Source organism: Amphibalanus amphitrite, unplaced genomic scaffold (assembly GCF_019059575.1).
Source record: "Amphibalanus amphitrite isolate SeventyFive unplaced genomic scaffold, NRLGWU_Aamphi_draft 000605F_arrow, whole genome shotgun sequence".
NCBI lineage: Eukaryota > Metazoa > Arthropoda > Thecostraca > Balanomorpha > Balanidae > Amphibalanus > Amphibalanus amphitrite.
In genome coordinates, this window is record NW_024882099.1 from 15,057 (window position 1) to 159,235 (window position 144,179).

A 144,179-nucleotide genomic window follows, 5' to 3' on the forward strand; every position below is an offset into this window, starting at 1 on the left:
AATAATTCTTATTCCATTCGGAGCTGACAGTCCCCCAATATGCGTGGTTTTTTTCATCTAAGAATGTTTTAACTTCAATGTTGAATGTTAAAATTTTGATCCGTTTTGATCCGGGTTCAACCTTCAATACCCAAATCTGGTCCGCCCATATCCGTTCTTTTTTAACAAATTTAGAATCCAATCCTATCCGGTCCGCGGATTTATCCGTGGATAACGGATTTATCTGGCCCATGAAGTGCTCTAGTAGACTGTGCCGCTTCACTCTCGGGTCATGCGGCACAGCCTACCGGCACAAGGCGGCTGCTGCCAATGCTGAGCCATAGGAACCCGGTGGATAACGAGTAGGGGTAAGGGGACCATCAGCCTGTACACGACTGTACCTACCAACACCCAAAATCCATCATCCCTTTCCTCTGTATTTACCGAGACAGTGCAGTGGTGTTGAGTTGCCAAAACAGACACCCTCCTATGTGTTTCCAGTCACCCCTTCCAGAGCTACCTGTACTTTTGAAGTTTTCACAGCTACAAGATCGCTCCTTTTTTCTCATGCATCTTACTAACTACCTGAACTTCCCCACTGCTGCTGCTCATGACATTGCTCTCCCCTTTGCTCACTTTCTCAGGACCACTTCCTGGTCACGAGCCACTATAACTAGCATCCCCACAAGTTCCTATTTCAACTCCATCTACCCTTTCCCCTCTACAAGACACTTTGACAAAAGCTGTTCCAGCTCAGCAACCCTGGCCTGCAGTACTTGAGTCCTAGTCATATTCACGTCTAGGTCAGTACCTATCACTCAACTAAAGACCTTTTGTAGCCTCAGATGACCTCGGATGACCCTTCTAGAGGCTATCAGCAAAAAAAAGACGCCTCGGTCGTCACATGTGGTCCAAATCATTGTGATTCTGAAATATTTGGACTGTTCTTACGCGTACACACGGATCTAGAGGCATTTTTATTTTTCTCCATTGACTTATAATGGTAAGGTCACGCCACTGGCCTGACCTTAGGTCACGGATATAAAAAATTCGAGATAAACAAATTATAGGCGCCCATAACATCATGCAATCCACCAAGTTTAAAACCTTTCTGACAAACACTGCAGGCTGGACATGATTGCAAACTGATTTTAGGCTTAAACTTGTTTCGCCTGCACATGTCATTTTCCCATCCTAGAGCGCACATGGGGGGGGGGGTGCCACCCCGCGCCATTTCGTTCCTGTTGGAGATAGAGCTTCGCAGTAAAGACCAAAAAGATTCTTTGGGAAAAGACGAATCCAGTGATACCCAGTTTTACCTTCTCAGTTCAGTCATTAACCTTCCAGGTCAGGCCAAACTAAAAAATGTTGCTGTTTTGGGTCACCGTTTGATATCAAGTGCGCTGCTTATCATATACCGATGACGATGCCGTTTTCTGGTGCCAAGCCAGCTAGAACCTCTTTGTCACACTACCCGTCCAGGTTTTTGCTGCTGAGGTCATTTCAGGTCAAGTTAGGTCAAGGTCAATGATATGTGTTTGTATGTCTGTGTGTGTCTGCTGTGTGTATACTGATGTGTGCAGTGTGCACCGATCGTTTTACATGAAATCATGATCTGAGAAGCTTTTACAAAAATACAGTCAAAAAACTTCACAAAAAGTTAATTCAGCAGTTTCAGCTTGCCTAAAACGCAATTATTTTAGATGACCTAGGTTGACCTTGACCCGGACCTTGACATCTGTACATCGTCGAACAACATGTTCCATGATAGGTGGGAGGTAAGACTGGCAAAAAAGGCCGAAATCAGGGTGTCAAAAGCTCACAAGGCCCATAGCCAACGCAAGATGTTGAGAATTGGTCATTTGGGTCATGACATGACCTGAAAAACAAGGTCATATCTCCAAAACCAAAAACCACAGAAACTTGAAATTGTCAGTGGACATCAAGAAAGGATAAAGGAGCAGCTATACGAAAAATCAGGATTCTAGCTCTAAAAATGTTGCCAGTGGAGAGCAGAAAGACTACCTGGGGGGGGGGGGGGCAATCACCCCCGATGTGCGGGCGAGGGTTAAGTGACCTGAATCTGAAATTTTCACAATTCATATAGAAAGGATGTATGATAAGGTGTACCAAAAACGCCGTTTATCAGATATTCGCGAAAAAAAAACCACAAGAGGGGTGTTCAACCCCCTCCCCCAGCAGGGCGCGGGTTAATTTAGTTTCGAGTCGGTATTTTCCCTTATTTCCCTAATTCGGTTCGTTTCGGTATGCTCTCAGTGGTGCTGGTTGGTATCGATTTAGTGTCGGTTTCCAGAATTTCTGAAAATGATATTTCTGAATTTTTGAAAACGTTTGGACACAAACTCGGCAAGCTTTTCAGAAATGTGTGTGCAAAGTTATTTTTCTCTATCTCTTCGCGTTGCGACGATATCATCAAAAAGTAAAGCCCCCTCCCCCGCGCCCGCCGGGTTAGGAACATTTTTAAGAGGATATTCAAGGAATTACTTACTTCGATTTCCAGTCGGCATTTTCCCCTATTTTCCCAAATCAATTTGGTTTCGGTATACTCTCAGTGGTTCTGTTCGGTATCGGTTTTGTATCGGTTTCCAGAATTTCTGAAACTGACATCACTACTCTGGGTATTCTTACTAAAACGACTGTAAGTACGGCTCAGCCAGTGCCGTGATCTGACCTGTAAAGTAGAAAGGTGACCTGGTTCGGAGCGCCGTTATACCACAGCCAGTAGGTGATCTCGATGGCGCCGCCCTCGGAGACCAGCAGCTCCGGGGAGACGAGCCGGGAGGCGGCCGCGGCTCCGGCGCGCCACGGACGTAGCACCAGCACACCGCTCTGTCCGACACAGGCCACGCCCAACCAATCACATCAATTTAACGTACAATTTTGGAGTGATAAATAATTGCACATTTTTGGTGAAAACACCCATATCATAAGCTACCCCAAGATTCGCGTCGCTGTGCGCTGCGGTTTTCTACACCTTTTTACGGCAAGATATAGAAATAGTGCACACAGTTGTGATATACAGGGTGTTCCAAAAAAGTGAGCCCCCTAACTAAGATCGACTGTATCTCCGCAACCGTGTATCCTACAGCTTTGGAAAGCCGCTCATTAGAAAGAGCAATCGAATTCCATCCAGATAGGTCGTAATTCTGTTACATAGCTTGCACAACACGACCAGCATTGTGAAAAGCACAATTCAATACCAAATTCTTAGTGAAATATTTAGGGGTAACGGATATGGTTAAAATTTCTTCACATCTGACTGCATAATGCATATTTCAGTTCACGTGCTTTTATTCATTCTTCGCGCGTGAACTTTTATCATAAAAAATGAAGACTGAATGGATGACCTAGTTCAACCAGTATTTTGACCACTCCAATATCGGTCGTGCGTTGCCGTCAGCAATACACGTTTACCGCCGTCGCCGTGTTTCACCTGATCTCGCAACACATTTTGTTCTGGTCGTTCTCGGTGTAATACGTAATCATTCAGAGCCACACTAGGTAGCCTACTAGAACCGAAATTGACCGTTCTTTCCAACAAGGGGTCTTTCATTATCGTAAGACATACGGTTTTGGAGATAAAAGCAATAATAGTTAGGCGGGGCATACCGCCGTCGCCAAGTATCACTCGATCTCGCAACACATTTTGTTCTGGTCGTTCTCGGTGTAATACGTGATCATTCAGAACCACACTAGGTAGCCTACTAGAACCGAAATTGACCGTTCTTTCCAACAAGGGGTCTCTCATTATCGTAGGACATACGGTTTCGGAGATAAAAGCAATATAAGTTTGGGGGCTCACTTTTTTTTGGAACACCCTGTATGTGTGACATTTTGTTGTGTGACAGTTGTGACATATGTGACGTCATGGCACGGTGCATTCCTCCGGTGATAAAAGGCCTTTATTAAGACTGAATTCACACAGTCAGAAGGTTCAAGTTATACCAGTCTCTTATATGCGTAGTTCTGACTTGGGAGCCCGAAAAGTAAGCCAAGAATCTTAAAGAATTACGAATAACCTCCAGATGTGTGTTGGTAGACATACATGAAGAGCTGAGACGAGGTTTGGCGCAAGTTTTTGGCCACGAAGTGTGACTTATCTGGAGGTTAAAGAAGAGTGTAATGGCCAACAGTATACGAATACTGCATGGGGGAGCGGGCAATAGCAAAAAATATTGCCCGATGTGACGTCACTGTCGCCCGAGGGTGAAGACCGAAACAAGTGCTATTGCCCGAGGCGAAGCCGAGGGCAATAGCACTTGTGGAGGTCTTCACCCGAGGGCGACAGTGACGTTACAGAGGGCAATATTTTTGCTATTGCCCGCTCCCCCATGCAGTATTCGTTTTATTACATGGCCAACTCTCGGAATCTTTACTTAGTACCTACTCATTCATCCCGTAATAAAAAAAATATCCAAACACAAATATCATGGTACAATTGAATGTATTGGATATACAATCATAGCCACGTCACATGTCTACGGCACACACTTAGTTGTTTTCTGTTTTCTGTTTCTGTTTTCTGTTTCACGCCGTACTTGAGAGTGTGGAGACTCTTCGATTTGTAGCGTTCGCCGTCCTTGCGTTTTACAGTAATGAAGAACTCCTTCACAGCGTTGTCCAGGACATCGTTGCTGTGCATGCAGCTTTCAACAGATATGCCTTTTACTTGTAAGAACTCAATGAAGACGTCTTCTGCTGATTTAATCACCTTTTTAGTGCCCTGAGCCCTGCGCGATGAAAATAGCTCATCCAATTCATGCGGCTCCAACAAATTAAATCGGGGCATTTGAACGGACATGTTCAAATGACGGCCCAGTTCTAGATGACTTGACTAGCCAATCACGAAATCAAACTGAACAGTCTGAGAAAACGACGATAAAATTACGACATTTGAATTTTTGTTCAAACACCACTGCGCGAGCAACTTACTATTGACCGTTGACATGGCAACCGCTTCTCACCTTCAGAAAGGTCAGTAACCTGACACTGAAAGGTCAGTAACCTGATGCCGGGCAATAGTAAAAAATATCTCTTATTACATGGCTCCTGTGTTAATTTGGCATGAGATATTTTTTACTATTGCCCGGCATCAGGTTACTGACCTTTCAGTGTCAGGTTACTGACCTTTCTGAAGGTGAGAAGCGGTTGCCATGTCAACGGTCAATAGTAAGTTGCTCGCGCAGTGGTGTTTGAACAAAAATTCAAATGTCGTAATTTTATCGTCGTTTTCTCAGACTGTTCAGTTTGATTTCGTGATTGGCTAGTCAAGTCATCTAGAACTGGGCCGTCATTTGAACATGTCCGTTCAAATGCCCCGATTTAATTTGTTGGAGCCGCATGAATTGGATGAGCTATTTTCATCGCGCAGGGCTCAGGGCACTAAAAAGGTGATTAAATCAGCAGAAGACGTCTTCATTGAGTTCTTACAAGTAAAAGGCATATCTGTTGAAAGCTGCATGCACAGCAACGATGTCCTGGACAACGCTGTGAAGGAGTTCTTCATTACTGTAAAACGCAAGGACTGCGAACGCTACAAATCGAAGAGTCTCCACACTCTCAAGTACGGCGTGAAACAGAAAACAGAAACAGAAAACAGAAAACAACTAAGTGTGTGCCGTAGACATGTGACGTGGCTATGATTGTATATCCAATACATTCAATTCAGTAGGCGGAACTATGGTCATGAGTACCCAAATATAGGAACGTTCCCATTTTTGGGAACGGAGTTCCCAAATATGGGAACGGGCGTTCCCATTTATGAGAACGGAAGACAATTTTTCGGCCGTTCGCCCACTAAAACTCAAAAGTGCATCACGTCTCAAAAAAGTGCACGCTGATTTAAGTATCTACTAAATCTCCATAAAGTTATCTTTAATCTGACCGTGGAACAAGGAAATTGACCGTGGAATGATATTTTTAATGATTTTTTTTAAAAATGACAGAATGGTGGAAATATGGGTTATATGACATTTAACATGCAATTTTAAGGAAAATGAAGCATTTTTTACATTTTGAGGTCAAGTATAATAATTTTCGCCTGGTTATGAAGTTTCATTCTAGCGACACCAGATGCTGACATATGCAAGCGAACACGCGGACAGTCCCGAGGTAATATTGTTGACTTTTGGTGTCGGGGCGATCGACCGCGTGGAACGTCAGTGATTTTACCGAACTACTGTTGTAAACTCAGTTTCAGTGGTTTAAAATCATTCAGCTGTATTTTAGCAGCCCTGAAAGACATATTTTATTTGGATGCTAGCTGTTTAGCGTTGTTTTATAAGGAGCGTCATGAGCGTGGTTTTTGTCTTCGGCGTTTCTAAGCATGATCGTTTGGGGGGAATTTCTCTGATATAGGTCGCTCTGTGTGGCTTATTTATAATTTTTATGCTGATTTCGATCATTCCTCGTGCCCATCCTACCAGGCCTTTTGCCACTTACACTCATTAAGAAAGGAAAAAACTAGATTTTCATTGGGACTAGGTGTTTTGAGGGTGTAACATATTCAGCGTTCCCATTTTTGGATACTTCTTGTGCTCGTCAACTCTCGGTGATTAGCAGACAGGTGCTTGACATGTCTCCACCCTCGGCGCGGACGGTGGATATAGGTATGGAAGACCTTGTTGAACATCGCTGAGCGTTGTGGATTACGTAATCCTGCAGAGGGGGCGTGCCCGCTGCGAGATCGACGGGAATAAAAGCGCAGAAGACCGGGCGAAACATGCAACGGTCTTGCCGGAAAGGTCATCTGATGATTGTTGCGTTAACAATAATTTGCGGCGTTGGACGTGATGCTTGTTAATGAAAAGAGCCCCTGAAAGGCGTCGGTGAAATCGTTCCCAATTTTGGGTACGCCGTTCCCATAATAAGGAACGCTTGCAGCGCCAGTGTACGAGAGCGTTCCCAAATTTGGGCTCGCGGCCCGGGTGATGGACTGCTTTAGAAATAGGGGAACGATTTGAAACTACGATGGGCCTTACAATATCAAACTCTTTCCCAACAATATTGAGACAACTATCAGGCGGTTCACGATCGTTTTATATTTTTTGGACGTCATTTAACGGTTCTTTTTCTTGTTTTAAATAATGCCTACATGGCGTTCCCATATTTGGGTTTATCGTTCCCAAACATGGGAACGAAAATGCGTTCCCGAAAATGGGTACGCTTGACCATAGTTCCGCCTACTGAATTGTACCATGATATTTGTGTTTGGATATTTTTTTTTATTACGGGATGAATGAGTAGGTACTAAGTAAAGATTCCGAGAGTTGGCCATGTAATAAAACGAATACTGCATGGGGGAGCGGGCAATAGCAAACATATTGCCCTCTGTAACGTCACTGTCGCCCTCGGGTGAAGACCTCCACAAGTGCTATTGCCCTCGGCTTCGCCTCGGGCAATAGCACTTGTTTCGGTCTTCACCCTCGGGCGACAGTGACGTCACATCGGGCAATATTTTTTGCTATTGCCCGCTCCCCCATGCAGTATTCGTATAATGCCAAATTAACACAGGAGCCATGTAATAATATGCTCTTTAAAACTTTTTTCCTAGGGGCCGCACGGACATGCACAGTGAGTAACTGGATGATTATTAATCAATGGTCAAAGTTTGTTAGTTTTTATGAAAATTAGGCCAGATTCGACAAACAGGCTTTATTGCAAACGACAAAATCGGCGTAGCACGTGACATGATCTGGGCGGATGCTTCATCTACAGACGGCACTTTAAAGGGACTGTCCCACCTTAACATTAGAATTGAGTTGAGATAGCCATCTTGATGGGCGTTCTTTGAAAATCAGAGCCGTGAAAACCGTTTCTCCAGCAATTACTTCATCGCAAAGAAATTTGTGTTTGATTTTGACATCTGTGCAAATAAGTGCCACAATGTATTGGTATTGGCACTTAAAACCTGTGACGTTTCCGCCTTTTCCGAAGTTTCTGTATCTTTCGACTTGTTTTTATTGAAATCTTGAAAAATAACAACTCCTCTTGGAACAGCGCCCATTCGTTCCGGCGCCACGAGGTGGAGAAATAAATTGATATGCCAAACTAATTCTAATAGTCTTCTAATTCTTGTAGTATTTTTTATTTTTGTATTTAAATAGTTAAGAGGCCGTCTTAAATGTGACTGAAGAATGCAAGAGCCATGAACTTATCAATGGCAGGTGTCAAGTTCAAGCGTGCAACTCAAACTCACTAGAATTAATCATAGTATCAGTATCAAAATGATAAATGATTTGCTCACTGCTGTTTCAACTCCATAATCAAGACATGCTCTGAGGAGTCCACAATCTATTGATGGTGACAACTAAGGAAGAGACAATGAATGGTCACTTTTTTTATTTCTGAGCATCCAAGACAACTAACCTTGAGCCGTTAAACATTGATAATACCCTGTTTGTTGAAGTGTGAGTGGCCTGAGGTCGACCATGCCTAGTAAAGAACTGTTGTTTGTGTAAACCCTATGCAGAGGTGTTTTGAAATAAATTTTAGTGATGTAATGTATCATTCTTTGAACTGAGTTGCTGATGGCGGATGAAAGCGGAAGTGCTGCACGCTGAATCAGAAATGCTCTGTTGCGCTTTTAAGCTTATGTTAGATTTTATAGATGGCTTAGTTTTCCTGCAGATTTCATCTTAAAGCTGTCAATAGTGTTTTACCTTTGTTTCCTGGGAGCAGATCCAGCTACTAACATGAGCATGGGACTGGGCCTTTGTACCACAGTCGCTGCGCTGCTTGTCAAAACCTAGGTAATGTGCTTTGTTAGGCCATGCTGTGCATTTTTTAAACCTTCAGAGTATTTTGTGATCATTGACACACATATTGCACCTGACAAACAGCAGCAAAATCACACCCCATCCTTACCTCTGTGCAGTATCACCCAACAGACAAATAAGATAAACTTGACATCAAAGTGATCCCAGGCCATAAGGTCCCCCAAAACAAAAATTTCTGCCTACGCCACTTTTGCTGCGTTTTTTACATCTGGAGTGGAGAAGCTCCATGTCTGAACATTGCGCAACCTTTGGCTTCCAACAGATTTGGTTTCCAAAACAAACCCGTTCATGGCCATTTGGTTCACGGCATCCAGTTTTCGCACTGGTAGAATATTACCGCAGTAGTACTCTGTGCTAACGGTTGTCTTTGGGCCATCATATCAAGCCCAAGGAGTGCACGGTGGCTCAAAATGTCTCACAATTTGATTTTCGGCGGGTGCCTGGCCGTCTCTCCTGTTGTAGCCATCTGACGTTCACACACGCCTTTTTTGGGCGGTTCAAATGACATAATACCTTCGTTAGACCACAAAGTGTGCTTCAATATACTGTTTTGTTGTATATGTTATGTTTTTGGGATGAATTGTAGTGATTTGCGCTGCTTTTCCCGTAGTTTTTGCATATTTGTCTGGCGAAGGACCCCAAATTCCAAAATTTTGTCGAAGATAGTGGTGCAAAGTAGACTAATGTTTTGTAGATAATCCTGATATATTGTTTAGCTAGTTTTTAGCTAGATTGGTGAGGTTTGTTGTCTATGACAAGCAACCACTTGATTGACAACTGGTGCATGGCCCTTTTAGGCCGAGCCCAAGCTTGTCAATCAGGTTTATCTCTTGCTCTCTCTGGCTTCGTTAGCTGATATAATTGCGCTTTGCTCAATCCTAACTGCTTGCAGATTAGCTGCTGAAGCTCTCCAGCAAAAACCATGCCGAAAGTCCGTTTACAAATTTGAGAACGGGAGTTGATTCACCATGGTTGCCTATTAGTGGCTTAAGCTGAAAACGGAAAAGGACTACTCTTACTGTAGGAATTAATGAATAACTCGAACACGGAAAATGATGGAAAGGAAAAAAGTGATGCCACTGTGAGGCCGGGCTTACCTGGGTAGTTGTCTGTCGGTTTGGCCGAGCTGTGATTATTTGTGTCACTGCAGTATCCTCTCTTGAGTATGACAGGACACCACGAGTAGTGGCATTGAAGTAGGTAGTCGTAGTTCAAGTTTGAAAGTATTTGAGCACACTGCACTGCCGTTTATCACAGCACGCGCTCGACCCATTCGAGACCAGAGCAGACTGGACGTCTGGTTCGGGCGAGGTCAGCGCCCGCTGACCCGGTCGCCTCGGGCGGCAGTCCTCTGAGCCGGCCAATCAGCTGGCAGCCCTGCGTCTGACACGGCCGCCGCTCCACTGGGCCGGCCGCTCCTCCCCTACCCGCCCGGCCCCCCACAAGTGGCGATAAGAAGGGAGGGGAGGTCGGCAATGGCGTTGGGACAATGAATGATTGCATGTATGAGATGATATTTTGGAATTGCAATTTCTCACATTACTTGACTCTGGATAATAATTGATTCGAGTCGTTACCGGCCACCAAAAGCACACATTCGCCAATCTCGATAGTTAAGGGATATCTTATAAAAGTATGATGCTTCAGGTATATTCCCTATTATTCCCTGTATTCCCTACAGGTACCTGAAGGTACACCTGTAGGGAATTGATTGAAGTTTATTGTGACAAAGTTTCAAAAAAATCGGTAGGAAAATTTTTGAGATATCGAGATTTTAGTGACGTCATGATTTCTGAGTTTTCGACCAAAAACGGCATATGTTCAAAAAATCATATAAAATCACAAAATACACATACAGACATGCCGTAAACGCCATTAGACTGGCAATACCATGATCAATCAAATGGCTATCTTCGATTATTGATTATCGTTCCGCATTTTCCGTAATCTTGAACTGAATCTTGGCAATTTTTCGTGACTACTTCACGACCATGATACATGAATTTATTAAATTGAACTTTTTGAGCCAAGCACGTACACATATGATAAAATGAATGTCACCATCGTGTTCTACGCCCCAAATTACCTATAAAACATGTGTCACAGGCTGCGAATATCAGTTTTGATTTTCGGGGATATGTGCCTACCCGGTTGACCTGACCTTGACCCTGACCTATGCTTGACTGACCCCTACATGGAGCTGACACTCTTGTAGGCCTTATAAGATGGATTGTGCACCGTTTTGACAGAGTTCATTGCGAAAGGCGCCCATTGCGAAGTCCTGAAGTCCATGCTACTGAAAGCCCGATTTCAGGTGTTTGACCTGACCTTGACCCGACCTGTGACCTCAAAATTCAACTTTAAAGTACTCATCCGAAGCGTCTCGTCGCGCTCTTTCGTTTGCCGCCTCGTGCGTTTCGCTGCGCCTATTGGTTCTCGAGTTATCGGCTGGGGGCGTTTAACGCCCCCCCCCCCCCCAGCAAACGGTGGGTGGCGAAATACCCCAGCAACTGCCGGGTTAAAAATGGGCCTTGTGCAAGGCCCTATCTTCAACATGGAGCGACCGTTAGTGTGACGTCACCTCGTTTAGTCATTCTGATTTAACCCGCGCCCCGCTGGGCTATTCAGCCATACGCGCCCTGCTGGGGGGGGGGGGGGGCAGATTCTGCCCCCCCTGTCTAACTTCCGAACCGATGGTCGTAGAAAGACGGGGAAAACGGCAATCGAAAGCTCTCAACAAGGCGGATCTTAAGAGCCCAAATTTTTTTGCTTAAGTAGGTCAGAGATCAGGTCAAGGTCAGGTCAAGGGTACAAAATACAAGTTTCTACAGTATCGGCCTTGCACCGTAGTTGCCGAAGAATGGACTGAGACTGATTGCCCAAAACGTGTTCTTAGACTACCAAGACAATATTCGTTGCACACAATGTCATTCAAAGGTCAAGGTCAAGGTCAGGTCAGGTCAGGTCAGGTCACCAAAAACAAAATATAGAAAAGGGCATGTGCGACACATGTTTTATGGGTCATTTTACTCATGGAATTCAATAAGCACACTCAATAAGTGATATGGACCACCTCTGGATGAATTTCAGGTCGAGGTCAGGTCAAGGTCAGGTCAAGTGAGGTCAAATTTTGAAGTTGGTTGTTAAGGCCTAAAAAGGTGTCTATTCGATGCAGTTTTTCACGGCGAATCGAATGGTGCTATTTTTGTTTCCGTACGAGGTCTAGAACTTCCAAAAAAAATCATTTTTCAAAATTTTTGTGTGTCGTGACGTCATAAAATTTTGAATAACTCCCACATTTTTGAACCGATTCTTTTAAAAATTGGTATGTAGGTGCACATAGACCACTTCTTTGACATATATTCCGGTTTTTTCGATAAACTCAAAATTTTGGATTTTATAAATATTTTCCCAAAAAAGTCAGTTTTTTGGAAAATTTTTGGCCAAAATCCAAAATTTTCAAAAAACCGAGATGGCCATTTGATAGACAAAGTAGAATCACGTATAACCTTTTTTGTTACGTCTTGATTCCTTTAAAAATGAAGATGTTAGCGGCGTTTGAAATTTTGCCGTTTTTGAGGCGAAAATGGCGAACATGACGTCACTAAAACGTCAATTTCTCAAAAATTTTCCGACGGATTTCGCTCAAATTTTCAGGGAACGTGTCAAATTGATGTATGATAAGGTACTAAAAGTTTGACGTCGCTAGCGTAACGCGTTTAGAAGTTATTGGCGAAAAACGGGAGGGGGGCAGATTCTGCCCCCCCAGCGGGGTAGAGTTGCAAAGTTTCCCTACCGCATTACCGGCATGCCGGTAATTTTTCACTACCGCAGGTTTTTTTGTGGTATCTGGCATGTCTTGCCGGTAGCATGCCGGTATTTTTGGTTTTGCACAAAAAAATATTAGCATATGATTCAAACTTTGGACACTAAGAGGAAAATGTGGCATCTCTTGTAGGGGTAAACTGGAATCAATAATGCAGGTTTTTTAGTATGCCGGTAATTTGGTGGTGTTTTTGCTTTGGGCGTGGTAGCATGCCGGTATCCCCAAAAAAATTTGTGGGGCGGGGCGGTGCCGGTAGCAGCCTTTGGGGGAAACTTTGCAACTCTACAGCGGGGCGCGGGTTAAATGGGTTTGTTCGTTGAAAAATCGCTTAAAACTTGGTCTGAACCAGACATGTGCTTGGATCCGAGAGCTGGATCTATGATCTCAGTGGATCTCTCGACAAAATAGAGGGGTTGGATCTATGATCCGAGTGGATCTCTCGACAAAATTCAGGGGTTGGATCTATGATCCGAATGGATCTCTCGACAAAATTTAGGGGTCAGATCTATGATCTCTGTGGATCCAGCGGGCAAAAATTTGTGGAGGACCTATGATCTGTATGGATCTCACGACAACATGTAGCCAATTAAACCCTTATCCTACATAATTGTACACCTTACAGTGCAATACAATTGAGAATTATCACTTGTGGACATGGTTATTGGTTAAGACCACTTGTAATCATTAGGTATGAACATTAAATTTGAATTTAAATAAACAACATTTGCACTACATTTAAAATAAACCAAGAACATGCATATTGCTACTTTTTGTGACCAATTGTAACTTTTTCATGACAGCACTGATGACAATCTTATCAACAAGCTACAGCCACTTTAATTCAATGAACAAACAGTACAGACAGATGCAGTGGCAGCAGGGCACTGCAGATTTTCATTTTGGTCCCATTCTTTCCATGCAACGCCAGAACAAACAGTACAGACAGATGCAGTGGCAGCAGGGCACTGCAGATTTTCATTTTGGTCCCATTCTTTCCATGCAACGCCAGTAGGGCTAATGTTAACATGCCAAAATCTATGGGGGGCACCGTACCCTGGTGCCACCCCCCCCCCCCTGTTCTGCCGCCTATGGACAGATGTTAGGAAATCAAACCTGGAAGCCAAATAGGTCAGTTTTGTTAAAAATAATCCAGCAATCCACTTCCGCAAGGTATGAAATCCCAATCCAGAATGTTCGTATGAGCTATTAGTATGTGCAACACAATTTCGATTTAGTAAGAATAGCAACCAACCTCTAATACTTTCCTCATAAAATTACAAGTTCAAAAATGGCATCAACTTCTTCAGATTACCTACTTTTGGCATCGTGCCACGTGTGGTGCCATGCTGTGCTTTTGTTATGAGAGAGCCTCCCAAAAAAAGACAAACGAAATTCACAGCTCACGTTTGGGTAATATGGTTTTATTACGTCATTATCGTTTGACCAATGAAAAATCTTAATTTGACCAAAACCGTAATGATTACAAAAGATTCCCCGTAATTGGCCCTTCAAACTAATGACGTAAGATATTGTTATTCTTTTGAAAAGTGAATAAAATAAAGATGCAAGGCGCACACCGCTCAGGGCCATGTTAAACCGTTTCAGCTTACGTTTGTCGTTTACGTCATTAAATTCAACGCTACAAAGATGATATTCACAAACAATCGTATCGTAAAATTATGCGAGGCAGAAAAAAATGAACATACTTTAAAAAATAACTCCAGACTTTTGAATTTCCAGTTTGATTTTTTATTTATTTTCATTATACTCGAAGGTAGAACGCCTAGCTCATTTGTTATTTGAAATGACGTCACGAGTTCTATTTAGATACTGAATAATCATTTTACGGTAAATATCCAAGGCCATTACAATTGACATTTCGCTTCCCATCGCTTCCGCAGGCTGTTGAATATTTTTATACTTTTGTTTATATCTCAGTTTATTTTATCAAATATTTCTTTCAATAGATTAAAATACCTTTACCTAACGAAGCCACATGTGTCAGTATCATCTTTTATTGTTTATCAATCAATTGTGGTAGCTGGAAACTGGAAAGCCTCATGGTTGTCTAATGCAAGATTGTCTTATCAATATCATTATGTAGATTCTTTACATGAATTGTGATGTGGTAGGTACTTAGTTATGTATTGTTTATTAGTCATTACTTTGACTTACCTCTATGTGAATTGTTAATGCAAACTTTTCTGTTGGTATGTGAACTGTGAACAATCTTCATGTCACTCAATTCTCTCAAGTTGTGACCGTCATGAGCCTCCTTTATTTTGTACTAGAATACAGGTTTACGCGATAACTGTACGTTTGGATAGATATTGTTGATAGGGCCATTAGTTTGGTTGTCAAAACTTGTATGTTTATATAAGTAGGGTTGTGTTTGGTAGTTACTTACCTGCATTGTACCTATAGAAGGTAGGCATAGCTTTTCTAGGAGCACTACTGATCCGAAAGTTTGCTCGCTTCGCTCGCTTGATGATTGTCACATGTATTCGCGAGCACAGCGAGCGGGCAACTGCCGACCGGTCAGCGGTCCCGCTCGAGCGGGGCCGCAGGGGCGCGTCCAGGTACACGTAAGTGGGGATGTGACAATGATAAATTTATTTTATTTACCGGTGAAACCTGTACCAAATACCTGTACCTGCACCTATACCCGATCCTAATCGCAAACATCGCAAACCTGTATTCTTGATATCCACCATATCCACAGAGTTGACTTCCCGAGCTGGCTCTCATCGTTTTCACTCAGTTTTGCAAGCGAAGAAAATGAGCCTACCGCGCGTGCTCTCTGCTCGGCGCCGGCCTCGGCAAGCCTGGGGCAGAGATGCACGCGCTGACGCCGCACCCCTGGTCCGATTGCGCCCACCTTTTGATACGATGGTCCGCCCCACCCAAAGTTTGTGCCCAGTAAATTTCACGTCGATACGCGGCGCCGTTCCGGCGCATTAAGACACATAAGGCTGACGGACGCAGACACGACTTATAATTTATTAAGTAAGATTCTGTATAATGTAACTGGATGCTTTTACTAATATGGCCTTTGTATAAGATTGTTTGTTTTCTAACCATACTTTGGTACTTCTTATAAAAGAAAGTTGTTAACATTTTGAGCACCTATGAGCTATGATCCCAATGGATCTCACGACAAAATTGGGGAGCCAGATCTATGATCCGAGTGGATCTAGCGACAAAATTGAAGGGTCAGATCTATGATCCCAGTAGATCTCTCGACAAAATTGAGGGGTTGGATCTATGATCTGAATGGATCTCGGATCGGGATCCATGGGATCGGATCTCAGATCCATTTTTCCGGATCCAAGCACATGTCTGGTCTGAACTTTGTTGTGGTGCCTACAGAGTAAAAAGAATCAGCTTTATGACAGCAATGTGGCCTGGGGAAGGAGGTAATTTTGGGCTGTGACGTCACATATTTGAAAGTTTGTGTTTGGAATATGGGAAGCCTAAGATGTTTAATGAAAAATAAATGCCAGAACCGTGTTCCTGGTCATCCAATCTATATAATAGTCGGGCACAATTTAAAGGAAATAGTTCACTTTTTAACATGGGTTTTGAACTGGAATAGCAGTTCCGTAGCTTGGGCTGAGACGAGCATAAATCAGGAGCTTTTACAGCCCAACGATCACCCTAGGCAAAGATATTCTATTTCTCGTCCCGAAAAAGGTGTCTTGCGTTGAGGATGTGTGCCTTGCATATATTTCCATCCAGTATGAAAAGAGCATGGGTCCCGAAAATTCTTCAGAAACTAGAGAAATTATCTACGAGAACTCTAGAGAAATTCTCGTACTGATCAATTAGGACATTCAGGGGAACATTATCAGATCGAGCAGATCGCCCAAATGCCGGTGGCTGCGATAATTTCTCTGTTTCTGAAGAATTTTCGGGACCCATGCTCTTTTCATACTGGATCGGGTGTGCCTTACAGAAACTGAAAAGTTCTTCCTATATCAAAATATAGAAAAAAAAATCTTTTGTTATAAAAAGGTTTTATTTTCTTTGCTGATTATTTTGAACATAAAAAATAATAAATCGTTGCAAAAAAAATAATTTCGTGAAAGTGAACTATTTCCTTTAACTGGTTTTAACAACATTTTAGAAGGTGGGATAGTCCCTTTAACCCACGAGCCGCTGGGGGGGGGCATAAAGTTGCCCCCCTTTACGTTTTGTGAAATATCTCCGAAACCTGATGAGCTACGAACGTGAAACTTGGCATAGCTTCAAATGAATACCTAGGCAATGTTTGAGGAAAGTTTGGTGGTTGTAGCACCTGAGATGACGTCACAGTGACGTCATAAAGTTTTGCCGTTTTCCGATATGGACCGTTTCTGACGACGCTGAGCATGAAACTCAACTGTAAATGAACTAGACAGCACCTGCTGTCATCCTAAAACACCTTACTACACTTCCATCTAGCTTCTGACCAATAATCGGTCCTTTATATTCGGTCCCATATATCTGATGTATCGTGAGGAATATGAGAGTCGCAAATCTATAATTTCACATATGACGTCACTGTGACGTCATTTCAAATGGGATCAACACCAAATTTGGACACAACCTCGGCTAGGTATTCAGGAAGATGTGTGCAAAGTTTCGCTTCTCTATCTCTTCGCGTTGCGACGATATCGTCGCAGAAGTAAAGGGGGGCAACTATATGCCCCCCCCCCCCAGCGCACACTGGGCCGATCGCCAGGTCTAGCACGACATGGGTAAAAAATCGAACTTTGTGGATGTGCAATGAAACCTATACCAATTTGTTCAAAAATGATCATACTACATTGCTGTAGTCTTTGTTTTCCAACACAATTGCTATTTCATGGCGAAAACTCAGCTTAAACACGAACTTCGGAATCGTTTGGACCGAACTCGTCCCCCGCACTCTTCGACAACGTATCTTTGATCCACGAAAACAATCACAATTTGAGGAGGAATTCCACATTTATATACATCAAACGATAGCTCCGGGTCTGCAGAACACACATAACCACATGAAAATGGCAAACTTTTACTTGGTTATGATGTATTGGCACCGCAAAGATTTAAAGACGAAAATATAATTTCACATAATTGATGTCACACACAAATAGACTTTAAAAAAAAAGTACCGCAGAGTACCGCTTCTAAAATCTCGCTACATGTCAATGAGTCATTGCACTACAAGATCCAACAGTCATTTTTTGCGACTTTTTGCGACTTTGGATGTGGCAGCCAAACATCAACCCGCGCCGGACCAGTGCTCGGCGTCAAACGCGCCGGGCCGGGAGGTGTTGATTGAACACTCCCCCTTCTAACTCGGCTCTTGGGCCACATAGCGACACGCAGTAGGTAAGTGGCATTCGAAAGAGCGCCCGAAATTCCAGATGGAGTAATTAGTCATTTCTAGGTCAGGTCAAAGGTCACGTCACCAGAGGTCATCAAAGGTAAAATGTTGCATATATCAACATTTCTCGAAAACCGGCCCTTACCTCGGGGACCAATAGAGCTACATCGTCGCGGAAAAGTGCATTCAATTGCTCTTTTAGTGGTCTTTCTGAAATAAGCCCTCAGATTTGGCTTAACCCTCGCCCCTAATGGTGTTTTTCCAGCCGCGAACGTATAGAAGGGGTCCGTTGGACCACCCCCCGCCGTTCCGCCCCTGATCGAGCTAGAGCTTCGCGGAAAAGACAAGCGTGTTGCCCGTGACAAGAGGAAGTTGATAATACCCAATTGTAAGGTCCTAGGTCATCGGTTGACCTTCCACGTCAGGTCAATGACCCAAAAGTCGGGAAAATCGGGACCTGTTAGAACGTCGTAAAGGGTGGCTGCTATGGGTTTTTTGGGTGCTGATTACGAATATAATGTTATTTACGATCATAGATGATGTCTTCATGCATTTAGGCCAGGTCGGGTCAGGTCAGGTCAGGTCAACCAGTAAGGATTTTGCCGGGTATTTGCAGTAGGTGGCAACCGCCTCTGACAGCTTTGTAACATGTTACGAAGACACCAAAGCTACATAGCAAATGTTCAAATGGTTGCTAGATTCGAATTCAGCTCCAAAAACTAGCCTAGAAACATGTAAAACTCGAAAAAGTGAACCAAGGTCATCAAAGGTCAATGACCTTACCTGACCTTCTGGTGACCTTGACACCCACCCTAATGCATGGGAGCAACATAATATCTCATGTTTGAACGCTTTAAACCAAGAAAAGACTGCAAACCCGCGGCTAATGCGAGCCGACATACGCTGATTCGCGATTCCGGCCAAACATGGTCTCGAAAGAAGGTCACAGGTCAAAGATCATTAAGGTCAGGGTCATGAAATTTTCAGGTTAGCTGCAAAAGTAGTTATCGCGAGGGTACTGAAAGTTTCGTTGCGATCGGCCGCTTTTTACGCGAATTACTCGCGAAAAACCAAGGGTTCCGTTCGAAGATTCAGGCCCTGTCGCGCTAGAATGGCATATCGGCCCACTGTGCAGCGGCCGGCGGGTGGCGCGGAGGCCCAGCGGCCGCCGGGTTAAAGGCATCTTTTTTTTTATAAATTTAGTCCGAATGGCTGAATGGGCGGATTTGAGGAATCAGAGCCCGCACTAAGCATAGCTTGTTGTGCTGACCCTGACCCCACCACCCGATCACGCAATTCCAGTTGTATGGCAGAATTTTGTCCGATCGTTTAACGTGCCCTCACGACTGGACACGGTCCCCTCCGCTCACTCACGTTACCTCAGGGGTAGCCAGTAACAGTTGGTAGCATTAGGCCAAATGGGCGCTCAAAAACTACTACCCCATAGGGTTTCCATGTTAAATCGACCTTTTTCAAGCGAGCCCCATACGTAAGCTAATAGATAAAGTGCCAATATTATTGTGGGGAAAGGTAGCCTCAACCTTCCTCTACAACCTTTCTATCTAGCGTTTTTCGATGCGGAGGCCATAACAGGTCCAAAAAGCATTGGGCGCTGCCCGAGGTACCAAAAGCCCCTCCATGAGAGCACAAGTTTCTGCGCATGCGCACAATGCCTCAACCCTGTACTAGCGTAAATTAGTCATACTGCTCACGGACTCGCTCAGCCAATCAGCATCCACGATTACATTCATAGATGTCGCTAGCATCACGTAAATCCTGCTTGCGAACACACTTCAAGAATGAAACAGCTGCGCCATTTCTGCCTTCCATTGATTCCTTCCATCTTAGCACGGTGACTATAAATAATGGCATCTTAGTATCAACTATACGCTTTTCAACTAACTTTAGACTAAGTTTTAAACTATGGTTAGTATGTTATTTCTGGTACATATAATTTAAAAATAACTGCTTTATGAATTTGGCTTTACTCTTCAGAATGGAATACTCTATTTTCATGGGTGTAGAAACGTTTTCAAAGTTGGTGTGGAGTTTACAGCCATTCTCGAAAACTACCCTCCATTTTTTGTCGACCCCAAAATCTCATCGGATCTACATCGATCTCAGGGGGTACCTACTCGGTCGGAAGTTGGGGGAGGCAAACTGCCCCGCTTGTCCCCCCCCCCTCCGTGGCGACGCTTATGGTGTTGAAAGTCTTCACTGGCTAGAAGAGCTATGGAGAAGGTGTGAGCAATCACTAGAACAGACCCTATCATGCTCAAGCTCGGGTGGAAACGCCAATCAGCTCGTTTATCGCCTTGCCAATCACCTCATAGACCGGGAACAGGGGGGAGCGAGGGCGATTGCCCCCAGCTTAAGAGCCGAGGGGGTGACGTCTCCCAACATTCATGCGGCGAGGAAAGATCTTTCCTCTTTTTGATGATGACTACACCGAATAGTAAGCAGAAAACTGAAGTAGTCGAATTTCGACTCGAAGAGAAGGTCCGTCATTGGAACAAAGCGTAAATACCGCTCAGTGTTCGGCCTTAAGAAGACCCTATCATCTTGTCCTATCTACGAACTCATTCATAGTTTCGTCGCAACCGGGAAAACGCCAGAAAAAGTTTAATATGCGCACGGCGTAATGTGCGTACAAGGCATGCATACTTGGCTCCGTGTCCTTCGAGGTCCTGAAAACGACAGCGGAATCTGCGGAAATTCGGTAACGATTAACCAAGAGAGGTGGCCGAGGATCCTCCGACCTCCAGTGATTCTTCCGCTCGCCGCAGCGCAGCTGTGCCGACACCATTAACCATGGCAGTGGTTTCAGCAGGATGGAGACCATCCTTGCACCGTCCTGAAGACCATGCATGTTGTCTCAGAGAGTGGATGTGAGAAGTTTTCCTTGCATATTATATCAAAATTTGGACCGCATTTGGATTGAGAAGGGCTAAAATTAGTCTGGGCCTAGCATAGGCTAACTTTTATTACATGACAAAAGCAGCATATTCGGAAACCGTGAATGGGTATATAGGGCCTTGCGTGAATGCTTGTCTTGTGTCTACCAGCAGCAGATTCGCGAGTATCAATCCACTGCTAGATTGACGAACGTGCACGTTTCTGTAATATTTAGACACCAATCCAATATCTTCTAAATAAAAATTATTCACTTTTAATATAACAAAAAGGTAAGTAAATAAAGTCGAAATGAAGCCACTGCCAGCTTTTACCCAAAAAAATACAAAATACCAAATGCATGAAAATGGTCTTTTCCTGACGAAGGAAAAACTTCGGCGGGAACAACAAATCAGGTATCACTGCGCTATTGCAACGATTATGGCGCAGCCGACGTATACACGTGTGCTTCAGCCTTCAAGTCAACAATACATCATTCTTATTTTTAGAAGAATCTGGTTCATGAGTCCATAGTTGTATATCGTAGAAGCAAAGCACATGGCACATGGTAATTGTGCCCTCCTGACTGTGAGATTTGCTAAAAAAAATTGCTACCTTACTCATTCCCCACAACTCGTCGAATACTACAGTTTGTCAGGCTGGGGTTGACACCAGAGCTGGTAAAAAAAACAGCATCTTGAGGCATAACTCTTTTACAAATAAGAACCAGAGCAGTTGGACAATGATAAAGGCTTGAGCAATAATAATTTTCATCATCCATATTGTGTAACTGTGATATCTAGTGGGTGCATGCTTCCATTAAATGCTTCATACAGCTCTTGCTTACTGCTGATTAAACAATGACATGCTCTTTGGATATTTTTTTTCTGAAACTAAATATTTTTTTTTTCTGTAAACTTGCAGGTTTTGGGGTGTTTCTGCCAGTGAGAGGTGCATTTTTCGGCTCAGTGGGTGCTCGAGCACTCCCATACCCCCACCCCAATTATCCGCCTTTGTGGACTATGGAGAACCCATACTGATTTCTTCTGGCCTTTAATCATATCTTGCTTTTTTACTTTACGAAAAGTGCATGAGAAGTGGTGGTCCACATCACTTAAAGTTGGTGTGGAAAATCCACACCAACTTTCAAGTTGGTGTGGAGCTCTCCACACCAACCACATACGAAGTTACGCCCATGTCTATTTTTTCTATATGCAAAAAATATATCACCTACCCTGTTACTTGTCCAGGTAAAATGGTCGCTTTCCGCGTCGTTGGTGTACCCGTTGTTCTATATACCCTGCGTTACCTGGCTTCTGTGCGGCCCCTGCCACAGACACGCACGCCATTACACGTAGGAGCTAAATGTGGCCGCCCGCACCTGGGCTTGAACCGGGCTCTCACTTCCGGCTAAGCGTCGAATTCCGGCACTTTTATCCACTCGGCCACGGAGAGGACAAAACCGTAATCGGCGTAATCGGCGACTCGATGGTGCGCCGCGCTGACCTGCGCCCGGCTTCTGCTGACTACCGGGTGGAGACGTGGGTCCCTCGTGGCAAAACTGGCACGCCTGCATTCCCGTGCTGGAGGGAAGGGCCCGCGTCTGGGAACAGCAGTGCCTCAACGACGGCATGATCCCTTGGCTAATTGTGATCTGGCTAGGGGGTAGTGATGTGTACCCGAGGGCCTCCCTAGTCCCTACCCCGGCCACTGACATCGGGGGCGCTGGAGACCATTGGCGACACACTCCGAGCCATCGGCACCCGGGCTATGGATGGATTGTTTTGTTAGGCCCTGTCCCGCGCCCGTCGCGCGACGCCAGCGATTGCTGGGAGGACACGGCCGCTTTTCAGCTGGATCGCGCCCTCTGCACGGTGGCCCGTGAAAGATTGGGCGCAGGGGCGGCGACGTTTGTACAGTGTGGGCGCGCCGTATGTAGGCGCGTCTATGAGGCTAGACGGAGGAGGGCCTACAAGACGGACAGAGAGTTGTCCGAAGAGGATCTCGTACACCTAAACGCCGCGGGATACGCCCAGGTGGCCGGCCGTATGCCGGAGGGGCTGGAGGTGGGAGCGGCGCGGGAGTGACAGTGAGGCGCATGGCAGCGATGACATGTGTATCGTGTATATAGTTGGATGATGTGAGTGTATGCTTCGGGGAGGGGAGGGGTGTTGGGAATATATACCGGGTGGCCCAAAAAAAAAACGTTCCGAACTTTGGAGGCCTATATCTCAAATTTGAGTACAAATAACGAGCCAAAATTTTCATCAAGTTTGCGTCACTTCTTTGCGCATTGGTATGCCAAATTATAACACTTTCAAGCCATCATTTTCAAGCCAGCAATCTTATGTTGAATTAAGTAAGACGTTTTTGCTTTTTTTGCCGTTGTTGAACGGTAGTAATGATTGGCTTTAGACCACTGAACTCTAATATATACTGGAAGGAGCATTGGTGACTTGTTTTTGTCTATCGATTTCCGCCATGTTGTGTATACCAGAAATATAAATTGCATGTACGGTAGCAGAGGTGCAGTTTAGTGAGAGGTACACTACTCAAAAGTGCTGCTGCTTCATGCTTGCAGTTTGATTGCAGTGATCAACTTTTCAAGACTTTGGTATACACAACATGGCGGAAATCGTTAGACATTCTGGCCCATATATGGCCAAGGCGAGTGCCTCCCCCTGCTTTAGACGTACCATGTTAGAAAAAAAATTATAAAAATAGAGCACGTGAATGATACCAGCACGTGTGCTGTTATTTTAAATATTTTTGTCCCACTTATATGCCAAATATTCAAATGCTAAGCCAAAATTGCGTTAATGGATGTCATTCGTTTCAACACAAGTCCTGTTTCGAAGAGAAGGAGCGGCACGGTGCATGGGCTACTGCTGATCGCCCTTCCTTCAAGAAGATCAAATAGTAAATCGACCGAATAAGGAAAAAAGCTAGAGGGAATGTGTCACCCTGAGGCCTGAACCATCGATGAGGCTAGAACTGCCAGCAGCAGTCATGGCTGCAGGCCGTGGTGCCGAGATGGAAGTGGCCCGTTCACTCACATTTTTAGTAAACATCTGAGCAAAAAAGTGATTTTTACATGGCATGCTAGAAACACGAACCGTTTAAAAGTAATCGACCGAATAACATAAAAATCATACCATTTCCTGAAAATATATGCCGCATTGACTATTGGAAGTTTCAATGTTGCATCTTTATCACTTTCTGAGAAATATTGATTTAAAATTGGGAACGTTTTTTCTGGGCCACCCGGTATATGTTACAGGCGCCAGTGCCGAAGGCACACGTGATAATGGTGGTGTGTCGATAATTGTCATTAAAGGGACCCTCCCACCTTCAAAAAAAGTTAATGAATTGGCATGAAAGTGATGTCGCTCGGTTGAGAAAGAGCGAAAACGAATATCTACCAAATTTCATTGAAAAATATTCACCGGTTTTCAAGATATTAGACTTTTACTTTTGTTTACTTTTTGGGATCTCCGCTGTTCCTGGCGACTTTATTTGAAAGTGCGGCACTTGTTGCGCGCAAAGCGGCATATACTACCGCGTGCTACCAAACATTTTAGTAAAAATTTAAAATCGTTAGGTCTGCGCTGACGTCACAAATTCTAAGGGGGCATTTCAATGCATTAGCCCCTTAGAATCCGAAAACTGCAAGTTTGAAATTCCATGTCTCCGAATCAAAGCATTTTTCGATGTTGTGAGTGCCCAAACCGGTATTTTCAGGCCATGGCCACCAATTTGACTATCTCAACTCAAAACTAATGTTAAGGTGGGATGGTCACTTTAAGTCGACGAGTAACGTGTTTTGTATCTGTGTGGCAGTCAGGCGGTGCGCTTGACAACGAATGGTAAGCTGGAGTGTATTGGAGCAGAGTACAAGGACGTGTGCACGATTTCTAACACATGGCTCAACGTCATGCTCTGCACGTGCTTGCTTGACGGCAGGTGGCGCATTCCACGATAGATCGTACCAGGCCCGTCACACTCATCTCTCAGATTTTAATGAAAATCGGTCCGAATGGTAATCATAGGCCCCAAAGACGCCTGGCAATATATCAGACTTCTCAGATCAAAACTTTTTGAGTTATATTGCATTACATTTTTTTAACTTCGGTTTGTAACGGTGAGTTTGATGGCCTATAACTCAAGAACGGGTTAAGCAACCAACAAAAAGTAAACAACACTAAGCTTGCGATGAATAAAAAATTAATATTACTATTCAAACATTCCAAAGAAAAAATTTCCTTGTTGAGCAAAAACTTTAATCTTCTTTCATTTGCCTTTAATGACTTTTGGGACCAAAATTTTTCACATTTTTATTTTTTCAAAAAAAAACTTCATGTCATTGCAAATCGACATGGAAAAAATTAGAAAGGTGTTCTTTCTATAAGCTCCTCATTTTCCCGCAAACAAAAAGGGTTTCGGAGGGGTTGATACGACCCCAGCACGCAGTTTCGCTTCTAATAGAGCTAGAGCCTCGCGGAAAAAACGAGCGTGTGTGCCGTTACAAGTCACAGCGATTGGTACCCGATTTTAAGGTCTCAGGTTAACCCGCGCCCTGGTGGGGTCTGTTTATAACGCGACCTGGTGGGGGGGGGGCTATTTTTTGCCCCCCTCGTATCTCCGAAACTACTAGACGGATCCGCAAAATTCAAACGGCGTTCGTAAGGCCTGTCAAATTTGTCGAGGGAAACCAAATTTCATTGACCTCGGGGTCACCGATGACGTCACAGGTCAGGTCAAAGATGAAATGTTTCACCGTTCACGGGTCTTCTAGGGAATGCGCTATAACACCGAGGAAAACGCATTTTGTCGAGAATCAGCGATAGGGCGTCAGTTGCCTAGTAGATATGTTGCTGTTAGAGGTCACTGACAACACCAGGTCACGTCACAGGTCAGGTCACCAAGGGTCACAGGTCAGGTCACATGAGCCCAACTTTACTAAGGTTGTGTGATGCATGTTTTATGGCCAATTTTTCATTTCCAACTCCATGGTGTTGGTTATAAGACTATCAGGTACGGCTTACGTCACTTTCTGGTGAAGTTCAGGTCAAGGTCAAGTCAAGGTCAGGCCAAAAAAGGTCAAATTTTAAAGTTGATAGTTTTGCATAAAATGGGTATTGATTCGATGCAGCTCGTCACGGGGAGTCTAATGGTGGTCTTTGTTTTGCGCTACGGGGTCTAGAATTGCTAAAAATTGAGTTTGAAAATTTGACGTCATCAATTTTGAACAGTTTTTTCGCTTAACTTCGCCAAAAAAAGAGGTATCAATCTCAAATTTGGTATGTGGAAGGAAGGTGGTAAGAACTATCACATATATTCCGGTTTTTGCGAAATTCAAAAAACGTTTTAGATTTTTCGATTATAATATAAAAAAATTATTTTTGGGGTCAAAATCCAAAAATTTCAAAAATCCGAGATAGCAATGTTGTAGCCCTGTCAATGCTACAGCTTTTATGTCCTTATCATTTTTCTGTATTTGCAAAGCTATAGGCCTGACAGCTCTTCCCGTGAAACCCTTTTTTGGGTCGAAAACGGCAGAACATGACGTCACTCTGACGTCATTTCCGGCCAACCTATCATAGCCTTTGGAAAAAATTTTTGGTCACCATATGTAAAATTGATGTCCGGGAGGGTACTGAAAGTTTGGTGACGATTGGCGCAGCGGTTCTGCAGATATATCGAAAAGTCTGGAGGGGGGGGGGGGGGGGGCAAAAAATAGCCCCCCCCACCAGGTCGCGGGTTAACCGGTGGCGTCTGAGGTCAGGTCAAGTGACTGAAATTACGGGTTCGGTTTTTAGTAAATAACTTTGCAAAAAATGGCCGCAGAGCCGCAATTTTGGCATCATTGTGTTCGCCTAGCTCAGGTGCATCGAACGGTATACTTTTTGCTAGGGTGAGGTCAACTTAAGTAGTTGACCTCGGGTCAAGGTCAGGTCAGAGCCCCTCAGGTCACGAAGCTGGGCAAAGGGTAGGGTAGGGTGGGGTAATTTGAACATGTGGGGCAATTTGAACATAGTGTGAATAACACAAAATTACGGAAAATCCATAAGTGGCATGACAATAAGACCAATGAGAGAAATTATCGTAACTAAAAGGGCTATCATATGAACGGGGTTTAAAGTTTCAGGGAATGAAGATGTTGACGCACAGTGTAAAAAATCAATTTCGCAAGGATAAACGCGTAACAACACGTCATTGCAACTTCATTGCAGCGCAAAGTCGTGCATTGCTAGCGCCTAATACGCAACGGCTTTTGTTGTACAATGACCTAATCAGTGCCTTCAATCCAAGAAATTTGCTTTTGAACCCTGTTTTTAAAAATTGCAAAATAACTTTTTGCGTGGGGTAATTTGAACATAGTGTGAGAATTTCAATGAAGACAGGGATAGCTCCGAAAAAACAGCGCTCCCAGTTTTTTTTTGCCAATATTTTTGACCCAAAGCAGTAGCAGATAAGTGATGCCAGTTTTATAAAATTTACGTCTAATATCCGTCTAATGTCTGGCATTTTCGTTGATTTTCCGTCCAAAAATGTTAAAGTCAACTATTTGTCCAAATATGTCCGAAAATTATGCAGCTATCAACACTCAAAACCGTCATTTATATTGCTTATCATGTAATTTTACCAGCCGAAAAGTGTTCATTATATTGAGAGCTTAACAAGCTTTCCATTCGCCAATCAATGTTACGCACGATTACTTGATAAAAATGCTTAAGTGTGGCAGGCCATCGTCCAACGTTGTCCAGACTTCTATACCTTTGTGCAATCAATTCTGAATTAGACATTATAAAGAATCGGAACTCCGAATGTCCAGGTTCCGATTGGCACCACTATAACAGATGAAGTAAGGTTTGGTAGAGTTCTTATCGAACGGAGATGATAGACGTTCTGTTAATTGAAGAGAGGCGAATTCTGTCAACTGACCGGTGTGCAGCGTGCAGATATTGATACTCTGCAACTCTTATTTTTGTTGTTGTGTTGATTTTTCAAATGATGCTATTTTTAGAATTGCTCTGCCTATTTGTTTATGCGTCAAACAACATCGGTGCTGGCGAGACTATCTTTTTTATGGCAGGTAAAGACAGTATGTTCAAATTACCCCACGGTTGGGCAATTTGAACACACCGTGACTTGGTGGAGAAGTGATGCTATGCTATTCAAGGTATGCTCGGCTCGTCCAAAAATGAGGCTTGCATGGTGAAAGCAAGTGACACATGCGCTACTGAAACAGTTTTCCTTCATCCAGGGTTGAGCTGGAATTTGGTACAACGGAGAAGACGTAAAAATATGTTCAAAATACCCCACACTACCCTATCATATGGCATATCATTCGATTCGGAAGGTCTTCCTTAGTCCATTGATGGCTTTCCCGACTCTCTAGCTCCATTGAGTCGGGAGTTATTGACGAAAAACTCGTACGAACCTAATGACGTCATAAATGACGTCACGCAAGGTTAACAATGCAAAAGTGAAGCATTGGACTTCGCAAGGAGTGCATGAAATCATGATACCATGTACGTGAGGTAGTTTTAGATCATTCTCGGCGCCAAAATAACAGTTTTTATATTTCCCCATTGATTTATAATAGTGATGTCACGTGACCGACCTGACCTCATGTAACCTTTAAAAATTCCCAGATATACAAGTTGTGAGACCTCTGGAGGACACCATGTATGCGTCCTGTAACTTTCATCTCAGACAGCTATGGTCATTGGCGTCCAAAACAATGTCAGAACCAAACAGCCTTTTTCACCCTCGCGCTTATAGGAAAGAGGGTTGGATGAACCCTCTTTTCACTTTTTTCAGATGACTCAGACTTCAATTGAAATTTCAGTAACCCGTGATGTCACTAGGCAGCTTTACCACGCCATTTGTAAGCTCCCCTCCCGAAATCACTATTCGAAACCGTTATCGTGACGTAAAATAAATACATTTATAGAAAGAACACCTTCCTAATTTTTTGCATACTTCTTAACAATAAGCCAAATATTTTTTTAAAGAAATAAAAATTCAAAAAAAAATTGGTCCCAGAGTCAAAAAAATACAAAAAAAAGAAAACTCGATATGTCATATATCAAAAATAGCGTATTTTTCGAAATTTCAAAAATACATATTAATCTCTGTTTCATTGCAAGTTCAATGTTATATAACATTTGGCATTTGAATAATCCGTCTTAGAGTTACAGCCCGCCAAACTTAGCGCTGCAGAGCAAGATCCAAAAAATGTTATACACCATACCTCAAAAATTACTCATCTGATAAGCCTGAAATTGTTACAGGTGGATTCAGAGCCCCTGATTACCCCTGAGACCAATTCTAGTCAAATTCCGAGAGATGAGGGTGTCAAATTGGAAAAAAAAAATGGTACGATCTATCGTGCAATGCCCCAGGTACTGCGCTCGTTGAACTTTCGAAAGCAGTGGTTGTCGAAAAAAAAAACATTCCTGTTTTGGACGAACGTTTTCAGCGAAAGAAGCAGAAGACGGTGGATTCACCTGAACCTGTTTTAAATTCCGCATGCTATGTACTTAGCATATTTTGTATTTTCCATGCAAGGCTTTGGAATGCGCAAAGGATCCTTCCAGACAAAATAAAAACATCCACTATGAACTTATTATCATGAAATGGATTTTGAGAGAAACGTCCGGAGTCGGAGCTGGAGTCGGAGTCGGAGCCGATTTTTAAAACCATAGTCGGAGTCGGAATCAGAGTCACCAAAAAAATCATCGACTCCGCAGCACTGCTCGTAACCATGTGTGACAACCAGTAAAACGCCCTAAGGGCGAAGAACGAGCGAGCGAGATAGTGAACTCTGCACGTGCGGAAGGGCGAGAGGGTACTTCCAACGGGCTTGTGCAAAGCACCCTTCTAACCGGTCGCTAGCGGTGTGCCAAATTTGGACGCAATCGGCCCAGCCGCTCCTGAGATCTGGAAGCGGCATTCTGCACGTGCGCACGTGCAAACGGGGTCCAAACTGACTTTTGCACGGCATCCTACTAACCGGTCCCCAACCGTGTACCTACCAAATTTGAGCGCAATCGGCCCAGCCGTTCTCGAGATCTGGAGGCGCCCCCTGCACGTGCGCACGTGCAGTAGCACCCTAACCGCAACACGTGGGAATGCATTGCCTGGTGGGTGCCTACCTGTATACCAAGTTTCAGCGAAATCGCCCCAGTAATTACCGAGTTATTGAAATGGGAACAAATTTGGCACCTCTTCTTTTTTATTTTGCACGTGCAGTGGGGGTCACTCACATAGATCAAGAGTATCCGACCTTTGGTAGAAGGGATGCAGCTACCCTACAAAAATTACCGCTAGACAGTCGCCAAGCGGCTGCTGAGATATGAGCGTCTCAAAATCACTACTTTTTCAAAACAGCTTGAACACCCTTGACTTTTCACGTGCCACGTGCCACGACGGTCACTGAGATGTATCAAAGGTAGTCAATTACGGGGTAGAAGGGATGGGGCTACCCAGTGAAAAAGACCGCAAGCTAATCGGTCCAGCGGTTGCTGAGATATAAGACTCTCAAAAGCGTTACAGGCCGGGCCGGGCCGCGAGTTTCCTAAGTGTGGAACTGCCCATACCTAAGGTCTATAATTGGCGCAAGCTTCGCCGAGATGACGTTACAGGCTGTGACGTCATGGCTCACAGTCGGCTGACCAATCGCTGCACGATTATAGGCTAGCGGCGCGCGGCACTAGCGCCCCTGGTGTTATTATGGGAAGTTGAGCAATTACATTAAAATCTAATGCATAGCTTGTGTTGGGAACAATTATGTATTGCTAAGGCGTCAATGTCTCACAAATTAATTCGTCCATGCTCCTCAAATTTTGCAAAGTGACCTTATATTATGCGTCATAAGGTACTACACTACGCTTCAAACAATCAACACAAAGCACCAGCCAGGCACTGTTACAAGTAGCGAGCAGTTAAGTGGCGGCAGGTGGCGCTACCATCTCCAGCATCGGTCCAGATGGCGTCACTCACTATCCGCACTATAGTTCCGCACTACCTGCTAATAAAATAAATAATAAGTCCGCTAATAAATCTGCTAATAATCTCGCTAATAAATCTGCTAATAATAAATTCGCACTACCTGCTAATTTATGTCCTATTGGTGTCAAACATCATTCAACGCCGATAGGCAGTATCACCAGCCGTAATACTGAAGACATTTGCTCAATGCTGAAGCGAAACGCAGTGCACAAACCATAGCGTCAAAACTCAAGCACCTCGTAGGAGATATGCTTCCAAGGTGGGCGAATGCACGAACGATAACTGAAATAACACCGGCTATATATTCACGTAGAACAAAACAAGTTACTTTTTCTCTAGCTAGGGAACTCGCTAAAATTAAGACTGACTAAATATTTACGCAGGATAACTGGCTCCGCCTCTTCGCCAACTTAAGGACCCGCCAATCCATGCACCTAGCCGCCAGCGCCGAGTGATGACGTCACTCGAACGGGCGACGGTATGAATAGTTCCACACTTAGGAAACTCGCGGCCGGGCCGGGCCGGGCCGCTCATACTGAGATTTTCCGTTATATTCAAAAGACTTCGCTTCGCTCGCTGCGCTCGCTCGCTCGTAATCATGCTTGCTTATAAGGCTAGTATTCTTATTTTTCTCTTACTTCAAAAATGCTTGATAGATTTGAAAGAACGTATTGTGACATTGTCTTTTCAGCGGACGGATTTCTCACACCGAATGAGAATGTAATGCGCCACAGCCACTGCCAAAGGCCGCGGTCCACCTACCTCGCCGGTGATCGGTTTTGGTATCTTTGCGGTGGTCAAAGCTGATTCTTGTGAATAGGTGCTGGCCTGCCAGCGTCCGCTGAAGCTGCGCTGCTCCCAGAATGTTCCAGCTCCAGACTCGAAATTCTCGCACCAGTCGCCAGCCAGAGCTGAAGCCATCAGCAGCAGCAGCGCGGCGGCCGTTAGCAGACCACAGTGGTCATGTGCCCTGCAAGTCGAGAGACAAACTCGTGGGTAAGATTGCAGAACCAAGCTCCTAAACACTGTACAAGTGGTCCCCAAAGATCGTTGACGCATTTTCCATGTCAATGTTAGAGGGAGTGTCTGCGAGCTCGGTGGATCCGCCGATTTCCTAGAGGATCCACAGAATCCCTAGGGCCTCCGCGAACGAACGCCAAGCGGATTCGCGGATAAACGGGACGGGGTCCGCGGATGAACAAGACTCTCCAGGATAACCGCGAACTCCCTGAAGAGTTGCCGAGATCTGCGAATCACCCGGGGATTCATTCTAGTGAGCCCGCATATTTCCTATTGTAGCGCGTAGTGCGCTTACGTCATGTGCCTACCTCGCCAGGTCGCCACTAGAGGCGCTTGTGTTGAAATACACTCAGTTGACCGCTACATCCGGTGGCAGCGGGTGGGCCGCTCCGCAGTCTGAGCCCCACACCATGGATAGTGAAAGTGATACAAGAGTGCAAGTGCTCGTGCCGCCGCAGCCTAAAACAGTCCGCAGTGACATCCGTCCGCAGTGACGGATGTCACTGCGGACGGAAGGTCACACTGCCCACCTGTCCCGGTTCAGACATTAGTTAATTCCTATAATATAGACATCATTCTATAGAGAAACTCGTGTTTAGTAACAATACTGTGTCATGCAGTTAATCTGACGAATAATTTCCAGCTATAACTAACTTACCGTGATCTCGCCACGATTTCCAGTCGCGTTTGTTTTCAACATGCCAGCTGTCGTGAGAACCTGCAGTCAGCTGTTGCGAAACATCTACGCGGAAATATAGTACCCTTTTTTAGCCCAACACACTAGGGAAAATGTGGGGAATCGGGGTTTTGGGTGGGGGATGGGGGAATATTTTCACATGACGGTGATATTTGAAAAAAAATTGTTATGAACAACAATTCAACGTTTGCATTTAATGAGGTAGTGCTGGTCAAGTACTGGTAGGAAGTGCTGGTACTCTTTTTTTAGCCCAACACACTAGGGGAAGTGTAGGGAATCGGGGTTTTGGGTGGGGGAGGGGTGATTATTTTCAAAGACGGTGATATTTGAAAAGAAAATTGTAGCGTTCTGTGCTATGCGCTCGGCTTAGCGGCCGCGGCGTGGTGCGGCCCGCCAGACCGCACCCCGTTTGCGTGACGTCATCCGCCCTGAGGCGGTGCGCCCGGTCACCGGGCGCGGCCGGCTGCGCCCGGCCAGTCAGCTGTGGGCGTGCCTGAGCGCCGGGTTGTGAGGCCTGAGAGTTGGAGACGAGCTGAAAACAAGTTCAGCAAACATTACAAAAATATTTTTATTATAAACAACAATTAAACTTTTTGGTAGTACCGGTCAAGCACTGGGGTAGTGCTGGTAGAACTTATTTGATAATTAATTCATAGCCAGGCTAATCATTTTTAGGCTCACTCATTACTATAGCTATGATAATGATGATGAAGAAATATGCCTATAATTTTTATAAGGTTTCCAACAGTCATCAGCACTTTGTCGGCAGTTCCTTAGTATTTTTTTCGGGATTTTTCCAGCACCTTAAAATGGTTGCTTTTGTACTAAATTAGCTCAGTTCGCAGTTCGCACCATAAATGGTATTTCTGGTTATATTATGCTATTTTTTAATCACTTCGCACTACTTCAGTCTTCAATATTCCGTGGTAGGAAGAAAACAGTGGTAAAGGTTGTAGGCTATCGGATTTATAATGTCTGAATGTAACATTTTTGGAGGAAAATGGTATTTTAGCGCAACCTGTAAGGCTAAGTGTTGCCCCATGCTCGGAGCGAAGCAGTGCATTGCCGTAGGCAATGCCTCAGGAGAGATTACAGGCAATAGTAAATCAAATATTTTTAGGTTAAGTGGTTGAGTATCTGGCTTCAGGCCTTCGGCCTGAAGCCTGATGCATAACCACTTAACCTGAAAATATTTGGTTTACTATTGCCTGCAATCTATTCCTGCAAGTAACTTTCTTTATTCTCGGAAGGCAAAAATCAGTAGGTTAGGTTAGGTTAGGTTAGGTTAGGTTAGGTTAGGTTAGGTTAGGTTAGGTTAGGATCCTCGGCAGGCAAGAATCAGTATGTTAGGTTAGGTTAGGTTTCTTTATGCCTGGTAGGCAAAAATCAGTAGGTTAGGTTAGTTCTTCTGAATGCTTGAGACAAGGTGTTAGTATCACTGATGTTAGTTGTCGGACTTTCGTCCCCGTCTTGAGTTGAGATGTTAGTTTCACAACGTTTCGGCCAGTTACTTCTCCGGCCGTCGTCAGGTGTTCTTTGGCCCTTAGAAGGACCTGGATGTTGGTGGCGTTACGCAGTACGCGTCATACCGTTCGAAAGCTCATGTAGTCAGCGGGAATCGGACTCGGGTTTCCCCGGTGATAGTCCACGGTTCTAACCACTCCACTATCCAGGCAGACATCGTTATGGAGCTGGAAACTTGGTGTCATTATCCCCCAGATGTTTTTTGTGATTTCCTTAGTAGTGGGAGCCATATTGGGCTGATGTCAACGCTTGGCTTGCTGATGGGGTTGCTGGCCAGCGCCATGTGTGCGGCTTCCTTGATCTTTCTGATTTTCCAGTGTGGCTCCTTGTCGATGATGGTGGTATCATCCCAAGCAGGTCTGTGATCTCCTTCAGACCATGCATACTCCGCCACACCGGATTTCAGTGTTTCGCCTCGGATGGTAGCCTTCCTGTGTTCTTCGAGCCTGACCGCCAGTGGGCGGCCAGTCTCGCCCTTGTATGACCTGCCGCAGCTGCACGGGATGTCGTATATGCAGTTCTTTGTTTTCTCCTTGGTGGTTGGCGGTCTGACCTTTGTGAGTGACCTGCGGAGGGTGGTGGTACTTCTGAACACCGTCCTGATGTTGTATGCTCCGCAGATTCGCCTAAGCTTCTCTGACAGTCCTCTGTTGTATGGGAGGGATACTGTCGCGATGGGCTTATCCCTTGGTTGTTGTTGGGATGCTTCCTTGGGTTTGTGTTTCATGAAGCTCGTTGGGTATCCGCTTCTCCTGAAGGTGCTGGTAAGGCGTGACATTTCCATCTTTCTGGCTGCTTCGTCTCCACAGATGTTGGTGGCTCGGGTCTGCAGGCATCTGACGATACCTTTCTTGACTGTGTCTGGGTGGTGTGACTTGAAGTTGAGGTAGCGGTCGGTCGCTGTTGGTTTGCGGTAGACCGATGTTCTGAATGCTTCCTCAGATTTCTCCACTTGGACGTCAAGGAATGGTAGTTTGTTGTCGACTTCTGTTTCCATTGTGAATTGGATGGAGGGTCGGAGGCTGTTGAGGTGGTCTAGGAACGGTGTTATGTCCTCGCAATGGTCCCACAGGACGAATGTGTCGTCGACATATCGCAGCCACAGGGATGGTTTCAGTGGTGCTGTTTGTAAGGCCAGTTCCTCGACGTGTTCCATGTAGATGTTGGCGATCACCGGTGACAGGGGTGATCCCATGGCCATTCCTTCAGTTTGTTGGTAGTAGTCATCGCCCAGTTGGAAGGCGGTGGTGGTGACACAGAATGTCAGGAGTTCCATGATGTCATCAGTCGGGATTGTCGTTCTTCCGGGCAGTGTATCGTCGCTCTCCAGTCTTGTCCTCACTATGCTCAGAGCTTCGGTAGTGGGCACATTGGTGAACAGACTCACCACATCGAAGCTTACCATTTGCATGTTCGGCGAAGGTCGCATGGCCTGAACCAGTGAGACGAAGTGGGCTGAGTTCTTGACATATGTAGGTGTTTTGCCACTCAGTGGGTTGATGATCTTGACGAAGAACTGGCTCAGAGGATGGCAGGCTGAGCCACGGTAGCTTACTATTGGTCTTAGCGGTACATTGGTCTTGTGTACCTTTGGCAGCCCGTACATGTGTGGAAGTTTGCTGTGATGTTGGCTCAGCTTTCTGTACTGGGCGTCCGTGAGTTGTTCCTTGTCCTTGTTCTTCTTAAGGAGCTTTGTTAGTTTGCGTTCACAGGCCGGGGTTGGGTCTTTCTTCAGTTTGGTGTACGATCCATCTGTCACAATGCTGTTCATCTTGTGGTCGTATTCCTTCTTGTCCATGACAACGGTGGTGTTTCCTTTGTCTGCTGGAAGTATGACATACTTCAAGACATACTTCCTCGTCAAGATCAGCAACCCACTGAGTGGCAAAACACCTACATATGTCAAGAACTCAGCCCACTTCGTCTCACTGGTTCAGGCCATGCGACCTTCGCCGAACATGCAAATGGTAAGCTTCGATGTGGTGAGTCTGTTCACCAATGTGCCCACTACCGAAGCTCTGAGCATAGTGAGGACAAGACTGGAGAGCGACGATACACTGTATGTATGTATGTATGTATGTATTACATTTGCAGGGCAGTCCACAATCAGTCGTGGCTTTTATTGCCCCAAGTCAATAAAAACAATCACACAGCTCACAGCCCGGACCAAATCCCACGACCCATACGCACGGACGGTCTCACAAGGTCAAAACATGGGCTCTCACTGCTCGGACGAAACGCTGGTGAGACAGCTCGGTGGTTCCGGCAGGCAGCGAGTTGTAGAGGTCTGGCGCTCTATAGGCGAAGCGACGCCTCCCGGCCTCTGTCCTCGGCCTGGGTAGACGGAAGAGGTGGTCCTGTCGCGTACTTCTCATGCGAGTGTCACAGCATCGGGTAAAGGAGTTAACCAGCGAGTCTGGTTCACCCCGCCGCAGCACCCTGTGCATCAGTTCCAACGTCTGAGCCTGTACCATCTGGCGAGGCGTCATCCAACGCAACTGCTCGCGGAGCCGGGAAACATGGTCGAATTTTCGACGGCCAAAAATCACCCTCAGCGCGAAATTGAGAATTTTGGTGAGTCTGTCAAAATTTCGCTGCGAACCATTTCCGTAAACAGTAAGACAATAGCTGATCCGCGACAGTACAAGTGCTGATACTAGCACTTTGATGACCCCTTCCGGAAGATAATGACGGCAGTGAGATAAGCCGACGAGCACACCGGCGTACTGCCGGCACAGCTCGGACACATGTGCTTCCCAGGTCAGGGCACCGTCGAAGACGACGCCCAGGTTTCTCACCTCTGCTTGGGGTTTCAAAGCTACTTCGCAAAAAGTTACTGATATGTTCGGAAGAGAGCGCAGAGTTTGTCGACTGCCAAAGATAGCAAGTTGGGTTTTGTTTGCATTAACTTTCAGCGAGTGAGAGCTAAACCAAGAGCTTAGTGAGTACAGTGAGCGTTCCATGCGAGAGGTGAGTCCCCCGACGTCATCTTTCGGACCGCTCACCAACAACTGGGTGTCATCCGCGTATTGAAACACTAGAGCTCCATCAGCGTGTAGAGATAAGTCATTGGCGAAAATAGTAAATAAGAGCGGACCTAAAACTGAACCTTGGAAGACACCCATGTCGTTGGCGAGCGGCCGAGACAGCACCCTGCATCCGGACCCATCGTTCAGGGACACGCTCTGTGTGTGTCCCCGAAGATAGGCGGCGAACCAGGAGATTTCAATGCCGTGCAAACTCAGTTTTCGCAGTAAAATATCGTGGTTGATGACGTCAAAACATTTGCTCAAGTCAATGAGGCACAGCATTGAAATCTCCCCCCTATCGGTGGCGGATAGGAGCTGGTCGGATACGGAAAGAAGTGCAGTTACCGTGGAGTGGTGAGGTCGAAAACCGTGCTGACTGGATGAAAGGAGGTGGTTGCTGGTGAGGTAGTTTTAGAGCTGTCGGTGAACGAGGCGCTCGACTACTTTGGTAATGACAGGAACAAGAGATATCGGACGGAAGTTAGTAGGGTCAGAGGGGTCACCGAATTTGTGAATGGGATTGACTAGGGAGTGTTTCCAGGGAGCTGGGATGTCGGAGTGTGTGATGCAGGAATTGATGATATGCAGGAGGGGATCACCGATAGCTGGGAAACCGATCTTCCGCATGCGGATACAAACACCATCGGCACCGGAGGCGGCCGAACTCCGCATGCTGAAGATCGTGTGTCCGAGCATCTCCCGGGTCACGGGGGAGAGCGCGAACGAACAGGCACCCACACGGGGTAAACGGGGTACCCGGAACTGCCCGGAAGAACGACAATCCCGACTGATGACATCATGGAACTCCTGACATTCTGTGTCACCACCACCGCCTTCCAACTGGGCGATGACTACAACCAACAAACTGAAGGAATGGCCATGGGATCACCCCTGTCACCGGTGATCGCCAACATCTACATGGAACACTTCGAGGAACTGGCCTTACAAACAGCACCACTGAAACCATCCCTGTGGCTGCGATATGTCGACGACACATTCGTCCTGTGGGACCATTGCGAGGACATAACACCGTTCCTAGACCACCTCAACAGCCTCCGACCCTCCATCCAATTCACAATGGAAACAGAAGTCGACAACAAACTACCATTCCTTGACGTCCAAGTGGAGAAATCTGAGGAAGCATTCAGAACATCGGTCTACCGCAAACCAACAGCGACCGACCGCTACCTCAACTTCAAGTCACACCACCCAGACACAGTCAAGAAAGGTATCGTCAGATGCCTGCAGACCCGAGCCACCAACATCTGTGGAGACGAAGCAGCCAGAAAGATGGAAATGTCACGCCTTACCAGCACCTTCAGGAGAAACGGATACCCAACGAGCTTCATGAAACACAAACCCAAGGAAGCATCCCAACAACAACCAAGGGATAAGCCCATCGCGACAGTATCCCTCCCATACAACAGAGGACTGTCAGAGAAGCTAAGGCGAATCTGCGGAGCATACAACATCAGGACGGTGTTCAGAAGTACCACCACCCTCCGCAGGTCACTCACAAAGGTCAGACCGCCAACCACCAAGGAGAAAACAAAGAACTGCATATACGACATCCCGTGCAGCTGCGGCAGGTCATACAAGGGCGAGACTGGCCGCCCACTGGCGGTCAGGCTCGAAGAACACAGGAAGGCTACCATCCGAGGCGAAACATTTACCGGGGTTACATGAGCAAGTAAATGCGTATCAGGAACGGATTTTCCTATTCGCTCACCATTGTAGTCCGTTTGTAATGCGTATTAACTCTGCTCATGTAACCCCGAGCACTGAAATCCGGTGTGGCGGAGCATGCATGGTCTGAAGGAGATCACAGACCTGCTTGGGATGATACCACCATCATCGACAAGGAGCCACACTGGAAAATCAGAAAGATCAAGGAAGCCGCACACATGGCGCTGGCCAGCAAACCCATCAGCAAGCCAAGCGTTGACATCAGCCCAATATGGCTCCCACTACAAAGGAAATCACAAAAACATCTGGGGGATAAATGACACCAAGTTTCCAGCTCCATAACGATGTCTGCCTGGATAGTGGAGTGGTTAGAACCGTGGACTATCACCGGGGAAACCCGAGCTCGATTCCCGCTGACTACAGGAGCTTTCGAACGGTATGACGCGTACGGCGCAACGCCACCAACATCCAGGCCCTTCTAAGGGCCAAAGAACACCTGACGACGGCCGGAGAAGTAACTGGCCGAAACGTTGTGAAACTAACATCTCAACTGAAGACGGGGACGAAAGTCCGACAACTAACATCAGTGATACTAACACCTCGTCTCAAACATTCAGAAGAATTACTTCTAAATATTCTGCCAACGGATGCCCAGCAACATTGAAAGGGGCAGAACCTATACAGACCTGTGACTTTTATCATTTACCAACATAGGTAGGGGGAGCTTCAACACAAGTTAAAGATGTATCATAATATCAATCTCTCCTTCTTTAGCCTGACAAATTCATAAAAATATAGGTAGGTAATAGGTTCCTTGCATTTTGTATTGTCACGTCCCTTTCAAATCAATCTTACTTAATCATTAGGAATGTAGGATAGCACCTTACACTTATTAAAGACAGACATCCAAGTATTCTTTCAGGCAATATCAAAAAACCAGAAATAAAACCTACAGGCTTCATAAAAATGGAAAAATTGAATTGGAGATTGGTATATGCTTTCGATTATCTGCACGGAGATAATCGAAAAACAGCAGGCGTTCAGAGACAGCAGAAATGCGGTGAAGAGAGCCCAATACAAGGCCTGCTCCGAGTACTTCGCCTTGTCCTACCGGAACCAGCGAGCCAAGACATGGACAGACATACGACGACACCTCATCGCCTCCAAGAGGCCCGAACCGAGAGCCGCTCCACTGCACCAGAGCGACCCCGCATGGGCCGAGCGGCTGAATAGGCACTTCGTGGCAGCGGGCGCAGAGGTCGCCGCTGCGTTGTCAGCCGTGCCGCAGGGGGCAGCACTATCACCTCGGCCTCCCCGTGTAGTCAGCAGCGCGTTCAAAGTGCAGTGTGTGACGTTGCCTGAACTGTCGGTGGCGCTCAGAGGAATGAGTAGTTCACGAGCCTGTGGGGAGGATGGAGTGACTGTTCAAATGCTAAGGGCAACCTTTCCCGTAATCGGTCCACACCTGTTACATGTCATAAACAGCTCGCTGCGGACCGGGGAGGTACCGGATAGGTGGAAGGAAGCTTGCGTAGTGCCAGTGTACAAAAAGGGTGATAGACGTGACCCAGGAAACTTGAGACCGATTTCTATTAACAGTGTGCCAGGCAAACTTTGCGAGAAGTGCGTGTGTAACCAACTGTCACCATACCTCGACCAGAATCACGTACTGTGCGAGAACCAGCATGGTTTTCGGATAGGACACTCGACGGAAACTGCATTGATCGACTCTATTAGTACTATTTTAGCTAACACAGAGGCTGGCCATGTAACTACTTTGCTAGCAGCTGATACATCTCGCGCCTTCGATAGTGTAGAACATGAGCGACTTTTAGTTAAATTGGGATGGTATGGTGTCTGTCACGCCAAACGCTCCGTTCCGAGACCAACGGGTAACTGTATTTCAGTCGAGAGCACCCGGCCGGCCGACCCTGGCCGGCCAGATGCCCCAGGCAAACAGGGGCGCGCCCAGGCACCAGGCAAACAGGGGCGCGTCCAGGCAACACAGGTTAACATTTCCTCCTCCAATGAAATGAAAAAGAAAACAACGACAAACAAAAACAACGACCAAACAACACTTCGGTATGTCTACAGACATTCTACACCGTTCGCTGCACCACTGGTTTCACGAACTTCAGATGCGTTCGCCGCGTGATTCCTGTACTAGGATCTAAGAGATCGACATGTCGCTTCCCCACCGTACCGACGACAATACATACAGACGACCACGGATCATGCATTTTTCGAGAAACACCGGGACGAAATCGAACATTTCTCACTCGGACCTGATCCCCTGGCTTCAAAATCGTCATCTTAGCATGGTGTCTCGTATCATAGTGTTTCTTTTGTGTCCTCTGAGATGCATCAACCGAGTCGTGAGCCGTCTTTAACGTTTGTGCCACTGTGCGCATTCTCTCCTGAACGAAATCATTGGAATACAGCGAAACCGGGCGAGTGATCATATCGGACAGGGGCGAATTCATGTGTCTCATGAAAAACAAGAAATATGGCGAATAATCGTGAGTTGAGGATACTTCATTGTTCAATGAAAATATGATGCTCGGCAAGTGACAAGTTACAAAAAGTTACAAAAAGTTACAAAAGTTACAAAAATCAACTAGCTTCTGACTCTTGAAATTCGAACCAGCGTCGGTCTCCAAACTCTTTGGCGGCCCAAACGTCAAGAACTGCGTACTGAGAGCATCTACAATGCCATCAGTTATGCCGGTGTCCCAAGGGTAATGCGTGAGGAAACCCGTAAACCTGTCAACGCAAGTCAACACCAGCGTTCTCCCCGACACTCGGCTGGCTGGCATGTGGACGATATCTACAACCAAAACTTCCCCCGGCGCCGCTGCCGACTGAGCCACCAGCGGGGGTACCGGCGGTCCCCTGTCATCTTTCCCGGCGCTGCACCGCTGACAGCTGTCCACGTAATTTTTACAATCACGTCCTAAACCCGGATACCAAATCGCGCGTAACAGCTTCTCATGCATCTTCTCGTATCCACAGTGGGCATGGTGTGAGACGTCGTGGTTCCGGTACATGAGTTCAAACCTTTTCGCCTGAGGCCAGACTATGGTTACGGGAGCGTCTGAGCCAGCCTGAAGGCAGAGAATGCCGTCACGCAAAAAGAAATGTTCAACTTTTTCCTTCTTCAACGCGGGAGGGCATAACTTTGGCCACTTCTGGTGTTTGAGTCGGTGAACGAGAGCCCGACATGTTTTGTCATGCTTCTGGTACCAGATTATTTCACTCTGGCTAGCAAGCGCATTTACGACATGATCCTTATCAGTGCGTTCGGCCACGCAACCCCGGGTGCCGGCCCCACCGCCAGGCGTGCCGACGACTGCATCGGCAGAGGGCTGCGCGTAGGCTGCCCCGGCCCCCGTGTCCACCGTCCCGGCTCGTGCTGCGGCCGCCCCAGCTTTCGCCCCGACCGTCCCGCCGGCCGTTTCAGATCGCGCGCCGGCCGCCTCAGCTCGCGCGTCGACCGTCCCGCCGGCCGTTTCAGATTGCGCGCCGGCCGCCTCAGCTCGCGCGTCGACCGTCCCGCCGGCCGTCTCAGATTGCGCGCCGGCCGCCTCAGCTCGCGCGTCAGTTTCCCTCTCAGGGATTCTGGAAATCATATCTACGTGCTGCATGTCTTTCGCTGCGCGGTGCTCCGTGGTGCATTTAAAATGACTCGCAAACACACGCCATCGCACGATACGGGTGTTTCCCTCGTCGGTATTACTCAGTATCTTAAGGGCGCTGCGACAGTCACAAACCTACGTAAATTCCGCTCCATCCAGGTACTTGTAGAACTTTTTTAGCCCCGTGATAAAACTAAATACCTCAAGCTCGTAAATGGTCCATTTCGACTGGCTCATACTGTACTTGCTGCCGTTGAATGCTATCACCTTTTCTACGCCGTTTTGGACTTGACATAGAATTTGACCGGAACCTACAGTGCTACTATCGGTATACAAAATAAACCTATCGTTATTTCCACGGGTGGGGTAGGCCAGCACACGATTTGAAAGAAGTTCGTCTCTTAGACAACTAAACGACTCATCTAAATCTCCATCCCAAAAGAATGCGTCTGCGTTTGCCAACGTTACTAATGGGGCTGAAATAGTGGAAAACTGTGGAATAAATTTCCGGAACCACGCGAAGAATCCGTAAAGACGCTTTGCCTCTTTCACGGAGGATGGAGGCTGCAGCTCTGCGATACAGCGGATCCGTTCCGGATCGATGGATACGCCATCTGGGGAAATCTGATGCCCAAGATATGACAGTTTGTTCATTCCAAAGCTGCACTTCTCGGGCGAAAGTTTCAGACCCGCCTTTCCCAGCCTATCCAGCACGGTGTGCAACAGCTTCAGATGGCTTTCGGCGTCTGGACTAGTGAGCAGTACGTCGTCGGCATAAATAGATACGCCTGGTACATTACCTAGAACGCGGTGCATCATGACATGTAAGAAGTAAGATGATTGGGCACAGCCCATCGGTACCCTCTGAGGGTAATATGTCTGGCCCAACGTGTGGAAGGCACAAATTCGGCTCGAGTTTTTGGAGAGTCGCATATTCCAGAACGCGTGTTTAATATCCAGTGATGACGCGATTTTCCAGCCGTGCAGCGAGTAGAGAAACTCATCGATACTCGGGAGAACAAATTTCTTTGGCAGAAGGCTCCTGTTTATCTCCCTCATATCCTGCACGATACGGAATTCCGACCGGTTTCCCTTCGCTACAAGTACGACCGGCGAATTCCACTCACACGGCTCACCCACCGCGATCACCCCGCTGGCCTGCAGCTTCCCCAGCTGATCACGGAGAGGCTGCTCTTTCGCCAGAGGTACCGGGTACGGCTTTGAAAACTTTGGCCTGGTCCCCGGCTCTAACTCTAGCTCAACGTCGCCTCCCTGATAGCATCCTATATCGGCATAACTGGTGGAAAAAACGTCGGGAAACGACTGCAGCAATGAACCAAGCTTTTCCCTAGCCGGACCGGCGAACTCACTCCCCACATTGAACTTGTCCAAAACCTCCTCCGATGACAGACCGAGAAACTGATTGTCACTGCTGGACACCGCATTTATCTCGTGTTCATCCTCGTCAGAGAACGCGACCGACTCGGTGACACCTGCGCCATCTAAAGGCTGCAGGTACAGGGACCCGCAGTTGCTTCTGTACACACTAGTATTTCAGCGTATTCTTTGCCTGTGACACCGTTGGAGGTGAACTGGGAAATGATTGTGTGCTTATTAACCCGCGCCCTGCTGGGGGTCCTGGATTTCCACGCCCTGCTGGGGGGGGGGTGTTTGAACACCCCCCCTTGTAACTCGGCTCCTGGGCCACGTAGCGATACGCGGAAGGCGGCGTTCGAAAGAGCGTAAAAAATAATGACGAAATCACTTCGGTCAATTTTTTGGTCCGGTCAAAGGTCAGGTCACCAGAGGTCATTGAAGGCAAAATTTCGCCGATTTCCAGGACGAATGTCGAAAATTTCCAAGAAGCCAACGCATAACTCGAGAACCAATAGAGCTACAGCGCCGCGGAAAAGCGCATTCGATAGCCCTATTAACGCCCTTTCTGAGTAATTCTTTCAGATTTGACCTAACGTCAACGGTTTTGCCTGCAGGGGGCAAAAACTGCAAAAATAGCCGATTTTTTCGAAAACAGTTTTTCTGCAATAACGTTTGACCCAAGCCTTGTACGAGTTTACTTTTACCGGCATCGTGTTCCTCTCGTCAAGACGCATCGAATGAACTATGATTTGACCTTGAAAGGTCAACTTGAAAATTTGACCTCAGGTCAAGGTCATGACCTGACCGGAAAGGGTCATGTTGCATATCAGTCGATCCGTATCGTCGAGCTGAACACATCTAAGGCGTTTTCATCGCTCTAGCATGCCTCTATCAAAAGTTATTTGCGAAAAACTGTTAGATACCATTCGTGACCTAAGATGACCTCAGGGCATAAACAAGGGTCACGGACACCATTTTCAAGTTCAGTGTGTCTAAACCACTTGTAATTCGGTGTTTGGGAGTGTTTATAATGTCTTTCATCCAAAAGAGGCGCATTTCAATTTTCTCCCATTGACTTATAATGGGGAGGTCGCAAAATTGACCTGACCTTAGGTCATCGATATCAAAATTCTGAGATATACATTTTGTACATGCTATTGCTCTTAGCAATCGCTGAAAGTTTCAAAGCGATCGGTCACTCGGTGTAGCTATGACAGACATTGAAAGTTTTTATGAGGTGAGGTCACTTCAAGTGACCTGGTGACCTGACCTTGAATGACCTTGGTCTGAAATTTTCACAACATGTGTATAATTGATGTATGGTAAGGTGTACCAAAAACGGCGGCGCTCCGCGCCGCCGTTTTTGAGATATTCGCGAAAAACCACAAGGGGGGGGTGTTCAAACACCCCCCCCCCCAGCAGGGCGCGGGTTAAAACCACCATCTGAAGGGCTTTAAACTGATGTGCTGCTCTCCAAATTCAGTGAACTTTTTATGGCTATATGAGCAAAACATTGTTTTCAGCGCTTTTTCCTGTCCCATTCCTTCTGAAACCTGGAACCGCTTATTCCATTTACTCCTGCCATCTGACGATGGTCGTGCTGACTACTAGTTCCGGCGGTAGTTACTGCTCCAGTTTTGCACCCGGCACAAACTCAGGCGGCACCGGGCCGAAGCTCGACCAGGGAGGGTCGGACCGAGCCGACTGCCTGGGGCGCGGTTAGATCGGACGCCCTGCTGGGGAAGGGGACGGGAGTGAGGGGGAGGGGAGGAGGTGGTCACGTGGTCCGTCCAAGTTCGCAGACGACCTGTCCTGCGCCCAGCCATGTTCCGTGATCCAAAATGGCACGAGAGCTGTGGAATGCCTGGAAGGGACGCTTCGAAAGCGAACTCCAGCAGCACTAATTTACCATATTCTGTGGAGATAAATGAATATTATCTTAATGCAGAAAAAATTGTATGCCTAAGCTGTATAAGCTGTATCATTTTAAAAGTTGTAAATATGATTGTTTTTAGGGACTTATAGGTTTCGTATACACAGTGAATTGTGTTACATTAGGCAGTTTCGCTGTATGGTTACTAACTGAAGAGTTATCCTTTTTTCTCACAGGGAATGACAATACAATAACAATACGAATAAAACCAGACGTTTCGCACAAAAAGTGCCTCCGTCAGTGGCAAGAAATGATTAACCCTCGCCCGCACATGGGGGGTGGTTGCCACCCCCCCAGGCAGTCTTTCTGCTCTGCACTCAACATTTTTAGAGCTAGAAGGCTGATTTTTTGTATAGCTGCTCGTCTATCCTTTCTTGATGTTCACTGAAAATTTCAAGTTTCTGTGATTTTTGGTTTCGGAGATATGACCTTGTTTTTCAGGTCATGTCATGACCCAAATGGCCAATTCTCAACATCTTGCGTTTGCCATGGGCCTTGTGAGCTTTTGACACCCTGATTTCGGCCTTTTTTGCCAGTCTTACCTCCCACCTATCATGGAACATGTTGTTCGACGATGTGCAAGGGTCAAGGTCAGGGTCAAGGTCAACCTAGGTCATCTAAGATAATTGCGTTTTAGGCAAGCTGAATTTACTTTTTGTGAAGTTTTTTTGACTGCATTTTTGGTAAAAGCTTCTCAGATCATGATTTCATGTGATATGGACCCAAAAACAATCGGTGCACACATCAGTATACACACAGACACACACAGACATACAAACACATATAATTGACCTTGACCTAACTTGACCTGAAATGACCTCAGCAGCAAAATTCTGGTCGGATAGTGTGACAAAGAGGTTCTAGCTGGCTTGGCACCAGAAAACAGCATCGTCATCGGTATTTGATAAGCAGCGCACTTGATATCCAACGGTGACCCAAAACAGCAACATTTTTTAGTTTGACCTGACCTGGAAGGTCAATGACTGACCTGAGAAGGTAAAACTGGGTATCATTGGATTCGTCTCTTCCCAAAGAATCTTTTTGGTCTTTACTGCTAAGCTCTATCTCCAACAGGAACGAAATGGCGCGGGGGGGGGGGTGGCAACCACCCCCCCCCCCCCCCATGTGCGTTCTAGGATGGGAAAATGTCATGTGCGGGCGAGGGTTAATTAGGCATACATGTTTTCTTTCGAGAAAATCGATGCAGTAGTTATCTTTATTTTTAAAGATATATTTTCAGCAGTTTTTTAAGCACATCATGGAAGCTTATAAACATTTGTGTATTTTATCGGCAACCCGGCTGGCCAGATCGAGACGGTGCCGCATTTAATTCTCATCGATGTTAAACCTATACACTTATTTTTCTCCACTGACGAAGGCACGTGGTTGTCCGAAACGTTTGGTTTTATTCGCATTGTTTTTATATTGTCATTGTCCGTGAGAAAAACATACTCATATGGACTGATATCAGTTCATGTAGAAATTGTTGCACATTCATCAACACAGATAAAATGAATATTAGCCCTCACCACACATATAAGTAGAGGTAAGCAGACCGCGCCCACTGTTTTTCACCAATAAATCGCGGCAAAGGCGAAGGATTGCGACGATTCTTTGGTGCCCTGGAGTCAATCAATTTTACAACTTCCCGGAAAATTAAATAGCCCTTATCATTGTTGCATCTTGTCTGAGAATTTTAAATCCCTGAACAAAATTACCTATAAGCTGTGATTATTTTTCTCAAGATCATGTCAGGTCAGCATTAGCGTCGCCACGGGGGGGGGGGGGCAAGCGGGGCAGCTTGCCCCCCCAACCTCGGACCGGGCACCCCCTGAGATCGATACAGATCCGATGAGATTTGGAGTCGGGAAAAAATGGGGGTACCTTTCTGAGAATGTCTGTGAGGTCAGACTCGGTTGGAGCGTGCAGTTTAAACCAGAGTCTGACTCGCAGTCGCCAAAATCTTGAAGACTCCGAGTCCAGACTCGGAAATGTCAATGCTGTGATTCATTCCATGTTCCTAGTTCGTTCTTTATTACATTTTACAGCTGATTTTCACAAGTTTTGGAGTGCTGACACAATTTTCGTTCAAAGCGTGAAACGAAATCTTCGAGGCCTTTCTCAACTCTCGTCAAATGTCTGCGAAAGGCTCAAGTACCGTACAAGTGTCGCAGGGCTCATGAGCTTGCTTTAAACAAAGGCTCCTAAGGAGCTCCACTGAGCCCTAAAGAAGCTTTCAGAGGGCCCAAACGGGCCTCTGAAAGTCCCACTGGTGTGAGGTGTCCATGTTCTCTGAGGGCCCATACAGGGATCTTTGAGCCTTCGAACATTTCTGAGAACCTTAACTGGCCTCTGATAGTTCAGCCAAACTTTTGACGCGACAGACTTTGCTAACCCCAAGCCGGCATCTGAGGGGTCACAGCTCACATGTCCCTCTGAGGTCCGCAACACATGCTTATTATGTCCCTACGCAAGGTCCTTAGGGATTCGACACAGACCCCGAGGGTGCACACTGTTATCCGAGGGCTCCAGGCTCACCCTGGGCCTAGTCTCTTAGCGCCCGCCGCCCACACTGGCTTCTGAGGGCCCCACCTTGTGCTCGGAAAGCCCTAAAGCACCACGTACACGTAAATATTTGAGGTGACCCACGCCGATCTCCGGGATCCTAAGCATGCTTCTGAGAGTCAGCACTGACCCTGAGTGGCCTGAAATGGCCTGGAAGTCCCAAACCTATCTCTAAGGGATCCCTTGCCGCTATGCCGTGCGTAACTTTTGGTTCCGTTTAACAGTTTTTGTTCGCGTTTGCAGCGCTTCCCTTGACACGAAAAACGAGATACTTTTGTTCACACTCGAGTGAACAAAACACTTCCTCTCACTTGAGCAAAGATGAATTACTTCCGATTCACACTTCCGACATTCACTCTCCGCCGAATGCCCAACTTAGCTACGATCGGTGGCTTGGGTAAGTCCTATGCATTTCACGTAAAACCTCTGCATGCACGCGTGAATGGAGATTTTAGCAGGGTGATCCGATTAAATGGAGCGTTTTTCACTTTTTCTGGGTAATGATCATTTTTTGTCTATATTTTTTTTTACCTCTGAGCATGTTTGCGAAAACAAAGTGGCCGAAATCCGAGGAGAAATTGGATTTTGGGGGTAGGTCTCTGGGAGCCTGCCCCCCCCCCACTTTCGAAAACGTTCCTACGCCTATGATCATGAGCGTCGAGCGTCTACACAGGGGCCCTCTGCAGTGCGTCGGCAATCGCAGCCACTATATACTTATAATTCTACCAGTCGTTTTTGTCATGAAATTTCGAAATTTCGAATTTTTTCTGTAAAAAATTACATGTCATAGCTAGAAGAAAACCTTTGTCACCATCGGATTCCTCGCACCATTGCGCGTCGAATGATATGTAAAACGAGTGAGTAAAGACTGTAAAGTGTGTGTCTAGTTATTTGTTTACCCTCATCGCCTGGCACTAACCGTTGCTTATATTTTTATGGGTGTAGGCTTAATTAAGTCGCAGTCTAATTTTACCTGAGTGGTGGCCATATTTCATTTTCGCATTTTCAACGCTCGCTACCTTTACCGCTCTCCGCCCGCACTCAGCTCACCGCAGCTGACCCCGCGGTCGACCCAACGACGCGTCATAGTTTATCCATGTGTAACTCGGCCGCGCGCCCAGTCCGCCACGACGGTGCCGCTGAGTCGCGCCAGCCTGACGCCCGCCATCCGTCATTCATGCCGGCCCGCGCAGAATAGTGACCTGGTTAATGTCCACCAATGCTTCTGACGCGCTTCTTGGAACGATATCATGCTACGCCCCCTCAACCACGGTGCCAGCGCGTGACGATTGGCAACTCATCTGACACGTGTCTTCTGAGAGCTACCAGAGGGCCGAGGGGCGGTGACATAGTAATAACCAATCACAAGACGAGTCTCAAAGCGAAAATGTTTTAATCCAATAGCGGGCCGTCACGCAGGATAGTTTTATATTCTAGTATGTGGTAGGAACTAGGTCGGGGTGAGCCGAGCCGAGAGCTCCCCGGCAAAGGGACTGGGAGAAGACCTAGAGCCATCATCGGCGTCGGACGTGCTCTCTCTCGCTCGAGGAGACCTCCGAGCTCCACAGCCGCTGGACACATACCATCTGCTCCGCGTGCTTGTGTAGAGAAGACACCCGGCCGTCACCCACGCCGGACGTGTTTCTGCATCGGTCTCGACCGACACCGTAGCTGACCATCTCGCTGTGTTGTGCTCGTGAAACAATACACCTGGACCGGCAGAGCATCTCTTCTGGCAAGGGCTGACAACAACACCGGCGCGCCCCGCCCTGGGCACGAGAAAACGCCGTGTTACATTGGTGCCGCTGACGTCGGATCGAACCTGCCGAAGAAGCCGTCTTCTCACTTCCATCTCCTTCTTCGTGCGCTGACTCTTCCGTCCGAACTCTGCCGCTGACGAACTCTGCCGCTGACGAGCACCTATACAACGCTGCTGCGCTCCAGCTGCTACCAGCCAGCTCTCACGGCTACTACATCTGCCGACACTTCACGGTGAGCCGCTGAACAATAGCGCTCCAAAAGTGAGTACGCCAAAGCTCAGCACCGTTTATCTTAATCTGTGCCAGCTCAAGGTACAAGTACCCGTACAAGTACCAGTCATAAAGGGCTCTGAAATCGAACTGTACCAGTCAGGCCCGATCTGCCCGAGTTATACGGCAGCCATCTCAACCAGCGCTCGATCTAAGCCGCTGATAACTCCAACCGACCGTCTCTCGTCATCGAGACAAAGTTTAACAGGAAAGAGAGTTCAACTCGCGCTCTCCAACGAGGTCAACTGACGTCATCAGAGAGGTCAACTGACGCTCTTCTGCGAGGCATCTTCATCGAGTGCCTTCAAAGGCGCTCAACACCCAGCGCTACCGAACCAGACTCTTGCGCGTAATCGAAACAGTCCGCCCGGCGCGTAGTGAAAGTGAAAGTGATAGTGAACTGGCGAACATCCCATCTTCGGTGACACCAATCAAAGGTACGTCTCGACATCTCCCGAGTGGCACTGGATTTTAATTTTACTTTTGCAAAAAAGCTCAGCGTAACGTAAAGGGTTCACTTTATGATTTTGTATTTTTGGCTCTCAGTTGTATCAATCATGGCTCAATCCAACTCGTCCCGCCTGCATGCTCCTGGTTCCGGATCCTCCAAATCCTCGGTGAAGGTAACAAAGAAAAACCCCAGTGCTTCCCAACGCCAGCCTGCAAAGGACCGAGAGTTATTGAGAATAAATCCATTTGGCGAAAAACTAGACTTATGGCGTGCCGAAATGAACAAAGCTGACCTGTTCGATCTAAGTTCTAGTGAGCGAGCCGAACGCCTAGAGCTATTATCAATTATCAATGAAAGAGACACTTATCTTGGACGGAAGGATCACGAAACCCAACAGCGACGAGTCAATCAAGCGCCCATTCAGCCGGAACCTAAATACCCAGACCTTGATAAACTCAGATTCGTGTAATCGCTCCGAAAAGCACTAATTTAGGCCCCTTGAATAATCCTACAAAACGAAATAAAAATGTAAACGGGCCGAACAAAATTAGTGCAATTGATGACTACGCCTGAAATAGGACTACGATGTTGAGATAAGCCCTTATGATGTTGCAAGAATCTTTTTAGGGAGGCATTTACCTAAGAAAGGAATGAAACTTGTGTATTAATTGGTGACCGAGTGCGGTCAAGTCACGCACGGTGACTGATGTTGGTCTGCTTTTCTGAGTAAAGCCAACAAACGTACTAGACAGGTGCACTGCAAATTTTCAGAACCCTTCAGCAGCAATAGGTGACCCCACTGTAATCTCGCCACAGTTACCGGACAGTGGAGAGCATGGACGTTACCGCTGCCACAGAGGCTGCACGATTAGGTCTGAGGTCTCGAGCCTCTCGAAGGGTTGTGTACGACGGAACGTACACCAGAGCTGCGTAATAGAGGAGACAAATGTTTTTTATGAGTGCCCTGCAATCGAGAGACGAAGGTACAATCTGGAACTGATTGTCTGGCAGTTTAGCTAGCAATCCAAATGTCGTTGACGTTCAACAGCCATTTGCCGTGATGTAGCACCATGATTGAGGTGACTCATCGGATTGTTACTGGAAGCTTTCGAATACTTAGTTTTTTTTTTTTTTTGCATTGATTTGGCTATCTCTAGCCCGATGTAATAAACGGCCGTTGTGGTAGAGACCATAGGTGTCACAACGGATGCATTGTGGATGGATGTTTTTGAGAATGAATGCTGCTGCTGATAATAACAAACACGCCTATGATTACTAAAGGCCCTCTCCTTGACTGTTACTATGCTTTTGCGCTAACCACTACTGCTCTCGCTTTATGGCTACAAACCGTTCCTTCCTTGGTCCTGCCAGCTTCCACTTCTCGAGACTATCACGAGCCAGCTATAACTTGACGAGTGTCACATTGTGCTCGGCTCGCTAGCAGAGCCGGCACGTGTAACACGATAACTGTAACGTAAACGATGCACCGGCATCACTCAGCGCTCAGTCTAGTGCCACAACGGATATGCCGTGACGGGCCACGTATGGCCAGGCGTGAGGTCTCTTTGTTCCTCTTTCCCCAGTGTGCGTGCGAGTGTTTGTGTATGCACGGCGCCGAGCCTGCATCACAATGGACCGAGGAACTATCCGAATCACCGTATGATTCAGTGTTCTGCACCGAGCGCAACCGTCCGCTACCAAGTGAATTGCCCCGCGCACCAGCAATCCGGGTCACCAGTTGACTCGACGGCCCACGATCCGGATCACCGCCGAAATGACTGACGTCATGGACTACGATAACCGTTTTCGTGCGCTGCAGCAGGTGCGCCAGTGACAATCAATGAGTTCATTCGTCGCGTTCCCGCCCTCCCACCCCTGTGTCGTGTTCTTGTCACGGATGTGTTTGTGTTCTGCGTGCGACTCCCCCGCTGTGTCCTTCGCCCTCCAGGCGTCGGACTCTGCTTTGTCTTGGCCAAAGCTCTTGCCATGGGTGGGGGAGGTGTGTAAAGTGTGTGTCTAGTTATTTGTTTACCCTCATCGCCTGGCACTAACCGTTGCTTATATTTTTATGGGTGTAGGCTTAATTAAGTCGCAGTCTAATTTTACCTGAGTGGTGGCCATATTTCATTTTCGCATTTTCAACGCTCGCTACCTTTACCGCTCTCCGCCCGCACTCAGCTCACCGCAGCTGACCCCGCGGTCGACCCAACGACGCGTCATAGTTTATCCATGTGTAACTCGGCCGCGCGCCCAGTCCGCCACGACGGTGCCGCTGAGTCGCGCCAGCCTGACGCCCGCCATCCGTCATTCATGCCGGCCCGCGCAGAATAGTGACCTGGTTAATGTCCACCAATGCTTCTGACGCGCTTCTTGGAACGATATCATGCTACGCCCCCTCAACCACGGTGCCAGCGCGTGACGATTGGCAACTCATCTGACACGTGTCTTCTGAGAGCTACCAGAGGGCCGAGGGGCGGTGACATAGTAATAACCAATCACAAGACGAGTCTCAAAGCGAAAATGTTTTAATCCAATAGCGGGCCGTCACGCAGGATAGTTTTATATTCTAGTATGTGGTAGGAACTAGGTCGGGGTGAGCCGAGCCGAGAGCTCCCCGGCAAAGGGACTGGGAGAAGACCTAGAGCCATCATCGGCGTCGGACGTGCTCTCTCTCGCTCGAGGAGACCTCCGAGCTCCACAGCCGCTGGACACATACCATCTGCTCCGCGTGCTTGTGTAGAGAAGACACCCGGCCGTCACCCACGCCGGACGTGTTTCTGCATCGGTCTCGACCGACACCGTAGCTGACCATCTCGCTGTGTTGTGCTCGTGAAACAATACACCTGGACCGGCAGAGCATCTCTTCTGGCAAGGGCTGACAACAACACCGGCGCGCCCCGCCCTGGGCACGAGAAAACGCCGTGTTACAAGACTGGGGAAAGGGCAAGTTTTAACACAACAGTTGATTTTGCCCCCCCCCCCCAACCGAAAATCTCTGGCGACGCCTATGCAGGTCAGAATAGCAATTGAAAGTCAGCGCACATATTCTGTGTGTTTCCATAGTCGTTTCGTGATGAGCAACATGTCAACATGTGAAATATACTATCTAATGTTTATCTCATTGATTGTTGTGGGTGCCAAGGTCACGTGAAATAAGTATGTATGCCATGGAGTAAATAAAAGAGCCCACTCTTCGCCGCGCCCGGGAAAAGAAGAGGTTCGCTTTTTCTATCCATGCTCAACTTTCCCCACGACGTGTCTCAACTTACCCCACCAATGGGTTAAGATGAGCAGCGTGCAAGATGATTTTTGACGTAGCCTTTCAGTACAAAAATAAGCGGTATGAAACATTTCTGGCCACCATTACATGCGCGAATGACCACTCTGTCCGTCCAACCCGTAAACGCAGAAAAATGATCAATAAGTTAGCCTGTAGCTTACGAAAAACAAAAAGTGGCTCAACTTACCTCATTCTCCCCTACGTAACACAATTGAGGGCATTTTTTAGGCCATCACAGTATTTGTCAACAATTGTTGTTTGGGGGACTAGGGAGGGTGGTTACTGGCTCATAAACTGTCTCCCCCCCCCCCCAAAAAAAAAAGAAAGAAAACGAAACCGATCATCCGCGAAAAGAACTATTGAGCTCAAACCAAGGTGACGAATCGATTTATAGGTATGCAGGATGACTAACGATGCCACTTTTGACTTACTGTGTCAAATAAATTCCATCATCTGGATAGCACGTCAACATTCTATTTGACATTTTGCAACAAACGTATACTATTTGGCGCGACTAGCCTCATAAATGTTCTGGAACTAAAACCATTTCTTCGCAATTAACTTGGACCACGTCATCCCAGCTTATGCACGACAAAAATAAAATAATGCTTCAGGATCACTGGCCTGAATTCCAATGCTTAAAGTTTACTCAAAACCGATGTGGCTGAGGCACTCTTCGCTACATCTCGTGACGGCCACCATTGTGTTGCATTTTTTCGGTAAGCTATAAGTTAATAAGGAAAGGATTGGTGAGTGGGTTGAAAACAGCCCTCACTCTCCACCCCCCCCCCCTCCTTCTTCTGGAAACATAAGTAACCGAAAGATCTGGCGATGGTTTATCCACTTCTCTGCCGCCGCGCTGCAAGGCCTCGATTCGTTCGGTATGTGACTTCCTGAGCGGTCCTCCCCGGAGGCAAGGTGGAAAGGTCATGGCCCTGTATCAAAAATTTATACGTTGCTGAATATGTTTTATAGTTCTTCCAAGGCCTTGGACACTGTTTTATTATATCGGATAAGCATTGCACTTTCTAGTCAATCAATAAATTCAAAGAAAACTTGATCATAATCTTATAATGCGGCAATTGTAGTTCTGCTTACGGTTGCCTCTTTATGATACGGGCCACCACCACCTCCACTGCGCTGGAGCTCTGGCGTTCTACCCCTCCCCGCTACGGACCGGCCCTCGGGCTAGGTGTGTTAGTACTGAGCGCAAACCTGTAGTAGTCACGTGACTTTCATTCACGTAGCGGGAACGGAAGCTATAGGCGATACCAAGGACGGGCTCTGGGGAGGCAACCGGCGCGGAAAAATAGCACGATTGTAGTTTTGGAAGAATATCTGTTGCGGTAAGAGGAATTATACAAAACATACGTCCTAGGAGCAAACATGTGTTATTCCTCCATACTTTGCGCTATATTTCCTTTCTCCAATGGCCAGCATTTAGCAAATAATAGCGCAATTCTAAATTGGTAATATATGTGTACAGTAGCAACTGCGGGTCCCTGTACCCCACAACGTCTCGCCTACGCAAAGTGACGAATCGGTCAGACCGGTTCCGAATGGTGAGCGGTATCTGTCGCGCTGTGTACGGCTTCACCAGACTGTCTGTGATCTCAATATCACCTGAACGCTGTCCCGTCAACACATAGCACGCATCCGACGAGAGAACACAGTTCGTTTTTACACACACACAAGACACGGATCTGGGAGGGACTCTGATCGGCTTCTGAAGCTTCAACTTAAATTGACCCGACACGTCAGAACAATCGAGTACAGCTCTATTCAACTGCAAAAAGTCCCATCCAAAAATACAGTCATGGCCCAGTCCCTCCACAACGGTAAACTCAAAAGACATCTCTTCCTTTTCCTCAGCCGACTCAACTCGCACGGACAGGCTACACGTACCTAGAGCTATCAATTTATGTCCTGACGCAGAAATAAGTGAACACGGTTGACCTAATTCCATGGCGGGAGCGATAACTCTCATGACAGATGCATTAACAAGACTTTTCTCACTTCCTGAATCCAACAGACAGTTTCCAACCAAATAACCGTTAAGAGACGCTCTGGTAATTGGCAGTGACTTTATGCCTACTCGATGTACCTGTCCCGCCACTCGTTTGGGCACTCACGCTTAATGTGGCCAAATCCCGAACATGACCAGCATCGGATGTTACTTCTCCGGCTGTCCGTGGCGCCGTCCAACCGGTCCGTCGTCCTGTCCTCCGTCCTCAGGTCGGCTCCCGACGGGCGCCGCTCCCCCGAGTCAGGCCGCCGCCGCTCCCGGCTCCCGGGGCGGCCGCCGCCCGGACTGCGCCGGCCCGGGCCGGCCGCGGCTGGCCGGTCAGCTGATCGGCCGCCGCCGCGCCAGTAGCAAGGCGGCGGTCAGAAAATGTGACAACACTTAGTGCTCCACTCATTTTACTCACTCGCTCATAGGCCTCATCTTCTTTTATCTGGTGTTTTAACGTGTTTATAGTGTTTGCCTACTGCTTAATTTGCTTTACTTTTAAAATGTAATGGCCTGGTGTTTTAGGTATGTGTTTTAATCCTGTGTTTTAGTAATGTATCATCTGACGTGAGATCAGAATAGCCACTGCGTGGATGGTCTCTACAATAAACTCATACTCATACTCATACTCATAGCTCCGTCCTACGCCGCCGCGTCGTCCAGGTCCCGCCCCAGCCGGGGACGGGGATGGAGCACGCCAAGGTGGTGGCGATGATGACCGTCTGGCAGGTTGCGAAGAGTACCGGTACCGGCTCCGAGGCGATACACTCCCGTCTCGCTCCAGAGACGATGGACGTGGTCTCCTGTTCTCGCCGAAAGATGACCGGAACGCAGAATCTGCGTCATCACGCGAATGCCTCGCGCTCCACTCGTCGCTCTCATCACGATCGTACCGGCAGCCGCTCCCGCCGGATCGGCCGGCACCGGGCTCCCGATCTGGGCTGCTCCACCGGACCTGTCTTGCCGCGAACGTGACGGCCTCCGACGCCTGGTCAGCAGGCAGAGCTTCTTCGCGTGTGAGCTCGGAGACACAGGCCTCGAACGTGTTGGCCTTCAGTCGTGATAGTAGCCGCTTTTCCTGATCGGATATCCCGATGAGGAAATGACGATAGAGCGCGGCGCCGTGCGCTGGAACACAGATCTTCTTCACCTGACCATCGTCGCCGAAAAACTCCGGGCATGCCTTCCGAACCAACTGCTGAACCTTCAGACCATAGTCCGCCGCCGTGTCAGCTCCCTTGACGAGCGAGGAGAGAGCCTCGGCGGCCTGTTGGGCAGTAGTAGCCCCACCCTCAAAGCGAGCCGTGAGCGCCTTTTGGATTTTATCCAACGACAGTGGGCCGTCGAAGTCTTCGATGGCGTTGACGACTTCTAAGGCGAGGCCTTTGCAACGAGCCGCGACTATCTCACAGAGTTTGTCGTCAGTCACTCCTCCCAGTTTGGCCAGCCGGCGGCACTGTCGCATGAAATCAGAAGGGCGAGCCGACCCATCGTAAAACGGGAAGTCGCTCACCGACACTCTAAAGTCCGTCGCCATCACGCTCACTCTCACCGTTCCCAGCCGCTTGCCACCATGTCACGCCAAACGCTCCGTTCCGAGACCAACGGGTAACTGTATTTCAGTCGAGAGCACCCGGCCGGCCGACCCTGGCCGGCCAGATGCCCCAGGCAAACAGGGGCGCGCCCAGGCACCAGGCAAACAGGGGCGCGTCCAGGCAACACAGGTTAACAGTGTCAGTAGTCACTGTTCGACGATTGGCTGCGCAACAGAACTCAGAAAATTCAGGGTGGCGGTGGTGGAGTGTTGCCGGTGACACATGGCGTAATTCAAGGGTCCCTTTTGGGCCCGAGGCTATTTTTGATTTTTACTAACGACCTGGGCACTCATTTGACTCACGGAAAACAAGTTACGTATGCTGATGACGTGCAATTTTTAGACTGTGATTCGGCCGAAAACCTGGCTTCTCTCAAACTGCGCGTTGAAAATACCCTCAAGGTGGCGCTGCAGTGGTTTACCCAAAACAGACTCAAAATTAATCCAAGCAAAACCGAACTTTTGATCATTAACCCTATTAGTGGCAGGCTCCTGGCTACCCCTATTAGTGGCAGGGGGGCTGTTTACGACCCCCCCTTGATATCTCGAGATCTAACGGCCGATTTTCAAAATTCAAACGGCATTCGATTTCGCTCAACGTGATCTACATTTCTAAAAAATAAAAATTAAAAAATGTCAATAGGGGGTAGAGGGGGGTAAACACGGGCAAATTGCAGATACATTTTAGACTGTTTATCACGGCCAGGTTTCTGAACCAATCTTAACGCAACTTTTGCCGATCGATAGAGAATGAACCAGGAATTCACATGGATCCTAAAAATATGCATTTTCAAAAATCATAGGCGGATACAGATCATTGAGATTGGGGGTACACAAAAAGTATAGTAAATAAGGTTTTTGTTGGTACTGTTTCTAAAAAGGGTGGTAGTGGTCTTGTTATGTTACAATTTTCTTATGAGAGAACGACTAAAATTGTATTGGTCATGCATAGGCGGTGTCAGGGCACCTATGTTGGGAGGTAAAATATAACCCCCCTTTTTGGACGCCTGGATCCGCCTATTATAGCAAAAACGTGTCAAAAGGGGATGCACAATAACTGTATATGTTATCACATGATACCTTTCATTCACTGTTCGTAAAACTGGTGCAGCATCGTGATCTTCGCCCAAATGACTCGCATCACGAATAGGACCCCCCAATTCCCAGTGCTTTGGAGCCGCCCCTGGTAAAGTTATGAACTTGAAATTTTCAGGGAATGTGCCCAATTTAGTTTTAGGAAAAGTCAGAAAATTTCAGCATCGTAGCTTCAGCGGTTTCGGAGATATTCCCGAAAAACCTGAGGGGTGGATAAAAACAACCCCCCCTGCCACTAATAGGGTTAAGCCACCCAAGAAAAAGTGTGAATCTGACATGAAAATCACATTTGGAGACTGTGAAATTGAGCCCTCTTCATCTGCTAAAATTCTCGGAGTTAATATCGATTCTGCATTAACTTGGGAGAGACATGTGTCGCAGGTAACGCGCCGCTGCTACTGTGTTCTCGTCGGTCTGTCCAAGTTGAGACACAAGATTTCGCTTGAAACTAAGAAGCTGCTGGTTGAGGCGTTAGTTTTCCCGCACATTATTTACTGCTGTACTGTGTGGGGAGGCTGTACTGCCTCCCAAAAGCACCGCATTCAGAAAGCGATCAACTTCGCTGTACGTGTCGTCACTGGACTGGGCCGACGGGAGCATGTGACCCCAGCTCTGCGAGCTCTGGGATGGGCGCGCTTCGAGGGCATGTTGGCGAAGCGAGATGTGGCCCTCATCGATAGGCTGATCTCATCTGACGTGCCGCCGGCTCTAGCTCACATTGTGCAGCGCCGCTCGGACGTAACAGACCGGCGCACTCGGAGCGCATGTGGAGGCCAGCTCGAAGTCCCTCGTATCTCCACTGAGCGCGCCAGGCGCAGCTTCCCCCATAGAAGTGTGTGCACATGGAATCGAGAGATGGCCTCCAAGTGCATCGTCGGACATAGCTGAACCTGACTGTCAATACTTTTAACAATCTTAACCGTTTTCACGTTTTTAACATTTATATTTTCATTGTGTTGTTCTTACCGATAGTGTATTTTACTGCGTTTGTATTATGTATGACGAGAGGCCTGAAAAGCCATTTACTGGAGACCTCAATAAACTGATGATGATGATGATGATGATGATGATGATGATGATGCACATTACATAATACCTAGGATAAAACTCAAATATCTTCTAAGTCTTGTTTGCACGAGCGCTCACAGAAAAAAAAAACTGATCGACTGAGCCAATAGAATTAGAGCATCAGCGAGCGCAAACCTTACTTACTGTTCATCCACATTAGGTTGAAGGCTCTGAACAAAATTCCATCTGACAATTTTTTTCGTCAGACGGTTCTTCGTCGGCAGATTTTCGTCTGACTTTTTCGTCTTGCATTTTTCGTCTGTACGAATTGATTTGGTGCATTTTTCGTCTGATTATTTTTCTGTCCGACCTTTTTTCGTCTGGAAGAGGCGGCCCGGCCTGTAACGCTTTTGAGAGGCTTATGTCTCAGTAACCGCTGGACCGATTGCCCTGCGGTCTTTTTTTTTGTTGGGTAGCCTCATTCCTTCTACCCCGTAATTGACTACTTTTGATACACCTCAGTGACCGTCGTGGCACGTGCCACGTGAAAAGTCAAGGGTGTTCAAAGCTGTTTTGCAAAAGTAGTGATTTTGAGAGGCTCATATCTCAGCAGCCGCTTGGGCGATTGTCTTGCGGTAATTTTTGTAGGGTAGCTGCATCCCTTCTACCAAAGGTCCGATACTCTTGATCTATGTGAGTGGCCTCCACTGCACGTGCAAAATGCAAAAAGAAGAGGTGTCAAATTTGTTCCCATTTCAATAACTCGGTAATTACTGGGGCGATTTCGCTGAAACTTGGCATACAGGTAGGCACCCACCAGGCAATGCATTCTCATGTGTTGCGGTTAGGGTGCTACTGCACGTGCGCACGTGCAGGGGGCGCTTCCAGATCTCGAGAACGGCTGGGCCGATTGCACTCAAATTTGGTAGACGGTTGGGGACCAGTAAGTAGGGTGCCGTGCAAAAGTCAGTTTGGACCCCGTTTGCACGTGCGCACGTGCAGAACGCCGCTTCCAGATCTCAGGAACGGCTGGGCCGATTGCGCTCAAATTTCGCACACCGCTAGCGACCGGTTAGAAGGGTGCTTGCTTTGCACTAGCCCGTTGGAAGTACCCTCTCGCCTTTCCGCACCTGCTGGACTCACTATCTCGCTCGCTCGTTCTTCGCCCAAAAGGCGTTTTACTGGTGGTGAGAACTAGGCGGAAAATGTCCTTACGAAGAAATACGCGGACTTAAAAATGCACAGACGAAAAAATGCATAGACGAAAGTCTGCGGACGAAAATCTGCAGACGAAAAATTGTCCGACGAAAACTTGCTAAACGAAAAAGTTGAACTGTCATGAAATCATTGCTTATATTGGGTGTTCATTGCTCAATGGTGATTTGATGACTTGCAAATCAAATAAGTTTGACACTTACTTGGTCAGTGGGTAGCTTCCAAGTAGCTTCAAGCCCGGCATATCACAACCCAGAAAATATGTGAGGTGAGAACTAGAAAGGAACTTTCCAAACCACCGCTGCCCACTGTTTGACAGTTTCATAATCCATAACATTGATAATGTAAAAAGCTACCAGGTCTCTTGTTCCAGTTCTGCCTCACAGCCATGACAACGATTTGGCTCTATAATTTAGGGTGGTTCGAAAAAAATCGATTTTTGGAAAGTGCAGCCTACAACAAGTGGAAAAGTGGCCTCATACCTTTAGAACACCACATGCAAATTTTTAGTGCGATTGGAAAAGTGTCTACATGGGCGCTTTGCTGTTGAGCAAAGGTCTGCACTCACGTTTCAGGCGTTGCAGTCTCCCATAGTGGGGCGGGCCGGCGGGTTGTATCTAACACTAGGTGGTGCGGCAACTTCTGTTAAGTATGCTGGGAAACGTTTTCCGGGCCAGATTGGTGATTTATTGTTACATTACGACTAAATGGAAGCATAATCATGCATTTATGGGAATTTTTAAAGTACAATTAATTATATGTAGTAAGCTTTCATTGTTGCTAAACAGTCAATAATAGTGGCTTCGCTGAGGAGCCATATGCTAGCAATCCTCCTGGGGTTGCTTGGTACAAGTATATTAATGCCCCTTAACGAGTAGACCATTAAGAAATTTAAAATTTTCCTCATTTGTAAAATTCTTATGAAGCATTTATCCGTCGATAAAAGGTGTTTGCGGGAGGAGATTTTCTCCCATTGTGCTCGCTGTTTTCATCACTCCTCGTCACACAAGGCAGCCGGCAGCCGTCCCGTGCCCTTCTCGCCGTCACATGCCCGACCTCCAGGCGGCTGCACGAGCCCGTCGTAGCCCATGCCAATACAAAATACAAGCTCACTGCATGTGCCAGAAAAAAAGGCAAGGTGCCTCCCGCTGAATGGAATTTTTTACGAGACCATAGAGGAAAAAGACAGCAGGTAATTGGAGCAATAGACGTGAAAGGGACACGAGCCATAGCTAGAAGGAGACAACGATCAGCAGGTCGGGACAAACCTGCTGATGCCAGTGGTAGCACAGCACAGGAGCTGCAGGATCACGCTGATATTAGCGTGGGTTCTGCACACCCAAGTCCTGCTGACTCTGTCAACGAGGCTGAAAATACGATATCAGGTACGACAGCGACGTCCTCCGGGCTCCGAATCGGTGCAGAGCCGAATCGTCATATCAAACTTCGCTCGAGAATGCGACCGGTACTAGCTCACGATAGGCGTTATCACAAGTGTATTCGCGGCCATTGGGGCGACGTAAGAAAAGAAGAAATCATCTGGCCCCAAGAGCTTTAAATTATCAGTTAGCATGCAACTTTTCCTTTATGTGTAAAGAATCTACCATTAATTGTTAGATAAAATTGCATTTTAAATCTTCCTTTTATGTTTTTCCATCGTTTGCACAATATTTTCTTTTACTAAGCTAGAAACACTAATTATAAATAGTTCCAGCACCATCGTCAAGAACAATAAGGAAGGCTTGAAGTGAATATAATAATCTAAACGGCCTTGCAAGATGTGAAGATCACTTCTTAAATTGCCTGTAGAAATATTGAAGGCAAAAGTTCAACTTTTTCACAAGACGGATGTCTATAAACCTATTCAACGTGTGAAAACTCAGCCGGTATTTCGTCGCCTACAGCCCAGCTTTCCCTAGTGACCGATAGAGGCGCTGCTATCGATGTCCACCCGTGCCGCCTAACGCAGTGACGGAGCTGCTGCCGCACTGGGTTCTGCACTGATGACACGTCGAAATAGTTTCAGAGACGGACCAGTCGAGCCTTATTACCAGGTCCAAGGTGAGGAGGTCTATATTAATAATAGTGTACAGACACCTAGAGAGAGAGAAAAAAAATACTGAAGGAGCAGCTCAATGGAAAGCTACGTATGTGGATTTCGATGGTAAACGAGACATCACAAGTGATAGAGGGGGCATTCCACGATAGATCGTACCACTTTTTTCCAATTTGACACCCTCATCTCTCGGAATTTGACGAGAATTGGTCTCAGGGGTAAGCAGGGGCTCTGAATCCACCTGTAACAATTTCAGGCTTATCAGATAAGTATTTTTTGAGTTATGGTGTATAACATTTTTTGGATCTTGCTTTGCAGCGCTAAGTTTGGCGGGCTGTAACTCTAAGACGGATTATTCAAATGCCAAATGTTATATAACATGGAACTTGCAATGAAACAGAAATTAATGTGTATTTTTGAAATTTCGAAAAATACGCTATTCTTGATATATGACATATCGAGTTTTCTTTCATTTGTATTTTTTGGACTTTGGGACCAAATTTTTTTGAATTTTTATTTTAAAAAAATATGTGGCTCATTGTTAAGAAGTATGCCAAAAATTAGGAAGGTGTTCTTTCTATAAATGTATTTATTTTACGTCACGATAACGTTTCGAATAGTAATTTCGGGAGGGAGCTTATAAATGGCGTGGTAAAGCTGCCTAGCAACATCACGGGTTACTGAAATTTCAATTTAAGTCTGAGTCATCTGAAAAAGTGAAAAGAGGGTTCATCCAACGCTCTTTCCTATAAGCGCGAGGGTGAAAAAGGCTGTTTGGTTCTGACTTAGATTTGGACGCCAATGACCATAGCTGTCCGAGATGAAAGTTACAGGACGCATACATGGTGTCCTCCAGAGGTCTCACAACTTGTATATCTGGGAATTTTTCAAGGTTACATGAGGTCAGGTCGGTCACGTGACACCACTGTTATAAATCAATGGGAAAATATAAAAACTGTTATTTTGGCGCCGAGAATGATCTAAAACTATCCCACGTACATGTTATCGTGATTTCATGCACTCCTTGCAAAGTCCAATGCTTTACTTTTGCATTGTTAACCTTGCGTGACGTCATTTATGACGTCACTAGGGTCGTACGAGTTTTTCGTCAATAACTCCCGATCAAATGCAGCTAAAGAGTCGGGAAAGCCACCAATGGACTCGGGAAGACCTTCCGAATCGAATGATATGCCATATGATACCTTTTGCCCAGCTTCGTGACCTGAGGGGCTCTGACCTGACCTTGACCCGAGGTCAACTACTTAAGTTGACCTCACCCTAGCAAAAAGTATACCATTCGATGCACCTGAGCTAGGCGAACACAATGATGCCAAAATCGCGGCTCTGCGGCCATTTTTGCGAAGTTATTTACTAAAAACCGAACCCGTAACTTCAGTCACGTGACCTGACCTCAGACGCTACCGGTTGACCTGAGACCTTAAAATCGGGTACCAATCGCTGCAACTTGTAACGGCACACACGCTCGTTTTTTCCGCGAGGCTCTAGCTCTATTAGAAGCGAAACGGCGTGCTGGGGTCGTATCAACCCCTCCGAAACCCATTTTGTTTGCGGGAAAATGAGGAACTTATAGAAAGAACACCTTTCTAATTTTTTGCATGTCGATTTGCAATGACATGAAGTTTATTTTGAAAAAATAAAAATGTGAAAAATTTTGGTCCCAAAAGTCATTAAAGGCAAATGAAAAAAGATTAAGGTTTTTGCTCAACAATGAAATTTTTTTCTTTGGAATTTTTAAATAGTAATATTAATTTTTGATTCATCGCAAGCTTAGTGTTGTTTACTTTTTGTTGGTTGCTTAACCCGTTCTTGAGTTATAGGCCATCAAACTCACCGTTACATACCAAAGTTAAAAAAATGTGATGCAATATAACTCAAAAAGTTTTGATCTGAGAAGTCTGATATTTTGCCAGGCGTCTTTGGGGCCTATGTATTGATTACCCCTGGGACCGATTTCCATTAAAATCTGAGAGATGAGGGTGACGGGCCTGGTACGATCTATCGTGGAATGCCCCAGAGGAAACCGTCGAAGGTGGTGAAATTATTCAACCTAAAAACACTAAACGGGAAGACCATCCAGTACATATACGAGGCAGAGCCTGGCTGCACATATATCGACCACAGCACCCGCGACTCTGGCACCAGCAAGACTGTAGCGAGAAATGTGACTGACCGCATTCGAGAAACAGAATCTAAAGACACTCTGCAAGGTGTTCTAGCGGATGGAGCCAATGTGAACACTGCAGGCTGGAGAAACGGCGCAATAGTCGAAGTAAGAGGGACATTGAGATTAAAAACTTCCAGTGGCTGATATGCTTACCTAACGCGAATGAGCTGCCACTCAGACACTTGTTTACGGCAATGGACGGTGGCCATGGCACTACTGGACCAAAAACGTTTAAGTGTCCCCTGGGACAGAGGCTGTGCGGGGACGTCTACCAGCTCCCCGTGGTTGAGTATCAACCCATACCCACCTACGTCTAGCAACCGACCGGTGACGCACAGTCGGATCTCTTCGCCGATCAGCAGTTACTACTGAGCTATTGCCAGGCACTCGCCGCTGGGCGGATACCAGTCACCACTGCTCGAAGAAAGCCCAGACCAGTAAACTACTCCCGCTGGTTAACACTGGCCACCCGGCTGCTGATACTGTACACCCGAACAGACGAACTCAGCGAAAGCCTAGTACACCTGGTAAGGTATACACAAGTCTACGCGCCGATGTGGTTTGCCGTGAGCAGTGGCGTAGCCAGAAATCAGCGAAAGGGGGGGGGGGGCATGGTGCTCGAGGGGGCGACTTTTCCCTTGAGAGGGGCGCCATTGTGAGCTAGTGACTGGGGGTCAGTCTAAAATGTAACGTCATATATTCATGCATGATTTACTAGGTGTTGCAAAATACGAGTATAAGAACCAAGTGTCGCTGATTTTTCATAAAATCCAATTATTGCAATTTGTAGCCCGGTGTTTTTTACCAAAAGCCTTGATCTTTATGCATGTTTAGCACGATATAGGAAACGAGCCCAGGCTACGGACATGCTATCTCAAAACACACACACATGCGGATTCGAAACGGTAAAATATACGTTGATCGATAGGCACAATCTTTACTCTTTGCAAAAAAAAAACATACAAGTTCACTCACTGATCCAAAGTGACCTGTGGACTGCAGCCTCTGGTCGACCGGGGTGGCCGTGCTTAGAATCTCAGACACTCATGACTGCATGAGTGCCAGATGGGTGAGGTGTGAGACTGTTCCATATAGTGGCACGAAGGCTAAGAATGTCTTCGGCCGGCGTAGTATAGAAGACAACTTTTGATGATGTGAGTGCGCATGGTCGACTTTAATAAGCGCCATAGAAACCTGCTGATCTCACCGAACATTCGCCTTGCGTAATCCTCAGACCAAATATCTACATTGAGATGGCCAGGTCAATTTTGCGACCTCTCAATTATCTATTATAGTTCGTTTTTCTTAAGTTTGCCCCTCACTGTAAACGTCTCTTTGAACACAGCACGAGAATTGCTAGCTGAATTACTGAGAAAACTGGTTAGCGCACATTGTATTGTAGATATGAATAATATTTTCAAAAATAAGTTTTGAACACCGACGATTTGACGTTATGTTAAGCGCCGTGCAATTTATTTATTAGTTCAGACATAATTCCTGAGGAATCGTCTATCCCTGTGGGCCTGTAGGTATTGGCAAATACGATTTACGAGTCTGTGAAATAGTAAATAAATTTGATGAAATTGATGGTCTGTGAAATCTTGTCAAATCAGTGTGCGCCAACCAGTTTTCTCAGTAATTCAGCTAGCAATTCTCGTGCTATGTTCAAAAAGACGTTTACAGTGAGGGGCAAACTTAAGAAAAACGAACTATAGTTAACCCGCGCCGTGCTGGTGGCTTGTGCTTTCCGTGTCGTGCTGGCCGGGGGGGGGGCGTTTTCAAGTCCCCCCCCCTCTAACTCGGCTCCTGGGCCACGTAGCGACACGCAGTAAGGGGAAATCGAAAGAGCGTAAAAAATAATGACGGAAAGACTTCGTTTCAATTTTTAGGTCAGGTCAAAGGTCAGGTCACAGAAGTCATCAAAGGTAAAATTTAGTCCATTTCAAACAATTTTGGAAACTGCCAACGGCTAACTCGGGAACCAATAGAGCTACAGCGCCGCAGTCGGCGCCCGGCCGTGACCAGGGTCGGACGTGTGTGTGGGCAGTGCGCGCAGTCACACTGGTTGCGTTTGACCAGATGGTCCACCCCGCCCTGAGGGTGCCTTAGTGGCGACAGCGGTGACGAGCGTGAGGTTGAGTGCCAGTCACGGCGATAGTGGTGCAAGCGGCAGAACCTTTCTGCAACCATGTCGCCGGGAAAGCGTGCGCATGGTTCGACTGGGGCCCCGCCGGTGAGCTCCGGCGGCGGGGCGGCGGCGAGCCGCGGCCGGACGAGCGCCCGCCCCGTGTTGGGGTCAGGAGGGCGGGCTGGTGGCAGAGGCGCACTCAGTCAGAGCCAAGGGCAAGCCAATGTCCGAACTCTGATTGAAAAGATGAACCGGGGCGTCAGCCCGGCGAAACGGCAACGAGGAACCAGCCCTGATGACGGATCGTCAGAGAGCTCAGTGTCAGATCGGCCTGCAGAAGATGGCGAGAATCTGTCACCCATCGAGCGTCTGCTGAGGAAAGAGCTCCGGAAGCAGACAGACCTGCTTACTAAACGATTTGAATCAGCGACCGAGTCTCTCAAGCAAGAAATGCGGCACATGCAGGAGCGGATTGTGGAGCTTGAACAGCACGTCAGCGATCAAGGCGACACCCTGCAACAGTTGCAAGATGCTGTCAATCTCAGGGACCATCGCATCGCAGATTTGGAAGATGAGGTCGAAGACCTAAGAAGGGTGAGCAATCTTCCCTGCCTCATCTTCGACGGACCGGGTGTGCCAGTCGCGCCTGAGACGGAGTTCTGGAAGGAGGACGTTGTGGAGACGACCAAGGACATGCTGAAAAAATCCCTGCCAAAGGTGGAGGTCAAACAGGATGAAATCGGACAATGCCACCGGATCGGGAGAGGTAAGAAGATAGTGTGTGAGTTCACGAGATATGGGCCCGGGAGCTTACGGGATGCGGTTTATGAGGGACGGTTCTCGCTGATGAGGACAGGGAACGAGCGCGGTGAGAATGGTCATCTGGCCGAGCAGATCTACATTAGTGAGAAGCTCACACCGGGCGCGGCAGAGGCTTTTGCGAGGCTGAGAGACGCGAAAAAGCGAGGTGTGGTACACCAAGTGCACACAAAAAAATGGGTTCATCTTTGTGCGTATGATCCCGCATGGGAGAAAAATTCGTGTGTCGAACCGAATCGAGTGCGAACGTGTGTTACGCGGGGAGCAGTGACTGGCAGGGAGCCCGCTGGGGCCTGTCAGCTATCGCCCTGTGTGAGAGCGCTGGAGCCGCCGCTGTTCCTCGGCTGACGGGGTTAGTTGGGGTGAGTGGCGGCAGTCGGGGCCGGCGGACGAGTGGGGAGGAAGAGGGGTGGTCAGCGGAGCGGGGCGTAATCCTGGATGGGCATAGGATCTGGGCCATAGCCGGTCACTTAGCAGCAGCGTGCTCACGTGTGAGTTCCGAAGGATGTGAAACAGTTGGACGTATTTTTGGGCCTGTGTTGTCAGTGAAAGCTCTAACAGAGGTGATAAGTGAAAACCAGGAAATGTCACATCATGTGTACAGCTCTCATGAGAAAATGATGCAGCAGTATGGGCAAAGGGACTTCCCCCTCAACAGTAAACAACAATGCCTGATATAAACGTAGTCACATTTAATGTAAGGGGATTGCGAGAGACGAGCAAGAGGCGTTCATTGTTTAGATTTTTTCATCATCATTACCCAACACATATGATAGTACTACAGGAGACGCATTCTGTTCCAAGAGATAGTTCTTATTGGCAAGCAGAGTGGGGAGCACCCATAATGTTTACCCATAGTCCAAACGTCAACGAGTGTGGGGTGGCGGTGTTGTTTCCGCGAAATATGCTAGCAGGATGCAATGTTTCGTTGCGATTTTCGGATAGCGCTGGACGATTGATTGTATTGGAGCTGGACTACGATTCATTTAGAATCATGCTGTTTGGAATTTATGCCCCAACCCAAAACCGTGCACAGCTGCAGGCATCCTTTCTTGACACATTAAGAGATCAGTTGGACAAGTTGACAGCACAGGAGGGAACTTCTATTATAATGTGTGGAGATTTTAATTTGCACCTATCTCATTTAGACGTGTACAAAAATAGGTATCGGTCTACACAGTCCAGTAATGCACTTAAAAGTTTATTAACTGATTTTAGCCTGGTAGACGTTTGGCGCGAAAGATTTAAATCAAGTCGACGATATACGTGGCGTAGGCTGAATCCGTTACAACAATCAAGAATCGATTACGTTTTCATCAGTGAAAACTTTATGTTAAACCAGGCTGTCAGACGCATTGAAATCGCTCCCGGTACACACAGTGACCACAGTCTTCTGGTGTTAGAACTTGGAATGTTTGGAATCGAAAGAGGTACACTGTAAAAAAAGTTTAGCATTTGGGGTACTAACGGCTGCTATTCGTAGCACCTTTTAGCGTCAAAAGAACCCTACGACGTATTTACAAAGAAGCATGGTGCTAATACTGTGCTAATGATAGCTAACATTCCCATCAAATATTATAAGTTTAGATCACCTATTCTTCTACTGAGCTTAACGTCTACTTCTGCTAGTACCCAGTCCATCAGTGAGTGCTCTTTCAAGCTGAATTTCTAATTAGAACCATTTTAAGTGTTTTAGAAGTTGGTAATGCTGAATATGGTGCTTACGTTAGCATCACAATAGAACCGGACATGCTTACAGAGGAAACAAATTTGAAATTGGCGCCAAAGAAAGTAGCTAAGCCCTGCTTTACAAATCTCTGGGCTGGGAGTCTTATCATCAGCCCTTTAGCACGTTTTGACGGCGCAGAGCGATATGCGCATGCGCGTGCCAGCTGTTTCCGGCCACGTGTTGCGCCATTTTAGTGGAGTCCGTTGGTCGTGGTGGGAGTGTGTGCACGTGCTCCGGTATATGAAGTGAAATGAAGTGAAGTGAAGTGCTCCGGGCACATGCCACCGAGTGATAGCTCTGGAATGATAGCTTAAATCAGCTATTATCGGTGGAATCCGTCGTGCGTGGCATGGGAGTGCGTGCCCCTGCTCCGGGAGGCAGTGAGATGGAGGGAAGTGCAGTGCAGCAGTGCAGTGAAGTGAAGTGAAGTGCTCCGGGGCCGGGTGGTACATGAGCATTTGCCACCGACACATGCCACCAACACCGACGTTGATCGACTTTGGTGAGTCTGACACGTTGTATCTTTTGACATTATCTTGCATTGTTTAAGTGCTTCATATTCCGACTTTGGCAAATCGCGCTTTTTGGTTTGAAGGAAAGTTGTGTTGTTTGCGAAAATAGCTCCCAACAGAAAAAAAATCTTGGAACTGATCCAGTTTTTTTTTTTGCTGCAGGCATGGGGCCTGGTCAGTTCTTCCGTCGACTAGGACAACTACGACAACAACACGGGGTCTCCGGTTCCGTCTATCACTAAACGCCGTCTGGTCGTGGATGAGGTCGAACTTATGGCCATGAACGGAACGTCGGTTCAACGACCCCCCCCCCCCCGCCTCCCCCAGTCGATCTCGCGTTAATCGTCGGTCACTGCGAGTGTGCAGGTATATGAGCGACCTTTCGTTATTTCCCGTGCGTTTGTTTGTGTATATATTTACATTTGTTTTTCATGCAGATGATATGAAGTGTTAATAAATGTTTCATTATTATTTTTTAATTTTATAATGTGTTGGGTGCTTGAAAGATGCACTTACACGGGAATATTGCAGAATGCAAAACACAATCATTGAGACTTGTAGTTATCACTTATCTAGGATATAACCTTTTTTGCACGTCTTTTCGGCCTTACACAATTTCCTTTTTGGTAATTGATTAGTCCTTTTTGCAGTAACTAGTGAAAGTATGTGCTGCTAAAGAAAGCAGTTTTTGCGAACTTTTCATGCAGCAGCTTTAACTAGTATAGATATTCTACTTTCAGCCCCAATGCTTTCGTTAGCATTATTCTACTTGTCGTGGGGTAACAATAGCGCTAAAACGGTTCATATGTGAGTACGGAAGGTACTAACTGCATGCTATTCTTAGCACCTTTTAAAGTTTAGCTCCGCTAGGGTACTGAAAATTGGTCTAGCAGGTGTAGGGTACTACATTTAGTACACGGATGCTAAACAAATATGGGTACTTATATTAGCACCTTGATACTAAACTAGATCTCAGTTAAGTACGAATAAAATGCTTAGCTTAGCACCGCTAGGGTACTGAAAATTAGTCAATTGAAAAGTACCTCTATGGTGCTAAACTTTTTTTACAGTGCAGAAGGCAAAAGAAAGGAAAGAGAGGCATTCACACTTACTAAGGGAGGTAGGAAGATGCGAGATAGAGCTGGGACAAAATCCCACGATGGCCTCGGCAGATAGATATCGGAATTTTAGTGAGAAACTGGATAGAATGGAGAACGAAAAGGGGAGGCAGGCCATGATGCGCTCCGGAGCCCGCTGGTTAGAGGAAGGTGAGAAACCAACGAAATATTTTTTTAGATTAAACGCGAGGAGGGAAAAGGAAAGAAGTATAGCAGTATTGCAAAATAATAGTGGTGATTATGTTACGGGAAATACAGAAATTCTAAGCTTTTGCCGTGAGTACTTTAAAGGTGTTTACACAACTACAGGGCAAGACCTAGAGGGTATGAAGGTGTCAAAATTCTTGCAAGGAACTCCATGTCCGCAGCTTAGTGATGAAGACAAAGCATCATGTGAGGGGCCCATTTCAAATCAGGAATGCGAGAGTGCGTTGCGAGGAATGCTCAACAACAAGTCACCCTCGGTGTCAGGATTTTCAAAGGAATTCTTCCTTTTCTTCTGGCAAGATATAGGAGACATGGTGGTTAGTTATGTAAATCAGGCGAAGGAAGACGGCTCCTTTTTTATTACTCAGAGGAGAGGCGTTCTTACTCTGCTGCCGAAGAAAGGAGACCAAAAGTTTATTCAGAACAAGAGAGCAATATGTTTATTAGACATCATATACAAATTAGTTGCGAAAGTGCTGGCAAGCAGAATGATGACGGTTCTCCATACAATTGTAGCATCTGATCAAACTGGATCAATAAGGGGACGTTATATAGGAACAAATTTAAGGACTATAGCAGACGTCATTCATTATTGTGGAACAGATAGGGTGAAAGCTATCTTGATGGCTCTCGACTTTAGAAACGCGTTTAACTCTGTAGAATACGACTTTGTCTACGATACCATGAAAACTTTTAATTTCGGCGACAACTTTATATCTTGGATTAAGTTATTGCATAAACTATAAAGGAACGGAGACGGAGTTGTCTGTAAGTAATAACGGATTTACATCTGCATGGTTTCGTCCATCAAGAGGCCTGCAGCAGGGCTGCCCGGCTTCTGCTCCTTTGTTCGCGCTAGTGGTAGAAATCTTGGCAATTAAAATACGAGGAGCCTCAGACATAACGGGGGTAAAAATTGGCCGTAACGAGGTCAAAATTTCTCAGTATTGCGATGATACAACTCTTTTTGTAAAGGGAACTAGTGAAGCAGAAAGGGCAGTAGCATTGGTTAACGAGTTTGGAAGTGTCTCGGGATTACAGCTAAATTTAGATAAATGCGAGTTCATGTGGTTGGGACCAAATAAAGGATGTAGAGATGATATCTGCGGTAAAGCACCGGCAGATAGCATAAAAATTCTTGGCGTCTGGTTCAGCGCGACACATGACTGCGGTCAAAAAAACTTTGGCATGGTTGAGAGCAAAATAAGAAACACATTAGAACAGTGGTCGCAGAGAGACCTAACGATCAAAGGAAAGATAACTGTGGCTAAATCATTGATCGCCTCCCAATTAGTTTACATCATGACGTCAACGCGAGTAGACGAGAAACTATTATCAATTATCCAGAGTCATATAATGCGTTTTGTCTGGCGCGGACGGCCGCCAAAGGTGGCGAAGTCGACGCTGGTCATGCCAGTAAAGAATGGAGGTTTAAATTTACCGGAGCTCATAGGCGGCGGAACGGGGGGGGGGCACCGGGGCACCGTGCCCCCCCTTGAATTCTGCAAGGGGGGCACCAATAGCAAGGTGCCCCCCCCTTAAATTTGATGTATTAGTACCAGGGGCGGATTCGGGAAAACTCCAAAAGGAAGGTCATGAATCGAAGTGGTGCCCCTACCTATACCCAAAATTAAAACCTCAACGGATTTCGGCCACTCAATTTTGGTGGTGCCCTATTTTCAGTTTTTATATTTTCTTTATTTTTGGTTAGTCATGTGATGACTGGTGCCCCTGCTAGGCCGCTGGTGCCCCTGGAAATACTGTGGAACCTAACTACTCTGCCCCCTGACAAGCCTACGGTGGGCCCTGACATGACTTAGGTGCCCATGGGCCCTGACAGGCCCGTGGTGCCCCTGACAGGCCTGTGGTGTCCTTGCTAGGCCTGTGGTGTCCCTGGGCCGTGGCAGGTCTGTGGTGCCCCTGGCGAGCCTGTGGTGCCCCTGTTAGAACGCAGGTGCCCTTGACAGGTTTGTGGTGCCCCTGGCAATCCTAAAGTGCCAACGACAGGCTTGTGGTGCCCTTGACAGGCCCATGGTGCCCTTGCGAGGCCGGTGGTTCCCCTGCGAAGCCGATAGTGCCCCTGGCAGGCCTCTGGTGTCCCTGGCAGGTCTGTGGTGCCCCTGGAAGACCTGTAGTGCTTTTGCTAGGCCGATGGTGCTCCTGACAGGCCTGTGATGCCACTGACAGGCCCGTGGTGCCCCTGCTAGGCCTGTGGTACCCCTGGCGGGCCTGTGGTGCCCCTGTCGGCTGTCAGGCCTGTGGTGCTCCTGGCAGGCATGTGGTGACCCCAGGCCCTAAGTCATGACCCATGTGACCTCCCCCCTGGGATTCGCCAATGATTAGTACCTACTGCGATGGCTTCTTGGGAATTTGATACATGTAGGATAAATGGAATTTATCAAACGACAATAAGGAAGAGACAAACACATAGGTACTTGAGGATCAGCTAAAAGTTAACCACACATACGGGGGTGAACTGCCATTTTCGTTTAGTAAAAAAAAAAAATAAAAAAAAATCATCGTGTCAGGGCTGTGACGAAAAATAAGTGGCCTTAATTCGATGAGAAAACAGGATTTGGGGGTACCCTAGGTTAGGCTCCTCGAGCTGGTGCCCCCCCTTGTCTCAAATCGTTCCGCCGCCTATGCCGGAGCTTTCAATTATGAATAAGGCGGCTAGAATTGGTTGGATCGGGCGTATGATCCGTGCTCCAAACACAAGCTTTGTCAAAATATTGGAGCAGAAAACTCAGATGGTTATGCGTAGTATTGTCAACTGTGATTTGGACGAGAAATGGGTTTTGAGCAGACAGATTCCGACATTTTATAAAGAAATGTTTATGTGGTTTAAGCGGTTGTGTCCTGTACCCGAACCGAAAACTGGTCAGGCAGTTAGAAAACAAATTATATGGCACAATAGAGCCATAGTGGTAAATAGACAAACTATATCATGTAAAAAGATGTTTGAGCATGACATTTTGATTATAGATGATATAGTAGATAGTGAAGGTGTCATATTAAGTTACGAGTTGCTTATGGAAACATATCCCACAATACGACTGAACCCACTTAAGTACATGGGTTGGTGTCAAGCGATACCAGCCCGCTGGAGGCGAAGTTTGATAGGCAGCGCACCCCTAACGGTTCAGGAGCGCAGAGAGGACTCAATGATCGAAACAAATGGGAAACAGATGCCATTGACAAATCTTAAATCGAAGTTCTTTTACAACAAACTGGTGCCCTGCCGTGCTCCAACAGCGCAAGGGAGATGGGTAGCCGAGGGAGCAGATTTTGGTGAAGATTGGCATAAGGTATATGAAATGGCATATAAGGTAACGGCTTCAACGCGTCTGCAATCACTACAGCACAGAATAATCCACAGGTATTTTCCCAATAGAAGATTTTTGCACACAAGACAGGTAATAGATGATCCATTCTGTGACAACTGTGGAGAAATAGATACCATACAGCATTACTTCTTTGAATGCTCATATGTGCGTAAGTTTTGGAGAGGGCTAAGTTCAATGCTAAATGAAAGGACGGATGCAGCTGGCACAATAGAAATCACCTGCTATAATGCGCTTTTTGGGGGGCGGCAGTACGCAAATATAGTCAATTGCATGATTTTGCTGGCAAAACAATTCATTGTAACGCAATATTCCCACGATACAGCTCCAAATATGCAAGCATTTCGTCCTGTGCTGTCCAGGATGTTCGATATGGAAAAAACGATTGCTGTGAAGGGATCGAAGGTTGATGAGTTTCGAGACAGATGGAAGTTGTTTATAAGGCCTGGCACACTGGAACTGTTAAACGATTGATCGGGGAACAATCGATGGCATATAAGGTAAAATGCGAGTTCATGTGCGGCGGGGCGGGGCGGCGTACGTGTAGAACTCTGAAAGAGTTTGGTGGTGTCACATGGTGACTGTAATGTGATTTCACTAACGCTTAACATGCCCCCGCCCCTATGACCCATCCGGGCCAACCCGGGACCAGCCCCACCTGAGAGGGGCTGGTCGGCCGGCCGGGCGTGCGGGGCGCCGACCTCCGGGTTGACGCTTCGCTCGCCCGGTCGGTGGTTAGGGGGCACCGCCCGGGGTTGCTTGCCGGGCGGTGCGGGCGGGGGCTGGCCGCCTGGAGCGCCGGGGAGGCAGCCATCAGATCTCCCCGGCTGGGGAAGCATCCCCCAGCCCTCCCCAGGGCCGTGGACGGCACCGTCCCGGCCTGGCCAGGCGGGCCGCCGATGGTGAGCAACAACGTTTCATGCTTATTTTTGCCGGTGTTTTTTTATGTGAATTGTGTAAATAAATCTGGAAGAAAGAAAAAAAGAGCTACAGCGCCGCGGAACGTGTTCCTCTCGTCGAGACGCGTCGAATGAACTATACGTTGACCTTGAAAGGTCAATTTGAAAATTTGACCGCACGTCAAGGTCATGACCTGACCGGAATGGGCCATGCTGCATATCAGTCGATCCGTAAGTCCGAGACGAGCATTTTATACATATTGTTAGTCTTATCAATCTCTGAAAGTTTCAAATGTGATCGTTCAGTCGTTGTAGCTATAGCGGGCCTTTAAACTTTTTTTAGGTAAGGCCACTTGACGTGCCCTGGTGACCTGACCTTGAACGACCCTGATCTGCAATTTTCACAAGCTGTGTAGAAAAGATGTATGAACAGGTGTACCAAAAACAGCGGCGCTGCGCAACGCCGTTTTTTAGATATTCGCGAAAAAACCTAAGGGGGCGGAACCCTCCCCCCCTTCCAGCACGGCGCAGATAAATGGGAGACAATTGAAATGCTCTTCTTCTGAACGAAAACAACCTGAAACATCGGGATTCAGGTAAATATGACACATTTAATCGGTAAATGTCACTCGTGATGTGACCACTTTTATGTTACTGAGGTCATCTCAGGTCATGAAAGGTCTCCAGTAGATTTTGGACAATAACTTTTGATAGAGATATGATAGACCAATGAAACACCCTATATACTAGGGTTGACTATTAAGTAATGGAAGTGCCTTTAGCAATTAAAAGTTTTTGCACGTGCACACGTTATTTTGGTGCCATCACGTGCGCCGATGTTTTTTCTATCCAATGGTGAAGACCAGGTGTCTTTAGCTACATTTTTTTCTGAGCTATCGACGTTTTCCCAAGAGACCACCCAAACCTGCGTCGCACGACGAAAAAGGAGCCTGGCAATGGCCAAAATCGCGCACCAGCGCGAGGTCATTAGATCTCAGTTTGTGGTAGGGTAAAGGCCTGCTGAGATCAGGAAATTTCTTTTAGAAGTGTATGGAGCGACGGTATCAGGTGCGCCGGGCAACAGGTGCGACGGGCGGTGTGCCGCGTGCTCGCGCAGATCAGCGAAGATGGCCTCCTGGCGGCGTTCCAGGACTGGGTCAAGAGGCTGGAACGGTGTGTGATGCTAGGAGGCGATTATGTGGAGTAGTGGTGCTGTTATTTATTGTGTTATATGTACCTAATGTTTTTATGAAAATATAGCAACTTACATTATTTTATTCGTGTAGCCATAACACTTGGCCACTGAGCAATGGTGATCTCGCCCTGGCGCACGATTTTGGCCATTGCCAGGCTCCTTTTTTGTCGTGCGCCGCAGGTTTGGGTAGTCTCTTGGAAAAACGTCGATAGCTCAGAGTAAAATGTAGCTAAAGACACCTGGTCTTCACTATTGGATAGAAAAAAGATCGGCGCACGTGATGACACCCAAAAAATATGTGCACGTGCAAAAACTTTTAATTGCTAGAGGCACTTCCATTACTTAATAGTCAACCCTAGTAGTTATTTTCCTTCTCGAAAATATGGATCGACTAATATGCAGTATGACCTTTCCCGGTTAGGTGATGACCTTTACCTTAGGTCAAATTCTCAAATGCCCTTTCAATGTCAAATTCTAGTTCATTTGACTCGTCTGTCTCGAAAAATGGAACACGATGCTGGATAAACTAATCTCGTGCAGATCTGAGCCAAGAGGTAGTACAGATAAACGTCCTCCGCGAAAAGTATATTTTGAGGCTAAAACGTTTACCTTAGGTCAAATCTGAGATAATCAATAAGAGAGAGCATAAAAAGAGCTATCGAATATGCGCTTTGCTGCGGCGCTGTAGCTCAATCTCTTTCTGAATCCTGACATGCGCCGCTTTGTTGAAAAATGTCAACATCGGCGAAATTTGATTTTCGGTTGTCGCTGGTGACCTGACCTTCGACCAGTTCGACCTAACCTTAAAAATGATCTAAGCCTGGCTACTGCATCTTGAAAAGGGTCCTTGGTGTCGATGAGAAAGCCCCATTGTCCAATAATTGCCTAGCGTCGGTGGTTTCGGGGGGGGGGGGCTATCAATCTTGAATGGGGCGGGGCGACCGAAATCTCCATTCAGTTTCGCGTCAGTGACTACTGGAGGGCGTCAACGACCTCGGATAGGGCGAATGTAATCTTCAGAAGCGCACCGGGTGCTCTAGAGGGGTGTAATGCTTGGATGGGGTCACTGATCCCTTCAGTAGGGCGTCGGACGCTCTGGAGGGGCACCATTGATCTCGGATGGTCCGACTGGGATTTTCAGAGGAGCATCAGTGGTTTCAGAGGGGCGCCATTGATCAAGGATGGGCCGACTGAAGTCCCGGTTCAGGTAGGCGCCAGTGGCTCTTGAGGGGCGCCAGCGACCTCGGATTGATGGGGCGACTGTGATCTTTAGAACGGCGTTGAGGAGCGCCATTGGGCATGGATGGGGCCACTGTTGCCTTCAGCAGGGCGCTGGAGGGGCTTGAGCTTGGGTGGGCCGACTGTAGACTCCAGGGGCGTTGTCTCGGATGGGGCGAATGTGATTTTCAGAGGGGTGCCGGGTAGCCTAGAAGGGCGCCATTGGTTTCAGAGGGTTACCATCGATCTTAAAGGGACCCTCCCACCTTAACATTAGATTTGAGTTGAGATAGCCAAAATGGGGTCCCTGGCTCACAATTACCGGTTTCGGCACTCACAACATCGAGAAATGCCTTAAATCGGAAATATTGAATTTCAAAATTGCAGCATTTTGATTCAGAGGGGCTAATGCTTAGGAATACCCCTCTGAATGTGTGACGTCAGCGCAGATATCTAAAGATTTTTAAATGTTTGACTAAAACGTTTTGTAGCACGCGGTGGTATATGCTATTTGCGCGCAACATCTGCCACAAACGCCGCACTTCTAAAATAAAGTCGCTAAAAACAGCGGAGATCCCAAAAAAGTAAACAAAAGTAAAAGTCTAATATCTTGAAAACCGGTGAATATTTTTCGGTGAAATTTGGTAGATATTCGTTTTCGCTCTTTCTGAACCGAGCGACATCACTTTCATGCCAATTCATAAACTTTTTTGAAGGTGGGAGGGTCCCTTTAAGATGGGGCAGCTGTAACCTTCGTTTACAGGGTGTCTCAAAAAAAGTGTCACGGTTTTGAACATCTCCCATTTCCTAACTACATGACCTACATCGTTCAAATTTTCCAGATTTAGTGGCAATATAATGACATTTTGTGTGGCAGAATTTCAAGTTCCTAAGCAAAATGTTTTTTGCACCAGAACAAAAAATAAAAAAACTCAATATTGGGCGCTATAGGAGATGGTATACGTCACAGTCTGCCGACGATTTCGGTAAGACTCCGGCGTTTGCTTGTTGCATCCAGCAACATGCTCGTCAGTAATTATCTACAACTATTAGAGACCAAAAACGTCACGCAAAACAGACAATGGAATTGCAATCACTCATTAGTCTCAGAACAGCGCCGTTGCCATGCCTGACTCTTCCGTCAAAAGCTGCAGTCGCTGACACCGAGCAAAGGACTTGTGACACACTGCCACATTGCGCACACCCAGAAGCTGTGCACGTTTGAGTAGGACTTTTAAAACTGTCCATCAGCTATCCTTTCTTCTCTTTATGTGTTTCGGAACAAAACCGAGTAGAGGATTTTGCCATCAAAGATGAAGCCGTCGACTGTCGAGGCATGGAAACTCGCGTCGTCTGAAAATCAATCAGTGTTGATCGTTGCCCATGTTTGTGGCTGTGCTTCAGCTTGCTGCTGTGCTCCAGACAGCAGTTGTACGCGGTGTTCTTACTTATAAAGGTTTCAAAAATGTATTGCTGAGCTTGTTTCTGGATTCATGATCAGGCGAAAGGGGCCAGACTCTTCAGGATCGACGGCAGGCTGTGACCTATCATCTCCTACAGCACGAAAAATGAGCTTTTTTATTTTTTTGTTCTAGTGTAAAAACTATTCTGCCTAGGAACTTGTAATTTTACCACATAAAATGTCAAAACGTTGCTACTAAATCTAGAAAATTTGAATGATGTAGGCCTTATGGTAACGAAACAGGAGATGTTCAAAACCGTGACACTTTTTTTGAGACACCCTGTAGATGGGCGCGGTCTTCAGAAGCGCGCCGGACGCTCTGGAGGGGCGTCATTGGGCTTGAATGGGGCGACTTAAGTCTCAAGCGGGACGAATTCAGTCTCAAGGGGGTGGGGCGCTAGTGGCTCTTGAGGGCGCTATTGATCTCGGATAGGGTGACTGTGATCTTGAGAAGAATGCGGGTGCTTTAGAGGGGCGCCAGTGGTTTCAGGGCGCGCCATCGATCTTGGATCGATCGATTGGGGCAGCTGTGAACTTCAGAGGGGCGCCGGGTGCTCTAGAGGGGCGCCATCAAGCTTTAATGGGGCGACTGTTCCGTTCAGGTGGGTGCCAGCGGCTCTACAGGGGCGCCATCGACCCCGGGGGTTCGGAATATTCTGGTATCCGGAGGGGCACCCTTCAACATTTGGGGGCTCAGGTCGTATTTGGGGGTGCCTTGGACAACATTTAGGTGTCCAGGCACCCCCAAAGAGATGTTGAGTTCCATCCCTGCCTGCACATCACTTTTTAATTCATGTTCTCTCTGTAAAACGGCATCAGCCTAGTCGGCGCTAATTGGGGCGCCATTTGGGCGGCTGGGCGGAAGGGGGGGGGGCCATGGCCCCCATGTCCCCCCCCCCTGTATACGCCACTGGCCGTGAGGTCTAACCCGCGCTTTGAAAAGTTTGATTGAAGTTTGATTGATATTTATATACACTGTGGATTGAAGTTTGATATGACAATTCGGTTCTGCACCGATTCGGAGGACGTCGCTGTCGTACCTGATATCGTATTTTCAGCCTCGTTGACAGAGTCAGCAGGACTTGGGTGTGCAGCACCCACGCTAATCCAGAATTGGAGGATTAAAAGCATGCGATAGCATGCTTTTGCATCCGGAAATTCCCATTGGTGGGTCGCTGAAGAAAAGTTCGGCCAAGCCTGTTTGTCAGTATGTGAGTGAGTATGTGAGTGAGTTTGTCCAAGCTTTTTTGGACCTGGAGTCAAAATGGGTGGACCGATCGGGACGAAAGTGGGACCGTTCGACTCGTCTCCGGCGAGGTAAACTTTTGGTACTGGCCTCGGTTCGCTCAGTGCTTCGTGGCACATGCTATTCCGCTTCAAAATTTCGGTGACACGAAATTTTTTGTCAAGGCTACAGGTCAACCCGAGGTCACGGACAAAGCCACACTGGCGGGACACATCGGTAACACCTTGAACCAGTTTCCAGGGGGGTCACCGTCTGCGAGGGGTGCAGGCTGCACGTGCTGGGGGTGGAAAACCGTTTTGACGTGAGGTCCTCTGGCTCAAAGAAATTTTGAGCTATCAACCTCAAAATCGGTTCAATGGTAGTCTCAGGCAAGGCCTCCAAAATAGTGCACATTTGGTTGAGCTAAACTCTGTGGTGCATGAGCTATGTACGTGCAAGCCGATTGCACCCCTTCGTGCGTTGCCACGCCTGCAGGGTAAACGGCCGCTCTAACTGGTTCAAAACTTGCAGGTCATAAGAAGAATACATTGAGTCATAACATTCCGGCGAGATAATATCCGAGGGGTGCAAGCTGCGCGTGCGGGGGGCGGATAACGGTTTTGACTAGGGATCCTCTGATCCCGGGAAACGTCGATCTAGCGACACAAAAGTCGGTACACTGATAGAACTAGACACACGCTACATGATGTTATGAAAATGACTGCACTGGGGTGCCTGGGACATGAACTATGCACGTGCATTTAATTCATACCATACTGTAGGTAGATATCCGCACCAATCTCACGTGCTTCGAAGCATTTTTGGGATGTTTCGTTTGGTTTCAGGTTCAGTCCAAGCTCAGTCTGGGTTTCGGTGGTTTGGCCCGGTGTGTGCCCTCAGTACCGTTCCTCCAATTCTGGCCCAAGGCAACGCAAGAGCGCTGCCGGCATCTAGTATCAGCGTGCTCCTGCAGCTCCTGTGCTGTGCTACCACTGGCATCAGCAGGACTGTCCCGACCTGCAGATCGTCGTCTCCTTCTAGCTATGGCTCGTGTCCCTTTCACGTCTATTGCTCCAATTACCTGCTGTCTTTTTCCTCTTAAGTCTCGTAAAAAAATCCATTCAGCGGGAGGCGCCTTGCCTTTTTTTCTGGCACATGCACAGCACAGAGAAATATTGAGCGATGCCAAGTTCAATATACTCGTAAATAGTTCAAATAGCTTCAAAGTTCTGCTTCACTAAGTAAAATATCTTTAGTTTAAGTACTTTCGTGATAAATAAGCAAGGTATCCGTTGCACAACACCATAGTAAGTAAAGACATCAAGAATAACTTTGTTTTTATACAACGTTTATTGGCTACCTAACAAACATCGGCAGTTTTATCCAGAATTGGAGGATCAAAAGCATGCGATAGCATGCTTTTGCATCCGGAAATTCCCATTGGTGGGTCGCTGAAGGGGCATTCCACGTCAAATCAAACACCGAAATCCGTCATCCCCTTCGATTTTTCTGAAAATTTGTAGGCAGACTGGGCATGGTTCAAAACTGAGTAACGTATAATATTTTCGAAATTTGATAACGTATCGCTGAGATATAGGTCATCGAATATAGCGAAAAATGCCACACATCAATTTTTTAAATGGCTATAACTCTGGTTCCTTTTCTGGTATCAAAATGATATTAACAGGGTCTTATAGGCAATTGATAAGGCTTTGATTTTTAATTATAAAATTAAATTTAAGTGACCTTGAAATGCATTTGACCTTGAATTAAAACAGAAAAATTTAAATAGCAAAAAACACGTCACCTTCGATTTGGGTAATTTTTACATATTATGTCCGTCACAATGTTCCTAACCAACCTGTGAAAAAATTGGAGTGGGCCATTCATAACTTTCGCGGCAAACGCCGTTTTCATGCATCAACATCACGCAACCGCGCGTGACCTTGAAAGACAGAGTCAAGACATGCTTGCTTGTGTACACTTTCTGAAATGAATGATTGCTGATTAGTGATATCCCAAACTCTGCGAGAATGGAAATGCATAGTCATCGTAGTCAAGCATTCATGTTCCATAGTAAAAGTGTCTCAGGCAAACGGTATTTTGCGGTGAATTTTGAGCCGTGTGGAAATGCATCATGAAGTAAATTCAACGAAAACATTATCACGCAACGATATCTTCACGTCTTTTGATCTTCACTATACGAAAGAACATACATTTTTAAGTATGTATGGGAAATTTCTAGTTAATCCAATAATAAATATGGCAGTTAGAGGCCTGCTAAGAGTAACATGTCGCCGGCTGAGGCGGGCTCGGCCGATGCGGGAAACGCAGCAATCACAATTTTGTGTTTATACGTTCATATTTCAATTGTTTACCAACCGATTTTCAAAATTCTTTCACCATAAGATTGCCTGTACATTTCTTAGTCTTCTCACAAAATTTGACGCGAATCGAACGTAATCAGCGGTAGGGAGCGCGATGTAAAGACGGAACCGTTCCGTTCCGTCCCGGCACAGTCTACAATTCAGGCGGCGCGTAGCGGTCGGCGCCGGCTGCCGAGTCGCCGCGTCGCTGCGGCGACAGGATGTTCACTTTACACCGCTATTACTAGAACAGTTGTGAACCGATTTTCTTATTGCTTGCACGTTGAGATGTCCAATTCAATTCTTGACAGGTAGCCATAATTAATTTCGCATTAATCTTATGAGATATTGGCGAAAAACAGGAGGGGTGGGCGAAATTCGCTCTTCCCCCTCCACTGCGCGTGCTAACATACGTTTGCATATGTGCAATTTTCTTCAAAACTTATGAATGGCCCACTCTAATTTTTTCACAGGTTGTTAAGAATATGGTAGGCAATAAAATATATGAAAATGAGCCAAATCGAAGGTGACGTGTTTTTTGCTATTTCAATATTTGTGCTTAAGAACACAGTTAAGCAAATTTCAAGGTCATATATTTAAGTAGGTGCAATTCTAAACAAATGTTTAAGAAATTACCTAAACAGTAAGGTTTATTTCATTCAAATCAAACAAGTACAACCAAAGTTATGGTCGTTCAAAAATATAAAGATGCAACATTTTGTAAAAATTTGATGCCCTATATTTAGAAGACCTGTGGTCAGAATGTGCAAAAAACATCAATGTAATGTCCGGGGCCACACAGGAACTCGCTCACAAATTTATAATGAAATCGCTGATGGTAAGGTGCAAAACAGCCGATTTTTGTTCGATTTGACGTGGAATGCCCCTGAAGAAAAGTTCGGCCAAGCCTGTTTGTCAGTATGTGAGTGAGTATGTGAGTGAGTATGTGAGTGAGTTTGTCCAAGCTTTTTTGGACCTGGAGTCAAAATGGGTGGACCGATCGGGACGAAAGTGGGACCGTTCGACTCGTCTCCGGCGAGGTAAACTTTTGGTACTGGCCTCGGTTCGCTCAGTGCTTCGTGGCACATGCTATTCCGCTTCAAAGTTTCGGTGACACGAAATTTTTTGTCAAGGCTACAGGTCAACCCGAGGTCACGGACAAAGCCACACTGGCGGGACACATCGGTAACACCTTGAACCAGTTTCCAGGGGGGTCACCGTCTGCGAGGGGTGCAGGCTGCACGTGCTGGGGGCGGAAAACCGTTTTGACGTGAGTTCCTCTGGCTCAAAGAAATTTTGAGCTATCAACCTCAAAATCGGTTCAATGGTAGTCTCAGGCAAGGCCTCCAAAATAGTGCACATTTGGTTGAGCTAAACTCTGTGGTGCATGAGCTATGTACGTGCAAGCCGATTGCACCCCTTCGTGCGTTGCCACGCCTGCAGGGTAAACGGCCGCTCTAACTGGTTCAAAACTTGCAGGTCATAAGAAGAATACATTGAGTCATAACATTCCGGCGAGATAATATCCGAGGGTTGCAAGCTGCGCGTGCGGGGGGCGGATAACAGTTTTGACTAGGGATCCTCTGATCCCGGGAAACGTCGATCTAGCGACACAAAAGTCGGTACACTGATAAAACTAGACACACGCTACATGATGTTATGAAAATGACTGCACTGGGCAGGGGTCCAAAAACCTTCCACCCTTCCAACACCGGTTGGAGACAGAATTGGTGTCGAGGACTGATGAGAAAGAGACACTTCCAGGCTTTCGACTATGCATGAACATTTCCCGGGTTTCTCAAATCTGCTAGTTTTTTTTTTTAGTATTCATTGCATTTCTTTATCATTTCATCATTGGCAATGAGAAATCGTGAGAAACTATCGAGAAAAAATCTCTTAAAAAACACTGGCTCTCAGCTGTCCCCGGAGACAGCCAGAGGTGGAAGCGACCGACCCAGAGGTGGAAGGGCTAATCAATCAATAAGGGCTGATTCCCTAACGATCGAATAGGAGTATGACCCTTCCTGGCACTGTCCGTCGATGCATATTTTTTGACGCTCCCGGAGACACAGATATAATTTACGTCATCTATTGAATGAAGGATCTTTGCATTTCATTCAGTATGCTGATGAAATTACATAAATTTTATTCAAATAGCTTTTTCTCAATAAGAAATTAATGAAAAATAAGAGTTAAAAGGAAAATCAAAAGAAAACTGAGCATATGGTCCTATAATGACGTCATATTTTGCACCAAGTCAGAACCAACTGAACGCCGCAAACTCAAACTGGCGCAGTTCTGGCGTATGTTGCTTACGTGTGGTGTGGTTAAATCATTATAGAGTTCAGTGGGTTAAAGATTTTGATTTGGTCTTTTCTTTATTTCTACAAGTAGTTCCCATGTTCTGAGATGCCCTATCTATACAGAAGTAAGGTGAAGTGCGGTGTTTGCGGCGTCGAAGTTGTATATAAGAACCCAAGGCTCTATAGAACCTAAAGGGCCACATGGAAAGCAAGGTATCTGTGCTGATAACGGATTCTGGCTTTGGACCTAGAGGAAAAATGCAGTCTTGGACTGGGTAAAAAGGTACCTAAGCATGTGTATTACATGTGCCTGTGAACAAATTAAAATTTCGATTCATACTTTATAGGCATCTTTTGTTCTGTGAATCAAATTGTGGTATGAAACTTATAAAGCGCAAACAATTTTTCATCAATCCATTCAATGCATATGACGAAACTCTTAACAGCTAACTGCAAGTTTACCTCTGCTGATTGCCACATGTTTGGTTTTAGGAGAGCACTGTGATGTTACCTACCTGTTTGCAGTATTGTTTTATTTTGTTCCGTAAGGCTGAGAGGGTTGGTAGTTTGTTTTTAAATGTCTCCAAATGCTAGGTATACTGTGGCACCAAATTATATGCATTGGTCAGCCTGTTAACCCGGCACCGCCTGGGCTATTTCCGTACCCACGACAGCCTGGGGGGGGGGGGTCGGATCCGACCCCCCTGTTATCTCGAGAACCAATGGTCGTATCGAGCCCCGCGAGGCGGCGTTCGAAAGGTCTCTACGAGACCTTCCCAAAGCACTCTTAAGATTTTAAGATTGAGGTCAACTTTCGGGTCAAGGTCAGGTCAAAGGTCAAATTCTGGGGTTTTGCATGATTAGGCTTACGGACAGCGGAATCGACAGCTGCTGCTCAAAACTCACCAAAAATGACCTCAAAGGCCTAGTGAAGGTACCATGTGCGTATAGGGGTCATACTAAGTACGGGTCAAGGTCAGGTCAGGTCACGAAAGGTCACGGTTTTCACTTTCTGCTACATGGGCGTGCGACACATGTGTTATGGCTTATTTTTCACGCCGAATCCGATGGTAATGGTTATATGTGACCCCAAGTCACTGTGCTTGGTGATAAGTGTGCATTGAAAGCATAAAAAATCGTTTATACCATACATAACTAAGAGAGGGCTTAGAAAAAAGGTCAATTTTTCAACTTTTTATTTTTGACATAAAAATACACTTTTCTAGACGAGCTTTGTCCCAGGAATCTAGTGGTGCCATTTGTTTTCACATGCGATGTTCAGAAGTGCCTCTAATTCACGAAAATGCTTATGACGTCACCGTGCCCTATGCATGTTGGAGCTATTTTTTACAATTTGGGGGTCAAAAATCAAGATAGAAAGTTGAAATTTGGGACATCTAATGTTCTAATAGAGCTCTATAACATATATTCCGTTTTTTTGGAAATTCTCAAAATTTTGGATTTTATGATCTGTTTTTAAAAAAATATAGTTTTTTGAATTTTTAGGGGTGAAAAACGCATTTTATGGAAAATCCGAGATAGCCATTTTAAAGAACTCGTTGAGCTGCATCTATTCATGTCCTTAATTTGCAATTTGCTTTAAACCTGATTTTTGGCGATTTTTTAAACATTTACCACTTTTTGACTGAAAACGCCATGTAGTTACATCACTAAAATCGATATATCTCAAAAATCTTTGAAAATTTTTTCTTCAAAATTGCACAGGAGACGTCAAATTGATGGGGGAGAAGGTATGCCAAGTTTCAAGTCCATAGCGTAAGCGGTTCATAAGTTATTCAAGAAAAACGGAGGGGGGGGGGTCGGATCCGACCCCCCAGGCGGTCGCGGGTTAACTTCAAGTTTTATTTCAAATAAACTTTTGTAGCCTGTAGGTGGGTACCAATAGGTGACTCAGTTCCGAGTCCAAAGTAAGCGTTTCATGCCAATTTGTGCCAATAAACAGTATGATGATGATGATGATGATGATCATGTAATCTATGATATAAATAACACCTTACCTATCCCAAATTTTAACTGTCATTTCTTATGCAAAATGCAACTTCTTCTCCTCAAAAGCCAGCAGATTGATTTTCAGAAGCTGTTTTTGAGTGCTTACTGCTTTCTAGTCATTGACACATAGCTGATCTCCAAATTATCCAACAGTTACAACTAAGCTGATTTTTTTCACATCACTTTTCATTGGATCAGCCAAAACAGGGCACCTGACCCCTTTTCTGGTTCACAGACAGGCCCCCATGGACCCTTTGTCTTGAACCTGTAGCCTCTTGAAAGGCTGTACACATTTTGCCACCTCATTGGAATGTTCTGAATATGCCACTTGCATCTAAATTGAGCAATCAAAAGGGCTCATTGTGCAAGCATCTCTGTTCCCATATGTACTATGTAGCCATAGTTTTATAAGAAATCAAACATTTGAAATGTGGCTGCTCCTCAGAAGTTAATGGCATGGACTATGTTCAGGTAAATTTGTACTGAAACATCACTGATATGTGGCAAAAACAATATTATTCTGTATTGAGATTTAAGAATACAATCAAGCATTTCCTAGTCATCAAGAATAATAGATCATAAAGCATGTTGTCAATTTTTTTTTTTAAGAATCCAACTGAAAAGTTACTAGGGACATGATGAATGCTGTCCCATCCCAGCAAACATGCCCACATGGGTCCCATATGGGGTGAACATGGGCCAGATGGGCCCACGTGGGACATGGGCTACAGATGGGCTACCCATATGGGCCCCATATGGGATAAAAATGGGCCAGATGGGCCAAACGCATGCATGGGCTGGAGATGGGCATCCCATGTGGGTCCCATATGGGGTGAACATGGGCCAGATGGGCCCACGTGGGACATGGGCTACAGATGGGCTACCCATATGGGTCCCATGTGGGCGCCGCGTGGGTCCCATATGGGGCCTACGTGGGCTGACCCATATGGGTCCCACGTGTCACCCACTGCCATTCCCATGTGGGACCCATATGGAAGAGGTGGGGGGCCCATGTGGGCCCCATATGGGAACCATGTGGGCATGTTTGCTGGGATGGCCTGACCAGAATGTCTATTTGTCTATGCCTTTGCCCATTACTCTGCTGCTTAGTGCCTAGTCTGATCCACAGCATTTACAGGTTTTAGAAGTTTAGATTATTCTGAAATCTATTCTATAAGACCAGTTGTTGTTGTTTATTGGGGCTTTAGGGCGCGTCGACTGCAAAGGTCGTTTTGCGCCCATCTATAAGACCAGAGTTGTTTGTTTATTAAACTCGCACCCCACTAGGGGAGGCTATTTATAGCCCATCCTCTCGCGTTTCCTGCAAGCAATCGCAATCGCTTTTCCTATCCTATGTGTCAATATATATATGTCACAGGTATATTGTCACATGTAGGTATGTCAGGTAGGGGAGAGTGGGGCACATTCGTGCAAAAAATGGATAAACCCATATATCTGTTCTTTGGTTAGTGCAATGGCAAAATTGTTGATTGTAGTATGGAAAGGAACCATTGCAGATAGTTTTCCTCTTTAAAAGTTATCCTATAAAATTATTGCTTCCATTAGAAAAAATGACTTTTATTAACTCTGAACATTTGCACGAAACTGCCCCACCTATGGGGCACATTCGTTCAAGAGATGGGGCACTTCCGTTCACCCGGCAAAATTCGAGAAATTACCGGGCATTACCAGAAATTTACCAAAGGAAATTGGCAGGGGGTCATTTCACTTGATTCCTTTCGACAAGAATGCATTGCACAACAAATGTAGAAAGAATGGGCTGGCCAACAAGAATGTGCCAACTGCCGGCCTCCGTGACCTCGCCAAGTTCGCGTGAATTGCTCGTCACGACGTCGCAAGCAGTCGAGACTGAGTCAGGCGAGCGTCATTAGAGAAACCTACTACAGATAAAGTCATAAATCGCAAAAACTAAAAAAAATATGCACGAATGTGCCCCCAGGCAGTGCGTACACGAACCTGCCCCACAACGTTATTAGTAATATATTTCAAAATTTCTTTTTGAAAAATGACACTTTTTCAACAAACAAGTTTGCAGCAGTTCCGTGAATAGAGTGGGCTTCTTCACCCCCAATTTTGAAAAGCTGAACCACATTTCCGAGTCAGGATCACGAAAATGGATGATATGAGAAAAGTTTGGAAAGCTCACGAATATTACAAATTTGTGTTTTTATCAAGCATGACAGCAGGTACAGTGTTGTCTTCTACGGTGAACGAAGGGCGGCAATGATAGACATATTTCCATAATTTACCTTGAGCTCGTGCAGTCACTCGTGTTCCCATAAACTGCTGAAAACGAATGTGCCCCATGCACGAATGTGCCCCACTCTCCCCTATATTGATACATTTTTGTACGGAGACACTTGACCTGTACGTTTCTAGGAGGGAGACAGTCGGCAAACTTTTTGGACCCCTGGCACTGGGGTGCCTGGGACATGAACTATGCACGTGCAGTTAATTCATACCATACTGTAGGTAGATATCCGCACCAATCTCACGTGCTTCGAAGCATTTTTGGGATGTTTCGTTTGGTTTCAGGTTCAGTCCAAGCTCAGTCTGGGTTTCGGTGGCCCGGTGTGTGCCCTCAGTACCGTTCCTCCAATTCTGGCCCAAGGCAACGCAAGAGCGCTGCCGGCATCTAGTTACACCACACAAGCATCTTTACGCAAAACAGGATAAGGTAACTGCATAACAGATGTTCAAATACCTAACTGATATGTTTCTATGCAAAGCAAGTGTATCCATACGCGAATGAGTGTTGTGTCGCACTGGTAATTGCGGTACACATCCAGAGCACCGTTCGTTTACGTCGAACCGTGTAAATTTAGCGAAATTTTGCGCTCACGCTGACGGCGGCGGCGCCATTTTCGCAATCTGTCAGTTGTGCGCCGGGGACCGCGGGGGGCCGGCGGGGGAGTGTTTTGGCTGCAGTGCGCAAAGTGGGTTTGTTCATTCTTGTGCGATCAGTGAGATAAAACAGTGCTATGGTGTTTATCTAGTTGGATAATAAGCTGAGTAATGGGTGAATGAGTGAATAATAAGTGAAATACTGCATTGTGGTCATCGTCTGATAGCTGCAATCAAGACCGAGTCTGAACTCTGAAGTGGAGCGACATTAGAGGAGCTGCTGGAAATTATCCAGCTTTGTCGGAATGCTAAGGTGAGCTTGTAATTTTTCAACTGAACTGCTGTCGTGCTATGAAAATAATGGACGTACTTTCATGCTTTTCTAGGGTTGATTAGGTATAGTTATACTAATATTTTACCAGACAGGCAATAGAGAGCCGATGGCTAATTAAATGAACGATAATTTTTGCACAGTTAAGTAGTGCGTACAGATGCCATATTTTTCATTTATTAACCCGCGCCCAGATGGGGTCTGCCGAGCAACGCGGTCTGATGGGGGAGGGGCATTTTGGCCCCCCCCTCAGATCTCGAGAACCACGCAACATAGCGACAAGCGGTAAACGGTGTTGGATAGCCCCAACGGGGAACTACCTTGTGACCCAATTTCATTGACCTCGGTCAAACCGATGACGTCACAGGTCAGGTCAAAGGTCGAATTTTCACCGTTTACAGGCATTTCAAGAAATGCGTTGTAAAATCGTGTAAAATGCATTTCATTGAAAATCATCGATGGGGAAATGTTCTTCAAACACATATTTTGCTATTTGAGGTCACTGATACCAGGTCAGGTCACAGAGGTCAGGTCACTGGGGGGTCACAATATGAAAGTGTCGTGTGATACATGTTTTATGGTCCATTTTACATGACAAATGCGATTATGTGGGTCAGACAGACTTTAGGGCCAGCTTGGGTCACGTTTTGGTCAAGGTCAGGTCAAGGTCAGGTCAAGGTCAGGTCAAATTAGGTCAAATTTCAAAGTTGATATTTTTGCATAAAATGGGTATCGATTCGATGCAGCTCGTCACGGGGAGTTCAATGGTGGTCTCCGTTTTGCGCTACGAGGTCTAGAATTGCTAAAAAGTGAGTTCAAAAATTTGACGTCATCAATTTTTAAAAGTTTTTTTCGCTATAACTTGGCCAAAAAAAGAGGTATCGATCTAAAATTTGGTATCTATATAGAAGAGCGCAGGGACTATCACATATATTCCGGTTATTTCGAAATTCGAAAAAAAAAATTGAAAATTTTTTGAGTTTTTCTAAAAAAAATCAATTTTTTGGGGGTCAAAATCCCAAAATTTCGAAAATCCGAGATAGCAGTTTTGTAGCGCCGTCTTTTCTCTACACAACCACATAAAGAACTTTAAAATTGCTTGTTAACTGTAGAATTTGTGAGCGTTTCAAGATGTCATGTTTTTTGCTCATTTTTACTCGAACATGACCTCAGTTTGACCTCAATAACTCCTGACCTGAGGTGACCTGTGACTTGAAATTTTGTGTGAAGGTGTCAAATTGATGTCCGGTAAGGTACCCAAAATTTGGCGGCGCTGCGCGCCGCCGTTTTCTCGCTATTTAAGAAAAACCACAGGGGGGCCAAAATGGCCCCCCCATCAGGGCGCGGGTTAATTACGGGCAATTGACGGGAGACGGGCGGTGGCTGCGGCCTGTAGCGGCGCCCATGCGTTGTGAAATATCAGCTTATGTATATGATAAGGTTATGCTTTTGCGCTAATCTAACTTTTATTTCCGTCAGATGTGATGTCGATTCTTATAAATAAACGACAAACAAAAAAATAAACGTGTTTGCAGCATGGGGTAGGCATTGAGCATCACAATGTTTCGTTCCATTTAGCGGCTGGCGGCTGGCGACAACGTCCCGCCGCATGTCGCTTGCGTTACAAAATTTGCGGGCCCAACATTAGGTTTACCAGAAAAAAATCGTTATATTAACCGTCATATTTGTGTAAATTTACCGCCATGAATTTGTGTACGATTACCACGCGAGTGTTCCTTTTGGTACTTTTTACCAAAAACACATATTTGTGCGTAAATATAACCCGAGATTCGCGGTAAGGTTACACTGAAAGCGGTTCTCCTACACAAAAGTGAAACACTCCGAAGCTAGCAAAACACACATATAAGTGTTCATTTAGCCAGAAAACTGAGTAATTTTACACCAAAAAATGTTCCTTTTGGTACTTTCAAATTCACCGTTTTTCCGCTCAATATTTCTGTGTGTGCAGTGAGCTTGCATTTTGTATTGACATGGGCGACGACGGGCTCGTGCAGCCGCCTGGAGGTCGGGCATGTGACGGCGAGAAGGGCACGGGGCGGCTGCCGGCTGCCTTGTGTGACGAGGAGTGATGAAAACAGCGAGCACAATGGGAGAAAATCTCCTCCCGGAAACACCTTTTATCGAAGGATAAATAGTTTCATAAGAATTTTACAACTGAGGAAAATATCAAATTTCTTAATGGTCTACTCGTTTAGGGGCATTAATATACTTGTACCAAGCAACCCCAGGAGGATTGCTAGCATATGGCTCCTCAGCGAAGCCACTAGGTTGGTATTATTGACTGTTTACTATAGCAACAATGCAAGCTTACTACGTATAATTAATTGTACTTTAAAAATTCCCATAAATGCATGATTATGCTTCCATTTAGTCGTAATGTAACAATAAATCACCAATCTAGCCCGGAAAACGTTTCCCAGCATACTTAACAGAAGTTGCCGCACCACCTGGTGTTAGATACAACCCGCCGGCCCGCCCCACTATGGGAGACTGCAACGCCTGAGACGTGAGTGCAGACCTTCGTTCAACAGCAAAGCGCCCATGTAGACACTTTTCCAATCGCACTAAAAATTTGCATGTGGTGTTCTAAAGGTATGAGGCCACTTTTGCACTTGTTGTAGGCTGCACTTTCCAAAAATCGATTTTTTCGAACCACCCTACTCTATATGTGTCTACACAGTCTGGTTCGTTTTCTCTTCATGTATCTATCTGAGCCCCTTGCAGCTGGTCGCTCAACCATAGATAATAGATATGTATTGAAGTGTTTACAGACAAAACCTAGTGCAGGGTCCTTAGTGGCCCATGTGCATCATAAACCTTATGGTCTAGCTTCCAGGATTCTTGAGATCCCTCAACAAAATGATGGTGTAGGTCCAGACCCTTCTCCTCAGATCCCATGACAAATAATAAAACTGGGACTGAAGGTCTGCATTCTGCAGTGCAGGGTCTTGCAGCATACCAAAATTTTGAGGTCCTGTCCCCTGGGTTTCCATGTTTTCAAGGCATATGAAATGTTGAGGTCCTGGGTTTCTAAGATCTCATGTCACATGAAATGTTGATGTCCTGGGATTCCAAGGTCTTGCGGCTTATGCAAATGTTGAGGTCCTGGGATTCCAAGGTCTCGCGACATATGCAAGTGTTGAGGTCCTGGGATTCCAAGGTCTCGCGGCATATGGATGTTTTAAGGTCCTGGGTTTCCAAGGTCTCACGACAAAAATGACAATGCAAGGTCCAAGATCCATTAAGGTCCCAGATCTTGGACTCTGCGAGTGCGAACCCTGGATCTCAGACCTTTTTGGGACCTTGGCACATGTCTGCAGAGGCATTGGTGCGGGGCCCCCAGAGGTGCCGCTGTGGGCCCTCAGAGGCGCCGGTGAGGGTCCTCACAGTTGCTGTTGTGGGCCCTCAGAGACACTGCAGTGTGGGGTCGTCACAGTCGGGTGTGGGACCCTTAGAGATGCTGGCTCGAACCCTTCACAGGCCGACAGGGGCTCTCAGAGACCGACAAGGGGCTCTCAAGAGGTCTGCGGTGCCTTCGGGAGGCCTGTGGAGTCCTTAGAGACCAGCAAGGTACACTCAGACGTCAGTGGGCCCTCAGAGTCGTCGGTGTGGGGCCATCAAAAGATTTTTTTATGCCCGGTAGGCAAAAATCAGTAGGTTAGCCCGCGCCCAGATGGGGTCTGCCGAGCAACGCGGTCTGATGGGGGGGGGGGCCATTTTGGCCCCCCCCTCAGATCTCGAGAACCACGCAACATAGCGACAAGCGGTAAACGGTGTTGGATAGCCCCAACGGGGAACTACCTTGTGACCCAATTTCATTGACCTCGGTCAAACCGATGACGTCACAGGTCAGGTCAAAGGTCGAATTTTCACCGTTTACAGGCATTTCAAGAAATGCGTTGTAAAATCGTGTAAAATGCATTTCATTGAAAATCATCGATGGGGAAATGTTCTTCAAACACATATTTTGCTATTTGAGGTCACTGACACCAGGTCAGGTCACAGAGGTCAGGTCACTGGGGGTCACAATATGAAAGTGTTGTGTGATACATGTTTTATGGTCAATTTTACATGACAAATGCGATTATGTGGGTTAGACAGACTTTAGGGCCAGCTTAGGTCACGTTTTGGTCAAGGTCAGGTCAAGGTCAGGTCAAGGTCAGGTCAAATTAGGTCAAATTTCAAAGTCGATATATTTGCATAAAATGGGTATCGATTCGATGCAGCTTGTCACGGGGAGTTCAATGGTGGTCTGTCTCCGTTTTGCGCTACGAGGTCTAGAATTGCTAAAAATTGAGTTTAAAAATTTGACGTCATCAATTTTTAACAGTTTTTTCGCTGTAACTTGGCCAAAAAAAGAGGTATCGATCTAAAATTTGGTATGTATATCGAAGAGCGCAGGGACTATCACATATATTCCGGTTTTTTTCGAAATTCGAAATTTTTTTGGAAATTTTTTGAGTTTTTCTAAAAAAATCATTTTTTTTTATTTTTGGGGGTCAAAATCCCAAAAGTTCGAAAATCCGAGATAGCAGTTTTGTAGCGCCGTCTTTTGTCTACACAACCACATAAAGAACTTTAAAATTGCTTGTTAACTGTAGAATTGGTGAGCGTTTCAAGATGTCATGTTTTTTGCTCATTTTTACTCGAACATGACCTCAGTTTGACCTCAATAACTCCTGACCTGAGGTGACCTGTGACTTGAAATTTTGTGTGAAGGTGTCAAATTGATGTCCGGTAAGGTACCCAAAATTTGGCGGCGCTGCGCGCCGCCGTTTTCTCGCTATTTAAGAAAAACCACAGGGGGGGGGCCAAAATGGCCCCCCATCAGGGCGCGGGTTAGGTAAGATTTGGTTAGTGTAAGTACTGTAGAAGAACTGCATTGAACTCGACAACCAACTATTTTTTCATCGCTTAATTTTGCCTAAATTTGACAACTTTGTCTACTGCAAAACAATCAGCTAAAAATTTAACATTAGGAACATTATTTCAGCAATATGATGCCCTTACACATAATATACAACTCATTTAAAAACGATGCGTCTTAAACCACAAAAACAACACCAAATGTCGAAGTATTTAAATCTATACATAAATTTTTAATTTCGTGGCCACCACTCATTGCCACATTTTGCTGTGTTTTGTATTTGCTGCGCAGCAATTGTCCACATGGCGGAGGCCGACCACTTGAAAGTAGATCGTAATGGCGCGGGTTCGTGTGCTCTGAGGGAGTCGTTTTTGCATCAATTTTTCTAGTGTTTCAAGGTAAGATGTTGCAGGAAACTTGGTGTAAATGTGAAGAGTAAGTGTTTTGTAAGATGGCATGACACTAATCAGATTGAATTAACTAGGGGAGAGTGGGGCAAAGCGGCCACCCTAACGCTTCTCACGATGCCAACGCTTGATTTTTAAACTTGGAAAGATTCTTTCTATACCAATGTGATCCCTATTAAGTTGCCTTTCATTTCAACTGCGTTTTATTTCCAAAGGCGTTCACATATAAAAGATATCGACAAAACTTTAAACCTATGCATATTGGCCACTTTGCCCCATACCCGCCACCGGCGTCTTCTCAAGTCCCGATATGAGAAACAACATAGTTGCCTCATGTACGACTAGGGTATTTGATGGTGAGTGGTGACAAGGTTTAAGCGAGGATGGATGTTTACGTTATTATCTTCCACCTGTAGGTAAACAAAGAAAGGATTTTCATGAAAAAAAAAACATTTAATTGCATTATTTGGTAACTCATGCAACTGAAAAGTGGCCAAGATGAATGGGCCTTGGTTTGAGTGTGGTGACCGAGTAAGCTGGTGTGCATAACCATGCAATAAGTGTTTTGAAATATATTTTTGGGACAGTATTGAAATGGTGTGTTTTGGCCATCTGGCATGGATGATGGAAAGCCACTAATTCAACTTCAGGAACGCTTCTTCATTATGCTCATCTAAAGCACAATCATCTATTTTCTCTTCGCAAGGATTGATTACTAATTCACTGTCAATTATAACCTGGTCCAGAAGGTTTCGCTGGGCCACACGGTTCATACAGATTCATCCACAGTGCTCAGCAGTGCATGTTTTCAGATTTCAACAGACTGTAATTGTTTCTGTATGTACAGCCCTCTGCAGACTGCGTGGTAGGTATTCTTTTTTCAACAAAACCGAGAATAACGCGAATACTATGCTATCGGGCACTCGGAAATCGTAACAGCAAGATGCGCGAGACTCCGCGGCTTAGATTGGCATTATCATCGTATGCATTTTCCATCCAGTTTGGCAACAAAACCCAAAAGTTTATATTTGCCCCCAAAACAAACTCTTACATTTTGTTGCCACACAAGGCGTATGCTTTGTTTATTGATAGGCCCTATCGAAGGAGTGGAGCATGGCGCATCTATTTGCAGTGAGTTTCGACCGACTGATAACATGACTTTTGAATTATTATCAGTTTTGTCGGAAAAAGAATACCTACCACGCAGTCTGCAGAGGGCTGTACATATGCATCATGCAAGGGTACAACAGATGCGGTATTTGGTAAGCACTAAGCAGTTGGCAGCAAGGTGGCGTTTGTACTTATTGGCAGAACCAGTTGAGCAGGACTAAAACTATCCTAGTTTCTCTCCAAGTTACTCAGATCCGTCTCAACACATTGAACATATTGAAAGCGTCCATCCATGAAGATGTCTGCATGTATACTCATTTCCGAGAAGGCACGCTCGTCGCTCATCCATTGCCGAGCAGGCACGTGCGTGCCCATCGCCGGCGCGCATTAGCGCGCGTCCATGGCTGGGGCGCACGCGCGCGGCCATGGCCGGCATGCACGCGCGCGCGCCCATCGTCGGCACGCAAGCGCGTGCGCGTCCATAGCCGGCGCGCGCGCCGCGTCCGTACCCGGCGCGCACCCGCGTGCGTCCACAGCCGGCACTGACAGACCCTGACCGACGGGCGTGCTGCCGTCGGCGGTCCTGACAGATGGGCGGCGGGCCCGGCTCCCGCAGCTCCGGCAGCGGGCGGCAGCCATGGTCGGCATACACGCGCGCGCGCCCATCGTCGGTACGCAAGCGCGCGCGCGCGCGCCCATCGTCGGTACGCAAGCGCGCGCGCGCGCCCATCGTCGGCACGCAAGCGCGCGCGCGTCCATAGCCGGCGCGCGTCCATAGCCGGCGCGCACCCGTACCTGGCGCGCACCCGCGCGCGTCCGTACCCGGCCCGCACCCGCGCGCGTCCACTGCCGGCACTGACAGACCATGACAGACGGGCGTGCTGCCGTCGGCGGTCCTGACAGATGGGCGGCGGGCCCGGCTCCCGCAGCTCCGGCAGCGGGCGGCAGCTCCGGTGACTGTTCCGGCAGCTCCGGCAGCGAGCGGCGTCTCCGGCAGCGCTCAGCAGCGGCGCCAAGCAGCAGCAGCGGCTGAGCCAACAGGCGGCCGCGGAGGCACGCCCCCCCCCCTTTGCACATTGTTCGTCCATGGAGATGTCTGCAAGCACGCCCATTGTTGAGAAGGCACGTGCATCCATCCATGGCTGAGCCATGGCTGAGCACTGAGCAGGCACGTGCGACCCCTTTGCACATTGTTCATCCATATGTAGCGGGATTTCGCGGCGTTGCGGGGCTAACCGGGCGGTCGCTTCTCAGCAGGTGGGCTGGCTCGAGTGGGGGTGTTAAAATCGGCCTAGTGGGTGCGCTTCTACTCGTAAAAGCCCTTCTCGGTTCAGCCCCTCGCAAACTCGTCCCGACTCTGTCTTTGCATTCTCCGGGGCGATCAATCATCGGAAACACATAGGCCAGGGTTAGGGAATGGGAGATAATGATAAATGATAATCAATTACCCTCGATCATATTGGTATAGAAAATCAACTCTATTTAACAAAAAGTCCCACTCTCAAACAACAGCGCCTTTCCTAGCTGAGGGCTATCTCCCACCGGATATACACAACAATCATACTTCCACTCGTGCATCCCTTCTCACTTCTGTCATACGTCCAGTTATACCTCATAATTATCAGAGTTAGCCGTCTCCGATCCCTCCCTCTTTGCCTAACTTCCCCCGGTGGTGCTAAGGCGTGCGCAAGTCATTATTGAGTCATTGGCCTTAAATTTCATTAACCGTTATCCCTTCATAACCACAATGCTCCGTACATCAGACAAACGCTTCATAATGCTCACGCTACACGAATAGAATATACGAACCACCACAGATTTCGGCACTCCGCCCTTGAATTACGCGACTTATAGCGGGTCCAAGACCATGCCGAACTACCTACACACAAATAATAAACACACACGCACGCAGGTTGTTGAGCGAACAATGGACTTACAGCATGGGCCGGTAAACCTTTGCAACAACGTACGCAGCCCTTGTCTTACTGCCACTCACGCGTGGACCTACCTTCTGCTGCCAGTGGTCAGTCAGCATCTCTAACACACTCCAGCCCACGGTTCCGGAGCTAGAGCTCGCAGGGCACTCAGTAGCCCGGGCTTTCCGCGGCGGACGTATCTAAAATTTGAAAGCCGGGTTGGGTAACTAAAGTCCGTCCGTGATACTAATGACCGCATCTCGCACCAGCCATAGTTCAGGGTTTCCGGGCCAACCCGGCGACCTAAAAAAAGGTTAGCTCTCGTCGGCTAACTACAAAGACGACACGCGTCTTCCACGCACGCAGGTCCACTCGGGGATATCCTGCACTCAACACACATCGTCGACTACCAGCACATAGGCGTCCAAAGCCCTATCTATCCGTGGCTGGTAGTTAAGCTGTCGTCACAGACCTATTCGAAAGGACCAGAGCATGGCCGGAGCTACTCGACTGACTGCGGGTGGCCAGCACCGTCTGACTGCGATCACCCGACTCGAATGCTCGGTATCTAATGTTCACCCCCGTCTTGCGGCATTATACGTTCCTTCGCGGGGCATTACTCTTCCGGCGGCATACGATTCCCTCGCTAAGACGCCCGGGGTCCTAACCACCTCCGAAACTATCTATGTCGCTCTTCAAATGACGTCCCGCGCCGACCACTTGAGGGACCGATAGCGGGCCTACCTATCTTTTTGAAACCGGGCTGGGTAACTAAGGTCCATCCGTGATACTGATGACCGCATCTCGCTCCAGTCATAGTTCAGGGCTTCCGGGCCAGCCCGGCAGCCTAAAATCTGCCCAGCCTCCGAGGCTGTTAATCCGAGACGGAACACCGTCATCTCGCGGCGGCCCACCCGCCGATACACATCCCAGGCGACGGCCCACGTGACCTTAATTATCACCCAGGCCTACCCTGGGCCGGAACAATCGGGCCACTGGTCCCGTGTCCGCTAGCCAGAGGTTAGACAGACTACAGCCCGTCGTCCCCTCCGAGCCAGGACACGAGGCTGACCGGGTAACATTTCTTGAAACCCTCCTCGGCGGTCTGTGCCCGACTCGCCTTCATCCTCACGTTTAATTTCGCGACTTATTGCACGCATCCAGGGCTTACTCAATCGAGGCCTTATATCTAGTGGGGTCTGTCCGAGTTTAGCGCCATTCGGGAAACCCGATTTTTCTATTTGTACAGTCCGCGTCTCTACTCGCGTCTCATCTCCCTCCTAACCCATGGCCGCGTCGGTGGATTCTCCACGCACAGGGGCGTGACGTGCATCATCTATCTCCCCGGTTCCATCCCTTGCAGTGTCCATGTAGAATAAAATTACATATATTTCGTGTGCAACAAGGTCTAGTGTGTTGCTTGTGTGCGGACCGTTGGTAAATTGATTAGTGGAGTGCCAGGAAATCCGCTGGCGAGGGCATTTGGGAGTCAACCGGAGGAGCTCCAGTATCGGTTGGGCTAGGGAGGTCCTGTATGTGTTGTGTATAATCGCTATCGTTTGGACCGTGGGATAATTCGGGGAGGATGGAGTGCCAGGAAATCCACTGGCAAGGGCACTTAGGAGTCAACCGGAGAAGCTCCAGTATCGGTTAGGTCAGGGAGGTCCTGTGTGTATTGTGTGTAATCGCTATTATTTGGACCGTGGGATAATTTGGGGAGGATGGAGTGCCAGGAAATCCACTGGCAAGGGCACTTAGGAGTCAACCGGAGAAGCTCCAGTATCGGCTAGGCTAGGGAGGTCCGGTGTGTGTTGTGTGTAATCGCTATTGTTGGACCGTGGGATAATTTGGGGAGGATGGAGTGCCAGGAAATCCACTGGCAAGGGCACTTAGGAGTCAACCGGAGAAGCTCCAGTATCGGTTAGGCTAGGGAGGTCCTGTGTATGTTGTGTGTAATCGCTATTGTTTGGACCGTGGGATAATTTGGGGAGGATGGAGTGCCAGGAAATCCACTGGCAAGGGCACTTAGGAGTCAACCGGAGAAGCTCCAGTATCGGTTAGGCTAGGGAGGTCGTGTGTGTGTTGTGTGTAATCGCTATTGTTTGGACCGTGGGATAATTTGGGGAGGATGGAGTGCCAGGAAATCCACTGGCAAGGGCACTTAGGAGTCAACCGGAGAAGCTCCAGTATCGGTTAGGTCAGGGAGGTCCTGTGTGTATTGTGTGTAATCGCTATTGTTTGGACTGTGGGATAATTTGGGGAGGATGGAGTGCCAGGAAATCCACTGGCAAGGGCACTTAGGAGTCAACCGGAGAAGCTCCAGTATCGGTTAGGCTAGGGAGGTCCTGTGTATGTTGTGTGTAATCGCTATTGTTTGGACCGTGGGATAATTTGGGGAGGATGGAGTGCCAGGAAATCCACTGGCAAGGGCACTTAGGAGTCAACCGGAGAAGCTCCAGTATCGGCTAGGCTAGGGAGGTCCTGTGTGTGTTCTGTGCTCCCCGTATAATCCCTGTGTGCACTGTGTAAAATCAAACAGATAAAGAAAACTGATCGTTGTAAATTGCTCTGGCCAGACACCTTGGAAATGACCTCTTTCCCGACTGTGGGTTGGCATATGGCCTTTTATGCTCCATCCTCCGATCCCTGCCCTTCAGCACTATACTCACACTCGTATTTCAATATTTACAAGTCCCATTTATTTACATACTCCGACGCAACACCTTAAATTCCCTTACACGTCAAATTTAAAAGAAACATTCTGGGCCCAGGCCGCCCATCAACTGAGCCCCACAAGCCGCGCGGTGCGGTACACAGTCGCCCGTCCCTTTCCAGACTCCCCACGGTGTATAATCCCCTCCGTCCGCCTTAATCACCACGGGGCGCCGGACGAGGGTCCACGTCGGCACGCGTCTCGCGCCACGCGCACAGTTACATAGTTTACCGAAATCGAATTGTGAACTTAAGCTACCTAGACTGAAAGTCCCAAGAATAAATTTAACTACCTAAACTGAATGGCCTAAAACATTGCAGACGACACCTAAAAAGGGGAATATAATGTGGCTCACATAGCAGTAACGAGGGGGGGGGGTTACTTGAAGGATTTTAGGGACTAGGTGCGCACCCGTGTTCACCGCGTGACCTTACTTGAGATGGAGTCGCTGACATGATGGTCGTGTCCGTCCAGCGCCCGGCCCGGCGGCCAGAGCCGCGCCGCCGGCGCCGTGATGCCAGCCGCTGGTGTCTCGTGGGCTGTCCGCGATGTCAGACGAGAGACGTGGGCCGAGAGTGCCACCGGCGCGGGATGCGTCGTCCGAGAGAGCGAGGACCAGAGCGCGTTCCAGTTCCGTTTCATCAACTTATACTTTTGATGACGTCATACTTCAGAGGGCCGGGCAGCATCTCCTTGTCCAATCTTCGTCCTCCATTCTCAGAAAGTGCGTTTGGCTCCGCCTTCAAACGTTCGTGATTTGCTGAAGTTCGGCACCCCCGGCCATGCAGTCGCACCCTTTCACGTGGCGATCGGGTGGAATTCGCCGCCGGCGCTCACGGCGCCTGAGGTGCCAGGTGGCGGGCCTGGCCCTCCGCTCCCCCTTGTTTTGAAGTCAGCTCCGGCCAGATGTCCTATATTTTGTCGTTGGCGACCGAGTTCCATTTCATCCTGTTTTCGTACAAACCGGGTCGGTCCCCGCTCCCCTTTCTTGTTTTGGTTCAAATCAGGGCCGGTCTGCACTCCCCTCTCCTTGTTCTCTGGCGGGGTGCCGAGCGTGGGACAGAGTCTTGTTTTCCAAAGGCTAAACTGATTAATGGCTCGAGGCTGGCAGAATGGCGCGTTTCGGTATGCTATTTGTTGGCTTCAGATCCGGGTTCTCATGAAGTGGGGTGGTCATCTATAGAGGACCCCTGTTTGTCAGAGCCTACTGCGCCGTCTGTGTGGACGGCAGCTGGGACGGAGAGAGGGTATCACAGCCGATTTAGCCGGCTGACCGTGTCTGTGCGGCGCTCGCAGATGGCCGTGTTTCAGCTTGTGGCACAGCTTGCAGTTCAGCATGAAAGATGAAAAAAATGTAACGCATCTGCGTTACATTTTCAGACCTCTTTTTATAGTCGCGCCCCGCGACTAAACGTTTGAGAGCCCGCTTCTGCCGTGCTATTTGGTGCCGTTTCGTCGTGTTTCTTGGTGACTTCTGTGACGAGGGCGGGTGGCCGTCTTCTAAAGGATTGGTAGCTAATTCAACAGGAGTGTTCGGTTGGGGAGGATGGCATAATACGAGCTTGGATGATTGGGACAAAAGGAGTGCGGGTTTTTGTGTCATTGCACAGTATTTCAGGCCATCCTTACATTTCCAGAATTAAAAACATTCACGTACTATCCCGTAATACACCACCAACTACACATCAAATTATTTGCGCGCAAAACAATGGAAATTGAATGAAACCATTGAAATAATTAACACATGACAATACAAAAAAATAACATTGGTACATTTGGTCACTATAATTCGATCAAATTAGCGATAACATACCGGTGCAGATTGTGGTATGCCAAAGAAGTGAGCCCGGCACCTGATGGTGGCTCCATGAGCCACGACAGCTCCGGTCCGGGATGGCCGCGATGACGGACTGGCGGTCGTCCGCGATTTGGTCTCGAACCGGCCGGCTGCTGCTGTAGTCGTGTCCCAGTTCCGGATTTCCCCAGTCTCGTAGTTGTAGTCGTAGTCCTCGCCGACCATCGATGTCGTACGCAGCTGCCCTGGTGAGCTGTCAGGGCTGGCTATGATCGGCCCAGAACTCGTCGTCTGTGGCTGAGCCTGGGTTGAACGTGGCTTCCAAGCTGTTTCTGCTGGTCTGGTGGCCGCAGAGGCTGCGCTCTGGTGTAGACTGCCGATGATGGTTTGGCTGTCACATCTGGCGGCAGGTGTGGTTCCACTGCAGCCTGCTCCATGATTACTTGGCTGTGACGTTGAGAACATCGCTCCGGCCTGCTGCAGATCACATGATCGGTCTCGAAGTTTGGGAAATGGGAGCCACCTGCAATTGATGAACGGCGGATCACCGCCTGCCAGTGCGGCGGGCGGTCCAGAAATCGGCCCGCAGACTGACCCGGTCCATTACAGCTGTCCATTTTGGTTGAAACAGGCAGCATTGAAGTGTCCCTGAATGGTCGTGTCTAATGATGCTTCATGGTTGTAGTTGTCGTCACCATTACTCCGGTTGCCGTCTGATTTTGTCGTCACAGACGTGCGATGTAACTGCTGACAACATTGTAGTTTTGGTTCTATTCGTGTCTCCTTCTCCTTCTTCCGGTCTTCTGTTGTTATTTATTTCCGGCGTTGCCTTCATTTTGAGTTCCATTGGGCACTGGCTGTCAGGCAGTCGCTGTTGATGACTACCTTTTTTCTGTTCTTTTGTCGGCGTCTCTTCTTCTCTGTGCTGCACGTTTGCTCTTCCAAATGGCTTCGTGATGTTACAGTTCTTCAATCATTTGCATTTTACTCTTCTCAGCTGTCGTTTCCTTTCTGTGATTGCATGTATCCATTGCCATTTAGTATCAACGTCGTTTCCATCGGTATACTACTTCAATGTCTTCTTTCTCGCCGTCACTCGGCTGTGTGTTGTCCTTCTTGTTCTTATCGCAATTCAGCTTTCCATACTGCTTCTAAAACGTGCCTCAATCATTTACAATCTGCGCTGTCACCTTCATTTCAGTATGCTGCGTCCTATTGGTGACTTTTGCCTTCTTCAATCCTGATTTTCATTTCAGCACATTCAATTTCTTCATAGCGTCGTGCTCAGTCGTATTTTTAGTACGTTCATTGGGTTCGGCAACATACATGACTGCCTGTTCTGTAACGGGGGTTTCCGTCACGGAGAACGGCTCGTGGACGGTTGCCGGTCTCCTGTCAGTTCTCTCCAGAGGCGGGTCAGTCCACGGGTCACACATAGGTCACTGCACCTTTTTGGTATAGGATGGGTACAATCTCTTAAAAATTGGGTTAAAAATGGCATCCTCGGTGTGATTACTCTAACTTTGGATCACGGGATTTCACTCAAGGTTAGGGTTCGCTAGATGTGAGCCACATAATTTTAGTTAGCGATACCTGTAGCCGAAAAAAATATACCAAGCCCGCTCGCCCGTCACTTAAAATTGATCCTCGATTTACCCTTATCACTTCATGATATATACACCCTCCAGCAATCCACGCTTTCTGATTTCAATCAAATCAATTTAACCCGAGTAACGCTGCACTGAGTGACCAGCTCCCACTGCATCTAGCTCAGACATAATACGTTTTCTCACTCACGCTCGCATTTCCTCTGAAATTTTAGCTTTGGGTTCGGCAATGCACGTCCGTCCACCGACTTCATGATTCCTTTGATTGATCCTACCCCACGTTGGGCGCCAAATCTGTAGCGGGATTTCGCGGCGTTGCGGGGCTAACCGGGCGGTCGCTTCTCAGCAGGTGGGCTGGCTCGAGTGGGGGTGTTAAAATCGGCCTAGTGGGTGCGCTTCTACTCGTAAAAGCCCTTCTCGGTTCAGCCCCTCGCAAACTCGTCCCGACTCTGTCTTTGCATTCTCCGGGGCGATCAATCATCGGAAACACATAGGCCAGGGTTAGGGAATGGGAGATAATGATAAATGATAATCAATTACCCTCGATCATATTGGTATAGAAAATCAACTCTATTTAACAAAAAGTCCCACTCTCAAACAACAGCGCCTTTCCTAGCTGAGGGCTATCTCCCACCGGATATACACAACAATCATACTTCCACTCGTGCATCCCTTCTCACTTCTGTCATACGTCCAGTTATACCTCATAATTATCAGAGTTAGCCGTCTCCGATCCCTCCCTCTTTGCCTAACTTCCCCCGGTGGTGCTAAGGCGTGCGCAAGTCATTATTGAGTCATTGGCCTTAAATTTCATTAACCGTTATCCCTTCATAACCACAATGCTCCGTACATCAGACAAACGCTTCATAATGCTCACGCTACACGAATAGAATATACGAACCACCACAGATTTCGGCACTCCGCCCTTGAATTACGCGACTTATAGCGGGTCCAAGACCATGCCGAACTACCTACACACAAATAATAAACACACACGCACGCAGGTTGTTGAGCGAACAATGGACTTACAGCATGGGCCGGTAAACCTTTGCAACAACGTACGCAGCCCTTGTCTTACTGCCACTCACGCGTGGACCTACCTTCTGCTGCCAGTGGTCAGTCAGCATCTCTAACACACTCCAGCCCACGGTTCCGGAGCTAGAGCTCGCAGGGCACTCAGTAGCCCGGGCTTTCCGCGGCGGACGTATCTAAAATTTGAAAGCCGGGTTGGGTAACTAAAGTCCGTCCGTGATACTAATGACCGCATCTCGCACCAGCCATAGTTCAGGGTTTCCGGGCCAACCCGGCGACCTAAAAAAAGGTTAGCTCTCGTCGGCTAACTACAAAGACGACACGCGTCTTCCACGCACGCAGGTCCACTCGGGGATATCCTGCACTCAACACACATCGTCGACTACCAGCACATAGGCGTCCAAAGCCCTATCTATCCGTGGCTGGTAGTTAAGCTGTCGTCACAGACCTATTCGAAAGGACCAGAGCATGGCCGGAGCTACTCGACTGACTGCGGGTGGCCAGCACCGTCTGACTGCGATCACCCGACTCGAATGCTCGGTATCTAATGTTCACCCCCGTCTTGCGGCATTATACGTTCCTTCGCGGGGCATTACTCTTCCGGCGGCATACGATTCCCTCGCTAAGACGCCCGGGGTCCTAACCACCTCCGAAACTATCTATGTCGCTCTTCAAATGACGTCCCGCGCCGACCACTTGAGGGACCGATAGCGGGCCTACCTATCTTTTTGAAACCGGGCTGGGTAACTAAGGTCCATCCGTGATACTGATGACCGCATCTCGCTCCAGTCATAGTTCAGGGCTTCCGGGCCAGCCCGGCAGCCTAAAATCTGCCCAGCCTCCGAGGCTGTTAATCCGAGACGGAACACCGTCATCTCGCGGCGGCCCACCCGCCGATACACATCCCAGGCGACGGCCCACGTGACCTTAATTATCACCCAGGCCTACCCTGGGCCGGAACAATCGGGCCACTGGTCCCGTGTCCGCTAGCCAGAGGTTAGACAGACTACAGCCCGTCGTCCCCTCCGAGCCAGGACACGAGGCTGACCGGGTAACATTTCTTGAAACCCTCCTCGGCGGTCTGTGCCCGACTCGCCTTCATCCTCACGTTTAATTTCGCGACTTATTGCACGCATCCAGGGCTTACTCAATCGAGGCCTTATATCTAGTGGGGTCTGTCCGAGTTTAGCGCCATTCGGGAAACCCGATTTTTCTATTTGTACAGTCCGCGTCTCTACTCGCGTCTCATCTCCCTCCTAACCCATGGCCGCGTCGGTGGATTCTCCACGCACAGGGGCGTGACGTGCATCATCTATCTCCCCGGTTCCATCCCTTGCAGTGTCCATGTAGAATAAAATTACATATATTTCGTGTGCAACAAGGTCTAGTGTGTTGCTTGTGTGCGGACCGTTGGTAAATTGATTAGTGGAGTGCCAGGAAATCCGCTGGCGAGGGCATTTGGGAGTCAACCGGAGGAGCTCCAGTATCGGTTGGGCTAGGGAGGTCCTGTATGTGTTGTGTATAATCGCTATCGTTTGGACCGTGGGATAATTCGGGGAGGATGGAGTGCCAGGAAATCCACTGGCAAGGGCACTTAGGAGTCAACCGGAGAAGCTCCAGTATCGGTTAGGTCAGGGAGGTCCTGTGTGTATTGTGTGTAATCGCTATTATTTGGACCGTGGGATAATTTGGGGAGGATGGAGTGCCAGGAAATCCACTGGCAAGGGCACTTAGGAGTCAACCGGAGAAGCTCCAGTATCGGCTAGGCTAGGGAGGTCCGGTGTGTGTTGTGTGTAATCGCTATTGTTGGACCGTGGGATAATTTGGGGAGGATGGAGTGCCAGGAAATCCACTGGCAAGGGCACTTAGGAGTCAACCGGAGAAGCTCCAGTATCGGTTAGGCTAGGGAGGTCCTGTGTATGTTGTGTGTAATCGCTATTGTTTGGACCGTGGGATAATTTGGGGAGGATGGAGTGCCAGGAAATCCACTGGCAAGGGCACTTAGGAGTCAACCGGAGAAGCTCCAGTATCGGTTAGGCTAGGGAGGTCGTGTGTGTGTTGTGTGTAATCGCTATTGTTTGGACCGTGGGATAATTTGGGGAGGATGGAGTGCCAGGAAATCCACTGGCAAGGGCACTTAGGAGTCAACCGGAGAAGCTCCAGTATCGGTTAGGTCAGGGAGGTCCTGTGTGTATTGTGTGTAATCGCTATTGTTTGGACTGTGGGATAATTTGGGGAGGATGGAGTGCCAGGAAATCCACTGGCAAGGGCACTTAGGAGTCAACCGGAGAAGCTCCAGTATCGGTTAGGCTAGGGAGGTCCTGTGTATGTTGTGTGTAATCGCTATTGTTTGGACCGTGGGATAATTTGGGGAGGATGGAGTGCCAGGAAATCCACTGGCAAGGGCACTTAGGAGTCAACCGGAGAAGCTCCAGTATCGGCTAGGCTAGGGAGGTCCTGTGTGTGTTCTGTGCTCCCCGTATAATCCCTGTGTGCACTGTGTAAAATCAAACAGATAAAGAAAACTGATCGTTGTAAATTGCTCTGGCCAGACACCTTGGAAATGACCTCTTTCCCGACTGTGGGTTGGCATATGGCCTTTTATGCTCCATCCTCCGATCCCTGCCCTTCAGCACTATACTCACACTCGTATTTCAATATTTACAAGTCCCATTTATTTACATACTCCGACGCAACACCTTAAATTCCCTTACACGTCAAATTTAAAAGAAACATTCTGGGCCCAGGCCGCCCATCAACTGAGCCCCACAAGCCGCGCGGTGCGGTACACAGTCGCCCGTCCCTTTCCAGACTCCCCACGGTGTATAATCCCCTCCGTCCGCCTTAATCACCACGGGGCGCCGGACGAGGGTCCACGTCGGCACGCGTCTCGCGCCACGCGCACAGTTACATAGTTTACCGAAATCGAATTGTGAACTTAAGCTACCTAGACTGAAAGTCCCAAGAATAAATTTAACTACCTAAACTGAATGGCCTAAAACATTGCAGACGACACCTAAAAAGGGGAATATAATGTGGCTCACATAGCAGTAACGAGGGGGGGGGTTACTTGAAGGATTTTAGGGACTAGGTGCGCACCCGTGTTCACCGCGTGACCTTACTTGAGATGGAGTCGCTGACATGATGGTCGTGTCCGTCCAGCGCCCGGCCCGGCGGCCAGAGCCGCGCCGCCGGCGCCGTGATGCCAGCCGCTGGTGTCTCGTGGGCTGTCCGCGATGTCAGACGAGAGACGTGGGCCGAGAGTGCCACCGGCGCGGGATGCGTCGTCCGAGAGAGCGAGGACCAGAGCGCGTTCCAGTTCCGTTTCATCAACTTATACTTTTGATGACGTCATACTTCAGAGGGCCGGGCAGCATCTCCTTGTCCAATCTTCGTCCTCCATTCTCAGAAAGTGCGTTTGGCTCCGCCTTCAAACGTTCGTGATTTGCTGAAGTTCGGCACCCCCGGCCATGCAGTCGCACCCTTTCACGTGGCGATCGGGTGGAATTCGCCGCCGGCGCTCACGGCGCCTGAGGTGCCAGGTGGCGGGCCTGGCCCTCCGCTCCCCCTTGTTTTGAAGTCAGCTCCGGCCAGATGTCCTATATTTTGTCGTTGGCGACCGAGTTCCATTTCATCCTGTTTTCGTACAAACCGGGTCGGTCCCCGCTCCCCTTTCTTGTTTTGGTTCAAATCAGGGCCGGTCTGCACTCCCCTCTCCTTGTTCTCTGGCGGGGTGCCGAGCGTGGGACAGAGTCTTGTTTTCCAAAGGCTAAACTGATTAATGGCTCGAGGCTGGCAGAATGGCGCGTTTCGGTATGCTATTTGTTGGCTTCAGATCCGGGTTCTCATGAAGTGGGGTGGTCATCTATAGAGGACCCCTGTTTGTCAGAGCCTACTGCGCCGTCTGTGTGGACGGCAGCTGGGACGGAGAGAGGGTATCACAGCCGATTTAGCCGGCTGACCGTGTCTGTGCGGCGCTCGCAGATGGCCGTGTTTCAGCTTGTGGCACAGCTTGCAGTTCAGCATGAAAGATGAAAAAAATGTAACGCATCTGCGTTACACATACATATTGTTGCGGACGGAAAATTCACTGACCAGGCTCAGGGCTTAAACACTCTGCTCTCTTGACCTTCGAATCTATTTGACCTCAGATTCGATCACGACACGAAATTCACGAGCGATCCACGAACGATCTCCCGACATGACCTTTCAACGAAGAATGGGGGCCAGAAGCCCGCGAAAAGAGACGCATTTGAGCCCCCTTCAATCATTGGCGAACAACTACTACGCGTCCGATTATAACCAATCAGGACAAGAGTAACAAACGACGAAAAATCTACCGAAATGTAAACAAAAAGAGCGACATAACCGGCGCAATGACACAAATAACTGGCGCAAGCGTTGCCAAATGCAGCCATATTCTTTACAGTAGTACATTTTATCTACTCTAGGACTCGGTACTCAGAGCACCTAGATGGCACCACTATCGGCCCAGCAGTGGGCACCACCATCCAAGCGGATAGCCCACAGCCGCAGCAGTCGACAAGACGTAATCCGTAACACATATCAATATAATTTACCTTATTGATTAGTGTGAGTCTTACAAAATCTTAAACTCAGAAATACCACAAGGCAGGCTGCCTGGGTGAGTTGCTAATATGAACATAATGAACATTATACATTAGTGCAGTACCTATAAGTATCCATGCTGTGTGAAGGACTTGGCCCTCACGTTCATTCGTTTGGTGATTGCACATGGTGGCATGTGTCCCAATTGTTCTCCCTAACCCTTCTTACAACTTTGACTAGCAAGTAGAAGCTGGCAAAATGCAAGGAGCTTACAAAGTATGCTTATATGTAGATAACTGAGGATGATTCTCTCAATTGAAGCATGATCCGCACTCAACAGCTTCTTCTGTTCTGTTCCACAAACTAAAAATGAAATGCCTCAATTTTCCTCAAAATATATTCATTTATCACTCATAAACAACAAAAATATACATTAAGTAGGTACCAGGACAATAAAAAACATACAAGTTACATATTCTTTCATGTACCGTCCTTTCACAGCAACGATATGTAGAAACGCACCAAGACGTTCACGGAGAGCCCACCCATAACAAACTATACTCGTAGTTGAAGCCGGGGCTCTGCTGCAGCAGCACTAGCAGGGGAGACGTACAGGGCACAGAGGTCAAGTCACAACATCATGTTGTACGACCTGTTGTTCGAAAAACAGATCAACATAGATCTTGAAAAACTGTAGCGCTTTCTTCAGTCACTTAGGTAAGCTTTCTCGCAAGACGTTACATTAGATTCACCACTCTTGACAAAATAATCAGATTCAAACTTAGCTCTTGTGCCTGATGCACTTACATTTCAATTTATTGAAATAAAACACTCAAATTTACCCTTGAAAATTGTTGACATTTAAATGATATTTACATCAAGATTTTGATGATCAGCAAACAAGCTATTCAAATCACACCCAAATAATAACTTTGGCAATGTTGATAACTCTTGCTGTCTTATTGAAAAGCAAATCTTCAATTTGTTCATATCCAAATCCAATGCCAAGCACTGAAATCTTGTTGCAAGGCTCTAAAAACAACAGACAAAAACAAAACAGACAATGGAAAAGTCTTGCGGAAATCGCCAGTGCGGTGCGGCGGCCTTGGCGAAATTTCCCAAGGCTGATCTTTATTTACATTTTAGCGATGGGCCAACTTGGCCGCCCAAGTAGGGGAAGGTGGGGTAAGACGGACCAGCTAAGGTTTGAGGCCGCATATCTTGCTACACTGCTCTCGTAATTCATATTATTTATAGTCTTCGGAATGCTCAATCCTTCCTCTGTTGATATGTGTAAAGACTAAATTTCAAATTAAAGACATCTAGGTGGTGGATGCTCTTGAAGAGGGACATGTCAAAAACTCAGACAAGAAAAAACGTGGGGTAAGACGGACCACCCAGCAGTGCCTGCTATCCGTTCATGTGTGTTACACTTCTGCTCTGTACTCTTGTAAGAAAAATTAACCAGAATGGTAAAATAACGAAATGAGCCTTTATTCTTTACTCATGTGTGATGGAAGTGCAGCTAAACGCTGGGAACATGTGTGTTGATTATCGTTTGGCATGAATGCATGCTAACTGAGCACTTGCTTGCATGGCTCACATGCAACAAAGACTCCTTCCTGAAAAATTAGCTTACTTAAACTTGTGTCAATGTTTTGGAAAAGAACTTTCCATATGCAGGGTACAATGGACCACCACAGGGTAAGATGGACCACAGTGGTCCGTCTTGCCCCAAATCTAAATTCTGTCATTATCATGAAGTATATGTCAAATAGCCCAACATTGCAAAACCTTGCCTTTCCTAAAGTGTGACTATAACTAAGTTTATAACTTTGTTCTTCACAGTAAAGTGCAAAATAGAAACTAATAATGCAAGAAAGGCGCCGTAATTGAATCACCCGCAGACCTCTTATATTAAATCGGTTTGACGAAAAACAACATTTTTCTCAATAACTCAAAAGCTATGCATCCTAGCAGCATGAGCTCATGGTGGCCATTGTTACGAAGGAAAACAAACACAGTGAGTGCATAAAGCAGTAGATACCAGCAGCGGTTCAGCCGGGAGGGCTGGTGGTCCGTCTTGCCCCGCTGGGCCGTCTTACCCCACCTTCCCCTACTTGTTTTGCGTGAGTAAGTACAATTTTGTCAATTTTGAAACGGCTATATCTCGCAAATTTTGGTACCGATTTACATTTTATGCATATCGTTAGAATCGGCAGAGTCTGGGGAGTTCATTGATTGGAAATTTATGCCGATTCCTTTCAATTTTTAAACCCTGATAATCCCTTTAATGAAGTCTACAACTGTACCTTCGTTTTTTTCTTGCAAATATGAAAAACAGAGAGATAGGGAGTCCCGAAAGGTAGGGTGGGCCCTTTGCCCCACCCTACCCTACTAACGTTTACTAATCTCCAAAGCTTGTCCAAAGCCACAGCATCGGGGAATCGATTTCTGCTTTCTTTTTGCAAAATGAAAAATGCGAAACGCCAACGGTTTTTGAAAATAATTTAACTGGTAATACATTCAGAATTTTCATAACCTAGCATGATATTATTATGTTGATATTCGGAAAAACCGTAAATTAACTTTTGATTTGAAGTTTCGTAGAGAAGCTCCGATTTCACGCGATTCAAATATAGTGATAGTTGCGGAATCTAGTGGGTTTTAACGTAAAAATAGTATAAAAAGTAGGTGAAATCCTAGTTTCAACATTAAATTACTCGTGACTCAGACCGAATTTCGAAAATCTGATTTCAGTTTCGTAAAGTGGAGTGCTGGTTCTACCACAGATCAAATTTTGTATTTTAGCTGACAATCTACCTTTAAGCAAAAAAAAATCGGCTCTTAACCCTCGCCCATGTAGGGGGGCTTGTGCGACCCCCCCCCCCCCTGAGGTTTTTCTTAGCTACACGCCGAACCGTTTCAGATAGCCTGCTCAAATTTTCAGCACCCTATGGGGTATCCTTTGCGCAACTTTTGTTTTTGTCAAGGTCATGTCAGGTCACGGAGTTATGACGTCATAAAGGGAACAACCTCCGGCCAGATTTACGCTAAATTGGAGATTGCTTCACATTGTTATAAATGCCGACTGACCTGACACACTGATGGATTGTTTTAGAATCATAACTGGCTGATTTGACATTGGCACAATGTCCGTTGACCTTTTCAAGGTTACTAAAGGTCAAGGTCAGGTCAGTGACCTCGGTTGACCTGTAATGACTTATTGCACTTGTATGCCTTTTCGGGGTATTTTGATGCCCTGAATTCGAATTTGCTATCCATTTCAGGCATCGTCGGTTGTTTCTTGGAGTTCATTTTGGGTCAGGGTCAGGTCAGTGACGTCACACGCCTGACGTGACCCAATGCACAAATGACCTTGCAGACTTCCGATGCTCCCAACGCATCATTTTTAGAGTTATGACATCGAAATACACACCAAACGATAGAGAATTGATCAAGGATCACGATAGTGAAGGTTTCAAGTCGATATCTCTTACCGTTTTGCCGCAATCGGCGCGGAAATCTGAAAAAGTTAGATTTTTCCGAAAATTTGACCTTTGACCGGTCATAAGTAGGTCAAATGTTGACCTAGGACCAAAAAATATACCACCAATCGCGAGATCTCGTTGAGAGCAGAGAGTTTTCAAACGCCAGAGGGGGTCGCACCAACCCCCCCCCCCCTGCATGGGCGAAGGTGGCAAAACACCGTTTACGGGCGAGGGTTAAGATCCGCCTTGTTGAGAGCTTTCGGTTGCCGTTTTCCCCGTCTTTCTACGACCATCGGTTCGGAAGTTAGACAGAAGGAGGCAGAATCTGCCCCCCCCCCCCCCCCCCAGCAGGGCGCGTATGGCTGAATAGCCCAGCAGGGCGCGGGTTAATGATCACCCGGTATCTTTATCCTGTTAGGTTTAGAGCTATGCGACATTTCTTTGTTTTTAAACATTTAAGACGTGCGTGCTTTTACACATGTTGCATTTGCATTAACTGATTCGTTTTTCACATCACTGTCAAACAAAGTGGCTATTGATGTAGTGGGCGCCGTGCGCTTGTCGCTCACCTGCGGGCCATCTGGGCAGTGTGTGTCTGTCTGGTCGGCTGGCCGCTGAGTCGACTGGCTGCGCCACGGTGCCGGTCTGCCGGTGTTGTTGGCCGAGACCTTGTGCGAGTGGGCTCGGTGCGCCGCTATCAGCTCTGTGGTAGCCTCTCGAGCCGCGCCACCCGCGCCCCACGCGATAACGGCCCGGCAGACGGCGTTACCGCCCTCCGGTCTCCGCACGCCCGGAATGCCGTTCCGTAATGACGTTCAGGCATATCTGAGGGAGAGGTAACGTAGCAGAGGATCGTAAAGTAGGAAAAATTGAGCATTAAACTTCGACCGGGTGGGGAGGGGCGTTTTTAGCCACACCGCCCAGTTTTTTTTTTGCGTGTGAAAAGAAAACTGCGACGCGCAGCGCCGCGGAACGATACGTCAATTTCGCATCGTGTGTAAAATTTTTGGCCTAGGTCACTGTTGTATCGTCAGCTTCGGCTGCCCTTTGCGTACTATTAACCCGGCGGCCGCTGGGCCTCCGCGCCACCCGCCGGCCGCTGGGGGGGGGGGGCATATAGTTGCCCCCCCTTTACTTCTGCGACGATATCGTCGCAACGCGAAGAGATAGAGAAGCGAAACTTTGCACACATCTTTCTGAATACCTAGCCGATGTTGTGTCCGAATTTGGTGTCGATCCCATTTGAAATGACGTCACAGTGACGTCATAAGTGAAATTATAGATTTGCGACTCTCACATTCCTCACGATACATCAGATATATGGGACCGAATATAAAGGGTCGATTATTGGTCAGAAACTAGATGGAAGTGTAGTTAGATGTTTTAGGATGACAGCAGGTGCTGTCTAGTTCATTTACAGTTTAGTTTCATGCTCAGCGTCATCAGAAACGGTCCATATCGGAAAACGACAAAACTTTATGACGTCACTGTGACGTCATCTTAGATGCTACAACCACCAAACTTTCCTCAAACATTGCCTAGGTATTCATTTGAAGCTATGCCAAGTTTCACGCTCGTAGCTCATCAGGTTTCGGAGATATTTTACAAAACGTAAAGGGGGGGGGGCAACTTTATGCCACCCCCGCAGCGGCTCGTGGGTTAATCTCCGCTTCCACTTGCTTTATTCCAAATCCAACACGTGGCACACTCATCCAAGGTTCGGCCATTACTCCCCCGCGCACTACCCATAATGCATCACCGGACACTACCCATAATGCATCACCGGACACTACCCATAATGCATCACCGGACACAACAGTCACACAAGCTCAGGTCACCAGGTAAAGTGAAGTGACCAAGCTTAAATAAATGTGATTCTTACATTCCTAAAGATTATATCTTAGAAGTTTGAAACTCAGACTATTGCATGATGCATAGATAACATGAATTTACCTGGATTTGACACTCGTTTTTGGCGCAAAAAATAAGACGTCACTTTGGCCTCTTATTTTTAATGACGGATTTTTAATCAGTATTTTGAGAGGCTGATGAGTGATACCTCAGCAACCGCTGGGCCGATTCGCCTGCGGTCTTTTTTTGTTGGGTAGCTCCATCTTTTCTGCCACGCAATGCACTTATCGTGGTGCATTCAGGTGACCGTCGTGGCACGTGGCACGTGAAAAGTCGGGGTGTTCAAGTTGTTCTGCTGGAGTAACAATTTTGAGAGGCCTATATCTCAGTAACCACTGGGCCGGTTGACTTCCGGTAACTTTTGTAGAGTAACTGTATCCCTTCTAACAAACATTGGATGCTCTTGGTGCACGTGAGTGACCCCCGCTGCACGTGCAAAATGCAAAAAAAAAAAAACAGAAGAGATGTTAAATTTGTTCCCATTACAGTAACTCGGCAGCTACTGGGGCGATTTCGCTGAGACTAGGCATGCATGTAGGCACCCACCGGGCAATGCATATCCGTATGCCATGGTTGGGGTGCTATTGCACGTCCGCACGTGCAGGGGTCGCTTCCAGATCTCGAGAACGGCAGGACCGATTGCGCTCAAATTTGGTACACGATTATAGACCGGTGAGAAGGATGCCGTGCAAAAGTTAGTTGGGACCCATATTGCACGTGCGCACGTGCAGGGTGCCGCTTCCAGATCTCGAGAACGCGTGGGCCGAATGCGCTCAAATTTAGCACCTCGCAAGACCAGTAAGTAGAGTGCCGTGCACCGGGGAGGTTGTAGCTCTGCACGTGCTCACGTGCTAACGTGCACACCCCTCTGGCCCTCTGTCATATCTCAGGAACGGAGTGACCGATTGCAATGAAATTTGGTGTATGATTGGGTGCTGGATGTGTATGAGTTTTTTCTAAGTCGATGAATGCGAGGTAATGCACGTGCGCACGTGCAGGGGTCGCCTCCAGATCTCCAGAACGGCTGGACCGATTGCGCTGAAATTTGTCACACGATTAGAGACCGGCGAGAAGGGTGCCTTGCGAAAGTCAGTTGGGGCCCATATTGCACGCGCGCACGTGCAAGATGCCGCTCCCACGTCTGAAGAACGGCTGTGTCGATTGCGCTCATATTTGGCACATCGCAAGAGACCAGTAGGTAGGGTGCCGTGTACCGAGGAGCCTGTAGCTCTGTGCGTGCTCACGTGCGCACGTGCATACCCATCTGTCATAGCTCAGGAACGGACTGACCTATTACAATGAAATTTTGTGTGATTGGATGCTGACTGTGTACGAGTTTTTCTAAGTCGACAAAGGTGTGATAATGCACGTGCGCACGTGCACACCGCACACCCCATATTTACAGCTAAAAACGGACAAGCCGATTTCAGTAAAAGCTGGTGTGCGATTCGGAAATAACAAACTGCATTTTTGTGTCCTCCAGCACTGAATATGCACGTGCGCAAGTGCACACCCAACAATAACAGCTGAAAAGCTGAAGGCCGATTTCGATCAAATTTGCCGTGCGATTTTTTGCATGTCCGGAGTCACCGGTATTGTATTAGGTAATCAACGGATAACTGATAATGTGCATATACAAACACACGTGTAGGTATACACCGATCGGTGGCACCGCCAAGCAGGAATGGCTGGAAAAGGATTCGCAAGTTAGTATTGTTAGAGTGAGGACAGTTAGTGTTAAAGGTTTGTGAGGGAATGCTTGACGGTGCCAATCAATCAATCAATATGACAACCAGCGCAGTCAGTGGTCCACATCTGGGCGCCATCGCTCGGCCCGACACAAGGCTATCTCAGCCCCCAACAGGCCGAGGCCCACCACCTCAGACAGCCGAACGCACCAGATATCACACCCGTTATCGGCCCGTGTCCAGGACCAGAGACAGCCGCAACACAAATTCCATCATTGTGGCCCATGAGCGCCCGCAACCACACGCCATCCTGGCCGCGGCCAGCGGTTCAACGTCCAGGCGCAATAGCCCAGTCCCGATGTTATCCCTGACGGCGTAGGCCCGTCGTCGACAGTCAAATGGTCCGGTCGGGCGCAGCCGACCGGACACCGAACTCGACCGGCCGTCACGCCCGGCCCAGGCCAATCCTAGTTTGAGAGGCGCAACGTCATTGTTCCTCGTAGCGGCACCAGGGGGCCGGTAGTCGCATACCATCCAGGCCACGGGTAGTGTGTCCTAGGCCGCCGCACTCCCCAGCAGGCGGAGGCCCGCCGCCGCTGGCAGTCGAGCAGCCCCAAGGGGTCAGGATGCCGCTGCCGACAGCCGAGCGGCCCCCAAGAGTAGGACGCCATCCAGGGGGAGCCGCATCGCATCTGCCATCCGCAGCGGCCCCCGAGCGCCGGCAGCCGCACCTCCTCCACGCCGCCTCCCACGGCCCACGTCCGAGGGCAGCCACAGGCCCCGTTGTAGGTCGCCAGTCCTCGGCAGTCGAGTGCTCATCGCTCGGGTCGCCCCCAGCAGTCGGGTGGCCCCCAGCAGGCGGCCGCAACGCCCGACCGAACCGCGGTCAGAAGCGCAGCAGCCCGGCTGTGGAGCGGGACAAATGGCGAGAGGACGTTAGGCTGATGGTCAGTCACAACATAGGTCGGGAAGATAGGTTTTGGGCGCGAGAATCAAATGGCCACCGATAGTAAGCTACAAAAGAATTTGGAAATCATAATAAGCTCGCTGATTGCCAATTAATGACGTCTGAGAGCAAGTGCAGTGTAGAAAATAGATATGCACAATTTAATTAGGGGCAACAACACGGCAGGGTAAAGGGCGCAGAGTTTCCTGAGGCCTACCGTGCTGTGCAAAAATCAGGTGTTGCAATAACTAAGCAGCGGGTCGACTGCGGAATAGCTTATCCTAAAAGAAAAGAAAACGCACATACGTAGAGGAGTTATGACAAATGGAGGTGAGGGGAACGAAGCAATGAAGTCTTGTTAATAGGATTCTGTAAAGATTAGCTTAAGACACTTTTTAAACAGGCATTTACTAGCAGGGATATCATTCATGTTTGGTATACGTTGTACTAAGATTTTATTCCAAACCCTGGGAGCTTGGTAAAATAAACTACATAAGAGATAGTTGAAGTGACGGTAATTTGGCAGCACCTCACTATCACTGGACCGGACCAGCTCGCAAAAGTGTTGGTTTACCCTCGTATTTCTGCTTGAGTAGTGGATCTTAAACTTATCAGCAATGGGGCGGGGAAGTTGACCAAACAAAAAGTCGTGCAATATAAGCAGCAACTGATAAGACAGTAGGTCAGCGATCTTAAGAACTTTTAGTTGTCTAAACCAAGGAGAAGTATGCGAAATACGTCCCGTTCCAGAAATAATTCGAATAGCCCGTTTTTGTACGATAACGATGGGATGTATAGCCGACTCATAGTTTGATCCCCAGATGACAAGGCAATAGGTGAGATATGGCAATATGATTAAGGGATAAGATACAAAGTGCATTGACTGTGTGCATCAGAATGGGTGTGAGTATGCACATATGAAGGTGCACAACCTATTGTTAGAGCTGAAAAACGGGCAGCGGCTGGTGGTGATCAGATTCGGGTCATAATCGATGGCGTAGCTCGCTCAGACTGGGTGACCGTACTCAGAGCCCTGTTCGGGCAGCGCATCCTATTGCAAAATTTTGCACCACGCATGCGCAGTTGGGGTCTCTCGGGTGCCAAGCTCCGCCCTTCGACGTATGACGTCACACGTGTGACGTAGGTTCGCGCAAAATCTTTCAGTTTTGCGCAAGAAGAAAATAGTAGCTGCAGGAGGCGAAAGTGGCGCGGATTTAAGTTTACCCCACAGGGGAGCACTGCCGCTTCAACCCTATTGGCCGTAGTGTCTAACGGTGGCGGCCATATTGCGCAGACCAGGAACCGGCCGCCGCCTGTGTTGAGGAATAGGGAATTCGGGACCTCGATTTACGTTTGCGGCCGCCGTATCCGTTACGTTCAAGTTACGTAGATACGGAACCCGGCATCTTACGCAGAATTGAGTGGGGAACACGATCGTATCTTCAGAATTCCTCAAATTCATTCGCCGGACCTACATTTGCCCCGGCCGAGGGTGTTGATTGAACCCACCTCGCTAATGCGCCGCTAATTAAACTAGAACTAAGTGGCAACGTGGTCGTATGCGGCAAAGTATAATGCAGAGTGACTGGTAGGAACCCTCTGTAAGGGTCTCAGGTCAACCGGTGACCTCTGAGGTCAGGTCAAGTGATCTAAGGCACGGGTTCGGTTTTTGGTAAATAACTTCGCCAAAAATGGCCGTAGAGCCGCGATTTTGGCATAATCGTGTTCAGCTAGCTCAGGCGCATCGAGTGATATGCTTTTTGTTCGGGTCAGGTCAACTAAGGGTGTTTACCTCAGGTCAAGGTCAGGTCAGCACCCCCAGGTCACGAAGTTGGTCGAAAGAGGTCATGTCGCATATCATTCGATTCGGCAGGTCTTCCTGAGTGCATTGGTGGCTTTCCCGACTCGCTAGCTCAATTTGATCGGGAGTTATTGAAGATAAATTGTGGCCCTTGTGACGTCACACATGACGTCACGCAAGGGCAACAATGCAAATATGAAGCATAGAACCTTGCAAAGAGTGCATGAAATCATGACTCTATATGCTTGAGATAGTTTCAGATCATTCTCGGCGCCAAAATAGCAATTTTCATATTTCCCCATTGACTTATAAGGGTTTAACCCTCGCCCGTAAACGGCGATCTGCCACCTTCGCCCATGCAGGGGGGGGGGGGGTTGGTGCGACCCCCCCTTGGCGTTTGAAAACGGAGCGTCGTAGAGCTTAGCGGAAAAGACCAACGGATTGCTCTCGCCGAGATCTCGCGATTGGTGGTATATTTTTTGGTCCTAGGTCAACATTTGACCTACTTTTGACCGGTCAAAGGTCAAATTTTCGGAAAAATAGACTTTTTTCAACTTTCGGCGGCGATTGCGGCAAAACGGTGGGAGATATCGACTTGGAATCTTCACTATCGTGTTCCTTGATCAATTCTCTATCGTTTGGTATGTATTTCGTTTCCCTAGCTCTAAAAATGGCGCGTTGGGAGCGCCGGAAGTCGGCAAGGTCACAGTCGGCGGCAGAAATTCGAAAAATCAAAATTTAAATTTTTGAAATCTGATTGTATTTTCGGATTTGGGAGGTCCATTTGCTCCCTATAGAAGCTAATATTGCTGCATATTCCCATTGAGGTGACAAGAATTAGCAAAATAGTGGTTCGGGCGCTTTTCAAAAATAGTACCGGACGCTGTTCCTCTTGTGACGTCATAGCTCCGTGACCTGACCTGACCCGGTCAAGTTTCTTATACCGTATGATAGCCAATACTTGCCCCAACATGCATGGGAAGTTTCATCACGATCCATCAACCGATCTCCGTACCACCGGCAGGAAACCTCGGGCGTTGGCACTCAGTTTGTGAAAATCCGGCCGGAGGCTGTTCCCTTTGTGACGTCATAACTCCGTGACCTGACATGACCCGGTCAAATTTTTTTTATCAAAAGATGCGCAAGGTTTGCCCCATAAGGTACCCAAAATTTGGCGGCGCTGCGCGCCGCCATTTTTGCACTATTCCCGAAAAACCTCAGGGGGGGGGGTTGCACCAACCCCCCCCCCTACATGGGCGAGGGTTAAAGGTAGTGTGCCAGCTTTCCTGGACCATATGGAGTTAATGACCCGGATAAGGAGAACCGGATTTTTAGAACTTATCCATACCTTCAAAACTTATGGAAACGTCTTATATTCTTCAAATTTTGAGTACCCCAGTGCGAAATTCGCCCCGACGGGTTGTCGGTCGTACCCCAACCACATTTCACACCACTATGAACAATAAATGCACACACTAAAATCGCTATTACCGATAGGCTCATCCAATCAAGTTTCGATAAACCCGTTCATCATCATCTCCTGCGGTTTCGAACACGCCTGTTAGGTGGCTTCTGATGCTCGTCGAGGTCGGAATTTCCAAATACGCGTGGTGCGTCGGGCCGCGCGCTCTGACTTCGGCCAAGAAAAATGCGTCAGCTAATCATTGTCATTTCTGCCACTTGCGTGTGGTGTAATGGGGTCATAACTTAAGAGACGGCTGTTTCATATCAATTATTTTTCATAAAATCATATTTCAAACCACAAATTAATGTTCGACAGCCAAATTTAAGAAACAATACCAATACAGGCTTACAGTTTAAGGCTCGACATTGTGTTGTCTACGATTAGACAGCTGATAACTTCCCGTACGTCGTATGGTCGTAACACTATAATGACCTTTGCTTATTGTCACAAGTGCGCCGCATTCGCGATTGTTGCCCGACGCCTGTTTGCAGGTGAGCCCACTACAGTTGTTATACATATCTAAAAACCGATAAACTTTTAGGCGAAAAAGACACTATTCCAGGCCCATTTTTGATTTTTTTTTGCGATATTAGGTAAAAACAGAAGCTTCTTATCCTAGGAAAAATAAAACGGGAAATCTTTCAAAGGTGGCACACTACCTTTAACGTATTAGTTCCTTACACCTGAGGATTTTTTAGGATTACATCTTGTTCTCCACTCAATTCTGCGTAAGATGCCGGGTTCCGTGTCCACATAGCTTGAACGTAACGGATGCAGCGACCGCAAACGTTCTTGGCAAACCCGTTGCCATAGACGGAGAGGCAGTAGCGGACGTGGGAAAGGACGAGGGCAGACACAAGGATTGGGAGAGTACCGGATGGTAGGTAGTGGCGGATGTGGGAGAGACCGATAAGGATGCCGAAGCACTTCTGTGACAGTTGCGATACGTGTGAGTCCCAAGTGAGATGGCGATCAAAAGTGACACCGAGATTTTTTGCTTCAGTGCAAGGTGATAGCACGGTTTGCCGAAACTTGACCGTGAACGGTGGGAGGTCTCGCAGATTTTGACGTGAGCCGATGGGAAGTAGCTCGAATTTTGACTCGTTAAGTTTAAGACCATTCGAATGAAAGTAATCACCAAGCGACTGGAGAGATGCCTCGAGTTTTAAGATAGGTCAGGTAGCTCGGACTTGTGTCCAGAGACTAAAACCTGGGTGTCATCGGCGTACTGAATGATAAAAGAGTCGCCAGCGTACAAGCTAAGATCGTTAACGACGATGCTGAACAAGAGAGGACCCAACGATGACTCCTGGAAGACGCCCTGGCTAATGTTGAGCGGAGGGGAGCTCTGTGAGGCAGAGATGGCTGCGCTTTCCGTGTGACCGTCAAGATAGTTTCGAAACCAGGCAGTGTCAATGCCGTGCAGCTCGAGCTTGTCAAGCAATTTAGAGTGGGAAATCACGTCAAAAGCTTTAGACAGATCAAGTAAACAGAGCAGAGAGATGTGGCCTTGATCCATGCCAGCAAGTGCTCGGTCAGAGATTTGGAGAAGGGCTGATTCGGTACAGTGATGTGGACGGAAGCCATGTTGGGTAGGGGAGAGGAGAGAGTTGGAGGATAGGTAGTGTTGAAGCTGTCGCTGTACGACCTTCTCCACTACCTTCGCCATGACAGGGAGGATGGAAATAGGACGGTAGTTTGCAGGATTGTTGGGATCACCGGCCTTCAGGATGGGGTGGATTTGGGCATGTTTCCAGGATGCGGGGATGTCATTCATGGATAGGCAGGAGTTCACAACATGCAACTTGCAAGAGAACAGGTCCGATCACACTAAAAGATATCTTAAAAACGCGAATGCAAAGCCCGTCAGAGCCACGAGCAGATGAGTTTCGCATGCTAAAAACAACGTACTTTAAAAATTCAAGACTGACGGGTTGCACGGTAAAACCGCACGAACCGACTCGCTGTAGCCGCACAGGCACTTGCCGAGACGATTCGTGCACACCGGAGTTCAAATCGGAAACAATGTTTGCGCCTACATCGACAAAAAAACTGATTCAGTGTGTCACCACTGACGCGGGGAAAAGAGACATGCGAATCTCGCTTGACACTCACGACACGCCGCAAGTAACGCCACACCGAAGCCGGACCGTCCGCTGCGATTCGCCCCTCAATATCGCTCCGACTGTCCGCCCGCACAGCTGCACGCACCGCTCGGTTAGCGGCTCGGTACTCGTCAGAGCCGTGCCCGCGGCTAGAGAGCGCGGCGGCTCTGCGAGCCATCAGGTCGCGCGTGGCGGCAGACGGGGAGGGGCAGAGGGGTTGCGGATTTTAACCGAGCGAACGGGGGCATGACGGTCGAGCACACCGCGCACGGCGTCAACAAGATAATCCCACTTGTCGGATACGGTGTCTGATAAGTAGACCTGGCTCCAGTCACAACACGACAGGTCAATGTGATAACCGAAGGTTTGTTGTCAATAGTTAAAACACTATTCTTTAGAATTGTGTTTTTCTATTGAAAAACAAATCTGAGTTCCCTGACAATTTGGCAAAAGCTGCCTGAGATCAGTACAACTTGATGCTCTTGAAAACGGCTGGTCCAAAAGTTCTGATTTTTTTCAGGATTTCTAGTGGGCCAGGTGATCTACGTTCTGGTATGGGTCTCCCCTCCGCGGACCATCTGGTGCACGTGCCACGTGACTTTAAAAATTCCCGTGTTAAGCCAATGGGGAAAATGAAAAAATGCGTTCCACGGCAGATTGCTCGAAAACGATCCCAACGACCCCCCATTTTCTTACATGCAGATCAACCACCATTCGGTGCACTACCCATGGGTATGTCGCAAAGTGGCCGGAAAAGTCCAGAACCACGTGCCACGTGCCGTTGAAAATGACCCTGCACACCGGAAATTGGGACTTTTGGTCATTTCGGCGCACCCATGATGCATACTATGGCGTGGGTGACCAAACAATGGGTGTCATCCGGTCGGCAACTGTTTAAGGTGTCGTCCAGTGGGCCAAAGTGGTAGTTTCAAACTTTTGGGATCCACCACTCTGGGGATTCTTTTTGACAATATACTTACGTTTCTTGGCGCAATGTTCATTCCACCCAGCCGGTCGTCAATGCGTTAGATGACCCAAATGACGATTGACCTGAAGGAAGTTGGGGGCGAGGTACACGCACGTGCCATCCGTTTTTTACTCGGGCGCTTTCATCTAGGAGATTTTTGCAGATACGTCAATGCGTTAGATGACCCAAATGACGATTGACCTGAAGGAAGTTGGGGGCGAGGAACACGCACGTGCCATCCGTTTTTTAATCGGGCGCTTTCATCTAGGAGATTTTTGCAGATATCTTTTTGATTTGTGAAAATGACCAGCCTAGCGGTATGCCAGCCGCTGATAAATTATTATCTTGCTGCGGCCGGGCGCTTATTTGCGGTGTTTGCGTTTGGCGGCTGGCGGGCGACTTTTAGTCGTTTTCGGTTAGCAGTTAGCGTCGGTGCGGTGCGGGCGGTTTTATTTTTTCGGCGTTTCGGCGTTTTTTTCTGTGTGGTTTGCGGCGGTCGGGTGATTTTTTGCCGTTTGCGTTGGCTTTTCGGGCGTGCGTTTTACACGTTTTGCGGTGTTTACGTTTTGCGGCGGGCGGGCGTTTTGTGTTTTTTGCGGTGTTTGTCTTTGGCGGCGGGCGGGCGGGCGGGCGGGCGATGCGGGCGGTTTTCTTCTTTTTTTTGCGTCGTTTGCGGTGTTAAATTTGTTTGCGGTTGGCGGGCGGTTTTATTGTTTTGCGGCGTTTTTGCGTTTTTTATTTGCGGTTTGCGGCGGGCGGGCGTTTGTTTATTTTTTGCGACGTTTGCGTTGGCGTTTCGGGCGTGCGTTTTGCGCGTTTTGCGGTGTTTGCGTTTTCCGGCGGGCGGGCGTTTTTCACAATTCAAAGTCCAAACCTTCGGGCCACAGCGCTCCTCGAAAAGCGCTGCCCTCGAGTAATCAGCGATGTCAATGTTACGGAACATACGAGCCTTGGTGACAGTAGGCTTACGTCTAAATGGTGGGATGTCACGATTTAGCCCTCGCCCTGGCAGGGGGGGGGTCGATGCGACCCCCCCTAAGGTTTTTTGAAGATAGCGTAAAAACGGCGGCGCGCAGCGCCGCCAAATTCGGCACAGCCTATGGGGCAACCTTTTTACATATGACCTGAAAATTTCAGGTCCGGGTGACCTTGGGTCAGGTCACCAGGTCAGAAAAACCGGTACAAGGTCATGGTCAAATTTCAATTTTCTTTTTGCACCTGTCCAACTCACAGTTTTGGACTGATTTCCTTCAAACTTTCAGGGTGTGCTAAGTTCACCGAGTTGTATAACATATAGTTCGTTTTTTTTTGAGGTCACTGACCTGAGGTCAGTTAGAGGTCATTACGTCGTAATGTTAAGCCTATGGGAAAATACTAAATTCGGAAAATACTGGAGATATCCGCTTCGTTCTATCACTTTTGTGCTTTGAAACCACAGTACTTAGCAGCAGGTCACTTGGTGCTTCTTTGTTTGGTGTACTTATCCATGGGTCAGGTCAAATGAGGTCAACTGAGGTCAAATAACGTTTTTGCCGATAACGTGGCACATAATGACGCTAGAGCTAAAAAAATGGTATCATTGTGTTCCTGGTGATCAGCCGAATCGAATGATATGCGATGTGATGCAATTTGGTTAACTTGAACTTAATTTATTAGTTTAAGTTTACTTAAAATTTAAGAACAACTTTAAGTACACTTAAGCAAGCTAAAAAGTATATCATTCGACGCGCCTTGACGTGCTGAGTTCACTGGTGCTTTTGTTTTTGCTCTATCTTAATTAGATCAAAAGTTATAAGCGAAAAACTTTTGACCTGTTTTTAGCGAAATTTTTACATTTATACCCCCCAAAACCCCCCTAAATATTGACCTAGAGCAACCAAATTTGCACAGGGGCGAGAACTCCAGAGGGCCCACCTACCCACCAAATTTGGTGTTTCTAGATGCCATAGGAGCCAATCGCGAGGGGGGGGTCGCATCGACCCCCCCCCTGCCAGGCCGTGTTATGAGAAATGCCCTGCCAGGGCGAGGGTTAGAGTGTATGGTATCTCCCGTATGGTATGAGAATACCATACGGCGAAGCAGTCTGACATCCTCAGGTGTTCATTCATACCTTCCCTTCAACAAGCCTGGGGTACCCTTAAATTTATTTTCATTGCCAGTTTTAGGCCATTTATTTTTCACCTATGTAACTGATAACAGAATGGAAGAATGTAGGTACAAATCACAACTTTTTGGTGTCAGCGATCATAAGGCCTTATGAATCTGAAGTGATAACTTAGAACTGAGTTTGAATTAAAATGATAACATATCCAACTCCCTATCATTGGGAGCAGAATCAGCCCCTTCTGAACCGAATACATCCCTCATTCCCTGCTCAGTGCTCAGGCTAGTAGCTACTGCTTATTGGCCCTGACATGCAGATATCATTAGCAAAAAGCAATGTGAAATGAACATGTCCCTTCCCCTTCCGGGCGCCATTCGAGCAGCTGGTTTTGTTAATCTGTTCCATTCCATCCCACTGGTTAACAGGTCATGTGAAAGGTTGAGCGAACCCGCACTGAACTCACTGTTGGCCCGCACCAATGATCATTCTACATCGGCACCCGAGGGTCCACGCTGGTTTCTGAAGGCTGCAATCTACAGGTCTTTGAGGGCTCCACGGTGGCGTTTTGGAGCCCCCATCGCAGGTCCTTAAGTTCCGACGGTAGTCAATGAGGGGTGAGACTAAATGCTTACTCCGAAATCTAAGCTGTGTTGCGGCATTGGCGGTTATGTGCGGCGTGTATGCCGCATGATTAGTAAGCGGCGACCACTAAATTAAAGGTAGTGTGCCACCTTTGAAAGATTTCCCATTTTATTTTTCCTAGGATAAGAAGCTTCTGTTTTTACTGTATGCCTGGCCTATTCAAATACATTAGCCAGAGGGGTGTGGTAATAACTGGTGTAAGCAAATTGACCACGGTCAAAAATGCATTACCAGAATGCACTTAAGCGAACATTTTGGGATGGTCTCGTTCCTAAGTCGGCTAAGAGCTTCGGTCCAGAAAATAAATTTATCGTTGGCATACAGTAAAATACATACCAAACTCGGCCGGTGATAAATTTTCAAGACCTCAGTCCTTACTGATTTTTGAACTCGGCCTTCGGCCTCGTTCAAAAATCCAGTAAGGACCTCGGTCTTGAAAATTTATTTACACCGGCCTCGTTCAGTATTATATATTACCTAATATCGCAAAAAAAAATCAAAAATGGGCCTGGAATAGTGCCTTTTTCGCCTAAAAGTTTTTCGGTTTTTAGATATGTATAACAACTGTAGTGGGCTCACCTGCAAACAGGCGTCGGGCAACAATCGCGAATGCGGCGCACTTGTGACAATAAGCAAAGGTCATTATAGTGTTACGACCATACGACGTACGGGAATGAGTTATCAGCTGTCTAATCGTAGACAACACAATGTCGAGCCTTAAACTGTAAGCCCGTATTGGTATTGTTTCTTTTATTTGGCTGTCGAACATTATTTATGGTTTGAAATATGATTTTATGTAAAATAATTGATATGAAAAAGCCGTCTTATAAGTTATGACCCCATTTCACCACACGCAAGTGGCAGAAATGACAATGATCAGCTGACGCATTTTTCTTGGCCGAAGTCAGAGCGCGCGGCCCGACGCACCACGCGTATTTGGAAATTCCGACCTCGACGAGCATCAGAAGCCACCTAACAGGCGTGTTCGAAACCGCAGGAGATGATGATGAACGGGTTTATCGAAACTTGATTGGATGAGCATATCGGTAATAGCGATTTCAGTGTGTGCATTTATTGTTCATAGTGGTGTGAAATGTGGTTGGGGTACGACCGACAACCCGTCGGGGCGAATTTCGCACTGGGGTACTCAAAATTTGAAGAATTTAAGACGTTTCCATGAGTTTTGAAGGTATGGATAAGTTCTAAAAATCCGGTTCTCCTTATCTGGGCCATTAACTCCATACGGTCCAAGAAAGCTGGCACACTACCTTTAAAAACTTAAACGCTCCAACCTGTTTTCAATGAATAACACTGCATACCAAAAATGCCAATCGCTCTCGTCATAAGATATTTAGATTTAAATAACTAAGTTATCTGCATCATCATTTTGAACCAAATTAATGCTTTCAACTTAGTACTCACTCATTCCTTCCTTCGTTGGCTCCAAACAGTCTTTCGATTGTCTGGAAATCGTATATGCCAAATCCCGCACCTGTATACGACTAGTGCATATAAAGGCCGATGTAAGAATTTCAATAGGCTCTTACATGCGATTTCCTGGCTACCCAAAAAGTCTGTTTCAGTCATGCTATCAAAACATGGTATGTCAGCCCTGTCACCAGCTTATGACTGCTCTGCTTGTAGTGCCCCTGACCGTCACCGACTCCCTTCCCTCCTTAAAAGCCTAGCCTCCCTCCATCATCTCTCCACTAGATTTAGGTGATGCTCCGACAAATTCACAAACAAGACCGAACTTGTCCGGAGTTCGGACTGTGGGTTAACCCTCGCCCTTTAGGGGGGGGGGGGGGTCGAACGGACTCCCCTTGGTTTTTCGCGAATAACTCGCGTAAAAAGCGGCCGATCACGACGTAACTTTTAGTACCCTCGCGTTGATCAATTTTACACCTACCCTGAAAATTTCATGACCCTGACGCAAATAACCTTTGACATGTGACCTACTTTTCGAGACCATGTTTGGCCGGATCCGCGATTCAGCGTATGTCGGCTCGCATGGGTGAGACTAAATGCTTACTTCGAAATCTAAGCTGCGTTGCGGCATTGGCGGTTATGTGCGGCGTGTATGCCGCATGATTAGTAAGCGGCGACCACTAAATTAAAAGCTCAATAGCTTTGACCTGTTTTCAATGGATAACACTGCATACCAAAAATGTCCATCGCTCTCGTCATATAATATTTAGATTTAAATAACTAACTTATCTACATCATTGTTTTGAACCAAATTAATACTATTAGGTATATTTAAAGACATGATGTGGAGATGAATTGTGAATTAAAATGAAATCGGACTTACTCCACAAGAGTTCGTTGGGTCGGAGCTTTCGAATTGTATTACAATTCTTCGTCAGCGAGAGTCGTATCGGATGTTAAGATCGAATCGAAGGTACAGTGCGGATCGAACAAAATATGGGTCGGACAGGAGGGTCTCTGAGGCAACTAGTTGGTCTTGAAATAAACATAGAAACACTGGGAAAACACGTGAATAATAACAGGATGCACACTTACTAGAAAAAGCCTGTAAAATGGGTATAAAACACACTAGTAAAATATCTAATACAAAAATATAGGCAGGTAGGTAAAAATACAGTTAATGACATGTAAAAAATTGCATAGATTAGGTGCAAACAGTACCTAAAGCAGAGATAAAGCTTTACAAAAACACGAATAGTAAACTAGACTAAGATATAAAATATCAAAATGATAAATTCTATAAATGAACTTTTTTAACGGCAGAAACGGCGAATAATGGGAAGCCACCTGTCTTGCAGCAGGGCACCAGAGTTGCGGTTCACATTCGCGTCATTGGGTGACACTAGGACGGCTTCCCGCCGTCCCACGGTACGAATGTAGGCCGTGGGACGAGACTCCTTCTCGAATCGGCCTACATTCGTACCGTGGGACGGCGGGAAGCCGTCCTAGTGTCACCCAATGACGCGAATGTGAACCGCAACTCTGGTGCCCTGCTGCAAGACAGGTGGCTTCCCATTATTCGCCGTTTCTGCCGTTAAAAAAGTTCATTTATAGAATTTATCATGTTGATATTTTATATCTTAGTCTAGTTTACTATTCGTGTTTTTGTAAAGCTTTATCTCTGCTTTAGGTACTGTTTGCACCTAATCTATGCAATTTTTTACATGTCATTAACTGTATTTTTACCTACCTGCCTATATTTTTGTATTAGATATTTTACTAGTGTGTTTTATACCCATTTTACAGGCTTTTTCTAGTAAGTGTGCATCCTGTTATTATTCACGTGTTTTCCCAGTGTTTCTATGTTTATTTCAAGACCAACTAGTTGCCTCAGAGACCCTCCTGTCCGACCCATATTTTGTTCGATCCGCACTGTACCTTCGATTCGATCTTAACATCCGATACGACTCTCGCTGACGAAGAATTGTAATACAATTCGAAAGCTCCGACCCAACGAACTCTTGTGGAGTAAGTCCGATTTCATTTTAATTCACTATTAGGTATGCTATTAATAACCTTATGCTCATATTAGTAATTATATTCAAAAAGAAAAGTACAAATTAATATATTTCGACTTGCGCCTTCATCAGAATATCAGATGAATATTCTGATGAAGGCGCAAGTCGAAATATATTAATTTGTACTTTTCTTTTTGAATATAATTACTAATATGAGCATAAGGTTATTAATAGCATACCTAATAATTACATTCATAATGCTCAAAAGTGCCATTGCAAGATTACAACCAAATTAAAACTTTCAACTTAACCCTCGCCCGTATTGGTGTTTTTCCAGCCACGAACGCATAAGGTTTCGCCGTTTGCCGTTTCGCTTCTGATCAAGCTAGAGCTTCGCGGAAAAAACGAGCGTGTTGCCCGTGACGAGAGGAAGCCGATGATACCCAATTTTAAGGTCCTAGGTCATCGGTTGACCTTCCAGGTCAGGTCAATGACTCAAAAGGCGGGAAAATTGGGACCTGTTAGAACGTCGTAGTGTGGCTGCTATGGGGTTTTTCGGGGTGCTGATCACAAATATCATGCTAGTTTTGATCACAGATGATGTCTTCATTCATTTAGGCCAGGTCGGGTCAGGTCTGGTCAGGTCAACCAGTAGAGGTCCTGCCGGGTATTTGTAGTAGGTGTCAACCGCCTCTGACAGCCTCGTAACATGTTACGAAGGCACCAAAACTACTTTGTAAACGTTCATGTGGTTGCTTAATTCGAATTCAGCTCGAAAAACTGGCCTAGAAACATGTCAAACTCGAAAAAGTGAACCGAGGTCACCAAAGGTCAATGAACTGACCTTCAGGTGACCTTGACACCCACCCTAATGCATGGGGGCAACATCATATCACATGTTTGAACGCTTGAAACCACGAAAAGACTGCAAACGCGCTGCTAATACGAGCCGACATACGCTGAATCGCGGATCCGGCCAAACATGGTCTCGAAAAGTAGGTCACATGTCAAAGGTTATTTGCGTCAGGGTCATGAAATTTTCAGGGTAGGTGTACAGTAAAATTGATCAACGCGAGGGTACTAAATGTTACGTCGTGATCGGCCGCTTTTTACGTGAGTTATTCGCGAAAAATCGAGGGGAGTCCGTTCGACCCCCCCCCCCTAAAGGGCGAGGGTTAACTCACAGTCCGAACTCCGGACAAGTTCGGTCTTGTTTGTGAATTTGTCGGAGCATCACCTAAATCTAGTGGAGAGATGATGGAGGGAGGCTAGGCTTTTAAGGAGGGAAGGGAGTCGGTGACGGTCAGGGCCACTACAAGCAGAGCAGTCATAAGCTGGTGACAGGGCTGACATACCATGTTTTGATAGCATGACTGAAACAGACTTTTTGGGTAGCCAGGAAATCGCATGTAAGAGCCTATTGAAATTCTTACATCGGCCTTTATATGCACTAGTCGTATACAGGTGCGGGATTTGGCATATACGATTTCCAGACAATCGAAAGACTGTTTGGAGCCAACGAAGGAAGGAATGAGTGAGTACTAAGTTGAAAGCATTAATTTGGTTCAAAATGATGATGCAGATAACTTAGTTATTTAAATCTAAATATCTTATGACGAGAGCGATTGGCATTTTTGGTATGCAGTGTTATTCATTGAAAACAGGTTGGCGCGGGTCAAGTTGAAAGTAGGTATTAATTTGGTTCAAAACAATGATGTAGATAAGTTAGTTATTTAAATCTAAATATCCTATGACGAGAGCGATGGACATTTTTGGTATGCAGTGTTATCATTGAAAACAGGTCAAAGCTATTGAGCTTTTAATTTAGTGGTCGCCGCTTACTAATCATGCGGCATACACGCCGCACATAACCGCCAATGCCGCAACGCAGCTTAGATTTCGAAGTAAGCATTTAGTCTCACCCGTCAATGAGGGCCTTATGCAGGTTTCCGAGAACTCCATGCCTATTTGATGAGGGCCCCACGTCGGCCTGTGACGGGCTACAAAAGGTGAATGTCTTATGCCGGCATATGAATGCTCTAAGATCTCATGGTGGTTCCAAAGCATCGGGCGAGGGTTCAGACAACTAAAATTGACATCCCAAGTACGACATGTGCCCGGAACCTTGCTCTTTCGGCGGATTGCAATATCCATATCGGCCGGCCTTACCGCCCTAACATTGGTTGTAATCACCAATACTGCTTACGAACTGAAGTGCCAAGGGGCGCTTTGTTCAGGGCCTTTTGACTGTGAAAGGATGTAGGATGGGCTATGAGAATCATTATTCGTGATCTATGAGGAATTTGTCGTCGAATTATGTGCATTGCTTTCCAATTTTGAAAGAAAAAACATTCGAAATCCGAGGTCTCGTGAGATTAGACCGGCCGGCCTGCCTGCGGCGCGGCGACCGGATCCTTGGATCCTACCTATAGTAGTTCAGGAAACGGCCACCAGATGTCAGCCAGTTCTGAGTCACGAGGCGAATAGCTTGCTCCCCCGCCGTCCGGGGGTGATGGGTAGCAAATATGCTGGTGACTGTACGGATAGCCTCTACTCCAAGGCTCTATCTCTACTCCACTGACGGATTTACGGAGCTGATTCCACTGACGGATTTACGGTTAGAGTCATGAATTTTTTTAGAGTTGGTGTAAAATTGATTAGGGGAAGCGGGGGTAGCACCGCCACCTTAAGCATTTCTGCTCACCGAGCTGATATGCGTAGTAAAAACGAAGCTCTTTTGCATTCATGTGAAAGTGGGGATGTTTTCCTACATGTTGGCAAAGTTTCCAGCGCTCCATTATACAATTTCGCTACTTACAGACACAGTGGCGCACCCAAGGGGGGGCCTTGGGGCCCGGGCCCCCCCCCCCCGCTCGGTCATAATTAGGAGGCCCCCTGAGCACCGCTTAGGGTACTTTTACACTTGACTTTCCTGCCTAACCTACTATAATTCTGCACAAGATGCACTATCTGGGCAGAGGCCAGGAGGCCCCCTCTGGTAGGCGACCCTTGATGGGCAGGAGGCCCCTTCTGGATGTGAGGCACCTTCTCACAGGAGGCCCTATCTGGGCAGGAATCAAGAGGCCCCCTCTGGCAGGAGATCCTTCATGGGCAGGAGGCCCCCGAGGCTCCCTCTGCACAGGAGGCCCCCTCTGGTAAGCGACCCTTGATGGGCAGGAGGCCCCGTCTGGCAGGGGACCTTTTATGCACAGGAGGCCCCTTCTGGATTTGAGGCACCTCTCACAAGAGGCCCTATCTGGGCAGGAATCAAGAGGCCCCCTCTGGCAGGAGATCATTCATGAGCAGGAGGCCCCCGAGGCTCGCTCTTCACAGGAGGCCCTTTCTGGACAGGAGCAGGAGGCCCCCTCTGGCAGGAAAGCCTTTATAGGCAGGAGGCCCCTCTGGCAGGACACCTTTTCTGCTTAGTAGGCCCCTTCTGCATGGGAGGCTCCCTTCTGCACAGATGGCCCTATCTGGGTGGGAGCCAGGAGGCCCCCTCTGGCAGGAAATCTTATACTGGGCAGGAGGCCCCCTCTGGCAGGAAATCTTATACTGGGCAGGAGGCCCCGAGGTTTCCTCTACTTAGGGGCCCTTTCTGGGCCGGAGTCAGGGGGCCCCTCTGGCCTCTTGCAGGAGACCCTTTCTGGGCAGGAGGCCCTCTCTGGATGGGAGTCTCTCTCTGCATAAGAGGACATATCTTGGCAGCAGTCAGGAGGCCCCCTCTGCACAAAATGTCCTATCTGGGTAGGAGCCAGGAGGCCCCCTCTGGCAGGAGATCCTATATGGGCAGGAGGCCCCGAGACTCCCTCTGCACAGGAGGCCCTTTGTGGGCAGGAGCCAGGAGGCCCCCTCTGGCAGGAGACCCTTTATGGGCAGGAGTCCCCTCTGGCAGAGGACCTTTTATGCTTAGGAGGCCCCTTCTGGATGGGACGCTCCCTTCTGCACAGAGGGCCCTATCTAGGCAGGAGCCAGGAGGCCCCATCTGGCAGGAGCTCCTTTATGGGCAGGAGACCCCGAGGCTTCCTCTGCACAGGGGCCCTTTCTGGGCAGGAGTCAGGAGGCCCCTCTGGCCTCTTGAACGAGACCCTTTATGCCCTCTCCTGATGGAAGGCTCCCTCTGCACAAGAGGCCCCTTCTGGCAGGACTCTCTCTGGATCCCCTCTGGAAGGAGACCGTCTCTGGGAAAGAGGCCATCTCTGGATAGGAGGCCCCTCTTCACAAGAGGTCCTATCCGGGCAGCGCCTCGCCCTGGCAGGGCATTTTTCATAACGCGGCCTGGCAGAGGGGGGGGGGTCGATGCGACCCCCCTCGCGATTGGATCCTATGGCACCTAGAAATACCAAATTTGGTAGGTAGGTGGCCCTCTTAAAATCCTCGTCCCTGTGCAAATTTGGTTGCTCTAGGTCAATATTTAGGGGTTTTTGGGAGGTATAATTGTAAAAAATTTGCTAAAATAGGTCAAAAGTTTTCGCTGATAACTTTTGATCTAATTAACCCGCGCCGGGCAGGTGCTCCGCGACTTCCGCGCCGGGCCGGGGGGGGTGTCTGAAAACCCCCCTTCTAACTCGGCTCCTGGGTCACGTAGCGACACGCGGTAAGCGGCATTCAAAAGAGCGTCCAAAATAAGTACGAAAACACTTCAGTCATTTTTTGGGTCAGGTCAAAGGTCAGGTTACCAGAGGTCACCAAAGGTAAAATGTTGGCTATTTCAACATTTTGGAAACTGCCAACGGCTAACTCGGGAACCGATAGAGCTACAGCGCCGCGGAAAAGCGCATTCGATAGCTCTTTTGACGCTCTTTCGCCAATATGTCCTCAGATTTGACCTCAGGTCAACGGTTTAGCCTCCAGAGGGCAAAAACTCCAAAAATAGCCGTTTTTTACGAACAGTGTTTTTCGGCAATAACTTCTGACTCAAAAAAAGCCACGACATTACTTTTGCCAGAATCGTGTTCCTCTTGTCAAAACGCGTCGAATGAACTATAAGTTGACCTTGAAAAGTCAACTTAAAAATTTGACCTCAGGACCTGACCGGAAAAGGTCATGTTGCATATCAGTCGATCCGCATCGTCGAGCCGAACACATCTAAGGCGTTTTCATCGCTCTATCATGCCTCTATCAGAAGTTATTAGCAAAAAACTGTTAGATACTATTCGTGACCTGAGATGACCTCGGGGACATCTCAGAACGAGGGGTCACACTCCGGGTCACAGGTGCAATTTTCGGGTTCAGTGTGTCCATTTTACCTACATCCCGATGTTTGAGAGTGTCTAGAATGGCGTTCGTGCAAAACAGACGCCTTTCAATTTTCTCCCATTGAATTATAATAGAGAGGCCGCAAAATTGACCTGACCTTAGGTCACCGATATCGAAATTCCGAGATACACGTTTAATAGGTTTTTATACACGCTTTTATAGGATACACGAGATACACTGTTACTCTCATCAATCGCTGAAAGTTTCAAGGCAATCGTGCGGTCGGTGTAGCCATGACGAACATTCTAATTTGTTTCTGACCTGACCTTGAGAGACCTGGGTCTGAAATTTTCACAGCATGTGCGGAAAAGATGCACGAACAGGTGTGTTAAAAACGGCGGCGCGGAGCTGCGAAAAGCCGCCGGGGGGGGGGGGGCTGTTCAAACACCCCCCGGCCCGGCGCGGGTTAAGATAGAGCAAAACAAAAGCACCAGTGAACTCAGCACGTCAAGGCGTGTCGAATGATATACTTTTTTTGTTTGCTTAAGTGTACTTAAAAGTGTAGGTATTAAAGTGTACTTAAGTGCACAACTTAAGTAAAACTTAAGTCTTAGGAATGGTTGAAATGCTTAATGTTGCATATCATTCGACTTAGCTGTTCAAGAGGAACAGAATGATACCATTTTGAAACCTGTTCTATTATGTGACAAGTTATCGGCACAAACGTCATTTGACCTGAGTTGACCTCATTTGACCTGAACCTTAGATAAGTACACCAAACAAAGAAACACCGAGTGACATTATGTTAAGTACTGTGGTGTGGTATCAAAGAACAAAAGGGATACAACGAAGCGGACATCTCTATATTTTCCGAATAGGAGTTATTTGAATATTTTCCCATAGGCTTAACATTACGACGTAATGACCCCTAACTGACCTCAGGTCAGTGACATAAAAAACGAACTACATATTATACAGCTCGGTGAACTTAGCACATCCTGAAAGTTTGAAGGAAATCAGTCCAAAACTGTGCGTTGGACAGGTACATAAAAAATTAAATTTGACCATAACCTTGTACCCGTTTTTCTGACATGGTGGCCTGACCCAAGGTCGACCGGACCTGAAATTTGCAGATCACATGAAAAAAGATTGCCCCATAGGTTGTGCCAAATTTAGCGGCGTTGCGCGCCGCCAATTTTACGCTATCTTTGAAAAACCTTAGGGGGGGGGGTCGCATCGACCCCCCTGCCAGGGTGAGGGTTAAGCTTTACTAATAACGCTAAGAACGTCACCAAACATACAGAGGCCGTCAAAAAGTAAGCCATTTGGAGGCCCCCTCGATAGAGAAAAGGCCCCCTGGCAAGCGGAACACGGAGGCCCCTTTGAGCCCGGGCCCCCTCCCCTGGAAAATCCTGGGTGCGCCCCTGTACAGACATTGGAAACAAGTCCTGCATTTTTCGCCCTCCAAAAAATGTGCGGGTAGCACCGCCACCGATGGCGGTGTTATCCACAGATCGGCCTCACGGTAACAGCCGCCCTTGGTAGCGTTACTGCTGACTGAAATAGTAACTCATACTCATATAAGACACACAAAAGTTGGTTGTTAGTTTGTCACAGATCAGACTGTTTGGTGCGGACAACAAGATACAAACCTATGCAGACAACCTATGCATACAAAGGTGAAGGAAAATTCACATTTATTTCGAAACATCAACGTGAGGCTACTCCGCACTCGCATATCCATCAAAAATGCAGAACACATTCAGCGCCACATGCCGGCGACTGTTCATCATCTAAGGGTTTATCTGTGACCTTAACTGTCAGCGCTTTCTACTGACATGCCGGCGACTGTTCATCATCTAGGTAAGGGTTTTATCTGTGACCTTAACTGTCAGCGCTTTCTACTGACATGCCGGCGACTGTTCATCATCTAAGGGTTTTATCTGTGACCTTAACTGTCAGCGCTTTCTACTGACATGCCGGCGACTGTTCATCATCTAAGGGTTTTATATGTGACCTTAACTGTCAGCGCTTTCTACTGACAGTTAAGGTCACAGATAAAACCCTTAGATGACGAGCCGTTACTGCACATTTCATGAGCCCAGCCACCGCATGAACTGCACCGCAACCACACTTCATTGCGTCGAGTGACGCCCTCTTGGCAGTACATGCATATGTCGCTGTCCGCCGTGTCAGTTGTCTTACTCGCTTTCTTGGTTTTCTTCTTTGCGCTCTTCTGCTGTTTCTCTTTCGGAGTCTTCAGGTTCTTTTTACGCTCTTCTAGCGCCTTCTCCACTGGCGAGCTTGTCAGCACCACAGACAACAATCTCTTCCTGCTGTTACTTGCTGCCTTCTTTCTCTTCACCTGAGGCACTGGAAGAAGGTCATGCAGAGAAGCATCAGGACCATCCATGGAGTAATCCTGAGCTGCATCTTGCAGAGAGGCTTCAGGAGCTGGACCCACGGGAGCTGCACCCTCCTGGGAGGCATCAGGAGCTAGACCCACGGGGGCTGCACCCTCCCGGGAGGTTTCAGGAGCTGGACATACGGGAGCTGCACCATCTTGGGAGGCATCAGGAGCTGAACCTACGGGAACTGCACCATCCTGGGAGACATCAGGACCTGGACCTCGCAGGAAGGCATCGGAAGTGGAAGATTGCGCGGTTGGATCGCGTCCATCTTGAAGCAGCGACTCCAAATCTTCGGTTTCCCCAGGTTCATCGTCAGCAGTCAGGATGGTGTTGTGCACGAAAACATCATCGTTGCACATCACGCTGTCCGGGTTGTATGGATGGATGTCGGTAGTCTTGAAGCCGCTGATGATGTTGTTGTGACCTGCCCTGACGGCGGTGTCATACGCTCTTCCAAACAGGGCTCCTATGTCCCCATCTCCGATCCGTTCACCCGGGTGGGTGTCGTGATGGTACTGAACCTGACGGTTCCACGCCTTCTTGAAGGGCCCATAGACCGACACGTCCAGTGGTTGTAGGACATGTGATGTATGGGGCGGTAGGGTGATTATGTCCACCCCATTACGGCGTGCCTCGCACACTAGGTCCATGCTCACATGACTCGAATGATTGTCCATTATCAGGAGACACCTCCTCTGTGGGGAGGCTCCGACATGGTTAACAAAGTGCTCAAACCATTTCATGAACAACTCTGTTGTCACCCAGCCATTATCACTCACACCTCCGATGGTGCCAATCGGGCACCCGGTCAGGAGTTCTTGCTTCAGCCGCTTCCGACCCCCGAAAATGAGCATCGGGGGAACAGTCTCGCCAGCCGCACTCACACAGCAGATTGCAGTTGTTGTTTTGCCTCGTTCACCGGACGCCACTCGGCCAATTTTCTTGGCCCCTTTAGTGGCCAGGACTTTTTGGCCAGGGACGACGGGCGACAGTCCCGTCTCGTCAACGTTGAAAATGCGGTGCGGTGAGTATGTTCCCTTGCTGATGACCTCTGCAAGGTTGTCGTAAAATGCTCGCATATTCTTGCGATTCACGGCTTCGATACGCGCCATGCTTACATTCTCAGGCTTCCTTACTGAGATTTCCGGATGTCTGCGCAAGAAGCCGTTCACCCAGTCACGCCCAGCCCTACGCGTTGTCCGGTTGAAGCGGTGAGCGATCTTTTGACGCTCGGCGAACTCAAACGCAACTGACGCGAGCTTGTCTGTGGTTATGCCATAGAACAGCTTCGACAGATGCAAGATTCGTCCTACAAGGTCTGCTTCAAACTCTTCTGAGATGACGCAGACGCAACCGAGGATCGGTGGAGCGGTCTCCCTCACCGGACAGTCGTCTTTGAGCCGGTCTCGAAGTGTTGACCTGGGGATGTTAAACCTTTTGCTTGCTGCTTTGACCGATACGCCTCTCACGCGCACCGCGTTGAGCGCGTTGGTCACACTTTCGCAGCTCCACGAGCCTAGATCCGTTTTTCTAACGTAGTTTCGTGGCATCGTGTTCGGACAGGGACGGCTGTAAGGAAAGAGACCCAGGGTTAGGACCTGAAATTGGTAGGTATTAGGTAGGTAAACGGGTATGGGACAACACCAGACATGTGCAAGTGGTTCCAGGCAGGCTAATTGTCTAATGGAGTTGGCTAATGGATATGGATGGATATGGATATTCAGCTTTTTTGCATGGAAATGGATGGATATGGATTAATTTATTTTTTTGGCGATAGATATGGATGGATGGAATCCATATTTAGGTACAAACTTCATGCATGTCAATCTCTAGCTTATCCCCATTTACAGGCCGGGATGAAACATGCATGCTAGCCTGTGAATATGTGCCTAATGATTAAATCTATTAGGGAAACTAAGTAGATACGGGGGAAGGTATTGATAGGTAGGTAACAGCCAAAAAACGATGTTTTTTAAACGAATATCTTATGTGCCTACCTAAATAGAGACCAAATGTAGGTTTACAATATTCCTTACACGCGTTAAATCGGTTTCTTTCCACATTTACTAGGTGTGCAGTTGCCTAATCCACAAATTAATATCATTATCTTTATCGGGCACCACTTATTACCACTAGCAATCAATGCATAAGTGTGAATGTGGGTAACACCGCCACCCCTTGGGGTAGCACCGCCGAGCATGGCGGTGTTACCCACACACAGTCATGGACCGACAAAGCCCCGACGGGAAAGCAAGTCGGGACGCGATTCTTCTGGAATTCCTTTCTTAACGAAGAGCACTTCATGCCCTCAAATTTAACGTAAAAATCGAGGCACTTAGACATGAATAAATCTTAGCGAAACTTACCTCACGTGGCGCACCGCTTCCGTTCGGACACCGAAATGGCGGATGTTTACATTTACAGTTGAGAGTTTCGCCGATAGAGGGGATGGCGGTGTTGCCCACATGGCGGTGCTACCCCCGCTTCCCCTAATGCGAGGGTACTGAAAGTTTCGTAGCGATCGGCCGCTTTTTACGTGAGTTATTCGCGAAAAACCTTGGGGGGGTTGCATTAACCCTCGCCGGACCTATTTGTTTTCTACATACGCACCGGCCGAGGGGGGGGGGACGGGTACGACCAAGATTACTTTACGACATAAAATTGCTTTATCCATTTTCAAACGTTTCGACTTTATTCAAAGTCATCTTCAGTGTTAAGATAGACAAGTACACAATTACATGCTGACATAAATATACAAGCAGTCGATGCAGGGTATCAGTCGATGCACATCACACACTTCACAAAAACAAGACATAAAACATCATTCGTGTTGGTTCGGTCGTCTTCCTACAGAACGATACTTAGTTTAAACGCAGATGATCGGTCATTGATGGTCGGTTTCGCTTCAAATATGTGTAAAGATTCTAAAATTCGTAAATTGAAGTTTGAGCGTTTTTGATCTATGATTTCGGAAGAATCATGAGGCTGTTCATCATCGGAAACTACACAGAATCGGAATTGACAACAGTCTACGGCCTTGCGATCCCGATAGAGTCATTTTCAACTTTTCATCGAAGCCTATACCAACTCGGCTCAAGACCCTACTTGCATTTGGCTTAGAATTCAAGCTACCTGTGTGGAAGATCAGCTTTCATGGATATTTCCTTCATTTCGAGACACTCGTCCAGAAGTTATCGTCTTTGTCACTCCCTTCAAGATTTGATTTTCAAGACGTCAAGCAGCAGATTCGTACCGTGAGTTACAAGTTTTTCAACACGTTTCGTCCGTCCAGAGTGTTTTCACCAATATTTTCCAAAAATGATGTCAAGACTTTGAAGGATTTTGCATCTGACTCTTCTATTGTGGTAACTATACCTGACAAGGGGAGGGGGGTTGTGATTTTAGATAAAGCTCAATATCTAGCAAAGATTACAAAGATACTGTCAGATCGCACTAAGTTTTGTCTTGTGAATGAGCCACTTCACAAACTGTTATTACGTGTAGCAGATAAAGTTAATAGGCTGCTCAGCAAGTTGAAAAAAGCATGTGCTATTACCGAACATACGTACAACGAACTGTATGCGTCTGGGTCCTCGCCAGGTATCCTATATGGTCTACCTAAGATCCACAAACCGAACTTACCTCTTCGTCCCATTTTCAGAGCTTGTGGCACTGCTACTTACGCCCTCGCGAAGTTCTTAGTTCCAATTCTTGCTCCCCTTACTGAGAATGAATTTACCGTTAAAAACAGCTACGAGTTCGTCACGGATTTAAAAACTTTCACATTTTCCGAAGATATGGTTATGGCCAGTTTTGACATTGAGGGTTTGTTTACTAACATACCTGTAGGTGAAACGGTTGACATAGCAATCAACTCTCTCTTCAGCCAGACTGACAGCGTCAGTGGCATCCCTCGGAAACTATTCCGCTCAATGTTAGATTTGTCAGTAACCAACTCGTTTTTCCTTTTCAACGGACAGTTGTACTCAACAACTTGACGGCGTAGGGATGGGCCTACCACTTGGCCCTACCTTTGCCAACATTTTCTTATGCTTTCATGAGAAGAATTGGCTTACTACCTGCCCTTCTGAATTTCGTCCTGTCCTGTATAGGAGTTATGTTGATGATTGTTTTCTGGTCTTTCGACACGTCACTCATGTAGAAAAGTTTTATCCTTCCTTAACGAGCAGCATCCAAAGATTAAGTTCACCAAAGAAGTAGAGTCCAACCAAACGCTACCCTTTTTGGATGTCAAGATAAAACGTATTGGCTCTTCTATTGAGACTTCCGTTTTCCACAAGCCTACCTTTACCGGACTAGGATTGAGCTTCTTTAGTTTCGTCCCATTTTCCATCAAGTGGGCAGTCATCCAGTCATTTATTTATCGCGCCTACCGTTTATGCTCGAGCTACAAGCTCTTCGATCTAGAGCTAAGATCCCTGAAAGGTTTTTTCTTGGATAACGGTTACCCAAGGTCGTTGGTAGATGCCGCCATTGCCAAGTTTCTTAACAGAAGGTTCATTACTATCACAAATCAACCACAGGTTGAAAAACTCGAAAGCTTTATCACTTTGCCGTTTTTCGGAAAACGCTCAATTAAGCTCAAAAATGAAATAAGCGCTCTCCTACAAAAGTACTACCCATATCTAAGCCCGCGATTCATTCTCAGAAACAACTTCACTATTGGATCTCTGTTCAAGTTCAAGGACTCTATCCCCAAAATGTGTCGATCTGCTGTAGTTTATAAGTTCAGTTGTCCTTCGTGTGAAGGATCTTACATAGGTTCTACCTATGTTAGGCTCCACAGCAGAGTTTGTCAACACAAGGGTAGGTCACACAGAACGGGCGAACTCTTATCCAGTCCAGTAGCATCGTCTGTGCGGGATCATTCTTTGGCATGTGACACCCCCTTCAGTATAGACGATTTCAAAATCATAGATCAAAAACGCTCAAACTTCAATTTACGAATTTTAGAATCTTTA

At 47.2% G+C, this 144,179-nt stretch overlaps 1 protein-coding gene and 1 long non-coding RNA gene across 2 annotated transcripts; both read right to left on the minus strand.

Annotated features, from left to right (window-relative positions):
- Positions 1-2,634: 2,634 nt before the first annotated feature.
- Positions 2,635-115,274, minus strand: LOC122394683. Its single transcript, XM_043391718.1, has 3 exons — positions 115,085-115,274; positions 31,628-31,835; positions 2,635-2,829 (listed from the first exon to the last, which is right to left on the minus strand). Exons 1-3 carry the CDS (start codon positions 115,093-115,095, stop codon positions 2,650-2,652), a joined length of 399 nt encoding a protein of 132 aa, XP_043247653.1. The 5' UTR covers positions 115,096-115,274; the 3' UTR covers positions 2,635-2,649.
- Positions 115,275-118,491: 3,217 nt separating this feature from the next.
- On the minus strand, positions 118,492-124,565 carry LOC122394687. The gene is made up of 2 exons (XR_006258913.1): positions 124,442-124,565; positions 118,492-119,020 (listed from the first exon to the last, which is right to left on the minus strand). It is a non-coding gene; the product is annotated as an uncharacterized LOC122394687 (long non-coding RNA).
- Between the last annotated feature and the right edge of the window lie 19,614 nt (positions 124,566-144,179).

Coding starts and splice junctions, on each gene's coding strand:
- LOC122394683 (XM_043391718.1), bottom strand. Junction 2,830..31,627: donor CAAAACCGATCACCGGCGAG/GTAGGTGGACCG, acceptor TGTGTCGGACAG/AGCGGTGTGCTGGTGCTACG.